The sequence below is a fragment of the Lampris incognitus genome, chromosome 9, assembly GCF_029633865.1.
Source record: "Lampris incognitus isolate fLamInc1 chromosome 9, fLamInc1.hap2, whole genome shotgun sequence".
Lineage (NCBI taxonomy): Eukaryota > Metazoa > Chordata > Actinopteri > Lampriformes > Lampridae > Lampris > Lampris incognitus.
In genome coordinates, this window is record NC_079219.1 from 55,999,430 (window position 1) to 56,138,393 (window position 138,964).

The following is a 138,964-nucleotide window of genomic DNA, read 5'->3' on the forward strand; positions in this document are numbered from 1 at the left end:
CACCGGCGGGCCAGTGGTGACGATGTGGTGCTCAACCCCATGTTTGGTCGTCGATGACGAGAATGTGGGCCGAGTGAGGTCAGGGAACTCGGAGAGAAGATGGAGAAACACGTCCTCGTTGGAGAGCATGCTGGACAGCCTGACGGAGCCTGTATCGCTGAGTGCACATGCGTGTGAAGCGAAGGTGACAGTGTCAATCAGGCGTCGATTCCTGACGTCCACCAGCAGCCCATGAGCACAAAGGAAATCTGCACCGAGGAGGGGAAATGCCACGTCGGCGGTGACAAAATGCCAGCTGAACCGCTGTCCGTTAAAACACATGTCAGTGTGCCTCGTGCCTTACATACGGATAGAGCTGCCGTTAGCAGCTTCCATGGGAGGGCCGTGAGCGCCCGACAGGGCGTCCACACTCGATGCAGGTACGACACTCCTCTGCGCCCCAGTGTTGCATAGGAAACGCCGCCCCGGGATGGAGTCTCGCAGGAAAAGTAGCCTGTTGTCCTCCACGCCGACGCCCATGGCCACTAGTGAGCGCCGGCCTTGGCGTTTCCTGACGAGCTGAAATTGCACGGGGAGGTGCACTTTTTCGCCTTGGCCCCGAACTTTGCATGGTAAAAGCACAGGCCGGGCTCCTGTCGCCAACCGGGGGTTGCCGCGGCGACCACCATGGAGTCACCAGGTGGTGGCGTGTGGGGGTGGGCAGGGGTGAGCGCGGACGCGCAGTGCTGCTGTTGGCTGGCCAGGAAGAACTTGTCAGCTTCTTCAGCTAGCTTGCGGCAATCGGTAATGCTGGTGTTAGCCAAAGCGACCCGCACCTGAGCAGGCAGTTGTCGCAGAAACAGTTGGACAAAGAGGAAATCAGGTGTGTGCGCCAGTCCCAGCAGATTCAGCATTTTGTCCATGAGCTCGGATGGCTTGCTGTCACCCAAGCCTTGCAGAGAAAAGAGACGGTGGGCCCTCTCGGCGTCGGAAAGTTCAAAAATCTTCAAGAGGTGATCTTTGAGCCCCTTGTATTTGTCTGCCGCCGGAGGATTTGTAATGCTACGTTAGGACCAAAGGCGGCGAGAGAGTTGGCGCCGCTTTGTTCGCCGGAGTTTGGCCGCCAGCTCCGCCAGGTGTGTTCAAACAGAACGCGAATTCGCTGTGTTGACGTCACAACAAGCAGTCTAGTTACACCAACGCCGCTAGCAAGTTTGCTAGACCGCACACAACAAATACCACTCACGAGCAGTTTGTGTTTACTTGTGATCATCATGGATGAGCGACAGAGATCAGTTGCGGTGGCTCTGCCTTATATCAACTTGCGCCGCCGAAACCGGCGTCAGCGTTCGGTTTGGGTTCATAGCGTAAACCGGAGACGTGCCCAGCTTGGCGAATTTCACCGGAATTCTGGGTAGGGGGCGTGTATTCTTTCCCAACATGAAGGCGGGTTCTAACCCTACTTGAAGGTGATTGGCTGTCGCCTGGCGAAATATTCGCCCGAGTTGGACATTTTTGAACTCCCGCGAAGGCGCGTTCGTCGCTCGATTCGCCCAATTCGCGCCGCCCGTAATTTCGCCGCGAATTATTCCCGCCCATTCGCCTCCTCCCATTGACTTTGCATGCATTCGCGCCGCCCAAAAAATTCGCGCCGCCTTTGGTCTGAACGTAGCATAAGGAGACTCACTACTCTAGCTGCAATCGAACACCCGAGCGCCGATACCACGTAGTAGTATTTAGTAGCGTCGTCTGTTATTTTGCGGATAGCAAACTGCGCTTCCGCCTGGGCGAACCACGTCGTTGCCGATGACTCCCAGAACTCTGGCAATTTGAGAGAAACCCCGTTGATTTCGTCAACCATGTTCGTTCGAAAGATTGTCTCTGATAACTACCAAGTGACAAACGTCAGGGTCACCAGTGTAGAGGAGCTCAAGCAGGAGTCGTGACAACTTTCTCTTTCGGCTACACAACGTGCACCATTTATTCCTTCACCATTACAACAACAACACAAAAACCCACGCAGCGGAAGTGTGTCACGGTAAACCCGAACCGAGAAAACAGCAGCGGTAAACCAACGTTCCTACTAGCTCAATAAGGGGAATTATGTAGCCCCATAACCACTACACTGCCAGTAATAAACAAGGCTCAAACTCCCAAAATGTAGGTTCGAAACAAACGTACCCCCAAATCCAATGTTTTAGACGAGATCAAATTACCTGAAAATGGAGTCCTGCAGCAACAAGGCAGGCTAGTAATGTGGCCGAAAACGCAGTTTACAAAAAAAGGATTTTAAGAGCAGTTTGGAATCCTCGTCGCCATCTGTAGTGGAATTTTAAAAGAAGTGAGAGCCCAGTTTCTTAATGAACAGATCAGAAAGGTTTATTCAGAGATAGAAAAGACATACATTTACCTCTCCCAGCTTTTATATCCCCTTTTAAGCAACTCTCAAGGACTTGCAACTTCTAACCCCCACCTTGAAACAACACAAAATGGCCAGACAGACAAACACGGAACAAATTATGAACACATACACAGACAAGTCATGTCAAACACAAAAGTCAGTCTGGGTCAGTCAAGGTGCGGTTTGGTACCAATGGTAATTCTGTCTATTTCCAATCAAATTGTCATGAAATGTATTGTTTTATCAATGTCAGTACAAGTTTCCCACTAGCTCAACCTAAGCTTCTCCTTAAAGAAAACTACAACTCCAATGGTTTCCACACTGAGCCCTCCCCTTCCTCCATTGTAATTGACGCACCTTTGCCTGACCCTTTTGTTGTGAACGTATAAATACCAGTGTTGGAGCACAAAAGCTCTCTCTTTCTCCTGTATACCTGGCCAGAGGTAAATGTGTGTCTCTTCTATCTCTAAATAAACCTTTCTGATCTGTTCATTAAGAAACTGGGCACTCACTTCTTTTAAAATTCCACTACACCAGCATGTGGGGGAGATTCATGGAGTGATGTTGAGTTGATCGTGCAGAAAAATTAAAACATTCAGTCAGTTTCTGCAGGCTGGTGCAATCAGTCGGGTATTTATTTGCTGGTACCGACTACCATTTCAGGCAAGAAAAATAATGACAGTAAACAGGAAACAAACCCACAGATTTTGGGCCATTCACAAGCACAGAATAAAACTCAATTTCAGCTCCCTGTATGAATGAAAAATGTTACAATGCTGGTGAAGAACCTCTTAACTGATCAGTTTATATTGGATTAACTAGGAAAATCTGTAAAAGGCATTATGTGTGTTCTTCCCTTGTAGGGCCTTCACATAGTTTCACACCATTCAAGCTTGCCACTGTTCGAAAGCACTGTTTCTCATCCAGCTGCTGTCTGAGATGCTAAAAGGGTCCCCGGCAGGAAGGAGTTACTGTTCATTGCGCGTCTTGACGATAAGAACAGTCCCAACTGCGACACCCAGCACCCCTAGAGTGACGCCAGCTCCACAGAATATATCAGGTCCAAAGATGGGAGGCCTGGGCTTCAGCTCTGTGGAGGGTAAGGAGAAGAAAACGTCTGAGTCATCACTGACCGAAACTACACAAACGACAACAAAAGTGAAACTGGGACTCGTAACAGCTTCAGGAAAGTAGGCTGATCACCCCAGGTTGCCGTTATAGGTTGCTCCAGGGCTGTGTGCTCCACGGTGCAGCTGTAGACATCTCCCTTACTCGGGGTAAAAGTCAGGGTGGAGAACTGGTGGAAAGTCCCATCATCATTGAGATAGTGGCGACTCAGAGATGCCCCTTCTGCCACCGGGTGGCCATTCTTGACCCAGTGAACTTGGATGGAAGCGGGGTAGAAACTATTCACAAAGCAGATGAGGCTGTTCTCTCTCCCGAGCTCTATTTCATCCAGCGAGTAGATGGTGCTCTCGGGGGCATCTTGATGGTTGTGGTGTCCGTGTTCGTGGGTCGGGGTAGGATGTGAAGCGATGGTGCCGAGAGACAGACATTGAAAGTTAGGAGACCTTTCAGTTGTCACTGAGGAAAACCCATAAGTGGGATAACTGCAAAGACTTTCTCTTACCTTTTTGCCCAGGTGGATTTTTCTCTTCTGCTATTATATATATGAGTAGTTCTTCACAATACGTCTTATATTTCAAAGCAATGTGAAATTGTGTTGTTGGATCAAAAGCAATTGAAGATTGGTCAAATAGTGGGGGCAGGGTGACAACAACCTTCATTGCCCGGAAATCCACATAGTAAATCTGCTCATCGTCAAGCATCGCATGTATTTCACTTCCATTCGAATAACAGCTGATGAGATACTGAAGTTCATGGAAAGCTAAAAAAACAAACAAACCCAAAAACAACAGAAATAGAGGAAAATTACGAAGTAATTCTTTTTAGAATTATTTATTAAAGCCCCAATTATCACCAAAAGGGTCTCACAACAAGACAAACTTCTGTTCATTTTAGCTTTATTACAAATTTACTAGATTTGATTTATAGGGTGGGGTAGGGTGGTTCGATAGTTGAGTTACTATTAATCTAACCTCAAGAAACTCAGGACAGAATGTTGCTGGAGTTATGTATGTTTAAGCCAAAACAGGCAAGAGTTACTTTAAAGGCCTATTCTTACTTTGTGCAGGGACACAGCAGAAGCTGAGAATCAGGGCGGCGATGGAAAAGCACTTCATGACCTCTCAGGGCTGGAAGATGGTTGCTCGTGAAGACGACGAGGAGAAGTTCCCGTGTGAGCAGTCAGGAAACAAACCGGTGACCATGTCACGCACTTGTACCTAAAACATCAGAGACAATGATGAATATGGAATGAGGTACCAAAACCCTCACATGGCCACCGCCCGCAAACGTCACATATTTGATATCATTGACTCTGTCAGGCTGGGCTCTTGTGTATATGGTATGACTGGTTTGGCTGGAGATAATTCTCTGCACTGCAATCTGCTTCCACATGTACTACATGCACATAGAGGACATTATTGTCACTGGCGAGAAACATAATCTCAGGAAATAGGTGAACAACACAAATCAAGTTATACAGTGCGGTGGTGTTCATTGCAGAATTGACATTTGAGCCTGCCGGAGGTGTTTGTTGGGGCTTTTTTTTTTGTGAGAAACGTCCTTGGTTGTATCACAAGGAGAGTTATCAGATCATGTATGCTGGTGAAAGTAATGGCAATACCATCAAGGAGTTTATTTCTCAAGCACGAGGCTGAGACATGCACCCGCATACTCAAATCAAACGCCGCATGATGGTAAACACAGCTGTTTTATGGGTGGGGGAAATCCCCCTATCATATCTCAGATTCAAGATTCTGTATTTCTTACGTCTTATTATACAAGTACAGGAGAGTACAATTCTCGTGTTTCGGCTCCTCAACACTGCAGCAACAATCGTAATAAAATACCAACAAAACAGAACAAAAAAAAAAGCAGTAATAATAATAAATAGTGTGTGGTGTATGTAAGGTGCTGTGAGTGTGTGTGTGTGTGTGTGTAACCCAGGTCAAGTTAACCCAGGTTAAAATAACCTACATATAATTACAGTTGAATCATGATAAATAAATGTAACCGAGGGTTTGTAGATGTCGCCTATACGGTATGAAACTATAAAATAACAAATACGGAGGCTCCACTTTCACACGAGGACCACTTTACTGGGATTCTTCCCCGACAGAACTCCACAGCAACAACACGGCGTACAACACTCCCGCTCTCTCTTCAGCCTTCAAAATAAGAGCTCAAGGCATATACTGTGGCAACAGCTTATAACAGGAACTTAAAATCACTAACAGGCAAGTCCAGAAAAATAGGTTACATAACTCCCCTCCCACAAAAAGAAACGTCCTCGTTTCAAAACAGTAACACTATAAGTGCAAAAACACAGGCTTGTCCAAAACATTATCAACCTGTCCTCCTAAATATACATATATATATATATATAGCAGAAAACACACCCGGACACCAAAAAAGTGCATATCAATCTGCGAACCCCAGAAGTAACCCAACACCATAAAACAAAATCTTAACAATAACATTATGCATGTTACCCCTCACCTCACTGCACAGTCTCAATAAAGTATGCCGCACTATTCCCCATGTACACCAGACACTTCTGATACACCATAGCATCCAGACATACTATATACATATGAGAAGAAAATGTATCATCACAGTAAAAAAACATGTCAAGTGACCTCGACAACATTCAACAGAAATTCCAACAGTCATATTTACTTGTCTGTGCTGTTTTTTTTTTTTCAAAAACAGCTAACTAAACATGACAAAGTCCTTGAAACGAAGTGGTTTTCTCACAGTCCTCCCAGAACGAGAAACAGTCTGTAGTGGCTCACTGGTGCCTGTAATCTGAACAGTCCCTGTGTCACCAGAGGCCAGCGGCTCCTCAGCCACAAAGTCCCTCTCTGGCGACCCCTCATCCAGCAGCGAGGGAGCATGAAGAGGAGAAGCCGGCAGGCTAACTGAAAAACCAGCAGCCACCGGTAGTGTGTATGGTTTCAGTCTATCATAATGGACGACCTGCCCCTGTCCATCAAAGTCCAAAGGGCTGCCAATATGATAGGTGAGTCCAGGTTCCCCCTCAGAGCCCAACACAGACAGGACCCTGTAGGGCCCCTTCCAGTGGGGAGCAAGTTTCATACGGTCCTCTGTCGGATTATGCAGCCATACCAGATCCCCTTCTGCATACGGCTGGTGACGGACCGTTCCATCATAGTACAACTTCTGCTTCTCGTGAGTGTCAGCACCACCCTACCTGGCACCAGCAAAAGCAGTCTCTAGCCTCTCTGCCAGAGAGGCCACAATGTCAGCATGAGAAAGAGGTAAGTCCGAACGCACCAACTGAGATGGCACCAACACATGAACTGGAACACGAGCCTCCCGTCCGTGAGTTAGATAATACGGAGTGTAGTTGGTGCAGGCATGAACAGATGTGTTTTAGGTGAAAGTCACCTGTTTCAGATAATCGTCCCCCTCACCACCACAGGCGAGCAATGATTTGGCCAGCTGGTCAATGAGGGTGCGATCAAAGCGTTCAACCATTCCGTCTGACTTGGTATTATAAGGTGTAGTGCGTGTTTTCTTAATTCCCAGGAGCTGACACAGTCTTTGAATAATCTCAGCTTCAAATTGCCGGCCCTGATCACTGTGGACCACTTCAGGAACGCCATGCACCAGCACATAGTATTCAAACAAACACTGTGCTACTGACTGGGCTGTTTGGTTAGGGAGAGCATACAGATTCACATACTTGGTAAAGTAGTCTTCCACTACTAACACATATCTGTTTCCCTTAGAAGTCACTGGCAGTTCAAGGATGTCAGTTGCCACTCTCTGGAATGGCCGAGTTGCTCGGACGCTCCCCATCGGTGCACGATGCTTAGGCACCGGGGCCTTGCGGGTTTGACATGGGATGCACTGCTCACACCACCGTTGAATATCTTTGAACATGAAAGGCCAGTAGCAAGTTTTCCTTGCATGTTCCCACACTCGTTCCACTGAGAAATGTGCCGATGCAAAGCCCCCATGCAGATGCTGCAGCACATCAGGGATAACCGAGGAAGGCATGACAACCTGACACAGAGCATCTCCGGTGAGGGGAGAGTTCACCGCCCTGCAGAGTAGTCCATTAACAACACAGAGGTGGGGATATTCAGTCCATAATTTTCTAAGCCACCGGGAGCTACCTCTCATCCGCCCCTTAGGTGGCTGAGAACCACTCCTCTCCATCCAGTTCAATACCTGCCTAATATCTGGGTCAGCCCGTTGTAGCTCCCTCATTTCCATTCCATCATGTGAAAGTGCATGCATGAAAGACAAATCCTGCACCTCACTGCTCCTCTCCACACGCTGTTCCCCTGCCTTGAAGTCAGAGGTCTGGGGGTTCCCCGTGGGTGCTCCAAGCAGCTGAGTGTCTGTTTGGGGAACACTTAGCCCTTCCTCCGAGCCTATGACATTCACTTGTTTTGGCTGCCGCGTGGTGACATTTACCACCCTGGGCTCGGGGTCCTGAGGACGCCGTGAGAGAGCATCAGCATTAGTATGCCGTTGCCCGTCCTTGTGCTGTATAATCCAGTTATAAGGGTCTAGTTCCAATACCCATCTCGCTCTGCGTCCCGTGGGATCCTTGTCAATAGACATGCCGCGCAGTCCCAGCAGAGGCTTGTGATCAGTTACGATGGTAAAGGCAGCTGATCCAATGTAATGTCCGAATTGGCGTATAGCCCACACTACAGCCCACAGTTCTCTGTCAAATGTAGACCAACGCCGTTCCGGGGAAGTGAGCGATTGGCTAGCGTATGCCACCACTCGCTCCAGTCCGTCCCTGTCCTGAGCCAATACAGCCCCAACTGCTTCCATGGAGGCATCCGTGTACACTTTTTCTAAAATTTATTTCTGATTTTTCCCTTTTTTCTCCCAATTTAGTGGCCAATTGATCCCTATTTTAATTCAAACACCCACCCTCGTATTGCATGCGTTCGCCAACTGCCTCTCTCCGGCCGGCAGTCTCGAAGGAAAGCGCCTCCCCACTTTCGTGACAAGGCGAATCCAAGCCGAACCACTGTTTTTCCGACACACACAGAGACGCATTCACATGACGAAAACAAGCCGACTCCGCCCCCCTCCCGAAGACAGCGTTGCCAATGATTGCTGCTTCATCGAGTCCGGCCATAGTCGGATCTGACGAGACCGGGGCGCGAACCCCAGTCCCCAGTGGGCAACTGCATCGACACCAAGCCGATGCTTAGACCGCTACGCCACCGCGGACTACACATCCGTGTACACTTTAAAGGGGATGTCAACGTCAGGCATGGTGACAACCGGAGCAGATGAAAGCACCCCTTTCAGGTACTCAAAGGCTGTGTTACAGTCAGTTGTCCATCTGAAAGGTGTGTCTTTGCAGGTGAGGCGGTGCAGAGGAGCTGCACGCTGGGCAAAGTCCTTAACAAAGCGTCTGTAGTAAGAGCAAAGGCCCACAAATGCTCTCACGTCGGTTGGATTCTGTGGTGTGGGCCAGGTTCTGACTTTATCTGTTTTGAGGGTCGGGCTGTAAGCCGTGGCGAGAAACAACATGTCCCAGGAACACTACATGATCTCGAGCCAGGTGACACTTCTTAGAATTCAGCCTGAGGCCGGCTGCCTGAATCCTGGAGAAAACTTCGCGCAGACTGGAGAGATGGTCCTCAAAGGTGGGGCTGTATATTAGAATGTCATCGAGGTACACCATACACACCTGCCATGGGAGTCCTCTGAGCACCAGCTCCATCATGCGCTGGAATGTTGCAGGTGAGTTAGTATGGCCCATTAGCATCGACCGCCACTGATAGAGGCCCCGGCCCATTGTGAAGGCAGTTTCTCCCTGTCTCCCTCAGCGACCTCGACCTGCCAGTATCCATTAGAGAAGTCCAACGTGCTGAACCACAGGGAGCCCGCCAGTGCATCCAGGGTCTCGTCCACCCTGGGGAGAGGATGAGAGTCTTTCACGGTTATACTGTTCAGGCGACGATAATCAATGCAGAACCTCCACTCACCATTCTTCTTCTTTACGAGGACAACAGGCGAGGCCCAGGGGCTGCAGCTTTCCTCAATTACCCCGCCAGCCAGCAGGGCGGCCACCTGCCTGTCTGTTTCCTCTCTCTTTTCTGGTGAAGTCCGGTAGGCGCGCCGCTGTAGAGGAGGATGATCACCGGTCTTGATGTGATGTTGGATAACTGCATTTCCCAGTCCCTCCTTTTGATGTGCTGAATATCTCCTGATGCTCTGCCAGCAGTGCAGCCAGTTGTGCTTTCTGTTGCTGACTAGCGGGAGACTCCTCCAGTGACACAAAAGGCACATCACTGGATGAAATGGCAGAGACAGTCTCCGTCAGAACCTGTGGGAGTGACACGATTTCAGGCTTATCCACAGAGATAAACTCCCCCAGGTGCATGCCTTCCCTCAGTATAATGTCCTGATTTGTAGGGTTCAACACACGGGCTGTGGTAACCCCGTCTTTCACAGATGTCACTGTGTGAGCTATGACACACTCACTTTTGCCTTTGAGGTTGGGTGATAAGTAGCCCACAAAGTCAGGGAGCTGGTCAACGGGCCCAGGTGGGGACACACTCACAGGCATCAGCGTCTCGCTGAGGGGGGGCAGTGTCATGACAGTGGCGATGGAAACATTACAACACTCAGGAATCAGGTCTTTGCCACTCAGAAGTGGAAGTACAGTGTCCCATAGGTGCAGTTTGCCACGGGCATAATCCAGGAGGGCGTGATTTGTGACAAGAAAGTCCAGGCCCAGCAGCGCTGTTTGTGTGGACTCCCTAATGACGTGGAAAACATGCTGCCGGGAGGTCTTCCCCAGACGCAGTGTGACTGTTATGGTACCCAGTGTGTCAAGCATCTGTCCATTCACTGCCCGCGCAGCAATAAAGTCCGCTGTTAGGGGTCGCTTGTGCAGGGCTGGAACAGACATGCGGAAATTGTCACTGATAAACGACTCGTTTGCCCCTGAATCGACCAATATGTTAATTTCAGTCCCTTCGATGCTTCCCCTCACGTATGAGGTTCGCTGCTCTGTCTTGACATTACTCGTGGAGGGGATAAACATTCCTCCCTCCAGAGGGCCCATAGGCTCTGTAGCTGGTGTTTGGGCCGCAACATCAGCTACATCTCTTTTTCCCGACTGGTTTGCTGAGTCTTCCCTCTTGGAGGAGAGAAAATGCACGCCTCGCCGTGTCTGTATTTCCTTATTAGAGGGGCTCCTAGCAGGTCTGGGACCCCGCCAACTTGGGGAGTTGGCTCGGTTGTTGCAGGGGGTCCAGTAGTCCTGTTTCTCCCTGGGGCCTCCTTCTGCTCGCCGCTCGCGCCAGCCACGGTCAGGTGAACGCCCTCTCTGTTCACCCCACGGGCGAGACTGACAGGCCTGCTCCCCACAAGTACACTGACACTGACCTCCACATACTGGGTGAGGGGCTTTCCGTTCATCTCTCCACCGGCTGGATCACAGTCGGTTGTTTTCCTCTGCCATTTTTTTAATTTTCATCCTCATTTCCCTCATATCCGCAGTAAGTCTATCCATAACTCTGTACAAACCACCCCCATCAGATATGGAGTGCGCCATGGTCGCTGCACTGCTTTCAGTGGGAGGCTGGCGTAAGTGGGTGTTGACATAGTCCATCTTTAGGGCCTCTCGGGCCATCTCACACCGGCCGGCGATGGTCAGGGCCTCATCCAAATCAGTAGCTCTCAGCTCGTGACATTTAGCTCTCAGCCCTGGGTCAAGTCCAGCCAGAAATCTGCGAAATTTCTTCTCTTTCTGAGCTATATCACCATAGCCTGGGAATGCCTCTTGAACTAGCTTGCTTATTTCTGCTGCTTATACTTCCAGACTCTCTCTGGGAGCACGGAGGCGGGCAGAGAGGTTTGCTCTGAAACAGTCAAGAAAATGTCTTTGTCCGAAAGCCTCCTGCAATTTCTCCTTTACCTTAGCGTAATCCGCCTGAATGGCAGCTGGCAAGCTATCCCATAGCAGAAAAGCAGCCTTTGTCAGGCGCGCTGGTAAAATCCTCACCAGTTCATAGTCAAAGTCATCGCCAGTGCCTCCAACCAGCGCCTTCACCGCCACTTCGTATTGTCTGGCCCAGCAGGGGAAACTTTGTTTTTCCTCCCCGGAAAATGGCGGCGGGAGTTCAATCCTGACGTTGCTGGCGAACGGCTTTTCTCCACGTCGCTCTCTGTAGTTATAGTCCAGCGGATCCTCGTATTTCCACATGTTTCTCCTCAATTATCTCAGAAGACAGCAGCAAGATGAGTGAAGTCTTCGTGCACACACCGCGCCGGGTTTCCGACACGACCGAAGCTCCGCCGTTGCTAGCTGAGGCTAACTGAGATGCTAACTGACTCTCCGAACCTTTCTTTTCGGTAATTTAAACGTCTTTCTTTTGCGGGACGTTGGCACAAGCATCCCACCGCTGCCACCAATGTAACCGAGGGTTTGTAGATGTCGCCTATATTGTGTGAAACTAAAATAACAAATACGGAGGCTCCACTTTCACACGAGGACCACTTTATTTGGATTCTTCCCCCAACAGAACTCCACAGCAACAACACTGCGTACAGCACTTCCGCTCTCTCCTCAGCCTTCAAAATAAGAGCTCAAGGCATATACTGTGGCAACCATAGACATATAAAGAATAGACGCCGCATTGGCTGTTGGGGCGCGAGAAATACGGCCGCCATCTTGGACCGGTCATCCTACGAGTTGCCTAGCAGCAGAATACATGACTGAGAAAGATGCCAGAACACTGTTCAGCATATTCCTGCTCCAATCGACGGACCGTCGAAAACAGGGCTCGGGGGATTACTTTTCACAAGTAAGATTGAACATCACTATTGGTTGTATTTTGTGAATATAATATTACTGTACTGTATTTATGTCCAACTGCGAAATCGTAGCCAGCTAGCTAGGCTACGCTCAGTGCCGGTGTTCACCCGGCTATGAACTGAGACGTTATAAGTCATATTCCATAACACTGACTTTACAACTGATAAAAGAATGCTATTGTACAAATAAAACAATATTAACGTTACTGGTATTATATTGACCAGCGAGTTTTACACAGGTGGCACAGACTGTATTATTCACATGTAATCCAGCCTAACAACAGTAAGATAGGGGAGAACCGGGCCCAAAGTAACACGCCGCGAAATTAGCACAGAGCTTTTTTCCAAGGAAACAAAACAGGACGTGACGCAATGAAGTCGGCGTGTGTGTTTATAAGACCTCTCCCTTCTCCCAAAAAATTGGCGCGAAACGCAGTTATTTAAAAAAGTTATAGAGCGAAAGCTGTTTTTTCATGCGGTAATGTCCTATACTAGACTTTATCACATTAGTATAGCTGTAAAATAATAACGAGGCAAGAGACGAGCACCGTACGTTTTCAACTCCTTTCTTTTTATCTCACTTCTTCATCACCCTCAGCACCGTACTACACTCAGCAACAATCATTAGGCTACTGCGCCCTCTGGTGGCGTGGTTGTATTGCAATGCATGAGCAATGAATGAACCGACTACACAACATATTCCCCCTCTCTTAAGAAGCTTACCTGTACATGAAAATACTATGTCCCATGTCACAGACATCAGTAGTACAATAACTCAAGTGCTATCAGCATCAGCACAACTTCCCACAATAGAAATGTTATAATAACCATCAACCACAATAACCATGAACCACAGTTCCACTGTAATATTACTGTAAGTAAAATATAGCAGGAAATCTTGAACCTGTAATCCCAAAAATGTTAATCAGTGTAACATAGGCACTAAAATCACAGTAACCTGGTATCAATCAAAATCAGTGCAAAACAAACATTTCTTTTTTTTCTTAGTCACAGCATTGTTTTTTTTTCACATTTTACTATCAACATTTTTTTTTCCGCATTTTCACATCCACTTATTCTCTCCTCATTTCTAACCGTCCATTGGAGTAACTAGTGTTCATAGTCCTTCAGCCAAGCAGGCTCCTTTCTTACTCTCACAGGTCTGTCCATGACCCCAGTGCCAACTGGTTGTTGGGGCGGCTCAGGTTGTCGGGCTGACTCCGGCACTGGAGCAGGGTTGGCAACTGGCTCTGGATCGGATTCCCTGTTTGTTCCGCTTTCAGGGACCATAGAGAGGTGGGCAGCGTTCCATGTACGCCCATCCTCTAGCACATAAGCACTCCAACCAGCTTTGCGTATCACTCGGGTAGGTCTCTGAAACTTAGACAGTCCCTTTTTCACATGGAAAGGTTTCCTCAGTCTGACTAAGCTTCCCTCTTTGATCTTAGGCACACGTGCTCCCCTTTTTTTGTCAGTGTAGGTTTTCGATGCCTCCTGTTTGGCAGCAACCCGACTGCGTAGTTGTTCCTCCGACAGTGGGTCAGGTTTTCGTGCAGGGCCAATGTTCACTTTGGTGCGCATCAGTCGGTTGTACATGAGTTCATACGGTGACACCCCGGTGGTGCCATGTGGGGTAGCACGGTAGGTGGACAAGAAATCCTGTACGTATGGCTTCCATGGCCTTCTCTCCCGCTCGGCAGAGAGTAGTGTTTCTTTGAAAACGCCGTTACAGCTTGCACGGGAACCTGGGACTCTGAACCTAGCGTGCGCGCATACCCGATGGCAGCTTCCGCCTGGCATGCAATCTGGAGTGTTTTTTCAAGTGTCAAATTTGCATCTGCTTGTCCTAGCAGTCTCTCGCATATCTTTGCACAATGGATATACTCGATGATCTGGTCACGTATCATTTCGTCTCTACTGTTGTCAAACTCACATGTTGTGGCAAGCTCGCGCAGCGCGGCAACGTACTCTATAATGGACTCCTGCGGTCTCTGTATTCTCAGTCTGAACTTATGACGTTCCACCACAACATTTATGGCTGGGTTGAAGTGTGCACGCAGTGCCATCATTGCTTCTTTGTAAGTCCTACCTGCATTTGCAAGTGTATAAAACACACGCTGGCCCTCTGTACCCAGACAATGTAAAAGAAGTGCACGTAACCTCGTGTCTGGCCAGTCATCACCATCCGCATCAATGGCTAGCAGATAGTTCTCAAACATCCTAGCCCACATGTCGAACGGAATTGTAGGTGTTCCGGCACACGGCAAAAATAAAGCAGGTAAGGTTTAAGGTAAGGTTTAAATCGACAGGCTAGCACAGTTCATATGCTAGCCTGGCTACCACAGTTCGTATGCTAGCCTGGCTACCACAGTTCGTATGCTAGCCAGGCTAGCACAGTTCGTATGCTAGCCTGGCTACCACAGTTCGTATGCTAGCCTGGCTAGCACAGTTCGTATGCTAGCCTGGCTAGCACAGTTCATATGCTAGCCAGGCTAAATGGAGAGGTGACCTGAGAGGGTCGAACGTACCAGCGAGGGGAGGGACGAAAGTAACGTAAATGATTTCCCTAGCAAGCTGCAAGTTAATGTATTTTATTGTATTATACTTACAGAATAGTACAGTTAAGGTCATTCTTTTCAGCCTACATAGCCAATTGTTTTTAATTATTTGAGGACTTACCTTGCTTACGCCTTCACACAAACTGCAATTCTCCAAATGACGACAAAGACCAATTAGTTCCACCACGTGATGGCGGTGTGCGCGTGAAGGTTAGCGCAAAAGCAATTGGTGAATTAAAAGAAATGAACAAAAGCGCGAATGGCTGATTCAAATATAATAACCAACCTCTATCACTGACGTTTTTGTGAAAATGTTGAAAAAATACGAGGCTTGTATCAAAATTGCGTTACACAACTTTGATAAATTGACGCTAAGAATATTTATTAGTCTATGAAACTCAAAATATTGCCTTGATGAATTGGCACAGATGTTAAATTGGGTCTGCAAGATTGCGCCAATAGGCAGCAGCGGTCGATGCGGCGTCTACTCTTTATATGTCTATGGTGGCAACAGTTTATAACAGGAACTTAAAATCACTAACAGGCAAGTCCAGAAAAATAGGTTACATGAATAATCATAATTATTCATTTTGCAAATAAATAGTAAACAGTAGATGAGTAATTCGTGGTATCAATAAATTTATATTCATATTGTTGGTTCAGATTGCTATTTCTTAAAACGCGGCGCGTGCAGTGCTGATTAACCAATCAGCTGCCTTGCTCGAGAGGGAGAAAGTCCCAGAACTAGCTAGGTTTCAGAACGCCAGGCAAACGCTCGAGAGAAGCCACTAGAACGGGAGCTGAAGATAAAAGATTCTACTTTGAAACAGAAGTGAGCTACAATTGTTTCTTTCTTTATCCAAATTGATTATTTTGTTTGGTTTAATCATCCTCCGGACCCTGGGTTTTGTATTGTGTCCGAGTATCATCCAGGACTTGGTGAGTCAATTGCTAACTAGCCAAACTCTTCCGTTTTCAACGTCTGTGTGCATAGGCTAGTTAAAGCTATAAGTAGCTCAGTTTGTGTAAAGATTATTGAGGAGCTACGTTTTTCTTTTGTAAACCGAATTCAGAATGTGTTTTTATTTTGTGCAAACCGAATTGATAAGCTAGCTATTTCCAGTTAGGCTGCAGCAGCATGGTGTATTCGCACGGAAAATTGACCTGCGTCACAGCTAGCTACATGCAGCCAGGCTGTAGTAGCATCGTGCACTAGCATAGGAGATTAAACTGCGTCACGTTTTAGCGGTTGGTAGATTGACTATGTCAATCGGTACTTCTGTTGTTTTCTTTTGATTATTTTATTGAGATATGTAAACTAATGTCTTTGCATGTGTGATGTGCCTGTTATAATGGAGGCCAGGTTTTGTTTTTGGATTGGGAAGATCGCGCGCGCTTGGTGTTTCTTACCCCAAGCTGGAACCAAGATGGCGAGCCACCCATAGGAGCCCTGCTGGATCCACGTGGTCTGTCTGCGGCTTCAGACAGCTCATTCTCAGGGCAGCAGCCTACAGATTCGAGCACCTGGATTGTGGTAGGACTGAAATTTCCAGTTTGTTACTGCAAAACGCTGTTGAACTCAGTGGAGCAACAACGGACTTTCCAAAAAGGACGGATTATAGCCTACATTGATTATTGATTATGATTGTTGATTGTTAATTGCTGTATCGGCTGAGTTTATTACTCATTCATACTGTTCATGGGGTAATGCAATTGTGTGTTACTTTTGGCATTCTGATTTACTGGTTAAGTAACTTAGGTTAATGGAAATTAGAACTGAAACTTAAAGGCCTAATAGAACAAAATAGATCATAAAACAAATTAACATAATTTGTCAGCTCAAACAAGAAATAACTTGAAATAAAATTAAAAGGATCCTAAATTAGAACTAAAATATCTATCTAAAATATCAGAAACTCAAAATAGTGGTTTAATAAGGGTTAAATCATAAAACAAGAGGTTTAATGGAATTTATCCATTCTCATTGTGTTACTGTGCAATTGTGTATGTTTCTCTGTCTATGTTTACAATTCTTTATATAAAAACAAGCCGGCAGTTCAAACTTTATTCCCTGGTCTGTGGTCTGCGATCATTTGATGCTAGTTATAAACTGCTCCTACGAACCTAGAACTGGTCCTAGTCAACTGTCAACATCTACAGTGCTATATGTGTGTAGGCCCAGCCTTAATAAATGTGCATATGTGTATGTAGTTGTTTGCATATTTGTGTGTGTTTGTGTATGCCAAGCTACGTGTGTGTGTGTGTGTGTGTGTGTAAACTGACGATCCGCTGAAGACCATAGGTCAGTATCAGTCAGTCCGGCACCAGGCTCAGTGTCTTTCAGACAGAAATCAACCAAATACCATTTGAACCCATATTTAATGGCTGCTGACAGGCGCTCACAGACCGAAAAACACTTTTATTTCATCGTTATTTGCATTATACAACTAAACCATATTTAACATGTTTAAGTAGATTTTCATCTCTTGACGGTTGAAGGGGGCGGCGCCCCCAGCGCCCTCTACTGGCCAGCCACCACTGGAAGGACCTTAACTTGTTGGTACTGGCTCCCGTCCAGCTGTAAACACAGAACAGACATGTTTCAGAGATAAGCCTTGGAATAGAGGTATCGTAATGGTGTGGCTCCACAAATAGACCCCTCTTCTACCTATTTTATGTGTGGTTACATGACCTATACCTCAGCTGTCATTGATGGTGTTGGGAGAAATGTTATTTCATTGGTCTATTTTTTAAATGTCTGTTATAAGTTGATTAACATTTATAAGGGCGTTTCCACACAGTCCGTTTGCTTTGGCCCGAATCAGCGTTGTATTTTCCCTTTGGCTCGGTTTGGTTTCACGGGGCAACATTTCAAGCGAACCGACATGTACCAACAAGAGCCACGTGGGAGCTGTCATTCCGTTCATTGGTCAGAAATCTTGTTGGGTTGGCGGGCGGAAAAGGGGAGAGTTTGTTTTTTTTCCGGGATAGCTATAAAACTGGCATTTCTTCATAATTGACTCTGCATAACTGTAGTCCACTGACTTCCGGTTTCTACTGGAGCGGTCATACCAGTTTCCTGTGACGTAACTTGATGTGTACAACTTGAAAAATTTCACCCGTTTGCTGGTAGGTGCAGGTGAAAGTTTGTCGACAGTTACGTGGACGTCGTTGACATTTATCCATGGTAAATCTTGCAGGCATCGCGAAAAATAAGCCACTGTCAACAGCACACTTCAACAAACAGGAAACTGGTATGACCACTGCAGTAGAAACCGGAAGTCAGTGGACTACAGTTGTGCACAGAGCCGATTGCGGTCATCGTTTGGGTCATATACCAAGCCAAAATATGCGACCAGAATGGCACATTTAAAGGCAATGTCTATAGAACAATGTGCTGCATAATGCACTGCGCAGCTGGCGACAGGAGCTGGTTTAATCAAGAAGAAGAAGGAAAAGCACAATGCTTCCTGTAGTTCGGATCACGTTCATACCACAGTCACCGGACCGACACCGGCTCTTCAACAAGGGCTCGGTCAGGTTGTTTTGGTTTGCACCCGAGTGCGACTGCTGTGTTCACACCTGCCCAAACGAACCGCACCGATGGGGTGAACGCTCCAGGGTTCGATTAAAACGAACCAAACATCTCAGGTGTGCTCGTTTCTCACCTCTCGACCTTCTGGTGTAGCAAATCAGCCCAACAGTTACAGAGATCAGCCCGGGTACCAGTGCTGCTGTCCCAATCGCTATCTTGTTCCTCTCCGACTCGGGCATAGGATCTGAGAGCAGATAACCAAAGACATTACATAATACCAAAAGTCATCAAAATTGAAGAAAACTGATCAGCCGTTGAACCATCCCAAGGGCAGGCATGAGTCCTGTCTTTCAAAGACTTTTACTCCCGATATTCATGTGGATAACTGAAGACTTAAAAAAAGCCACTTTATTTTGTCATTGTAGATTACAGTGAAATTTGTTCTCTGCATTTAACCCATCCTATTGTATAGGCACAGTAGGCCGCTACAGCGCCCGGGGACCAACTCCACTTCTTCTTTCCATTGCCTTGCTCAGGGGCACAGACAGGAGTATTAACCCTAACATGCATGTCTTTTTGATGGTGGGAGGAAACCGGAGCACCCAGAGGAAACCCACGCGGACATGGGGAGAACATGCAAACTCCACACAGAAAGGACCTGGGACGGCCTGGGGATCGAACCCAGGACCTTCTTGCTGTGAGGCAACAGCGCTAATCACTGGGCCACCGTGCCGCCTAATTTACATTGATTTACACTGACACACATCAGTAAAACAGGTATAAAATGTCAAGTGCAAGAAGTAGAAGAGGGCACGCTAGTAGACACCAGTAATAATGATGCTATTATGACACCAGCAACAACACCCTTTAAGTAAGGAAGGGCGCATTTGTAACAGATGGTACCAATTCATGTTAACTGCAAAATACCACCAGAGACCATTTAAGGGTTGAATTAGGCCTTGAAAAGAAAAGTTTTTAGACCTTTCTTGACAGATTAACAACTAATAACCGTTGCATGGAGTCTGAGGGGGAACCTTAACACATGCACATGCTCTTACCCCAATCGTAAAGCTTGGGTCTGCTGAGGCTGGCATGCTCCACCATGCAAGTGATTTTCTGTCCATGTGAGGGCGTATACTCCAGATGAGAGTGAATCTGGTAAAACCAGTTTCCATTGGGCAGTTCCTGGGTAGTGGTCACACCGGATGTCACCTCCTTTCCATTCTTCAGCCATGTCACAATGATTTGTTTGGGATAGAAATTGTATGCACTGCAGACCAACATAGCAGGATATTGGCTGCTGAATGGCTCGGCTGACCTCAGCTTGACGTCGGGCTCAGCTGGGGGGAAAAGACCCAAAATCACAAACCTTCTCCGTATGTCATAAAAGCTCTAATTTGACAGAAAAAAATGCTGATTAACATCATGCGTTTGAATTAAGATGCCAATACAGCGTTTCGTGTCCTTGTAACTCAAAACCAGTGATGGAATGTAACTAAGTACATTTACTCTCAAGTACTGTACTTAAGTACAAATTTGAGGTACTTGTACTTTACTTGAGTGTTTCCATTTTTTTGCAACTTTATGCTTCTACTCCACTATATTTTTCTGACAGTTTTAGTTACCAGTTGCTTTTCATATTACAATTTTTCATACTCTTCCTGTCTAGTGAAAACCGTGTATCTCCAAATTTGGTGATTCTGAATTTGATTTATTCTGATGCACTGAAGGATTAAGTGGGGGTTTTTTTATGGGTTGAAAACATTCTTCTACTTTTCAAGCTAAATAAACTATTTAAAAACCCTCTTGGATTAGCTGAAAAATGCATTGTCACAAAGCTCACTGCCTCATCGTCGCATTCCTCACCAAAATGATTTAGCCACTGGTAAGTTATTATTACAACTGCTGTTGTGAAAATATCATCCACTAGCAGAACCCCGCTACAATGTAGCGGTTTGGTTATCCACCCGTCTAAATCTCCCTCCTCTTCATCCTGCCAGCTAACCGCCTTCTCCCTGCCCCTAAACCCCCCCTCCCACTCCAACTCCCTCCCCCCAAATGCTCAGATTCATCTGAAATGCCGAGAAAAGTGGTTTACCCCCCCACTCCAACTCCCTCCCCCCAAATACTCAGAATCATCTGAAATGCCGAGAAAAGTGGTTTTTAGCCATTTTTAGGAAATGCATATTTTGCATAATTATTATAATTATTTTAATTTTCTGCTATTTTTCTGCTCCTCTCTGGAACAATACCTACCACCTCCAAAAAAAATGAGGATCATAAGTGCATTTTTGCAAAAATGCATTTATTTTGCATAATGCCAAAACATTTCTAAGTCCCAGAAAAAGAAATTTTATAGGTGAAAAAATCAAAGATGCTCAGAATCATCTGAAATGCCGAGAAAAGTGGTTTTTAGCCATTTTTAGAAAAATTCATATTTTGCATATTTATGCATAATTAATTATGCAACCCAGCCACTAAGTGCATCCTTAGTGCCGGTCCCAATCCCGGACAAATGGGGAGGGTTGCGTCAGGGAGGGCATCCGGCGTAAAATCTTTGCCAAATCAAATATGCGGATCATAAATAAGACTTACGTACCGAATCGGTCGAGGCCCGGGTTACCAACGACCGCCACCGGTACTGTTAACCAGCAGGGTGTCGGTGGAAACTATGCTACTGTTGGGCGAAGGAGAAGGAGAGGGGGAAAGCATGTCCAGAGGCAGCTAGAGAGGAGGAAGGGTAGGCATGTGGAGGTGAGAGTTGGAACTTTGAATGTTGGCACTATGACTGGTAAAGGGAGAGAGCTGGCTGACATGATGGAAAGAAGAAAGGTAGGCATACTGTGTGTGCAAGAGACCAGGTGGAAGGGAAGTAAGGCCAGGAGTATCGGAAGTGGGTTCAAACTCTTCTACCATGGTGTGAATGGGAGGAGTAATGGGGTAGGGGTAATGCTGAAGGAAGAGTATTTCAAGAGCGTGCTGGAGGTGAAGAGAGTGTCAGACAGAGTGATGAGTATGAAGCTGGAAATTGAAGGTTTATTGCTGAATGTTATCAGCGCATATGCCCCGCAAGTTGGGTGTGAGATGGATGAAAAAGAAGAATTCTGGAGTGAGTTGGACGACATGGTGGAGAGGGTACCCAAGGAGGAGAGAGTGGTGATTGGAGCGGACTTCAATGGACATGTTGGTGAAGGGAACAGAGGTGATGAGGAGGTGATGGGAAGGTATGGAGTCAAGAAGAGAAATGTGGAAGGACAGATGGTGGTCGATTTTGCGAAAAGGATGGAAATGGCTGTGGTGAATACATATTTCAAGAAGACGAAGGAACACAGGGTGACATACAAGAGTGGAGGAAAGTGCACACAGGTGGACTATATCTTATGTAGAAGGCGCCATCTAAAAGGGATTGGAGACTGCAAGGTGGTGACAGGGGAGAACGTAGCTAGGCAGCATCGGATGGTGGTCTGTAGGATGACTTTGGAGACCAAGAAGAGGAAGCGAGTGAAGACACAGCCGAAGATCAAATGGTGGAAGTTGAAGAGGAAGACTGTTGTGTGGAGTTCAGGCAGGAGTTAAGACAGGCACTGGATGGTAGTGAAGAGTTGCCAGATGGCTGGACAACCACTGCAGAAATAATGAGGGAGACAGCTAGGAAGGTACTTGGTGTGTCATCAGGACAGAGGAAGGAAGACAAGGAGACTTGGTGGTGGAATGAGGAAGTACAGCAAAGTATACAGAGGAAAAGGTTGGCAAAGAAGACGTGGGATAGTAAGAGAGATGAAGAAAGCAGACAGGAGTACAAGGAGATGCAGCGTAAAGCAAAGAGAGAGGTGGCAAAGGCAAAGGAAAAGGCGTACGGTGAGTTGTATGACAGATTAGACACTAAGGAAGGAGAAAAGGACTTGTACCAATTGGCTAGACAGAGGGACCAAGCTGCAAAGGATGTGCAGCAAGTTAGGGCGATCAAGGATAGAGATGGAAATGTGCTGACAAGCGAGGAGAGTGTGCTAAGAAGGTGGAAGGAATACTTTGAGGGGCTGATGAATGAAGAAAATGAGAGAGAGAGAAGGTTGGATGATGTAGGGATAGTGAATCAGGAAGTTCAGCGGATTAGCAAGGAGGAAGTGAGGGCAGCTATGAAGAGGATGAAGAGTGGAAAGGCAGTTGGTCCTGATGATATACCTGTGGAGGCATGGAGATGTTTAGGAGAGATGGCAGTGGAGTTTTTAACTAGATTGTTTAACACAATCCTGGAAAGTGAGAGGATGCCTGAGGAGTGGAGAAGAAGCATACTGGTACCGATTTTCAAGAACAAGGGCGATGTGCAGAACTGTAACAACTACAGAGGTATAAAGTTGATCAGCCACAGCATGAAGATTTGGGAAAGAGTAATAGAAGCTAGGTTAAGAGCAGAGGTGACGATCAGCGAGCAGCAGTATGGTTTCATGCCACGAAAGAGCACCACAGATGCGATGTTTGCTTTGAGAATGTTGATTGAGAAGTATAGAGAAGGCCAGAAAGAGTTGCATTGTGTCTTTGTAGATTTAGAGAAAGCTTATGACAGAGTGCCGAGAGAGGAGGTGTGGTATTGTATGCGGAAGTCAGGAGTTGCAGAGAAGTATGTAGGAGTGGTGCAGGATACGGGAAGTGAGGAATGGTGAGGTGTGCGGTTGGAATGACAGATGGGTTCAAGTTGGAGGTCGGATTACATCAAGGATCGGCTCTGAGCCCTTTCTTGTTTGCAATGGTGATGGACAGGTTGACGGACAAGATCAGGCAGGAGTCTCCATGGACGATGATGTTCGCGGATGACATTGTGATCTGTAGCGAGAGTAGGGTGCAGGTGGAGGAGAGCCTGGAGAGGTGGAGGTATGCACTGGAGAGAAGAGGAATGAAAGTCAGTAGCAGCAAGACAGAATACCTATGCGTGAATGAGAGAGAGGACAGTGGAATGGTCAGGATGCAAGGAGTGGAGGTGACAAAGGCATTTGAGTTTAAATACTTCGGGTTAACTGTCCAAAGTAACGGGGAGTGCAGTAGAGAGGTGAAAAAGAGAGTGCAGGCAGGTTGTAGTGGGTGGAGAAGTGTGTCAGGAGTGATTTGCGACAGAAGGGTACCAGCAAGAGTTAAAGGGAAAGTTTACAAGATGGTTGTGAGACCAGCTATGTTATATGGTTTGGAGACAGTGGCACTGACGAAAAGACAGGAGGCGGAGCTGGATGTGGCAGAGTTGAAGATGCTAAGATTTTCACTGGGAGTAACGAAGAAGGACAGGATTAGGAAAGATTATATTAGAGGGACCGCTCAGGTTGGACGGTTTGGAGACAAAGCAAGAGAGGCAAGATTGAGATGGCTTGGACATGTGTGGAGGAGAGATGCTGGGTATATTGGGAGAAGGATGCTGAATATGGAGCTGCCAGGGAAGAGGAGAAGAGGAAGGCCAAAGAGGAGGTTTATGGATGTGGTGAGGGAGGACATGCAGGTGGCTGGTGTGACAGAGGAAGATGCAGAGGACAGGAAGAGATGGAAACAGATGATCCGCTGTGGCGCCCCCTAACGGGAGCAGCTGAAAGTAGTAGTAGTAGATGCATAATTAATTATGCATAATTTTTATTTTCTGCTATTTTTTATAGGTGCCCCTGATCATCCCCAATAACCTCCAAAAATAATCAAGGCCCCAAGTGCTTTAGTTTGGCCGTTTATAGACTCTCACACAGACACACACCAGACACACATTGTGAAAATACGGGAGTAGATAATGCTGATGTGACGTTTGCGAACGATCCGGTTCTTTTGAACGGCTCTTTGGTACGAACGGAGGGAACCGAGTCGTGCTTGGTGGGAGCCGTTCTTTTTCTCGTTGTACCCATTTCCCTTTTTCTCGTTGTACATATTTCCCTTTTTCTCGTTGTACCTATTTCCCTGTCTGCCCCTAAATCCATTCCCCTTTACGCGAACACATGTGGATCTTGCACAAAATTCATTATACTTGTTTGTTTTTTCTGACGTTAGATAAGTTAACGGCTCAAACAGACAAACAACGCAAACACACATCATTTTATTGGTTGCTATGTAGGCTACAATGCATTTGATTTGTGTTGCAATGTACCCTTTGATTTGATTAAAATATGAATCTTCTTCCTGGTTTATGTCTGCCTGCTTTATTTTACCCAGAGCCCTCGAGAGAGAGAGAGAGAGAGAGAGAGAGAGAGAGAGAGAGAGAGAGAGAGAGAGAGAGAGAGAGAGAGAGAGAGAGAGAGAGAGAGAGAGAGAGTGAGAGAGAGAGAGAGAGAGAGAGAGAGAGAGAGAGAGAGTTGCATCAATGAGGGGTCGGAACGCGAGAGGGTCACGTGGTTCATGTAGCCGCCGAATAGTTCCAAACGAAGCTTGGCGGGTCATTTAAATGAACTGCTTAGCCGCGATTTCTGGTAACTACTAACCAATATTTTCAGATTTTTACATTTATATATAGATATAGATATATTCCAACGTGGCACATATTCTATGCGCACTGTTTGGCAGAGGTGGAAAAACCCGGTCCAGAAAGTAAAAACCCTAACCATGTCTTTACTCCATCCATGTATTAAACCAGCTAATTTGGGAAACTAGTCAGTGCTATCTGATGGTTTAGTACATGGGTGGAGTAAAGACACAGTTAGGGTTTTTACTTTCTGGACCGGGTTTTTCCACCTCTGCTGTTTGGAACTATCCGGGGCTCCCATGATCCGCTATTGCTGTTAAATAATTGGCCCATTGACGTCTACAGAGTTGATGTAACCCTTTCTTTCTAGGGCTCTGATTTTACCCAATTTCTTAGAGTGGACGGGAATGATTGAAACGTCTTTTTACCGTAAATATTGCAATATATGGGCATTAGCGGGGATACAGGGATGCCTGACTTTAAAAGATGTGGAAATCCCCCCCCCCCCATTCCGGCACCCCTGATTACGTGTATAAAAAGCTATTTTAAAAAAAAATTTTTAAAGGTTGTTTCGATGTTTGGTATAATCACCGAAAAAAATCACCTGTCTTGTCCAGTATGTTATGGTAGAGGGCTGGGATGTAGTCAATGCAATTCAGGTGGATGTTCTGCTTCTCTTCTGCTATCATCGTTGGGCTTTTGTTGAAGGTCTCTGCCATTTGTTTCCCTTTCTCCGTGTTGCCAGTGAAATTCCCCAGCGTGCTGTTGTATTGTCCTTGAAAAATCCCGTTGAAGTAGAGCTGCTCGAGGTACACGACATCACGGGCATCTCTGGCATTAAACTGACAGCGCATAACACCGCAGGCAAAGAGACCATCTGTAAGAAAGAGTGAATAAGTGGAACAGGTGGCTGGTTGTGGTGTGTTGCGCAACAGAGAAACGTGCCACCCGAAGTCTAAGCACCTTGTAGCAAGTGCATATTTGTGTTGTTAGTCAGTTCATTGGAATAGACAACAACAGCTACTCAAATGTACTCTTTGATGTCTTGATGTCTGGTCAATAATCCAGGTGAGAAAATCTAAGAAGGTTGAATCAGTTCATCTTTCTACTTTCTACTCACCCTCTCCAGATAGTGACGGCAACAGCAACAGCAAGACGGACGAGAGCCTCAGAGCCGACATACCAACAGCAGCACGATCAGTGAACCACTGCGGTCAAGCTACCCTACCCGCCGTTCCAGTCAAATCAGCCGTCACTCATATTTCAGTGCGCACATATTCTCTTTATTACGGCACAGAAACTATTTTCAAGCTACGCTACCCGTCGTTCCAATCAAATCAGCCGTCACTCATATTTCAGTGCGCACATATTCTCTTTATTACGGCACAGAAACTATTTCCCAACCTTGCGGCTTTTTTTCTTCGCACTTATATTCATAAAAACACTTTGGCCAAGATTAGGGACATTTGGCTACAAAATAGTAGAATCTATGGTCTCTATTAAAGTAGCTGATTTTTGAAAGTATAGACGCAGCGTTACCATGCACGTAAGCTGTAAAGCTCTCAGTAAAACTCACCAAACTCCTGGTAGTATGTCAGCAAATTATTATTCTTCAGTGATATTATATATTCATAAACATTAAAAGATGCATGAAATATTTGGATTCAGGCCCACTCGAAGTACAACCACAAGTAGTTGGAAGTCTGTTTTCCTTGTTGTAATCAGCTGATTAGTGAATGAATCTACACCACAAGTTAGAGACTTTCTTCTGAAGCCCTCTGAGGAAGTCAGATAGGCACATTGCAAAGTTGACATGCAACAGCGTTTGCCTCTCTGCCATGTTTCCGATGTGTCATTTTAGACAACTTCCGTATTCAGTTTGGTCTCTTTCAGTGCTGCCAATGGCGGCATTTTTTCACATCTTATTTCGTTTGTACCACCTTTTTCAGTGGTACGCTTTTTTAAAACCCTCTGCTGGTGTCTACGGCCACGTTTAATTTCCTCTCAGCTTAACCGCACCAAATTGCTTTTACCCCACAATGTACGGTATCATTCTCTCGGCACGACATCAGCTACAAGTCTGGGTCAATAGTTTAGATTATTTGAAAGAAAGATAAAGTGGCAAATATTTCCAGCCCTAACGTGGACTCACAAGGGTCGATAACGCCATTATTAGATACAGCTGATCATTTACAAAACTGCTAGAAATCTCGAGATCTTGACATTTCAGATTCTTACACCTTGTCTTTTTTGTCATTCACATCCACCCGTGAGTAAATAAACCACTAACAGTGTTGGTTTTCTGACTGTGATGCTGCTCACTTGATTTTTAAAAAAAAAACATTTTATATTCTTGGCCTGGAATTCATTATTCAGTTGAAGACCACATTATTTTCTATTAACAGTGTAATCTTTCTCAAGGTGTAATAACGTCTCCCTGCAATTGTTGGCCGTCCCTAAAGCCTGACTGCCTGGGGGTCCGGTGACCAGCATGTGGGGGAGATTCATGGAGTGATGTTGAGTTGAGCGTGCAGAAAAATGAAAACATTCAGTCAGTTTCTGCAGGCTGATGCAATCAGTCGGGTATTTATTTGCTGGTACCGACTACCATTTCAGGCAAGAAAAATAATGACAGTAAACAGGAAACAAACCCACAGATTTTGGGCCATTCACAAGCACAGAATAAAACTAAATTTCAGCTCCCTGTATGAATGAAAAATGTTACAATGCAGGCGAAGAACCTCTTAACTGATCAGTTTATATTGGATTAACTAGGAAAATCTGTAAAAGGCATTATGTGTGTTCTTCCCTTGTAGGGCCTTCACATTGTTTCACACCATTCAAGCTTGCCACTGTTAGAAAGCACTGTTTCTCATCCAGCTGCAGTCTGAGATGCTAAAAGGGTCCCCGGCAGGAAGGAGTTACTGTTCATTGCACGCCTTGACGATGAGAACTGTCCCAACTGCGACACCCAGCACCCCCAGAGCAGCGCCAGCTCCACAGAATATATCAGGTCCAAAGATGGGAAGCCTGGGCTTCAGCTCTGTGGAGGATAAGGAGAAGAAAACGTCTGAGTCATCACTGACCGAAACTACACAAACGACAACAAAGGTGAAACTGGGACTCGTAACAGCTTCAGGAAAGTAGGCTGATCACCCCAGGTTGCCGTTATAGGTTGCTCCAGGGCTGTGTGCTCCACGGTGCAGCTGTAGACATCTCCCTTACTCGGGGTAAAAGTCAGGGTGGAGAACTGGTGGAAAGTCCCATCATCATTGAGATAGTAGCGACTCAGAGATGCCCCTTCTGCCACCGGGTAGCCATTCTTGACCCAGTGAACTTGGATGGAAGGGGGGTAGAAACTATTCACAAAGCAGATGAGGCTGTTCTCTCTCCCGAGCTCTATTTCATCCAGCGAGTAGATGGTGCTCTCGGGGGCATCTTGATGGTTGTGGTGTCCGTGTTCGTGGGCCGGGGTAGGATGTGAAGCGATGGTGCCGAGAGACAGACATTGAAAGTTAGGAGACCTTTCGGTTGTCATTGAGGAAAACCCATAAGTGGGATAACTGCAAAGACTTTCTCTTACCTTTTTGCCAAGATGGATTTTTTTCTTCTGCTATCAGATATATGAGTAGTTCTTCACAATACGTCTTATATTTCAAAGCAATGTGAAATTGTGTTGTTGGATCAAAAGTAATTGAAGATTGGTCAAATAGTGGGGCCAGGGTGCCAACAAGCTTTCTTGTCTGGAAATCCACATAGAAAATCTGCTCATCGTCAAGCGTCGCATGTATTTCACTTCCATTCGAATAACAGCTGATGAGATACTGAAGTTCATGGAAAGCTAAAAAAACAAACAAACCCAAAAACAACAGAAATAGAGGAAAATTACGAACTAATTCTTTTTAGAATTATTTATTAAAGCCCCAATTATCACCAAAAGGGTCTCACAACAAGACAAACTTCTGTTCATTTCAGCTTTATTACAAATTTACTAGATTTGATTTACGGGGTGGGGTGGGGTGGGGTGGTTCGATAGTTGAGTTACTATTAATCTAACCTCAAGAAACTCAGGACAGAATATGTTGCTGGAGTTATGTATGTTTAAGCCAAAACAGGCAAGCGTTACTTTAAAGGCCTATTCTTACTTTGTGCAGGGACACAGAAGAAGCTGAGAATCAGGGCGGCGATGGAAAAGCACTTCATGACCTCTCAGGGCTGGAAGATGGTTGCTCGTGAAGACGACGAGGAGAAGTTCCCGTGTGAGCAGTCAGGAAACAAACCGGTGACCATGTCACGCACTTGTACCTAAAACATCAGAGACAATGATGAATATGGAATGAGGTACCAAAACCCTCACATGGCCACCGCCCGCAAACGTCACATATTTGATATCATTGACTCTGTCAGGCTGGGCTCTTGTGTATATGGTATGACTGGTTTGGCTGGAGATAATTCTCTGCACTGCAATCTGCTTCCACATGTACTACATGCACATAGAGGACATTATTGTCACTGGCGAGAAACATAATCTCAGGAAATAGGTGAACAACACAAATCAAGTTATACAGTGCGGTGGTGTTCATTGCAGAATTGACATTTGAGCCTGCCGGAGGTGTTTGTTGGGGCTTTTTTTTTGTGAGAAACGTCCTTGGTTGTATCACAAGGAGAGTTATCAGATCATGTATGCTGGTGAAAGTAATGTCAATACCATCAAGGAGTTTATTTCTCAAGCACGAGGCTGAGACATCCACCCGCATACTCAAATCAAACGCCGCATGATGGTAAACACAGCTGATTTATGGGTGGGGGAAATCCCCCGATCATATCTCAGATTCAAGATTCTGTATTTCTTACGTCTTATTATACAAGTACAGGAGAGTACAATTCTCGTGTTTCGGCTCCTCAACACTGCAGCAACAATCGTAATAAAATACCAACAAAACAGAACAAAAAAAAAAGCAGTAATAATAATAAATAGTGTGCGGTGTATGTAAGGTGCTGTGAGTGTGTGTGTGTGTGTGTAACCCAGGTCAAGATAACCCAGGTTAAAATAACCTACATATAATTACAGTTGAATCATGATAAATAAATGTAACCGAGGGTTTGTAGATGTCGCCTATACGGTATGAAACTATAAAATAACAAATACGGAGGCTCCACTTTCACACGAGGACCACTTTACTGGGATTCTTCCCCAACAGAACTCCACAGCAACAACACGGCGTACAACACTCCCGCTCTCTCTTCAGCCTTCAAAATAAGAGCTCAAGGCATATACTGTGGCAACAGCTTATAACAGGAACTTAAAATCACTAACAGGCAAGTCCAGAAAAATAGGTTACATAACTCCCCTCCCACAAAAAGAAACGTCCTCGTTTCAAAACAGTAACACTATAAGTGCAAAAACACAGGCTTATCAACCTGTCCTCCTAAATATACATATATATATAGCAGAAAACACACCCTGACACCAAAAAAGTGCATATCAATCTACGAACCCCAGAAGTAACCCAACACCATAAAACAAAATCTTAACAATAACATTATGCATGTTATCCCTCACCTCACTGCACAGTCTCAATAAAGTATGCCACACTATTCCCCATGTACACCAGACAGTTCTGATACACCATAGCATCCAGACATACTATATACATATGAGAAAAAAATGTACCATCACAGTAAAAAAACATGTCAAGTGACCTCGACAACATTCAACAGAAATTCCAACAGTCATATTTACTTGTCTGTGCTGTTTTTGTTTTTTTTTGTTTTTTTCACAAACGGCTAACCAAACGTGACAAAGTCCTTGAAACGAAGTGGTTTTCTCACAGTCCTCCCAGAACGAGAAACGGTCTGTCGTGGCTCACTGGTGCCTGTAATCTGAACAGTCCCTGTGTCACCAGAGGCCAGCGGCTCCTCAGCCACAAAGTCCCTCTCTGGCGACCCCTCATCCAGCAGCGAGGGAGCATGAAGAGGAGAAGCCGGCAGGCTATCTGAAAAACCAGCAGCCACCGGTAGTGTGTATGGTTTCAGTCTATCATAATGGACGACCTGCCCCTGTCCATCAAAGTCCAAAGGGCTGCCAATATGATAGGTGAGTCCAGGTTCCCCCTCAGAGCCCAACACAGACAGGACCCTGTAGGGCCCCTTCCAGTGGGGAGCAAGTTTCATACGGTCCTCTGTCGGATTATGCAGCCATACCAGATCCCCTTCTGCATACGGCTGGTGACGGACCGTTCCATCATAGTACAACTTCTGCTTCTCGTGAGCGTCAGCGCCACCCTACCTGGCACCAGCAAAAGCAGTCTCTAGCCTCTCTGCCAGAGAGGCCACAATGTCAGCATGAGAAAGAGGTAAGTCCGAACGCACCAACTGAGATGGCACCAACACATCCACTGGAACACGAGCCTCCCGTCCGTGAGTTAGATAATACGGAGTGTAGTTGGTGCAGGCATGAACAGATGTGTTTTAGGCGAAAGTCACCTGTTTCAGATAATCGTCCCCCTCACCACCACAGGCGAGCAATGATTTGGCCAGCTGGTCAATGAGGGTGCGATCAAAGCGTTCAACCATTCCGTCTGACTTGGTATTATAAGGTGTAGTGCGTGTTTTCTTAATTCCCAGGAGCTGACACAGTCTTTGAATAATCTCAGCTTCAAATTGCCGGCCCTGATCACTGTGGACCACTTCAGGAACGCCATGCACCAGCACATAGTATTCAAACAAACACTGTGCTACTGACTGGGCTGTTTGGTTAGGGAGAGCATACAGATTCACATACTTGGTAAAGTAGTCTTCCACTACTAACACATATCTGTTTCCCTTAGAAGTCACTGGCAGTTCAAGGATGTCAGTTGCCACTCTCTGGAATGGCCGAGTTGCTCGGACGCTCCCCATCGGTGCACGATGCTTAGGCACAGGGGCTTTGCGGGTTTGACATGGGATGCACTGCTCACACCACCGTTGAATATCTTTGAACATGAAAGGCCAGTAGCAAGTTTTCCTTGCATGTTCCCACACTCGTTCCACTGAGAAATGTGCCGATAAAAAGCCCCCATGCTCAGCACATCAGGGATAACCGAGGAAGGCATGACAACCTGACACAGAGCATCTCCGGTGAGGGGAGAGTTCACCGGCCTGCAGAGTAGTCCATTAACAACAGAGAGGCGGGGATATTCAGTCCATAATTTTCTAAGCCACCAGGAGCTACCTCTCATCCGGCCCTTAGGTGGCTGAGAACCACTCCTCTCCATCCAGTTCAATACCTGCCTAATATCTGGGTCAGCCCGTTGTAGCTCCCTCATTTCCGTTCCATCATGTGAAAGTGCATGCATGAAAGACAAATCCTGCACCTCACTGCTCCTCTCCACACGCTGTTCCCCTGCCTTGAAGTCAGAGGTCTGGGGGTTCCCCGTGGGTGCTCCAAGAAGCTGAGTGTCTGTTTGGGGAACACTTAGCCCTTCCTCCGAGCCTATGACATTCACTTGTTTTGGCTGCCGCGTGGTGACATTTACCACCCTGGGCTCGAGGTCCTGAGGACGCCGTGAGAGTGCATCAGCATTAGTATGCCGTTGCCCGTCCTTGTGCTGTATAATCCAGTTATAAGGGTCTAGTTCCAATACCCATCTCGCTCTGCGTCCCGTGGGATCCTTGTCAATAGACATGCCGCGCAGGCCCAGCAGAGGCTTGTGATCAGTTACGATGGTAAAGGCAGCTGATCCAATGTAATGTCCGAATTGGCGTATAGCCCACACTACAGCCCACAGTTCTCTGTTAAATGTAGACCAACGCCGTTCCGGGGAAGTGAGCGATTGGCTAGCGTATGCCACCACTCGCTCCAGTCCGTCCCTGTCCTGAGCCAATACAGCCCCAACTGCTTCCATGGAGGCATCCGTGTACACTTTAAAGGGGATGTTAACGTCAGGCATGGTGACAACCGGAGCAGATGAAAGCACCCCTTTCAGGTACTCAAAGGCTGTGTTACAGTCAGTTGTCCATCTGAAAGGTGTGTCTTTGCAGGTGAGGCGGTGCAGAGGAGCTGCACGCTGGGCAAAGTCCTTAACAAAGCGTCTGTAGTAAGAGCAAAGGCCCACAAATGCTCTCACTTCGGTTGGATTCTGTGGTGTGGGCCAGGTTCCGACTTTATCTGTTTTGAGGGTCGGGCTGTAAGCCGTGGCGAGAAACAACATGTCCCAGGAACACTACATGATCTCGAGCCAGGTGACACTTCTTAGAATTCAGCCTGAGGCCGGCTGCCTGAATCCTGGAGAAAACTTCACGCAGACTGGAGAGATGGTCCTCAAAGGTGGGGCTGTATATTAGAATGTCATCGAGGTACACCATACACACCTGCCATGGGAGTCCTCTGAGCACCAGCTCCATCATGCGCTGGAATGTTGCAGGTGAGTTAGTATGGCCCATTAGCATCGACCGCCACTGATAGAGGCCCCGGCCCATTGTGAAGGCAGTTTCTCCCTGTCTCCCTCAGCGACCTCGACCTGCCAGTATCCATTAGAGAAGTCCAACGTGCTGAACCACAGGGAGCCCGCCAGTGCATCCAGGGTCTCGTCCACCCTGGGGAGAGGATGAGAGTCTTTCACGGTTATACTGTTCAGGCGACGATAATCAATGCAGAACCTCCACTCACCATTCTTCTTCTTTACGAGGACAACAGGCGAGGCCCAGGGTCTGTTTCCTCTCTCTTTTCTGGTGAAGTCCGGTCGGCGCGCCGCTGTAGAGGAGGATGATCACCGGTCTTGATGTGATGTTGGATAACTGCATTTCCCAGTCCCTCCTTTTGATGTGCTGAATATCTCCTGATGCTCTGCCAGCAGTGCAGCCAGTTGTGCTTTCTGTTGCTGACTAGCGGGAGACTCCTGCAGTGACACAAAAGGCACATCACTGGATGAAATGGCAGAGACAGTCTCCGTCAGAACCTGTGGGAGTGACACGATTTCAGGCTCATCCACAGAGATAAACTCCCCCAGGTGCATGCCTTCCCTCAGTATAATGTCCTGATTTGTAGGGTTCAACACACGGGCTGTGGTAACCCCGTCTTTCACAGATGTCACTGTGTGAGCTATGACACACTCACTTTTGCCTTTGAGGTTGGGTGATAAGTAGCCCACAAAGTCAGGGAGCTGGTCAACGGGCCCAGGTGGGGACACACTCACAGGCATCAGCGTCTCGCTGAGGGGGGGCAGTGTCATGACAGTGGCGATGGAAACATTACAACACTCAGGAATCAGGTCTTTGCCACTCAGAAGTGGAAGTACAGTGTCCCATAGGTGCAGTTTGCCACGGGCATAATCCAGGAGGGCGTGATTTGTGACAAGAAAGTCCAGGCCCAGCAGCGCTGTTTGTGTGGACTCCCTAATGACGTGGAAAACATGCTGCCGGGAGGTCTTCCCCAGATGCAGTGTGACTGTTATGGTACCCAGTGTGTCAAGCATCTGTCCATTCACTGCCCGCGCAGCAATAAAGTCCGCTGTAGGGGTCGATTGTGCAGGGCTGGAACAGACATGCGGAAATTGTCACTGATAAACGACTCGTTTGCCCCTGAATCGACCAATATGTTAATTTCAGTCCCTTCGATGCTTCCCCTCACGTATGAGGTTCGCTGCTCTGTCTTGTCTGGTGTCATGACATTACTCGTGGAGGGGATAAACATTCCTCCCTCCAGAGGGCCCATAGGCTCTGTAGCTGGTGTTTGGGCCGCAACATCAGCTACATCTCTTTTCCCGACTGGTTTGCTGAGTCTTCCCTCTTGGAGGAGAGAAAATGCACGCCTCGCCGTGTCTGTATTTCCTTATTAGAGGGGCTCCTAGCAGGTCTGGGACCCCGCCAACTTGGGGAGTTGGCTCGGTTGTTGCAGGGGGTGCAGTAGTCCTGTTTCTCCCTGGGGCCTCCTTCTGCTCGCCGCTCGCGCCAGCCACGGTCAGGTGAACGCCCTCTCTGTTCACCCCACGGGCGAGACTGACAGGCCTGCTCCCCACAAGTACACTGACACTGACCTCCACATACTGGGTGAGGGGCTTTCCGTTCATCTCTCCAGCGGCTGGATCGCAGTCGGTTGTTTTCCTCTGCCATTTCTTTCATTTCCATCCTCATTTCCCTCATATCCGCAGTAAGTCTATCCATAACTCTGTACAAACCACCCCCATCAGATATGGAGTGCGCCATAGTCGCTGCACTGCTTTCAGTGGGAGGCTGGCGTAAGTGGGTGTTGACATAGTCCATCTTTAGGGCCTCTCGGGCCATCTCACACCGGCCGGCGATGGTCAGGGCCTCATCCAAATCAGTAGCTCTCAGCTCGTGACATTTAGCTCTCAGCCCTGGGTCAAGTCCAGCCAGAAATCTGCGAAATTTCTTCTCTTTCTGAGCTATATCACCATAGCCTGGGAATGCCTCTTGAACTAGCTTGCTTATTTCTGCTGCTTATACTTCCAGACTCTCTCTGGGAGCACGGAGGCGGGCAGAGAGGTTTGCTCTGAAACAGTCAAGAAAATGTCTTTGTCCGAAAGCCTCCTGCAATTTCTCCTTTACCTTAGCGTAATCCGCCTGAATGGCAGCTGGCAAGCTATCCCATAGCAGAAAAGCAGCCTTTGTCAGGCGCGCTGGTAAAATCCTCACCAGTTCATAGTCAAAGTCATCGCCAGTGCCTCCAACCAGCGCCTTCACCGCCACTTCGTATTGTCTGGCCCAGCAGGGGAAACTTTGTTTTTCCTCCCCGGAAAATGGCGGCGGGAGTTCAATCCCGACGTTGCTGGCGAACGGCTTTTCTCCACGTCGCTCTCTGTAGTTATAGTCCAGCGGATCCTCGTATTTCCACATGTTTCTCCTCAATTATCTCAGAAGACAGCAGCAAGATGAGTGAAGTCTTCGTGCACACACCGCGCCGGGTTTCCGACACGACCGAAGCTCCGCCGTTGCTAGCTGAGGCTAACTGAGACGCTAACTGACTCTCCGAACCTTTCTTTTCGGTAATTTAAACGTCTTTCTTTTGCGGGACGTTGGCACAAGCATCCCACCGCTGCCACCAATGTAACCGAGGGTTTGTAGATGTCGCCTATATTGTGTGAAACTAAAATAACAAATACCGAGGCTCCACTTTCACACGAGGACCACTTTATTTGGATTCTTCCCCCAACAGAACTCCACAGCAACAACACTGCGTACAGCACTTCCGCTCTCTCTTCAGCCTTCAAAATAAGAGCTCAAGGCATATACTGTGGCAACCATAGACATATAAAGAGTAGACGCCGCATTGGCTGTTGGGGCGCAAAAAATACGGCCGCCATCTTGGACCGGTCATCCTACGAGTTGCCTAGCAGCAGAATACATGACTGAGAAAGATGCCAGAACACTGTTCAGCATATTCCTGCTCCAATCGACGGACCGTCGAAAACAGGGCTCGGGGGATTACTTTTCACAAGTAAGATTGAACATCACTATTGGTTGTATTTTGTGAATATAATATTACTGTACTGTATTTATGTCCAACTGCGAAATCGTAGCCAGCTAGCTAGGCTATGCTCAGTGCAGGAGCATGCCCGGCTATGAACTGAGACGTTATTAGTCATATTCCATAACACTGACTTTACAACTGACAAAAGAATGCTATTGTACAAATAAAACAATATTAACGTTACTGGTATTATATTGACCAGCGAGTTTTACACAGGTGGCACAGACTGTATTATTCACATGTAATCCAGCCTAACAACAGTAAGATAGGGGAGAACCGGACCCAAAGTAACAGGCCGCGAAATTAGCACAGAGCTTTTTTCCAAGGAAACAAAACAGGACGTGACGCAATGAAGTCGGCGTGTGTGTTTATATGTCTCAAGTTCTGTGGAGACAGCTTGTCTCACGGAGAGGGGAAGTCTCCTCAGCTTCTGTTGGACGGGCTGTACTGCTTCATTGCCCTCCTTCACTCTAACACGGTGGACAAAACCCTTGGCTAAGCCCAGTTTCACTGGTCCAGTTTTAACCTCTGTCACTGGAGCCGCAGTTGAGAGCACAGTATTATTTACTATAGAAAGTCTCAGTGCCCTGAATAAGTCCATCCCCAAGACAGCGGTACCTGTCTTTTTCACAATGTATAGTGTAGCCGGAACTGTAGTATCTTCGTGCTGCACTGTAGCTGATAGACAGCCTATTACTGGGATGTCTGACTTTGTATATGACACTAACTTAACCTCTGGTTCTGTCAGGGGCACATCGCTGAAATGCTCTCTGTAGACGGGTTCAGGAATGATGCGCCCGTATCCACCACTAGCTCTACTGGGCAAGAAGTTGACTTGGCATTAATAGTCACTTCACATGATATTTTCTGAGCTGGTTGGGTTGCATTAATTCCCAGCACTTGCGCAACAACTTCACCTACTTTTTTGGTAGACTTTTCACCTGACCTTTCAGAAGATTTACAAACTTTGGCAAAATGACCTACTGTATTGCATTTCCGACAAGTCACTTTCAGGACAGGGCAGTCTGGAGCATTTGCAAGATGAGTAGACGACCCACACCTAAAACAGCATCTGTCATGTCTTGGAGTGGCGTTTGCAGGCTCTGCAGAGCGGTTGTATTTCCCTTTATTTTTGAATGGACGTTTAGGCTTCGCCGTTACAGCTTGCACGGGAACCTGGGACTCTGAACCTAGCGTGCGCGCATACCCGATGGCAGCTTCCGCCTGGCATGCAATCTGGAGTGTTTTTTCAAGTGTCAAATTTGCATCTGCTTGTCCTAGCAGTCTCTCGCGTATCTTTGCACAATGGATATACTCGATGATCTGGTCACGTATCATTTCGTCTCTACTGTTGTCAAACCCACATGTTGTGGCAAGCTCGCGCAGCGCGGCAACGTACTCTATAATGGACTCCTGCGGTCTCTGTATTCTCAGTCTGAACTTATGACGTTCCACCACAACATTTATGGCTGGGTTGAAGTGTGCACGCAGTGCCATCATTGCTTCTTTGTAAGTCCTACCTGCATTTGCAAGTGTATAAAACACACGCTGGCCCTCTGTACCCAGACAATGTAAAAGAAGTGCACGTAACCTCGTGTCTGGCCAGTCATCACCATCCGCATCAATGGCTAGCAGATAGCTCTCAAACATCCTAGCCCACATGTCGAACGGAATTGTAGGTTGTCCGGCACACGGCAAAAATAAAGCAGGTAAGGTTTAAGGTAAGGTTTAAATCGACAGGCTAGCACAGTTCATATGCTAGCCTGGCTACCACAGTTCATATGCTAGCCTGGCTACCACAGTTCGTATGCTAGCCAGGCTAGCACAGTTCGTATGCTAGCCTGGCTACCACAGTTCGTATGCTAGCCTGGCTAGCACAGTTCGTATGCTAGCCAGGCTACCACGGTTCGTATGCTAGCCTGGCTAGCACAGTTCATATGCTAGCCAGGCTAAATGGAGAGGTGACCTGAGAGGGTCGAACGTACCAGCGAGGGGAGGGACGAAAGTAACGTAAATGATTTCCCTAGCAAGCTGCAAGTTAATGTATTTTATTGTATTATACTTACAGAATAGTACAGTTAAGGTCATTCTTTTCAGCCTACATAGCCAATTGTTTTTAATTATTTGAGGACTTACCTTGCTTACGCCTTCACACAAACTGCAATTCTCCAAATGACGACAAAGACCAATTAGTTCCACCACGTGATGGCGGTGTGCGCGTGAAGGTTAGCGCAAAAGCAATTGGTGAATTAAAAGAAATGAACAAAAGCGCGAATGGCTGATTCAAATATAATAACCAACCTCTATCAATGACGTTTTTGTGAAAATGTTGAAAAAATACGAGGCTTTTTTAAAAATTACGTTACACAACTTTGATAAATTGACGCTAAGAATATTTATTAGTCTATGAAACTCAAAATATTGCCTTGATGAATTGGCACAGATGTTAAATTGGGTCTGCAAGATTGCGCCAATAGGCAGCAGCGGTCGATGCGGCGTCTACTCTTTATATGTCTATGGTGGCAACAGCTTATAACAGGAACTTAAAATCACTAACAGGCAAGTCCAGAAAAATAGGTTACATGAATAATCATAATTATTCATTTTGCAAATAAATAGTAAACAGTAGATGAGTAATTCGTGGTATCAATAAATTTATATTCATATTGTTGGTTCAGATTGCTATTTCTCAAAACGCGGCGCGTGCAGTGCTGATTAGCAAATCAGCTGCCTTGCTCGAGAGGGAGAAAGTCCCAGAACTAGCTAGGTTTCAGAACGCCAGGCAAACGCTCGAGAGAAGCCACTAGAACGGGAGCTGAAGATAAAAGATTCTACTTTGAAACAGAAGTGAGCTACAATTGTTTCTTTCTTTATCCAAATTGATTATTTTGTTTGGTTTAATCATCCTCCGGACCCTGGGTTTTGTATTGTGTCCGAGTATCATCCAGGACTTGGTGAGTCAATTGCTAACTAGCCAAACTCTTCCGTTTTCAACGTCTGTGTGCATAGGCTAGTTAAAGCTATAAGTAGCTCAGTTTGTGTAAAGATTATTGAGGAGCTACGTTTTTCTTTTGTAAACCGAATTCAGAATGTGTTTTTATTTTGTGCAAACCGAATTGATAAGCTAGCTATTTCCAGTTAGGCTGCAGCAGCATGGTGTATTCGCACAGAAAATTGACCTGCGTCACAGCTAGCTACATGCAGCCAGGCTGTAGTAGCATCGTGCACTAGCATAGGAGATTAAACTGCGTCACGTTTTAGCGGTTGGTAGATTGACTATGTCAATCGGTACTTCTGTTGTTTTCTTTTGATTATTTTATTGAGATATGTAAACTAATGTCTTTGCATGTGTGATGTGCCTGTTATAATGGAGGCCAGGTTTTGTTTTTGGATTGGGAAGATCGCGCGCGCTTGGTGTTTCTTACCCCAAGCTGGAACCAAGATGGCGAGCCACCCATAGGAGCCCTGCTGGATCCACGTGGTCTGTCTGCGGCTTCAGACAGCTCATTCTCAGGGCAGCAGCCTACAGATTCGAGCACCTGGATTGTGGTAGGACTGAAATTTCCAGTTTGTTACTGCAAAACGCTGTTGAACTCAGTGGAGCAACAACGGACTTTCCAAAAAGGACGGATTATAGCCTACATTGATTATTGATTATGATTGTTGATTGTTAATTGCTGTATCGGCTGAGTTTATTACTCATTCATACTGTTCATGGGGTAATGCAATTGTGTGTTACTTTTGGCATTCTGATTTACTGGTTAAGTAACTTAGGTTAATGGAAATTAGAACTGAAACTTAAAGGGCTAATAGAACAAAATAGATCATAAAACAAATTAACATAATTTGTCAGCTCAAACAAGAAATAACTTGAAATAAAATTAAAGGGATCCTAAATTAGAACTAAAATATCTATCTAAAATATCAGAAACTCAAAATAGTGGTTTAATAAGGGTTAAATCATAAAACAAGAGGTTTCATGGGATTTATCCATTCTCATTGTGTTACTGTGCAATTGTGTATGTTTCTCTGTCTATGTTTACAATTCTTTATATAAAAACAAGCCGGCAGTTCAAACTTTATTCCCTGGTCTTTGGTCTGCGATCATTTGATGCTAGTTATAAACTGCTCCTACGAACCTAGAACTGGTCCTAGTCAACTGTCAACATCTACAGTGCTATATGTGTGTAGGCCCAGCCTTAATAAATGTGCATATGTGTATGTAGTTGTTTGCATATTTGTGTGTGTTTGTGTATGCCAAGCTACGTGTGTGTGTGTGTGTGTGTGTGTGTGTGTGTGTGTGTGTGTGTGTGTGTGTGTGTGTGTGTGTGTGCGTGTAAACTGACGATCCGCTGAAGACCATAGGTCAGTATCAGCCAGTCCAGCACCAGGTTCAGTGTCTTTCAGACAGAAATCAACCAAATACCATTTGAACCCATATTTAATGGCTGCTGACAGGCGCTCACAGACCGAAAAACACTTTTATTTCATCATTATTTGCATTATACAACTAAACCATATTTAACATGTTTAAGTAGATTTTCATCTCTTGACGTTTGAAGGGGGCGGCGCCCCCAGCGCCCTCTACTGGCCAGCCACCACTGGAAGGACCTTAACTTGTTGGTACTGGCTCCCGTCCAGCTGTAAACACAGAACAGACATGTTTCAGAGATAAGCCTTGGAATAGAGGTATCGTAATGGTGTGGCTCCACAAATAGACCACTCTTCTACCTATTTTATGTGTGTTTACATGACCTATGCCTCAACTGTCATTGATGGTGTTGGGAGAAATGTTATTTCATTGGTCTATTTTTTAAAATTTCTGTTATAAGTTGATTAACATTTATAAGGGCGTTTTCACACAGTCCGTTTGCTTTTGCCCGAATCAGCGTTGTATTTTCCCTTTGGCTCGGTTTGGTTTCACGGGGCAACATTTCAAGCGAACCGACATGTACCAACAAGAGCCACGTGGGAGCTGTCATTCCGTTCACTGGTCAGAAATCTTGTTGGGTTGGCGGGCGGAAAAGGGGAGAGTTTGTTTTTCTTCCGGGATAGCTATAAAACTGGCATTTCTTCATAATTGACTCTGCATAACTGTAGTCCACTGACTTCCGGTTTCTACTGGAGCGGTCATACCAGTTTCCTGTGACGTAACTTGATGTGTACAACTTGAAAAATTTCACCCGTTTGCTGGTAGGTGCAGGTGAAAGTTTGTCGACAATTACGTGCACGTCGTTGACATTTATCCATGGTAAATCTTGCAGGCATCGCGAAAAGTATGCCACTGTCAACAGCACACTTCAATAAACAGGAAACTGGTATGACCACTGCAGTAGAAACCGGAAGTCAGTGGACTACAGTTGTGCACAGAGCCGATTGCGGTCATCGTTTGGGTCATATACCAAGCCAAAATATGCGACCAGAATGGCACATTTAAAGGCAATGTTTATAGAACAATGTGCTGCATAATGCACTGCGCAGCTGGCGACAGGAGCTGGTTTAATCAAGAAGAAGAAGGAAAAGCACAATGCTTCCTGTAGTTCGGATCACGTTCATACCACAGTCACCGGACTGACACCGACTCTTCAACAAGGGCTCGGTCAGGTTGTTTTGGTTTGCACCCGAGTGCGACTGCTGTGTTCACACCTGCCCAAACGAACCGCACCGATGGGGTGAACGCTCCAGGGTTCGATTAAAACGAACCAAACATCTCAGGTGTGCTCGTTTCTCACCTCTCGACCTTCTGGTGTAGCAAATCAGCCCAACAGTTACAGAGATCAGCCCGGGTACCAGTGCTGCTGTCCCAATCGCTATCTTGTTCCTCTCCGACTCGGGCATAGGATCTGAGAGCAAATAACCAAAGACATTTCATAATACCAAAAGTCATCAAAATTGAAGAAAACTGATCAGCCGTTGAACCATCCCAAAGGCAGGCATGAGTCCTGTCTTTCAAAGACTTTTACTCCCGATATTCATGTGGATAACTGAAGAGTTAAAAAAGCCACTTTATTTTGTCATTGTAGATTACAGTGAAATTTGTTCTCTGCATGTAACCCATCCTATTGTATAGGCACAGTGGGCCGCTGCAGCGCTCGGGGACCAACTCCAGTTCTTCTTTCCATTGCCTTGCTCAGGGGCACAGACAGGAGTATTAACCCTAATATTCATGTCTTGCACAAGCCAGTGCATCCTTATGGTGGAGAGGGTACCCAAGGAGGAGAGAGTGGTGATTGGAGCGGACTTCAATGGACATGTTGGTGAAGGGAACAGAGGTGATGAGGAGGTGATGGGAAGGTATGGAGTCAAGAAGAGAAATGTGGAAGGACAGATGGTGGTCGATTTTGCGAAAAGGATGGAAATGGCTGTGGTGAATACATATTTCAAGAAGAGGGAGGAACACAGGGTGACGTACAAGAGTGGAGTAAAGTGCACACAGGTGGACTATATCTTATGTAGAAGGCGCCATCTAAAAGGGATTGCAGACTGCAAGGTGGTGACAGGGGAGAACGTAGCTAGGCAGCATCGGATGGTGGTCTGTAGGATGACTTTGGAGACCAAGAAGAGGAAGCGAGTGAAGACACAGCCGAAGATCAAATGGTGGAAGTTGAAGAGGAAGACTGTTGTGTGGAGTTCAGGCAGGAGTTAAGACAGGCACTGGGTGGTAGTGAAGAGTTGCCAGATGGCTGGACAACCACTGCAGAAATAGTGAGGGAGACAGCTAGGAAGGTACTTGGTGTGTCATCAGGACAGAGGAAGGAAGACAAGGAGACTTGGTGGTGGAATGAGGAAGTACAGCAAATTATACAGAGGAAAAGGTTGGCAAAGAAGAAGTGGGATAGTAAGAGCGATGAAGAAAGCAGACAGGAGTACAAGGAGATGCAGCGTAAAGCAAAGAGAGAGGTGGTAAAGGCAAAGGAAAATGCGTATGGTGAGTTGTATGACAGATTAGACACTAAGGAAGGAGAAAAGGACTTGTACCGATTGGCTAGACAGAGGGACCAAGCTGCAAAGGATGTGCAGCAAGTTAAGGCAATCAAGGATAGAGATGGAAATGTGCTGACAAGTGAGGAGAGTGTGCTGAGAAGGTGGAAGGAATACTTTGAGGGGCTGATGAATGAAGAAAATGAGAGAGAGAGAAGGTTGGATGATGTAGGGATAGTGAATCAGGAAGTTCAGCATGGAGATGTTTAGGAGAGATGGCAGTGGAGTTTTTAACTAGATTGTTTAACACAATCCTGGAAAGTGAGAGGATGCCTGAGGAGTGGAGAAGAAGCATACTGGTACTGATTTTCAAGAACAAGGGCGATGTGCAGAACTGTAACAACTACAGAGGTATAAAGTTGATCAGCCACAGCATGAAGATATGGGAAAGAGTAATAGAAGCTAGGTTAAGAGGAGAGGTGATGATCAGCGAGCAGCAGTTTGGGTTCATGCCACGAAAGAGCACCACAGATGCGATGTTTGCTTTGAGAATGTTGATTGAGAAGTATAGAGAAGGCCAGAAAGAGTTGCATTGTGTCTTTGTAGATTTAGAGAAAGCTTATGACAGAGTGCCGAGAGACGAGGTGTGGTATTGTATGAGGAAGGCAGGAGTTGCAGAGAAGTATGTAGGAGTGGTGCAGGATACGTATGAGGGAAGTGTGACAATGGTGAGGTGTGCGGTTGGAATGACAGATGGGTTCAAGGTGGAGGTGGGATTACATCAAGGATCGGCTCTGAGCCCTTTCTTGTTTGCAATGGTGATGGACAGGTTGACGGACAAGATCAGGCAGGAGTCTCCATGGACGATGATGTTCGCGGATGACATTGTGATCTGTAGCGAGAGTAGAGTGCAGGTTGAGGAGAGCCTGGAGAGGTGGAGGTATGCACTGGAGAGAAGAGGAATGAAAGCCAGTAGGAGCAAGACGGAATACCTATGCGTGAATGAGAGAGAGGACAGTGGAATGGTCAGGATGCAAGGAGTGGAGGTGACAAAGGCATTTGAGTTTAAATACTTGGGGTCAACTGTCCAAAGTAACGGGGAGTGCAGTAGAGAGGTGAAAAAGAAAATGCAGGCAGGTTGGAGTGGGTGGAGAAGTGTGTCAGGAGTGATTTGCGACAGAAGGGTACCAGCAAGAGTTAAAGGGAAAGTTTACAAGATGGTTGTGAGACCAGCTATGTTATATGGTTTGGAGACAGTGGCACTGACGAAAAGACAGGAGGCGGAGCTGGAGGTGGCAGAGTTGAAGATGCTAAGATTTTCACTGGGAGTAACGAAGAAGGACAGGATTAGGAACGATTATATTAGAGGGACCGCTCAGGTTGGACGGTTTGGAGACAAAGCAAGAGAGGCAAGATTGAGATGGCTTGGACATGTGTGGAGGAGAGATGCTGGGTATATTGGGAGAAGGATGCTGAATATGGAGCTGCCAGGGAAGAGGAGAAGAGGAAGGCCAAAGAGGAGGTTTATGGATGTGGTGAGGGAGGACATGCAGGTGGCTGGTGTGACAGAGGAAGATGCAGAGGACAGGAAGAGATGGAAACAGATGATCCGCTGTGGCGACCCCTAACGGGAGCAGCTGAAAGTAGTAGTAGATTCATGTCTTTTTGATGGTGGGAGGAAACCGGAGCACCCAGAGGAAACCCACGCGGACACGGGGAGAACATGCAAACTCCACACAGAAAGGACCTGGGACGGCCTGGGGATCGAACCCAGGACCTTCTTGCTGTGAGGCAACAGCGCTAATCACTGGGCCACCGTGCCGCCTAATTTACATTGATTTACACTGACACACATCAGTAAAACAGGTATAAAATGTCAAGTGCAAGAAGTAGAAGAGGGCACGCTAGTAGACACCAGTAATAATGATGCTATTATGACACCAGCAACAACACCCTTTAAGTAAGGAAGGGCGCATTAGTAACAGTTGGCACCAATTCATGTTAACTGCAAAATACCACCAGAGACCATTTAAGGGTTGAATTAGGCCTTGAAAAGAAAAGTTTTTAGACCTTTCTTGACAGATTAACAACTAATAACCGTTGCATGGAGTCTGAGGGGGAACCTTAACACATGCACATGCTCTTACCCCAATCGTAAAGCTTGGGTCTGCTGAGGCTGGCATGCTCCACCATGCAGGTGATTTTCTCTCCATGTGAGGGCGTATACTCCAGATGAGAGTGAATCTGGTAAAACCAGTTTCCATTGGGCAGTTCCTGGGTAGTGGTGACACCGGATGTCACCTCCTTTCCATTCTTCAGCCATGTCACAATGATTTGTTTGGGATAGAAATTGTATGCACTGCAGACCAACATAGCAGGATATTGGCTGCTGAATGGCTCGGCTGACCTCAGCTTGACGTCGGGCTCAGCTGGGGGGAAAAGACCCAAAATCACAAACCTTCTCCGTATGTCATAAAAGCTCTAATTTGACAGAAAAAAATGCTGATTAACATCATGCGTTTGAATTAAGATGCCAATACAGCGTTTCGTGTCCTTGTAACGCAAAACCAGTGATGGAATGTAACTAAGTACATTTACTCTCAAGTACTGTACTTAAGTACAAATTTGAGGTACTTGTACTTTACTTGAGTGTTTCCATTTTTTTGCAACTTTATGCTTCTACTCCACTATATTTTTCTGACAGTTTTAGTTACCAGTTGCTTTTCATATTACAATTTTTCATACTCTTCCTGTCTAGTGAAAACCGTGTCTCCAAATTTGGTGATTCTGAATTTGATTTATTCTGATGCACTGAAGGATTAAGTGGGGGGTTTTTATGGGTTGAAAACATTCTTCTACTTTTCAAGCTAAATAAACTATTTAAAAACCCTCTTGGATTAGCTGAAAAATGCATAGTCACAAAGCTCACTGCCTCATCGTCGCATTCCTCACCAAAATGATTTAGCCACTGGTAAATTATTATTACAACTGCTGTTGTGAAAATATCATCCATAATGCTGATGTGATGTTCGCGAACGATCCGGTTCTTTTGAACGGCTCTTTGGTACGAACGGAGGGAACCGAATCTTGCTTGGTGGGAGCCGTTCTTTTTCTCGTTGTTCCTATTTCCCTTTGTCTCGTTGTACATATTTCCCTTTTCTCGTTGTACCTATTTCCCTGTCTGCCCCTAAATCCATTCCCCTTTACGCGAACACATGTGGATCTTGCACAAAATTCATTATACTTGTTTGTTTTTTCTGACGTTAGATAAGTTAACGGCTCAAACAACGCAAACACACATCATTTTATTGGTTGCTATGTAGGCTACAATGCATTTGATTTGTGTTGCAATGTACCCTTTGATTGGATTAAAACATGAATCTTCTCCCTGGTTTATGTCTGCCTGCTTTATTTTACCCAGAGCCCCCGAGAGAGAGAGAGAGAGAGAGAGAGAGAGAGAGAGTTGCGTCAGTGAGGGGTCAGAACGCGAGAGGGTCACGTGGTTCATGTAGCCGCCGAATAGTTCCAAACGAAGCTTGGCGGGTCATTTAAATGAACTGCTTAGCCGCGATTTCCGGTAACTACTGTAACCGGTTAGTTTCTTGCCCGGTGCAGGATTCGATACGAGGTGTACTGCACCACAAGGCGACATCACTAACCGCTCGGCTAAAGGGTCAGACCCGTTAGCTAGGGGCTAAAGGGTCAGACCCGTTAGCTAGGGGCCTAACGTGTCTTATTAGTAGTTTACAGTCGTCACCCTCTCCCGGAAGCGCGCCCTCGCGCTTTGTTATTCCCGCGCTACGAAGAGACTTCTGAAGATCTGCACACTTCCGGATCCCACCGCTGCCACCAATGTAACCGAGGGTTTGTAGATGTCGCCTATACTGTGTGAAACTATAAAATAACAAATACGGAGGTTCCACTTTCGCACGAGGACCACTTTATCTGGATTCTTCCCCCAACAGAACTCCACAGCAACAACACTGCGTACAGCACATGCGCCCTCTCTTCAGCCTTCAAAATAAGAGCTCAAGGCATACGCTGTGGCAACAGCTTATACCAGGAACTTAAAATCACTAACAGGCAAGTCCAGAAAAATAGGTTACACTACTAACCAATATTTTCAGATTTTTACATTTATGTATAGATATAGATATATTCCAACGTGACACATATTCTATGCGCACTGTTTGGAACTATCCGGGGCTCCCATGATCCGCCATTGCTGTTAAACAATTGGCCCATTGACGTCTACGGAGTTGACGTAACCCTTTCTTTCTAGGGCTCTGATTTTACCCAGTTTCTTAGAATGATTGAAACGTCTTTTTACCGTAAGTATTGCAATATAGGGGCATTAGCGGGGATACAGGGATGCCTGACTTTAAAAGATTTGGAAAGGCCACCCCCCCTCATTCCGGCGCCCCTGATTACGTGTATAAAAAGCTACTTTAAAAAAAAATTTAAAGGTTGTTTCGATATTTGGTATAATCACCGAAAAAAATCACCTATGTTGTCCAGTATGTTATGGTAGAGGGCTGGGATGTAGTCAATGCAATTCCTGTGGATGTTCCGCTTCTCTTGTGCCATCAGCGTTGGGCTTTTGTTGAAGGTCTCTGCCAGTTGTTTCGCTTTCTCCGTGTTGCCAGTGAAATTCCCCAGCGTGCTGTTGTATTGTCCTTGAAAAATCCTGTTGAAGTAGAGCTGCTCAAGGTACACGACGTCACGGGCATCTCTGGAATTAAACTGACAGCGTATAACACCGTAGGCAAAGAGACCATCTGTAAGAAAGAGTGAACAAGTGGAACAGGTGGCTGGTTGTGGTGTGTTGCGCAACAGAGAAACGTGCCACCCGAAGTCTAAGCACCTTGTAGCAAGTGCATATTTGTGTTGTTAGTCAGTTCATTGGAATAGACAACAACAGCCACTCAAATGTACTCTTTGATGTCTTGATGTCTGGTCAATAATCCAGGTAAGGAAATCTAAGAAGGTTGAATCAGTTCATCTTTCTACTTTTTACTCACCCTCTCCAGATAGTGACGGCAACAGCAACAGCAAGACGGACGAGAGCCTCAGAGCCGACATACCAACAGCAGCACGATCAGTGAACCACTGCGGTCAAGCTACGCTACCCGCCGTTCCAGTCAAATCAGCCGTCACGCATATTTCAGTGCGCACATATTCTCTTTATTACGGCACAGAAACTATTTTCAAGCTACGCTACCCGTCGTTCCAATCAAATCAGCCGTCACTCATATTTCAGTGCGCACATATTCTCTTTATTACGGCACAGAAACTATTTCCCAACCTTGCGGCTTTTTTTCTTCGCACTTATATTCACAAAAACACTTTGGCCAAGATTGAGGACATTTGGCTACAAAATAGTAGAATCTATGGTCTCTATTAAAGTAGCTGATTTTGGAAAGTATAGACGCAGCGTTACCATGCACGTAAGCTGTAAAGCTCTCAGTAAAACTCACCAAACTCCTGGTAGTATGTCAGCAAATTATTATTTCTTCAGTGATATTATAATGGTATTATATATTCATAAACATTAAAAGATGCATGAAATATTTGGATTCAGGCCCACTCGAAGTACAACCACAAGTAGTTGGAAGTCTGTTTTCCTTGTAGTAATCAGCTGATTAGTGAATGAATCTACACCACAAGTTAGAGACTTTCTTCTGAAGCCCTCTGAGGAAGTCAGACAGGCAACTTGCAAAGTTGGCATGCAACAGCGTTTGCCTCTCTGTCATTTTAGACAACTTCCGTATTCAGTTTGGTCTCTTTCAGTGCTGCCAATGGCGGCATTTTTTCACATCTTATTTCGTTTGTACCACCTATTTCAGTGGTACGCTTTTTTTAAAACCCTCTGCTGGTGTCTACGGCCACGTTTAATTTCCTCTCAGCTTAACCGCACCAAATTGCTTTTACCCCACAATGTATGGTATCGTTCTCTCGGCACGACATCAGCTACAAGTCTGGGTCAATAGTTTAGATTATTTGAAAGAAAGATAAATTGGCAAATATTTCCAGCCCTAACGTGGACTCGCAAGGGTCGATAACGCCATTATTAGATACAGCTGATCATTTACAAAACTGCTAGAAATCTCGAGATCTTGACATTTCAGATTCTTACACCTTGTCTTTTTTGTCATTCACATCCACCCGCGAGTAAATAAACCACTAACAGTGTTAGTTTTCTGACTGACTGGGATGCTGTTCACTTGATTTAAAAAAAACATTTTATATTCTTGGCCTGGAATTCATTATTCAGTTGAAGACCACATTATTTTCTATTAACAGTGTAATCTTTCTCAAGGTGTAATAACGTCTCCCTGCAATTGTTGGCCGTCCCTAAAGCCTGACTGCCTGGGGGTCCGGTGACCAGCATGTGGGGGAGATTCATGGAGTGATGTTGAGTTGAGCGTGTAGAAAAATGAAAACATTCAGTCAGTTTCTGCATTTATTTGCTGGTACCGACTACCATTTCAGGCAAGAAAAATAATGACAGTAAACAGGAAACAAACCCACAGATTTTGGGCCATTCACAAGCACAGAATAAAACTCAATTTCAGCTCCCTGTATGAATGAAAAATGTTACAATGCAGGCGAAGAACCTCTTAACTGATCAGTTTATATTGGATTAACTAGGAAAATCTGTAAAAGGCATTATGTGTGTTCTTCCCTTGTAGGGCCTTCACATAGTTTCACACCATTCAAGCTTGCCACTGTTAGAAAGCACTGTTTCTCATCCAGCTGCAGTCTGAGATGCTAAAAGGGTCCCCGGCAGGAAGGAGTTACGGTTCATTGCACGCCTTGACGATGAGAACTGTCCCAACTGCGACACCCAGCACCCCCAGAGTGGCGCCAGCTCCACAGAATATATCAGGTCCAAAGATGGGAGGCCTGGGCTTCAGCTCTGTGGAGGATAAGGAGAAGAAAACGTCTGAGTCATCACTGACCGAAACTACACAAACGACAACAAAGGTGAAACTGGGACTCGTAACAGCTTCAGGAAAGTAGGCTGATCACCCCAGGTTGCCGTTATAGGTTGCTCCAGGGCTGTGTGCTCCACGGTGCAGCTGTAGACATCTCCCTTACTCGGGGTAAAAGTCAGGGTGGAGAACTGGTGGAAGGTCCCATCATCATTGAGATAGTAGCGACTCAGAGACGCCCCTTCTGCCACCGGGTAGCCATTCTTGACCCAGTGAACTTGGATGGAAGGGGGGTAGAAACTATTCACAAAGCAGATGAGGCTGTTCTCTCTCCCGAGCTCTATTTCATCCAGCGAGTAGATGGTGCTCTCGGGGGCATCTTGATGGTTGTGGTGTCCGTGTTCGTGGGTCGGGGTAGGATGTGAAGCGATGGTGCCGAGAGACAGACAATGAAAGTTAGGAGACCTTTCGGTTGTCACTGAGGAAAACCCATAAGTGGGATAACTGCAAAGACTTTCTCTTACCTTTTTGCCCAGGTGGATTTTTCTCTTCTGCTATCATATATATGAGTAGTTCTTCACAATACTTCTTATTTCTCAAAGCATTGTGAAATTCTCTTGTTGGATCAAAAGCAATTGAAGATTGGTCAAATAGTGGGGGCAGGGTGCCAACAAGCTTTCTTGTCTGGAAATCCACATAGAAAATCTGCTCATCGTCAAGCGTCGCATGTATTTCACTTCCATTCGAATAACAGCTGATGAGATACTGAAGTTCATGGAAAGCTAAAAAAACAAACAAACCCAAAAACAACAGAAATAGAGAAAAATTACGAAGTAATTCTTTTTAGAATTATTTATTAAAGCCCCAATTATCACCAAAAGGGTCTCACAACAAGACAAACTTCTGTTCATTTCAGCTTTATTACAAATTTACTAGATTGGATTTACGGGGTGGGGTGGGGTGGTTCGATAGTTGAGTTACTATTAATCTAACCTCAAGAAACTCAGGACAGAATATGTTGCTGGAGTTATGTATGTTTAAGCCAAAACAGGCAAGCGTTACTTTAAAGGCCTATTCTTACTTTGTGCAGGGACACAGAAGAAGCTGAGAATGAGGGCGGCGATGGAAAAGCACTTCATGACCTCTCAGGGCTGGAAGATGGTTGCTCGTGAAGACGACGAGGAGAAGTTCCCGTGTGAGCAGTCAGGAAACAAACCGGCGACCATGTCACGCACTTGTACCTAAAACATCAGAGACAATGATGAATATGGAATGAGGTACCAAAACCCTCACATGGGCACTGCCCACAAACGTCACATATTTGATATCATTGACTCTGTCAGGCTGGGCTCTTGTGTATGTGGTATGACTGGTTTGGCTGGAGATAATTCTCTGCACTGCAATCTGCTTCCACATGTACTACATGCACATAGAGGACATTATTGTCACTGGCGAGAAATATAATATCAGGAAATAGGTGAACAACACAAATCAAGTTATACAGTGCGGTGGTGTTCATTGCAGAATTGACATTTGAGCCTGCTGGAGGTGTTTGTTGGGGGGGGTTTTTTGTGAGAAACGTCCTTGGTTGTATCACAAGGAGAGTTATCAGATCATGTATGCTGGTGAAAGTAATGGCAATACCATCAAGGAGTATATTTCTCAAGCACGAGGCTGAGACATCCACCCGCATACTCAAATCAAACGCCGCATGATGGTAAACACAGCTGTTTTATGGGTGGGGGAAATCCCCCGATCATATCTCAGATTCAAGATTCTGTATTTCTTACGTCTTATTATACAAGTACAGGAGAGTACAATTCTCGTGTTTCGGCACCCCAACACTGCAGCAACAATCGTAATAAAATACCAACAAAACAAAACAAAAAAAAAGCAGTAATAATAATAAATAGTGTGCGGTGTATGTAAGGTGCTGTGTGGGTGTAGGCCCAGCCTTAATAAATGTGCATATACACTCACCGGCCACTTTATTAGGCACACCTGTCCAACTGCTCGTTAACGCAAAATTCTAATCAGCCAATCACATGGCAGCAACTCAATGCATTTAGGCATGTAGACGTGGTCAAGACGACCTGCTGCAGTTCAAACCGAGCATCAGAATGGGGAAGAAAGGTGATTTAAGTGACTTTGAACGTGGCATGGTTGTTGGTGCCAGACGGGCTGGTCTGAGTATTTCAGAAACTGCTGATCTACTGGGATTTTCACGCACAACCATCTCTAGGGTTTACAGAGAATGGTCCGAAAAAGAGAAAATATCCAGTGAGCGGCAGTTCTGTGGGCGAAGATGCCTTGTTGATGCCAGAGGTCAGAGGAGGTTGGCCAGACTGGTTCGAGCTGACAGAAAGGCAACTGTAACTCAAATAACCACTCATTACAACCGAGGTATGCAGAAGAGCATCTCTGAACGCACAACACGTCGAACCTTGAGGCAGATGGGCTACAGCAGCAGAAGACCACACCGGGTGCCACTCCTGTCAGCTAAGAACAGGAAACTGAGGCTACAGTTCGCACAGGCTCACCAAAATTGGACAATAGAAGATTGGAAAACGTTGCCTGGTCTGATGAGTCTCGATTTCTGCTGCGACATTCGGATGGTAGGGTCAGAATTTGGCGTCAACAACATGAAAGCATGGATCCATCCTGCCTTGTATCAATGGTTCAGGCTGGTGGTGGTGGTGTAATGGTGTGGGGGATATTTTCTTGGCACACTTTGGGCCCCTTAGTACCAATTGAGCATCGTGTCAACGCCACAGCCTACCTGAGTATTGTTGCTGACCATGTCCATCCCTTTATGACCACAGTGTTCCCATCTTCTGATGGCTACTTCCAGCAGGATAACGCGCCATGTCATAAAGCTCGAATCATCTCAGACTGGTTTCTTGAACATGACAATGAGTTCGCTGTACTCAAATGGCCTCCACAGTCACCAGATCTCAATCCAATAGAGCACCTTTGGGATGTGGTGGACCGGGAGATTCGCATCATGGATGTGCAGCCGACAAATCTGCAGCAACTGCGTGATGCTATCATGTCAATATGGACCAAACTCTCTGAGGAATGTTTCCAGTACCTTGTTGAATCTATGCCATGAAGGATTAAGGCAGTTCTGAAGGCAAAAGGGGGTCCAACCCGGTACTAGCAAGGTGTACCTAATAAAGTGGCCAGTGAGTGTATGTATGTAGTTGTTTGCAAATTTGTGTGCGTTTGTGTATGCCAAGCTACGTGTGCGTGTGTAAAACTGGCGATCCGCTGGAGACCATAGGTCAGTACCAGTCAGTCCGGCACCAGGCTCAGTGTCTTTAATGTTCTTTATTCAAAAGCCTGGTCGCTTGGTGGAAAAAAGCTGTTCTGGAGCCTTATAGCCACGTTTTTATGATACAATGGCGCCCCCCAGGGGTTCGTTAGGGGGGCGCGACCACCATGCCAAAACTACTAGCCACTGCCCCAGTCCCCTCCCCCACTGCAGTGTTTCGCTGCCGCTGATTTTTTTTTTTTGTTTTTGTTTTTTTAAATTGGGAGTTAAAGGAGAAGCTCTGAGCTCACCTGACAACGTCCGCACAGCGGTTAGCGCGACGAGCGCCGGGCAGCAGAGGTCGGCAACGACGATCGCGGATCCCCGCGTCACCCTCCGCAACGCGGTCCCGCAACTTCCGCAACGTCACAGCGGAAACACGACATAATCGCCAAATACCTGCCAAACCAAACCAAGGACCGGACGATCCCGCTCGATAGGTTTGGTTTCGGCAAAGGCGCTCCACACGCCGACCGCTGTCGTTGATCGGTTTTTTTTTTTTTTGCTTCTTCCTGGAGGCGGGGTTTCCTGCGCGCGAGGGCTGTCAATCTGTCCAGACAGGCGCGCGTGCCAGCTGCGCAGCCGCGTCGGCGTCCAATGAGAAACGCTGAACTGACGAGCGCCAGTCGTTCTAATCTTCTCTTTTACACACGTGTGTTTAAATAGAGAACCGCGGAAATGAAAGAAGTAATAAAAGGAAGTGAGCGTGAAATCTGACGTGTCGGAACTTTAGGTCACACATTTTTTTTGCGTCCATAATTCATTATTTGATTCGATAGAATACAGATACGCCTGGAATCATAGCCGCTTGTAGATTATTATTATTATTATTGTAACGTGCATGGATAAGAAGATACGCTGGCCGCTGGCTGGCGAATCTAATCCTTCAGTCGAGCGGTTAGCGATGTCTCCCGCGGTGCGGGCGATACGGGTTCGCGCCCCGGCCGCGGCAGCTCCTGTGGTTGCCCCCCGAGTTCGCTACATTGTTATTATTTTTACCTCCTAGAATCTTGACATCTGAAATGCAATTTGTGTTCGAGGCTACGGTGCAAAGAATGGAAGATACTTGTAAATAATATAAAACGTGATGTGTTGCACACAAACGAAACCTTTGTTATCCTCTGATATTTATTTTCTAAGCAAACCACACCCTTGATTTATTGGCGATGACGTATTCGAATTGGAATTTGATAGGTTAATTAATGAGCCCTTGGCTGATCTCGTGTGCTAGTCACATGAGATCAGCCAAGGAATTGAACAGCATGCAATTTATTATGTACTATAATATGGTGTCTTTACCTGTGTATTGCATACACTGAAACTCCCCTATGTTGTGCCTATAAGCCGCCACACGATTTTCACTGCCCCCCCTCCACCCCCACTAAATATTCTCTGCAGGCACCACTGGCAGGAAATCTATAGGAGAGAATAAAACAAACGATTTTTTCTGCTAAAGAAAGGGTATCTAGTATCTCCCACAAGGAAAAGGTCGGTTTTCAATTATGTTATTTCAATCATATTTCCTGTCAGAAACGGTTTTCTGACGTCACTGCTGGCTACTTGGCTGAATTACTGACACTTGGTTAGCAACGTTTAATGGTGCATTTTGGTAGTTTTTTTTTAAAAAAATGTTAGTACAAGTGACATTTTTAAAGAGAAAATCTGATCAGAAATGAGTGAGCATTAATTTTATTATTATTCGTACAAATGTTTTTCAGGTTTTTATTAAGTATATCGGTTTCCCATTTTCAATTTTGTGTGGTGTGAAATGAATGGAGTTAAGGTTCTAAATGGGCAGCAGTTCTGGTCGGCAGGTGAAAATAGTTGGCTTTGCAAAAAAAAAGGTATATCTTTAATGTGTTTTCATCAGTGACAAGTTAAATCTATCAAAACAAAAGGATGCAGAAAGTTATATAACTGAATATGGCTGAACTGTTGTTTTCACACGGAATTGACTTCCACCCAGGACTTAATGCATCCAAGCAGAGACTGTAAGGATGGGGAGTGCATTGAAGCATTCTGTTAATTTATCAAAATTACCTAGTTTAAGAAATAGCTCTATTTTGAACAGTCTCGCATGAACTCCCGACAGGGATACAAGCGGGGACGAAACCCAGAACGCTCCAGGTACCGAAGGCACGGATAGGCTCAGTACCACCTCCCCCCTCAAGGTGGCGGTAGAGCTTCGCTGATGTGGAGAAAGCCTCCCCGTCGGCGCTCCGCTGGCGGGGCACCAGGCTCAGGAATGGGGGCCGTCTCCCTGACCCCGGCCCGCTGATGGGAAAAAAAAAAAAGGAAAAAGAAAAAACACACCCGACCAAGCGGCAAAGGGGCCGGGGATGCGAGACGGGGACGGAGCAAACCAAACACAGCCGCAAGCCGAAACTCGGGAGGAAAGCTGACGCTCCAAAACATGGAGTGTCGCCCGGCCGACGGGGCGCCCGATAGTGCGCTGATGTAGTCGGAGAGGGTTTTTTTTTCCTTCTTCTTCTTCTTCTCTCAACGAAAAGATTTGGCTTCTACTTTTTTTTTCTTCTTCTTTCCTTTTTTTTTTTAATCGCTTCTATCGATACACATCTGCAATGATGCGGGTCGCGGAGCGGAGTAGGACCGCTGCGATCGTACTCTGCCTTCTCGGGTACCATGTGTCCGAAGTGGTTAGCAAAACGCTACGGGAGGACAACGCCGTCGAAGGTAAAAACGGGGGGGGGGGGAAGTCAATTAAAACTGGTTTTCTTGCTTTAAGCGCCCGTGTTGCGGCAATGCGCCTTCCCCCATTAGCCGGCTAGCTTGCTAACTTGCGGGGGCTAATGGTGCCGCCGCGCTAGCATCCTCGCAAAACGCTGCAGCCCTAACGTTAGCTGCCCTAGCCAGCGTTAGCAGGCTAACGTCGCGGGAGGTGGCGAGCAAATAAGCTGACTTTTAGCTCGCTGATATGTTCCCGGGGCGTTTCATTTGTCTTCGTTTGCAGTGTGCCAGACCATTTCTTTTTGACCTGTACCCGCTGAAAAGAAAGAAAGAAATCTGCTCGGTTGCTGTTGATGACTGTAAAAATGCCCCCCCCCACGCAAAAATGCCCTCCTCCTTTTGAGAGCATATAGAGAAGAGTCCGGCTGCAGTGATCGCATGGTTAGATATTATCTGCATCGTCTATTTGTGTGTGTGGGGGGGTGTATGATGGAGGTGAGGGTTTGTGGGGTGTTAGTAGTTATATGGATATGAGATTTAGGGTACCAGGTTGGCCTCAACATTAAGGCTAAGACTGAAGCCTCTGTGACAGCAAGTATAGCCTGTGCTGAGGGGCCTTTGAGCAAGACCCTGACCCTTTATTAGCTTGTCATGCTCTTTGGCCTTCATGGAGTAGGTGAGAGTCATTTAAAAAGGAAAAATCCCTCGTAGGATAATCATAAAAATCAGATGAGAGAAAAGCTGAAATCACATTCTTAGGGACCATGGCCTGGAAGATGAACGTTATGCCTGGTCTTAGTCTGTGACGAGGCAGTCTGTTTAACACTGCGACAGACATACTTGGAGTTTGAAAGGCAGTATGAATCACCGATAATCCAGTGGCAATGCATTCAGCTGCTCCAAAGCTGCTCCACTCTAAAGCTGTCCCTTTATAGCAGCTTCCAAGAGGACACACATCTGTTTTGTCCGTTCTCTTTATCTCTCTCTGTTGCATGCACACACTCATAAAGTTCTGTTAAACAACACAGCTCTACGCTCCCGGACTTCAGTCAAACCCTCCGTCAGGTCTTTGCGTTTAATATCTGAGTTGTGTAGACTTGGGTCTGCTTTGGTCTGGCTTTCAGTCCGCAAGCACGCAGGCCTGACAATGATTGTAAATATAGCTCTCTGTCAGCTTGCCTTCTGAACGTTGTTAGACTAAATCCAGTAGCTGGTGAGAAATGAAGTAGGCTACAGTTTCTTTGGGGGTAAATAGGTTCCTGGGAGTTGGCTGTAATGTTTAAGCCTTTCCTACCAGAGATGTGTTGGGAGGGAGGTCTCCTGTAGGAATTTGCTTCTGGTGTCCTCTGCATTGTGATAATGGGACACTGTTTGTGCTAATCAGGTGGTTTTCACAGCAGCAGGCTCTGTTATTGAAAGCAAAGAGCACGCAGAAAGGTACGTTTGTCTTTGCAGTTCACAGCATAAGGCCACTGTTTACTGAAGTCTGTCTCTACCTCTCTGTGTCTCCTGTCTTTTGCTTGTGTGGTACCGCTCATCTCTCTGTCTCTCTCTGCCCCAGCCTGACCTTCAGTTGTCCCTGGGGGAGTGTGTGGTTAGGTCGATACTGAGGATTTCTCTTAGCCGAGCAGGCAACATAGCCATGTGGAGCCAGCCACACATACACTTTCCCCACAGATATAGATCTCACTTGGATTAAAGCTGGCTGTAATAGGCATGGTGTTACATCTCCACCAGTGAAGCATTGCTGCAGCCCAGCGAGGGCTTCCAGGAACTGCTGAAACCAAATCCTATTGTCATCAGCCCTCATAGATGTTAATCACAACATATCGAGTGTGAGGAATAACAGAGGTCCATACTGAATAGGACACCTTGTGCCTGGACTTCTGTGGACCTGAGGGCAGCGTAGCAGTCAGGGAGAGAGATATTGGACGGCTGTTTGTCCTCCACCCTAGTGGGTGAGTTGAGATCTGATGATGTAACAGAATTGCTCTGTCCTCTGCCGAGTTAATGGGATTGACCAACGCTGTTCAGTGTTACTTTTAATCCAGACAAGTGATAACAGCAGCTTGTAACGCTGCTGGTAGCTCAGTTTTCCTGCTGTATATAACGGTGTCCAATATTTAGTATACATGACGATTTTGTGTGTCTGTGCGTTGTGTTACATTTTCAGATTTCTACCAGATTTAAATCCAGGTCAATTTTGTCTAGACTGTATTCAAGGTCTGCCCCCGCTGATTTTCTTTGAACACTGCAGACTTATTTCTCTGATGGCCCTCTGTGGGTTGCAACCTTAGCATTTTTGTTGTTCTGAGCTACTTGGTGATAAACCGGTTCACACGCGTCTGCACATGTTGTTTCACAGCGTGATGCTGAGGTGTGGTTCTGTGCAGTAATGCTCTTTGTTTCACACGTGTTTCTCTTTTCTGAACAGGCGGATCTGGATCTGTCAGTGATTCATCTGACTTTCTGCTCTTTTGTGGGGGAACCATTTATATTTTATTCAAATCCCCTAGTGTTCCTTTGTTGAATTGCAGTTAAGGTTTTCCGCGTTTGATGTGAAATGAGGAGTATTTTAACTGAAATAGCAGGAAGAGAAAATACTCCATAGGCTTTAGGTTGTGATTGTCATAGACTTTTGTCCTTAACTATGATGCTAACGTTTTGCCCACACTGACACATGGGCGCCAAGAGTCTAATTCAGGTCATTCACTCGCAGCTGACATACCTCACTCCTCTCTCCTGCTAACTGCTGTCAAATTTTGTCATTGTCCCCCCCCTCCTTGCTCCCCAATTGTACCTGGCTAATTACCCCACTCTTCTGAGCCGTCCCGGTCGTTGCTCCGCCCCCCTCTGCCGATCTGGGGAGGGCTGCAGACTACCTACCACATGCCTCCTCCGATACAGGTGGAGTCGCCAGCCGCTTCTTTCCACCTGACAGTGAGGAGTTTCCACAGGGGGACGTAGCACGTGGGAGGATCACGCTATCCCCCCCCCCCCAGTTCCCCCTCCCTCCGCTCGAACAGGCGCCCCGACCGAGCAGAGGAGGCGCTAGTGCAACGACCCAGGACACGTACCCACATCCGGCTTCCCTCCCGCAGACAACGGCCGATTGTGTCTGTAGAGACGCCCGACCAAGCCGGAGGTTAACACGGGGATTCGAACCAAAGATCCCTGTGTTGGTAGGCAACGGAATAGACCGCTACGCTACCCGGACGCCCGGCTGCAAATCAATTGATGAAAGAAATTTAATTGCATTAATGTGGGGGAAAAAGTTCACCATTACTCTTTATTCTGCAGTGATGGATTTTCATCCAACTTCCACAATCTTCTTTGTTTGGAAAAAAAACAACCATCAGCATGAATGTGCTGGGAAACCTTCTTGTAAATCATCAACAGACTACACGATGGAGCTGTATTTGAACGGCACGTCACGGTTTTTAGTCTGGGGGGGGGGAAGTTATTGCATTTCTCGCTCACCCGCAGTCGCTGAATGTGACATCTGTTGGGCTCCGCAGTAACATCGCTTTAACTCAATTACTGTACGTGGCTAACAAGCTGTCTTTAAATTTAGCTGCTGCCTGCATGCAGATTGCATCTGTCCCCCCCCCCCCCTATTTGGAAGACCCTTATAACCCTCATCCACCCGATGGAGGCCGACCATACCATGCATTTCTGGTTTAATTTCAACCTTATGATTAAGCCCTGCCGTTATAAGTAGTATGTGACTAATGTACACGGACATCACACCTCGGCGCTCGAGTGTCGCCGCGCCGCTCGCTCGCTCGTACGCTCCTCCTCACTCGTCTCTCCGGCTTGTGTCGGTCTCGCTCCAGCGCAAACTAACACACACACACACACACACACACACACACACACACACACACACGCTACCACCCTACTGCTTTGGCTTCTGCTGCCCGGGATAATTGGTGTGAGATGGCAGCGTCGGTCAGAGGAAACCCTTTGATGGCTCTGTCCTCCATATGGCGTGGCCTGCACGGACACGCACGTTCTCAACATGGCCACTCACAGTCACCGACCGACTGTAGCACATAATCCTTCTTATAGTGGAAATAAATTCTAGCCGTCCTCACGGTGAGTAAAGGCAAGTTAAGTGTGTAGAAAGTCGACAAAATGGAAGAGATTCTAATCTTGACCAATTTAACGGAGCAACTGCAACACCTCAAGGCCGCGTTCCCTCACCTACCATCCTTTATGTCCGGGTGCATGTCCAAGTACAGAGGAGACCCCTGGCTTGTTTAACAATGATGTCACCACATGCTGTTGTTTTATTGGATAAGAATTAGGAGTGGGACTTTGTGTGTGTGTGGTTGTGTGTGTTGGTTTCACCCAGGGGGATTCTTTAAAAGTGACCACAGCTGGCACCCCTAACAGATCACAGGGAGTGGGACAGGAAGTGAGGTCACGCTTTCATAGCCCCCCCACACACATATGCACACTGAAACCCTCCATACAAAATCTCAATGGGTGGGGTTGGGGGGGGGGATGTAAAGGGGAATCCCAGCCTCCTTTTGTTCCCTGAGCCTCTGCTGTGACAGTGGGAATGTAAAGAAGAGAGCGGGATGGACTAAGTGGTCCCTTTGCGGTCCTGGAAAGGAGCGCCAAACCAGGACAATGGCGGATAATAACGCGTTTTGGTTTGAGATTGTCACTTTCCTCGGCCAAAAGCCTCGCCGCACTTACATAGTGCAGCCCCCGCAGGCGCACAGCTATCATTGTGTGCACAGTTCTCCAAGGTGGAGCCTGCACTTGGGTTGAACTCTTCCAGATTGTTGGACTCAGCGTAGTTTAACACGGAGCGAGGTGCCTTTCAGGTGGGGGAGGGGAACCTGTCTAGCCAGGGTTATGGAAGCGTTAGCCAGGAGGGTGTGTGTGTGTGTGTGTGTGTTTGTGTGTCTCCGTGTGCGTGCGTGAGACGAGCGCGGGGAGAGAGTTATGGTGGTTTTGGTTTCCAAAGAGTGTGGGGGAGGTAGGCATGTTCAGGTCAAGGCAGTGGGAGGGACAAAGCCTTTCAACCTTAATTGAAAGGTCACCATGGGTCAGTCTGTAAACAATGATCACACAGAGCCCATGTTGTTGTTTGTTCAAGGACGGTCTGAAAGCGGAAAGCGTGATTGCCTGGTGGCTCGGACTCCAGAGTAATGTTTCTATCTGCCTTGGGAACATGAAACTGAAATATGTCAGTTAGTTTTGTTGTATAATATGCCGAGCATGACCAGGGTTTGAGTGGTCCAAATATTAAGTGTACTGCAGTCCACATACTATAGTCCAGCTATTGTGCGTTTGTTTTCTAGTGTTAATAACTTTTGAAAGGGCTCAGTTCATCTGGACACAGCATTTCTAGGCTTAAGTGGAGATTTCACCCCGGGTGTGGGGTCTCCAGATGAAAGCCGGGGTAGTTAACTGTGGCCGTACTGCACAATGGCCCAGCGGTCAGCACTGTTGCCTCACAGCAAGAAGGTCCTGGGTTCAGACCCCAGGCTGTCCCGGGGTCTGTTCTGTGTGGAGTTTGTCGGTTCTCCCTGTGTCTGCGCGGGTTTCCTCCGGGTGCTCCTGTTTCCTCCCGCCATCAAAAAAGACACGCATGTTAGGGTTAATGCTCCTGCCTGTGCCCCTGAGCAAGGCAGTGGAAAGAAGAGCTGGAGTTGGTCCCCGGGTGCTGCAGCTGACCACTGCTCCTATGCAATAGGATGGGTTAAAGTGCAGAGAATAAGTTCACTGTAAGAATACAATTCGCTGTAAGAATACCATGACAAAATAAAGTGGCTTTAAATGGAGTTTTACACATGTGTGTACAATTTATGTAGTATATTGCGCGGTTGTTTGTTAGGTAGTCCAGTTTATAGTACGTGGAAGTTTGTCATTTAACAGCCTCCAGCAGTGCTCCCTGACTTGGGCCCAATTTATACTCCAAATGTCGGCTAGCAGACAGATGTCTCTCGACAATTTTGACGTCATCAGAGACACTTCTTGTGTCTCCCAGGGCTGTCGTGTACACGACACATTTTCTTATGTCGGCTAGCAGACTAGCCGACATTTGGAGCATACATTGGGCTTTAGTTTGAGCCTTTTGTTAGCTTGACCGGCGGTCTCATCACCAACCGAAGGTGTTTATATGTGCAGTTTTTGTCCTCTCTGTTCCAAGCATTCTTCGAGGGGGGGAAATGGCCCCATTGTTTTTGAGGGGAAGTGCCGCTGGATGCAATCCGGGAAACAGCCAGTCGTCCATCCCTTTTCTCGTTTGCCGGATTCTGGAATGCTGCATCAGTGGTTGTGTGGCGAAGGGGCCCGTCGATGAGTGTGAGCCCAATGAAAGAGATGACTGTGTTTAAGCTGCATGTAATTATGAGACCCTTAGACGTCTCTGTCAGTAAGTTTACTCCCTTTGAGTCATGCATAAAGGTTTTCACCAGCTGTTGTCAGTCGTCCCACACACGCAAACTCATGTAAACGTCCTCTACCTGTGTGTTCACAGAGGTGACCCTGAAGGTTCACCTGAGCGACGCCAGCACCCAGAAGCCCCTGGGAGGGGCAACCATCGAGCTCTTCACCAACCACACCTCTGTGACCACGGAGACCTCGTCGGCTGATGGCAACGCCTACGTTCGTTTCCCCTACCGCCTCGGCACGCTGCTGGTCGTCACTGCAACCAAACAGGGCTATGTGCCAAACTCGGTCCCCTGGACTCCTTCCAAACTGCCTGGTAGGACTGCATCTGTGTGTGTGTGTGTGTGTGTGTGTGTGTGTGTGTGTGTGTGTTCATATATATATATGCCTGTGTGTATGTGTGGCTGAGTGGGGAAAAAAAGGACAAGTGGATTAAGGATTTCAATCAATTGCCACATTTAGAATTAAACTGTTGGGGTAATGTAAGTGCTTGCAGCTTATTAACTTTGAGCGGCGGGGTCCATTTTGCATTTTTTTGTGTTTGTGTGTGTGTGTGTTTGTGTGTGTGTGCGCGCGCACGTGTCAAGTTTGCACCAGGTGTGTGAGCTAACAATGAATGGAGTGCTCCATTACTAATTTATTACAATATATGCCAAAACCCAGCAAGGGGGCTGCCTAAGCCTCTCTTTCACTAACACACACACACACACACACACACACACACACACACACACACACACAAACACAGTCACACAGCCTCCCAAGAGGCTGCAGTACTTTGTGAGTGTGTGTTGAGAGAATTGTGCGTGTGTGTGTGGGGTGGGGTGGGGGGTGGTATTATAAGCCAATGGAACGGCAGCCAATTGGATTAGTACGCTTACCAGCTCTGAACAATAGAGTAGTGAAAGGAAGGGGGAAAAAAAGAGGAAAGAAGTGCACCATGCTGGGTCAGACTTCTGTCCTGCAAGCAGACAGGAAGAGAAAGCCGGGTGATGAAAAACGAGTAATTATTTAATGATCCTCATTACTCATCCTGTTGCGTGTTACTTTCAGGGGTTACCAGTTTTAGAATTTAGTTCATTCGTGAAAGCTACAGTCCTACACAGATTTTTTTTTGTAACTTGTTGACATTTATTTTGGCACCGGTAATTGTGTTTGTGCCTGAGTATTCCTCGTCACACATTCAGAATGAAACAGGGTCACCCGTGCTGTCGTGTCCAGACCTTCCCACAGCTGAGGCTGGCTTTTACTCCATGCTGGTAAAGGTCTTTTACAAGCTTGTTCACCAGGGATTCGAACTTGCTGCTAGCTGCTTTCAACTTGTGCGTTGGGCTGCGGTCGAGCTGTAAAACACAATGTGCCATATGACTTTTCATTTTACTACCTGACTCTCGGTAATCATTCAGATGAGCAGGTACGAAAGCATTAAGGTTCCATTTATTTATTTGTTTGTTTGTTTATTTTAAAGGCATAAAAACTTTTTATTTTAAATAAATTTAATTTTAAATTTATTTTTATTTGATTTTTTTTATTTCAAAGTTCTCTTTATTTGTTTATTTATTTTAAATGTATTAAAACATTTTTCATTTTAAATAAATTTAATTTTAAATGTGTATTTAATTTTTTAAAGTTCTACTTATTTATCTATTTTATTATTTCTTTATTTTAAATGTGTTAAAACATTTTTTATTCTAAATAAATTTAATTTTAAATTTATTTTGATTTGTTTCTAAATTTATTTTAAAAGTCCAATATTTGATTTCTTTTATCATATAAGATGTAGGTTTATTTACATACATAATTGGAGAATTTGGGGTATGAATTGAAAATGCATTGAGAACCAATTGTAAGTGAAAATATTGGTCTGTTTTACACCCAAGGTTTACAGTCGTTATCGATGTGAACAAACCTCAGAAAACATCAGAAGCTCAGATTTTGTGGTCTTTTAGTGTTCCGTGGGTGGCACGGTGGCCCAGTGGCTAGCGCTGTCGCCTCACAGTAAGAAGGTCCTGGGTTTGAACCTCAGACCATCCCAGGTCCTTTCTGTGTGAAGTTTGCATGTTCTCCCAGTGTCTGTGTGGGTTTCCTCCGGGTGCTCCAGTTTCCTCCCACCATCAAAAAGACATGCATGTTAGGGTTAATGCTCCTGCCTGTGCCCCTGAGCAAGGCAGTGGAGAGAAGAACTGGAGTTGTTCCCCAGGTGCTGCAGCTGCCCACTGCTCCTATACAACAGGATGGTTAAATGCAGAGAACAAGTTCATTGTAAGAATATAATGACATAATAAAGTGGCTTTCTTCTTCTTGTATTAAGAAACCTGTCAGTCAGTTTAGGAGTGACTGCAGGTTCTGCTGTGTGCTGTGTGTTTGGGTAGCGGGTCTACACTTGTTTAACTCTAGATGAAGGACGATACCTTGTAATTGTCTTAGATGACAGTGGTGCTTTTGTTTTGCAGTGTTCTCATCAGTCAGTCTGGACCTTCTGCCAGAGCGAGCTGCCACTTTGATGGTGTACGACGACGTCGTCGAGATCGTGTCTAGCTTCCAAGGTAATTGGGTAATTGTGCGTCTTTATGTCTTGGCGTGTTTGGCTGTTCGTGTGTGGGTTTATATAAATGTGGATTTATGGGCTTGTTGTCCTTGTGCCCGCGACAACTGACAAACACATTTATGTCCACCCGAGTTTCATAATAAACCAGTCGAAATCCGTCACTCATGCATTAGCCAGGCTGTGCACCCGCATATGAGCACACACACACACACACACACACACACACACACACACACACACACACACACACACACACACACACACACACACACACACACACACACACATTGTGCGTCCTTTTTACTCGGTCCTTTTGTTTGGGGGTGTGTAATTATATTAGATAACATTCTGAGATACGTCCAATTAAATTAGTTTCTTTGTCTGCTGGGTCTTTTTGTGCATTTGCGACCGACGAGGGAGTAATTTAAACCGCTGCGCTGTCTGGGTAACAAACTGCACCACATGAGTCAGTAGGCACTGCACGCAACCACACACACACACACACACACACCATTAACATGAAGAGCTTAGGGGTACGGTGCCCACAACATGTGTCTGAACAGGGCTTCATTTCTGGCCTCCATCCTGACGCACACCGGTCTTCATGACGTTCTGAACTTGGGCTGCCATGGGAGGGATGAACCCCGGCAATGTGGCAGGAGGGAGGAGGAGAAACAGCAGGGAGGTCTTTGTGCTGTCGGTAGGGGAGAGTGGGGATGTGGGTGGGGTGTTCGGATAGAATGGGAAGGGGGGGTGGGTGGGTGGAGTAGTGTCTGACGGAGGGAGTAACGAATAACAGACGAGGGGGAGAGGAGGAGGGGGGGGCTCTTAATGAATTTGTGTTATTGGGGTATTGCATCATATTTATGTAGCATCTGAAAGTACCGACAGACAGACAGAGACATGCGTACAGGTCCACTTTCTACAAAATGAGTTAATATCTTGCAGCATATATGTAGCTAGCATACGTCATTAAACATGGTCAAGGCTCAGCGTTTTCGGTTTTTATTTCTCAAAGCCATCCAGCATGCCGAATTTCGCCACAAGAGGACACCGTTACATAACCTCACACGAACAGGAACAACCTTTGGATCCGTGGAAACATAAAATCCGGGTGAAAATCAGTTTAAAAATCTGGGTGTGTTTCAGGGAAAATCGATAAAAACCAAAAAGGCTGAAAGAGTTCAAGACAAGGGAAAACTCCGAGGACAGAACGAGGGTCGTCTCCGCCGACAAACCCCGCGAGGCGAATAATTCCACGAGATCCACACGACAACATCCACACAAACATCTGAAGGCTTGTTGATAAAAATGATGGCCCTCATACATGCAGAGATGATTTAAAGTTAGATACACACACAGTGTGTGCTCATGCACAGCTGGATCTTTGTCTCATTGCTCAGGAATGCACACTCGCCACAGCGGAACCGCTATGACATCACCTTGCTGAGTCCAGCCACACGCAGCCTTCGCTGAAACTGCACCCGTTATCTGTCGTTTGTTAAGGAGGGGATGTGAGAGAGGGCGGGATGCGGGGACGGCGAGAGATGGAACACACACTTGTAATTCCACAGCCAAATATATGAAGTCGAGTCAAATTTGTTTGTGTAGCCCAGTATCACAAATTACAAATTTGCCTCAGGGGGGGCTTTACAGCAACACAACGTCCTGTCCTGAGACCCTCGCATAAGGAACAACTCCCTAAAACACCCTTTAACGGGGAGAAAAAAACAGGAAGAAACCTCAGGGAGAGCGACAGAGGAGGGGTCTCTCTCCCAAGACGGGCAGATGTGAAATGGATGTTGCGTTTGATTTACAAAATACAACATTGAAAGAGGATAACAGAATTATAATGGAATTATAAAATATGTGAAGAGTATGATGAGCAGGATGTCAAGCAGTGTCCAGACGCCACCGGAACGGCCCAGGACCCGAGCCACGCGACCACCATCACCATGTAGACAGAAAAAAAACCCACATACACATTAGTCAAAACAGGATAACAAAATTATATGAATTTATAAGATATATAAAAAGAAAATGTGATGAGGGGGATGCCAAGCAGTGTCCAGGTAGTGACCGCCATCACCATGGAGACCTGGGAGGAGGACAGACTGCACGTGCACACAAGGGAGCCTCCCAGCACACCATCCATACACAGAAGAAGAGAAAGGAGAAGACATCATTCAGAGAGAGAAAAGACTTGAGAGAAGAGAACAGTTTGCAATAGTCAATATTCTACAATCTATACCCTGTAATCTATAATCCATACTCTATAATCTATTCTCTATACTCTATAATCTGGTTGGCAGAACAGTGCTTGGTAAATTCTTTGAGACAGACACCGAACCGCCATGCAGTACAGGTTGTGAAGCACTCAACTTTTTTTTTTTTTTTTGGATTTTTCTCCCCAATTGTACCCGGCCAATCACCCCACTCTTCCAAGCCGTCCCGGTTGCTGCTCCACCCCCTCTGCCGATCTGGGGAGGGCTGCAGACTACCACATGCCTCTTCCCATACATGTGGAGTCACCAGCCGCTTCTTTTCACCTGACAGTGGAGTTTCCCCAGGGGGACGTAGCATGTGGGAAGATCACGCTGTCCCCCCCCGTTCCCCCTCCCTGCTGGACCGGCGCCCTGACCGACCAGAGCAGGCGCTAGTCCAGCGACTAGGACACATGCCCAAATCCAGTTTCCCACCCGCAGATACGGCCAATTGTGTCTGTAGGGATGCCCGACCAAGCCGGAGGGATTTGAACCAGCGAAACCCGTGTTGATAGGCAACGGAATAGACCGCCACGCTACCCGGATGCCCTAAGTCTGGATTTAAAGGACTCAACAGACTCTGATTGTCTGGCGGCAGCAGGCGGGTTATTCCACAAGAACGGGGCCTGGTAGGAAAAGGCCCTGCCACCAGCTGACTTCTTCTTAATTTGGGGTACACACAGGGGCCCTATATTTCTCAAGCGAAGAGCTGGAGATGGAAGGTACGGTTTAAGGAGGTCAGACAGGTGTGATCGGGCAAGCCCATTTAGGATTTTATAAGTCAGCAGAAGCACCGTGAAGTCGGACCTAACGTGGCCAACGAAGGCAGGCCAGAATTGGTGTAATGTGGTCAGATTGTCCAGTTTTAGTTGGTGTTCTAGGTGCAGCATTCTTAACCATCTGAAGACTTTCAGTACCAGCATGTGGCAGACCGGGAGACAGAACATTACAGTAATCAAGTCTGGATGAAACAAGCACACGCATTAGAGTCTCTGCGTCAGCCATGGACAGGATAGACCGAATTGTAGCTGTTATGTAAGTGAAAAAAGGCAGTCTTGGAGATTTCTTTAATGTGCTTATCAAGGACGTGATGCGATGGGGGGAAAATGTCTTTCCATCAGCTGAAAGAACATAGTCTTGCATAATGTTGTCTTTTCAGTATTGATCTTAAATTGCCTCCAGTAATGCTAATTTGTTGGTGAGAGTTTGTGTAATGGCATCCGGGGAGGGAGATAGCGAGTCGAAAATTGCCTTGTAAAACTATCCTACAGGAACATTAGTCTACACGTGGCGCTGCAGAGCATGATGCATCCCTTTCATTTGTGTCTCTGAATGCGTCAGTGAGTTCTTTTTTTGGGGTACGTAGGGCACGGCCCTGGTTTTTGCGATGCGGATGCGACTGTTTGACTCCCGACTGCCTGTGTGCCCACCTGTCTTGCCCCAGGTTTGAGGGGAAAGCCCTTGGTTCAGTTCCAGCGCAGAGCCCTGAGTCTCCCTCCCGGCACGTCCTACACCAACCTGACTGCCCTGCTCACCGTGGCCAGCTCCCCCGGTCACATCCAACACTTCCCGTACCTGCAGGGGCTGGGCGGGAACGGTACAGGTAAGGCCTCCACCAGAGGATGGATGAGCTCAAGATAACTAAGCTTTCACCTACTAGTCACATGAAACGGGGGTTGGTAGAGCCGGGGATGGGGAGTGGGAGTCGGGGGATACAGACGAGGAGACAGGAGGGTGCTTGGCCGACGGTAGTAGGCTTTTAAGGGGGGCTGGGGGGTAAAAGCTGAGTTTAGTAGCAAACTACATCAGAGTGAGAGTTGAGCCGCTATAGAAAGAGAGAGAGGGACTACCCTGGAGAGGCCTATCTGACCTCCTGAAACACAATAACCCCTGTGTGCGCTCCCTCTTCTCTTCTGCCTGGGCTCTTTCAGACAGTCTCAGCTGTGTGTGTGTGTGTATGTGTGTGTGCGTGTGTGTGTGTGAGTTGGCATGTTTGTGTCTTCCTGCACATCTCAATCAATTCCTTCAGGTCAAATACCCCTTAAAAGATTGCCCTGGCCCCCTTCCTTCCTATGTACCATCTCCCTCCGGGGCATGGCCAGCCTACTTGTGCTTTGTTCACGATGCTTTGTGACATTTCTCTTTTTTTGCTATACGTATTGTTTTTCTGGCATTTTTCGCCTTTATTAGACGGCGACAGTGAAGCGGCAGGCAGGAAATGGGAGAAAGAGGGGTACGACAAACAACAAAGGGACGGTTGCAACTCTGTGGCATGCACTGTAACCATTCGGCTACGGAGGCGCCTGCTTTGTGACATTTCTAACCTCAGTCTCACGATTGTTTTTCTTTCCTACTCTCCTCATTTCCCTCTTTTCCTTTTTCCTTCTTGGGTTTTCTTCCTGTCTGCTTGTCCCTCATGATAACTGTTTTGCCTTCATGGCTTTGTGCTACTCCTCCCTGATATCTGTATTCTCCCTTTCTGCACGACTTCGCCCCCCTCCCCATTCTCTCCTCACTTTTTTCAGGGGGCGAGGGGAGGTTTGACTTGACCCCTGTGGCAGCCATTTCTGTTCACCTATTGGCCAGCGAGGGAGTGGAGCTGCAGGTGAATGAGCCAATCAGCATCTGCGTTCCTCTGCCTGCCGACAGTGGCCTGAAGGAGAACGATCACATCCCTGCCTGGAGATTTGACCCTCGCCTGGGTAAGTACTGACACACACACACACACATACACACAAGCAGTCTTTCTGGCTCCCTTTTAGAGAGTCCAAGAAATTCCATGTTTGTATTTTCCCTCGCGACCTGCACCACATTTTGTGTTTATTTATTTTTCTAAGGGTTACAATATAATGCAACAACATTATACGATATATTGAAACATAAATTAAAAAGACATGAAATTGCCCAGAGGTTATGTCGTGCCATCAACACAAACACGTTGCACCAAAAAAAGGCTGAAGTTGGGGCTCACAGCAGTGTGCCAGAGCAATGAATGGATTTATTCATATCAGCTTCTGAAAAATATCCAAATTATAACAGAACACGCATTGGCAAATTAATCTGCAAATCAATACACAAATATTTCTTGGCCACATGCACATCACAAGATTGGACCATGGATGTATAATCTCCTGGCCTACAGCTCAGTCTAGTATTAACCACACTAAACCACAACCAAGGGCCCCCATGGTGCTGATCTCTGCAGTGGAGAATGTTTTCAAGTCTCCCTGGACCCAGCGAATTATTCTGGATTTCCAAACGCCTGGTGTCAGACTTCCAGCACTGTGACACACCCAGCCCCACTTGGATAGGCCTAAATGAAAGACAGGGATTAGGTCATCTCGTGAGTCAAGGTGTCTGTGCTGCAAACTGACTCTTCTCTTCTTGGTGGATGGAGGGGGTGTGTGTTTGTGGAGGGGAGGGGGGGGGGTTGTTATTGCTCAACCGGAGATGTGCGTACCATGTGGGCTCTGGCCTGATTGCAGCATCTCGGCTCATGATCTCTTCTGCACCCAGCTTTCTCACCATCACCGTCCCGCCCAAGAAAGACAAAAATCACTCCAAAATGAACATAAAGGGAAGTAGAAAAACACGTATGAACCTGGTCTGTGGCTGCCGAGCGGGACTGATAGCAGACGGGTCGGTAGTGGGGAAACCCTTAGCGTCTTGTGATCCTTTTGAAGAGCCGGGCCTCAGCTGCACAAAGTATCCCAGGAGTGCACAAAACAGGCTTTGATAGAAGTTGATGGCGCACATACACAGTGACAGCCCACGCACAGCCTGTAGCAGTATTTCCACAACAGCAGCCGTCTCTGGACCCCTCTCCGGGGTAGACCTCGTGTTGCTTAGCAACCGTCCAAATAAATAACACAACAGAGTGGCCGAGCTCCAAACTCGAGTGCTTCCAACGAATGTGTGAGCGTGTGTGTGCTTGCAACGCATCGGTGTGCGCTTGTGCGTGGGTGTCGGTAGTATAAGTTTGCATGTTTGTGTACTGAAGCGGAGAAAAGGGACGGAGAGAGAATCGTTGCCGTGCCCGTGCAGGCTGGTTGTGATTCCCTCGTAATCAAGCCTGTGTTGACACTGTTGTCATTGGCGGGGGGGGGGGGGGGCTGCGCCGCACATTGATCAGCTCGGCGTCGACAGAGGAGCGCACAAACACAGAGGCACAGAAAGAGAGCCGCACTCGCACGCAAATTCAGACACGGCACCCCGTTCCGCTTGCGTAACCGACGGTCTCATTTTATTCAATGTTTTTTGTGAGTGGGGACCAAGACGGGGTCACATATGAAAATTCACTTGTGTCTGTGCCGTTTAGGATCAGACACTCGAACCCCAGTCAAGGGTGGAGTGCGCTGATTTTGAAAACAAGGGCGGGATTGTCGGATGTCCGGCGTCCCTGTCTAGTGCGAGCCACTAAAAGCAATGCCAGCGTTGTCCCCTGCATCGCACGGATTAAAAGATCATGGAAATAACTTGGGCCGTGGTGTGAGTCCACTGACAGTGAGTGGTTGCCCGTCTTTGTCGTCTGTGTTGTGAGGAAGCGTGAGAACGGCCTTTTAATGTCGCTATGAAACGGTCCGCTGGGAGAGCGGGGGAGGACTTCCCTGTGGAAACACTGCTCTAGAGAGAGCGAGCGAGAAAGCACAATAAACTTTAACATAGCAACACAACCACAAATTACACATATAGTGTTGCACATACTACACAACCAGCAGTAAGAGCAGCAGTAAGAACGTATCGAACAGCCCCCTCGTATGGTATCTAAAAAACTATCGCGCACACCTCGAGTAAAAGTCTGCATGATAAGCTGTCGCACAACTTTGAAGCTCGAGCGACATGTCAGATTTGAATTGAGGGAGGCACAAATGGGTTTTTGAAACTGTTGCAAGAGCTCGCACTCGGCGTGGAGAATGTGAGGTGGATCAGACAATATCCTCTGTGCTTGCCTGAGAACAGACTGCTCATCTATTGACGGGAGGGATGAGTGAGTGAGGGAGAGAGAGAGGGAGAGAGGCATGCTGAGTCATACAACCAGCCTCCTCCTTTGTCTGCCTCCCTCCCTCTCCCAACCTTGCACCTTTTTTTCCTTATCTCTCCGTTCCATCCCTCCTCCTTCCTCGCTAATTTCCTCCCCATTTTTTCCCCCTTTCTCTCCTCCAAACATATCTTTCCTCTGTTATGCTCTTTCCTTTCCTTCCCTTTCCATTTCCTCCTCCCCGTGCAGAAACATACACATTCCTGGCTACTTTATGTAGCGGCGCTGCCGCTGGTTAGCAGGAGATTAGCCGGGCTCGCACCAGTGTAGCACTGCGTACTGGGGGAGGGGACACACACAGCCTCCTGAATGTTTTCCCTTAAAGCTAATTTAGTGTCAGCCAATCTATCAATGCCCTGGCTGTGCTGGTTCAACTCCTGGCACTTCTGGTTGTTGTGCTGAGTGTACCGCCTTTCCATAGAAACTTTGTGCATGCTGCCCTCCTGTGGCAGAGTTTGGGACTGCCAAAACATCCTGTGTCATACACATTCTGATCCTAGGGCTGAGTTACTGCTTACTAGACAGGAGGATTACCAGCTATTTACACATGGTGGTCAAACTTCTAGGATTAAATAGCTTAAGCCCACTTGGGCTATATACAAATATAACTGACTTGTCCAGATGGCGGCTAAAATGGTCGCCAATGCGGCTAACTTTAATTTTGAGACCATTTTTTTTCCCCTGACAGTTGCCAGTGAGCCACCATTACCCACAATCATCCATCCATCCATCCATCCATTATCTTAACCGCTTATCCTGCTCTCAGGGTCGCGGGGATCCTGGAGCCTATCCCAGCAGTCGTTGGGCAGCAGGCGGGGAGACACCCTGGACAGGCCGCCAGGCCATCCCAGGACTGATGCACGCACACCCATTCATTCCTAGGGACAATTTAGTATGACCGATTCACCTGACCTACATGTCTTTGGACTGTGGGAGGAAACCGGAGCACCCGGAGGAAACCCACGCAGACACGGGGAGAACATGCAAACTCCACACAGAGGACGACCTGGGATTACCCGCCGAGGTTGGACTACCCTGTGGCTCGAACCCAGGACCTTCTTGGTGTTAGGCAACTGTGCTGACCACTGCGGCACCGTGCCGCCCTACCCACAATCAAAAGAAAAAAATTAAAATGGCCATACATTTTGTTTGTGTACTGAACCCCCATGACCTCTTGCGGCTGCCTCTACCTGCCCTATCGTGTGAACACCTGTACGGCTGCCAACGCACAAACTTCTGTGCACTTTTGTCCTGTGGTGGCTGAAGCGTCGGCTGTACAGATGAATAGAAACAGTGACTGAAGATATTTTAACGTCACGCTTATAAACGGTGATTTAGTTTGATGTAGTTCAGTTTGGCGGCGTTTGAATTTAGAAGTTACATGTACACAGTTGCCATTGCAACTCTGTATCATGGTACACTGTTTATTAATATTGGGTGGTGGCGTCTAGACTTTTCTACTGCAGTGCGTCCACGCATGCACGGTTGATATGTGATACCAGATTCCCTACTTTGTACGTTCTCTCTTTTGTGTTGACTTGTGTTAGTTTAGATGTGCATATCTGGGTGAATCTGTGATGATGTCATTATGTATGCTCAGTAATCTATGTGGATAGGGGACGACCATCCCTGAACTGAGGTGGGGATGGGAGGGGGGGGGGGGCTAAAGGTACATCTGTCTCCATCTTACAGTGCTGTGATTGTCTCTCGATAAACGTGTCCAGGTGAATTGATTCGACGTTCTGTGATTCATGTGATCCTGTTCCCTAACCGCCGTGCAACTGGTGTATTCTGTTTTTCCCACGGCGCTGCACAACCGCCGCTGTGGGCTGTGAGTCGCAGATTGTGGTCACTTACTCACTCATGGACGACCTGAGACAGATGTTCAAAACTGCTGGGAATAATAATAATAATCTAACTAAAATGGAAGCATTCCCTGTCTGTCTGTCTGTCTGTCCTTCGATTTTTTCGACAACCGTTCATCCGATTGACTTTGCCCTTGGCGTGGCGCTGTGGGTCTGGACGGTTTCGTGCTTGTTATCAGATTGACTTGCGATGATGTAGGACAGGAAAGAATCCCAGTGTCGCACAATGTGTGCCACGCATCTGCACCCTATATGCTGCGTCTTGTGTGGCACTGATTGTCATTTTATTTACGCCGGTGGTTTTCAGTTCTGTTTCTGCAGGGTGTTGAACAAAAGTGTGACGGGTGCTGTATTATGGTGTGTTGTCATAGCGACGTTGCCTCCAGGATGTTTTACTACGCAGTAGGCGTTTGCGTGTTGTGTTTCGAGTGTGGTTGTTGTCTTGCGAGCCTGTGTTTTGTTTGAGACCAGCAGTTGAGGCTGTGGGCTGACATGGTCATGCGATGTAACCTACGTCCGGTCTGTTTAGAAGCGTAGTGCAACCCATTAGCCGATTCGCTGTGCGGATATTTTTTATTTTTCTGTGTCTTTGTGTTACCTGCCTGGTGGGATTTTCTGTGTATGCAGTTAAATGTTGTTGACAGTGGTAACTGTATGCAGTAACGGTTGAATGTTTTTCGCAGTAACCCCACAATTGACCCCACGCGTCCATGTGTGCACGAGCATGTGACCTGTAGTAGTAGTAGTAGCGCACTGGAAAATAGGGCTCCCCTGAAAGCCACTGTGTTATTCGAACCCCCGGACTGTGGCTAACTGCGTGTTTAGCCGACGTTAGCAAGCTAGCAAGAAAATGAAATGTGCAAACGAAAAATATCAGGTTTTTCCCCCACTCTCTGCCTGTCCAAACCCAGCCTCCTCCACGTCAGACGCCGACGGTGTCCAGACCAACTGGACCGGTTGATTCGCCCACCCAGGCAGATTTTTGATAATGGGTTATACAAATAAAATAGACTTGACTTGAAGAGTTCTCAAGTGACATTTGAGTCAACGTATCCTGATTCAGTTGAGTAAAAAAGTGGGAAAGAAAATAAAGACTGGACATTTAAGTATTTATGGTAATATGACTGCAGTATATTGAACATTGCACATATTGTGTATGTGTGAGTAAACATGGGCAGGCAGTACAGGGGAGATAGAAGAGGCAGTGTGAGACAGCCTTCAACAATGTCACATATGACGTCACTATTTTGGCTCCTGAAAATTTGATTAGGCTCCTAAATATTTTGGGTTTAGGAGCCAATGCCTCATATATATTCAATCTGGAGCCCTGCTTGACTTGGCTTAAATACCTTAAGTTAAACAAAAAAAAAATTTTTGGGGGGGGGGGGTATTTTTGCCTTTTTTTTTCCTCCGCAATTGTATCCAGCCAATTACCCCACTCTTCCGGGCCATCCCGGTAGCTGCTCCACCCCCTCTGCCCATCCGGGGAGGGGCTGCAGACTACCACATGTCTCCTCCGATACATGTGGAGTCACCAGCTGCTTCTTTCACCTGACAGTGAGGAGTTTCACCAGGGGGCTGGAGCGCGGGGGAGGATCACGCTATTCCCCCCAGTTCCCCCTCCCGAACAGGCGTCCTGACTGACCAGAGGAGGCGCTAGTGCAGCGACCAGGACACATAACCCACATCCGGCTTCCCACATGCAGACACGGCCAATTGTGTCTGTAGGGACGCCTGACTAAGCCGGAGGTAACGCAGGGATTCGAACTGCCGATCCCCATGTTTGTAGGCAACGGAATAGACCGCTATGCTACCCGGACGCCCCAAACAACAGTGTGTAACTAAGTGTAGCTGAGAGTGCTGTTTGTGGGTCTATTTTCAGCTAACAGATGTTTGGCCTTCATTAGAAGGTAGCTGCAGACAGCGTGGTTGCAAAGAGCAGGAGAACACGTGTTGCCGCTGTGTCAGTAATGGTTTAGTAAGGTGGGGTCTAAAGGATGGAGATGGGTAATGGTTTAGTAAGGTGGGGTCTAAAGGATGGAGATGGGTAATGGTCTTAGTAAGGTGGGGTTTAAAGGATGGAGATGGGTAATGGTCTTAGTAAGGTGGGGTCTAAAGGATGGAGATGACTATGAGGAAGTGTAAAGCGATGTTTTTTTTTTTTTTACACTGTGTGAATGTGTTTGTGTGTGTCTGTCTACATGCATGCAGGGGCCTGGTTAAAGAGCAGTCTGGGCTATGTGCAAAGGAATGGCGAGCAGCTCACTCTGACCTACATTGCTCCTCAGCTTGGATACTGGGTGGCCGCCATGTCCCCATTACACTCAGGTGAGAGTCAGTGTTAGTGTGCACATTCATTCTTTTCGGTAGACCCACTTAGTCCAGATTAGAGTCACGGGGGCTGCAGTCTATCCCAGCGGCCATTGGGCAGACAACAGGGACACACCCTGGAAAGGTTCCTGGTCCATCTCGGGGTCCACTCAGGTACTCGCACACACCACTGATTTTCACTTACGCCTTATTATTTAATGAAAAACATTTTTGACCCTTTAACACCACACTTTTTCAGATATAAAAGAAAAATTAATTGACCTTTAAAACTTTATCTTTAAGCTCCACCTATCTGATTCCCTCCCTCCTTCCTATCTTCATTTTCAAATATTTCTCTCCTCAGGTCCTGTAATGGCGAAGGATATCAGCACCTACCATACCGTGTTTTTGCTGGCCATACTGGGAGGCATGGCTCTCATCCTGCTCCTCCTCCTCTGTCTCCTTCTGTACTACTGCAGGTATGAGTCCACCTGTGCCCCGGCCTCCATTTATCCCAACAGAAGGGACATTTTACTCATTGTTTTGTGTGTGTATGTGTGTGTGTAATCAGTACTGATGAGTAATGTCAATTGAAGCAATAAAGTCCTCATTGTGTACTATATTGATGGAGAAATTGGTGATCTCCCCCTTTTTCTTTTTCTTTTTTACCCCCCCCCTTTTCTCCCCAATTGATATCTGGCCAATTACCCCACTTTTCCAAGCCATCCCGGTCGCTGCTCCACCCCCACTCCACCTCCAGTACCACTGGGGAGGGCTGCAGACTACCACATGTCTCCTCCGATGCATGTGGAGTCACCAGCTGCCATGTGGAGTCACCACCTGACAGTGAGGAGTTTCACCAGGGGGATGTAGCACGTGGGAGGATCACGCTATTCCCCCCAGTCCCCAGCCCCCCCCCCCCCCCGAATAGGTGCCCTGACCGATCAGAGGAGGCGCTAGTGCAGCGAACAGGATGCATACCCACATCTGGCTTCCCACCCGCAGTCACGGTCAGTTGTGTCTGTAGGGATGCCTGATCAAGCCGCAGGTAACACGAGGATTCAAACCAGCGACCCCCGTGTTGGCAGGCAACGGAATAGAACGCTACGCCACCTGGATGCCTGAGAAATCGGCGATCTCTTGTTCAGTCTTTCCCACGGTGCCTGCACGTACCAGAATGCATTGCGCATAAGCCTCTGCATCATCATCCATAAAATCCTGCGCAGTAGTGTTGTGGGACGTCATTTCCACCATCATACATGCAGCTTAGTTGAGAGAATGAGGATGTGTTTTGTGGAACAGCTTTTTTGTAGTAGATTAGAGTAGGATGTAGTTTTTTTTTTGATGGTCAGCTTATGTCATGACGTGTCACTTTGCGACCGGGAAAAAAACACTGCCGCTCCAGAGAGGCAGAAACGATTGGGAACAACTGTAGATGGGCAGAGATATGGTTGAAAATTGGTGAATTGTCCCTTTAATAGAAAAAGGAAAGGGATCATTTTGACATTGTAAGGTATCTAAAAGGCATTTATTCATGGAAATGCTTTAAAGCAACAATCCTGAAGCTTTACATGTAAGCAGATGTCCTTTTTGATACTTTCTCTCAATGATGTATTTATCATAATGAGTAATTCACAAATATCCAAAGTTTTTGTACTTCTTCATTTTAATGGTCACTGTGGGGCAAGACTTCGCTCTGTAAAATGTAGAAAAAGGTAGGTAACCTGGTTAACCTGGTTTATGCTTTAATGTCTCCACATTTACAAGCGTGTGCGTTGTTTTGGTGCTGGCATGTACGTAGATCTTTGCCTACATACTTACTGCATACTTACAAGTAGCCGTTAAGTGTGCCCAATAGGGCACTGTCGTATCTACAAAACCAGACTATAAAGGAAGAGCCTGGGAAATCTGGAAACGGAGACAGGGAAGATGAACACAAGAACAACGTAGAGGGTGTATTTTCACTCTTGTTCTGTGCTGTTGTGTTCAAGGCCGCCGCACACTAAATCCAATGCAAAACTATTTATTTTACTGAGTTGTGTTGTTTTCTCTTCGCACCACTAGTCAGAGATGGATTCATCAAGTTCAAGTCAGCAGCACTGTTAGTCTTTTGGTTTTGCTTTTAGAAAAGAGAAAGAAAGGGCATCCGGGTGACGTGACGGTCTATTCCGTTGCCTGCCAACATGGGAATTGCCGGTTTGAATCCCCGTGTTACCTCCGGCTTGGTCGGGCGTCCCTACAGACACAATTGGCCGTGTCTGCGGATGGGAAGCCGGATGTGGGTATGTGTCCTGGTTGCTGCACTAGCGCCTCCTCTGGTCAGTCAGGGCACCTGTTCAGGGGGGGAGGGGGAACTGGAGGGAATAGCGCTATCCTCTCATGCGCTACATCCCCCTGGTGAAACTCCTCACTGTCAGGTGAAAAGAAGCGGCTGCAACGCCACATGTATCGGGGAGGCGTGTGGTAGTCTGCAGCCCTCCCTGGATCGGAGGAGGGGGTGGAGCAGCGACCAGGACGGCTCGGAAGAGTGGGGTAATTGGCCAGATACAACTGGGGAGAAAAAGGGGGGGAAATACAAAAAAAAGAAAGGAAGAGACTGTTGGGTACACCTTATTTTTATGAGGCGAACAAGGTGACTTCCACCATCTTGGAGCTGAAGCTCTACTGCGTTTACTCTATGGATCTGTAGCGCCACAGTTTCACTGGTTCTGTTCAGTTTTAGATTGTGTGACGTCATGATGGTGACATGTCATTGCTCAAGCACTCATTTTCGCATGACACATTTTTCAACAGTCAAGGCAGTTGAACAGGATTACGTCCTCGCGTGTGCAAGGAGCAACAGTCACACAAGGATTTAACTACAATTTTGTTTTCATGCAGAATATTCAGACTTGGTATGCATTGGCCTTTAGTGTTCAACCAGAGAAGTTGATTAGTTCCTGCACAGAGGCATGTTACCTATATCAACATATCTCTCTCTCTCTCTCTCTCTCTCTCTCTCTCTCTCTCTCTCTCTCTCTCTCTCTCATATGCAGGCGTCGCTGTTTGAAGCCACGTGGGTCCCATCGTAAACTGACGCTGTCCCCTGGTCTGGATGGCAGTAAGAGAGACCAGGCCACCTCCATGTCCCACCTCAACCTCATCAGCAACGAGGTCCGTTGACTGCCCGAGACCCGCACTCATTGTAGACTCCTTTACTCTGTTACGTGGAATTTAAAAAAAACAGCATTGTGTATTTAGTTTTTGTTTTATTCCAGCCCGGCTAGCAACAACATGGGGCTCTAAAGATGCCAGGGTCAGTTGGTCGGTCGGTCTAGTCACCGCTTTAGTCACATGGGGGTTTAAGAAGCTGTACCTATAGAGACTGCTAGAGGGCTTGACTGGGGAATCACTCTTTCCAATGCACTGTAGTCTCCATCAAGGCAATGAGAGCGAGGCATGTCCTGACTGATGACTTAATCAGTGTATGTAAAAAAAACTTGTTTCCGGTGAATTTAATTGTCTAATGTAGGTACCTGCTGGCAGGGCCGTTAGATTCGTAGTCTTGTTTTCACCTGTTCTGATCACAGTCATGAGAACTGGGACTTGTCTCATAAAGACAGATCTGTTTCTGCCTACGCTCCACTTTAGATTGCTAGATAGGGGTAGTTGGGTTGCAACGTGGCCTGATTTCTTGGGAAGGGGTGTATCAACCAGAAGGCCCACACACAAGTCCTTCTGAATGCAGGCGCATGCCTTGCTAAAGAGCACGTAAGCAAGTGACTAAAACGCCACCAATCCCTAAGATGCTCTTTTCTAGTCTGTTTGACCTCACTGAGGAAAGATGAATTTCTCCCTCGAGGGATCAAGAAGAGACCCCCCCCCCTTAAAAAAAAAACAAAAAAAAAACACAGCCCCTGTTTTGCAGTGACTACAGTAATTTTATAAATATTATGATTTTCTTTGATGGAACAAGTGTGTAGTATTATGTATCCCTGTGTTACATTTTTTTGGGAATATATCTTATGTCTTGTGTAAAAAAAAAATTATGCATTAGAGTTTTGTGTTGTCTTCAGGTGCAACTGGAGCTGGTTTCCACCGCAACTGAGCCAGACATGACCACGCCGATGCTGAAACCCTCTTCGTATGAGCAGCATGACAATCATCATCATCATCATCATGATCTTATCTCCCACGGAAAACACAGCCGCTCATCTCTAGGCAACAACAGCAGGCATGGCTCATCACTAGGCAACCTGACGCCCCGTAGCAGAGACTACCGGCAGTCTGTGGAGACGTTCCAGTTAAAAGCCCCTCTCTCCACAGGACTAGACAGGAGCTACCGCCAATCATACACCTCAGTCTGTTCATCTGTCAACCAGATATCCAATGGACTGTCCTCAGCCAATCCTGCTCTGGTGTCAGCTGGCCAGCTGAGCAATGCTGGGATCTGTGATGGCCCCTCCCCTGCTTCTCCTCCTCACTCCCCCAGCAGAGGGGAGGGAGGTGAGTGTAGACCCCCTGACTACCTCCTGTCCCGGTCTGTGGACCACCTGGAGCGTCAAACCCCCACTTCCCTCTCTCGGCCTGGCCAGCTGCTGTGCTGTGGCTCCGTGGACCTGCTCAGCAGTGGAGAAGGCTACCCAAGGGTGCGTCCCACACTGGTGATCCCAGCCCACTATATGCGCCTGCCGGGTGAGCATCCTCTGTGTGGTCAGGCCCTCCTACTGCAGACTGATCAGCAGAGTGATCTGGAAACAATTCAGGCTGAGCTCAATGCCTCACATTCTCAGCAGCCCCTGGGGCAGTCCCCCTCCGGCTGTACCCCTGGTTCTGCCAAGCAAAGCAACGGGGAAGGACTGAGCTTGTCAGAATCTCTGTCTATTCCCACGGCACTTGGGGAAACAGCACTAGTGGAAATCAACAGTGAGGACACCCTGCTGGCTGAGAAGACCTTAATGGAACTAAGGGGAGGGAAGCCCCTCCCACACCCACGAGCCTGGTTCGTCTCATTGGATGGTCGCTCCAACGCCCACATTCGCCACTCCTACATCGACCTTCAGCGGGCTGGTTGCCCCAGCAATGCACCAGGAAGCGCAGGAGGTCGGCAAGGGGACAGCAGTGGGGGGAGGCGTGGCAACAGCCACGACGCCAGCCTGGACTCAGGTGTTGACCTGAACGAGCCGAGGGTCGGCCGCCGGGGAAGGGAGGGAGAGCGGGAGGAGAGGGAGAATGAAAAGGTCAGATCTAAAGGTGCCACCATGGCCTACACCCAGCTGGTATACGTGGATGATCTCGATGGGGGAGGTAGTGAGGAGGAGACACCCAAGTGCAGCCCCCAGGACAGCACAATGCCCACCTCTGTGTCTGATAAGGCACAAGGCCACCAAGGTGATTTGGGACCCTCGAAAGGAGAAGGTAGCGGAGTAGAGGGGGTCCAAATAAAGGAAGAGGTCTCCTCGTCTTTGTCCTCCTCCCCTGCCTCTCCTCCTCCCCTGCCGACACCAGAAGGTGTTACTTTCAGGACTGAGCATTCATTGCTGTCAGTGTCTCCAGACGACGATGTGCCACACGACGACGGAGAGGAAGAAAAGAAGAGTCCTTGGCAGAGGAGAGAAGAGAGACCCCTATTGGCGTTCAACCTCAAATGACCCATGTCCATCCGCTAACCGCAAAACTAAGAGTCTCCCTCTTTGCAGATCATACCATGAAGGATACGCCAATTTCTAATGAAGCTTCTTATTCCCTTTTATAAAGCACTGAGGAAATATGTTGCAGCTGGGAACTCTACCGGTGCAAGGATAGACAGGGATTTAGCTCATTAGCAGTTTCTGGTCCCTGTTATGAAATGACCACTGAAGGACTCCTTCATTCTAGCGCCACACTACATGGATAGACCACTGATCAGATTGCGTGAGTGAGGAAAATGAACTTGTGATGAATATTTTATGCCCAAGCGCTATTTGCCTTTTTTTTATATATATAACTAACTAGCCTTGTAAGCATAAAAGATCTGACATACGTGATGAGTGGTTATCACTTAAAACTACTTTTTTCCAAGCTGTATCTGCCTCTGCCCACTGACATTAATGCACTGGCTCAGCGAGAACAGTTCTGGGCAGTTGGCGAAGTCTACGCTTGCCCACCGAATCTACCCTGATGCAAACGTGAAGTAAACGGATGTGTAAGTGCATTTGCTAGAACCGAACCTCGCAACGGTTACAAGGCTGTGTGTACTGACATGAAGCGCACAGGGTTGCAGTCTGCTGGTTGTAACCGTGGACCATCTAAGTGGAACCCAAATCGCTTAAAAATAACCGAGGCTTAGCGTTTTCGGTTTTGACCGATTTTCACCGAAAAATACCCAGATTTTTAAACGGATGTTCACCCGGATTTTATGTTTCCACGGATCCAAAAGCTGTTCCTGTTCGTGTGAGGTTATGTAACGGTGGTCCTCGTGTGGCGAAATTCGGCACGCTGGATGGCTTTGAAAAATGAAAACCGAAAACGCTGAGTCTTGAAAATAACTTAAGAGGAAATTAAACCACTAAAGCCACACTACAGATGAATCAGATAATGTGACACATCACTACATGAACGAGTAAGGATATTATACCACTACGATAGTTACAAAGAATTGTTATATATATATAATTGGAAGGGTTTTTTTTTTTTACTGTTGAACCACTGACTAGCATATTATGCTCTGAAGGCTATGCATCATTTTTAAACCGTTGCTTAAGTCGCCTTGTTTTGTCATTTTAGTTGCACCGTGATTTTATTTGCCAACATGAAGTATTTTACTCAAGAGAAGTTAAATGTTCTTTTCACTCACGTATGTTAAGCGCTTCTCCTTTCGGCCTGCCTTACTGTTAGATCTGCAACAGACACAACTTCACCTTTTACTTGAAAGCCAACTCCTTCACTTGCTGTATGTCGCCGCCGTTTTCCCATTTCCTTGGATTCCAAGTGCCTTTGAAACAAGCTGAGTCCACACAGATCGGTTTACCCTATTTATTTCTCACCTTCTTTTGCCTTCAGCTTTCCTCCTCTACCTCAGCTCCTTCCTCCTCTCTCTCTCTGTCCTCTTCCTGTGAAAGAAAGCATGCAGTAAACAGGCTCTCCCTCGGCACTAGCTCACAAGCTACACTGCAGACATGTTTTATACGTTTTTAACCACTGCTAGTGGGGAAAAGCCTCATCAGTAATCAGTGGGGCGTTATTCTCAAAAGTGTGAGCAGTTCAGGATTTTATTTTTTCTATAAGTGTAGCGTGGGATGAAGCTAGATGACTGTATATGAAGACAATAAAATGAAGGTCATGCTAGTGCATTTCCTGTTCTGGGGGTTTTATGTGCAAAGTGGCGTCTGGAGTGTGTGCATCTGGGCCTTGGTTGTAAGTAATGTTTTTTTTTTTTTTTTTGAATGTGTGCATCACTAAGGGCCGTGAGTTTGTTTTAATGCGTGTGTGCTGAGAAATTATACGGCATACATGCATCCAAGGTTGATATACTCATAAAAATCATACGGTCTGTGCAAAATTCTCTCACCCTCCCCGTTATTTGCCTATTCAACATTACGTGTGAGCTTTTTGCTGTGAATGGTATACCTTCTGTCTTTGTACCCCAAGGCAGCCACCAACACCAGGGTAGAGTTGCACTATATTTGACTGTACACAACACCGAGTGTCTTTATTGGTTGCTTGCATTATATTTCAAGTCTATTATTCCGAATAAACAGCCAAACCGGGAGTGTTGTGCGCACCCGTGTGTGTGTGTTTGTTCTTAACCACAGAAACGTTTTGCACACTTTCAGCATCACATCACATCACTCCCCCCTGTTTGATGGACCGGCGGCGGCCTGTCCAGGGTGTCTCCCCGGCCTGCCGCCCCCAGTACCTGCTGGGATAGGCTCCAGCACCCCCCCCCCCCCCCCCCCGAGAGCAGGCTAAGCGGTTTGGATGGCGGGTGGGGGTGGCTGGACATCACTCCCATCAAGATGGATGGATGGCTTGCATTCATCTGAGGGTGGTGTCAGGCTCGTTCTTTTTCCCCACTTGTCTTGTCTGTTGGGTCAAGAAGGTGAGGTTCTGGCTCGGTGCTGAGGCGGAGAGTGGGCCCGTGCGTACCGGGTAGTGGGCCGGGAGTTGCGCTGTGCAACGTCGTGCACTTCCCCCAACGACCTGCGAGATAACGCGCGTCCGCCTCCTCACCTGCAGCCCCGCCCCTCCCCTCCCCTGCAGCCCCGCCCCTCCCCTGCAGCCCCGCCCCTCCCCTCCCCTGCAGCCCCGCCCCTCCCTTCGCGCCGCTTGCGTGTGTTTCCATCCGCCCTCCGACAGGTGGCGTCGTTTCCTCCCCGCCGTCTCCTTTGTTTTTCCCGTCCCTCGGCTGTGCGTGCCCGGCTGCATCATACGGACGCCGACTATTTCTTTTTTCGGTTTTTTTTGTTTTTTGTTTTTTTTAAAAAAAAAAATTTTGGGTTTTTTTTTTTTTTTTTTTTTTTTTAATACATTTCCACGATGGCGGAGGACAGCGAGTCCGCGGCCAGCCAGCAGAGCCTGGAGCTGGACGACCAGGACACCTGCGGGATAGACGGCGACAACGAAGAGGAGAACGAACACATGCAGGGGTGAGGGCCGGCTCCGGCAATCCCGACAGGGAGCCCGTCCGATCGGGGCAGCCTTTTGCGCTCCCGTCTGCTCCTCTCCGCTAGCTAGCGTTAGCCGACGCCCGCCAGAGAGGCCATCCATATCGAACCTCCTCATCACACGTAGAAGTAGTGATGGGGGGGGGGGGCTGGACAATGTCTTTTTTATACTTTAATTCTGTATGAAATATGTGCTAGGCGGGACTCCCCATGTGTGGGGAAAACCAACCCTGACGCGAGGGTGACAGGAGGAGGAGAGGAGCGGCTGGAACAACGTCGCTTAGCTAACGTTAGCTCAGCTGTCACTCGTTGCCTTGGCCGCGGTCGGAAGGCTAAGCTAAGCTAGCTACTCCGGCTACAACACACCTGAGCTAGCGCTAGCTAAGCTAGCTAGCTCAGGTGTGTTGTAGCCGGAGTAACGGGAGAGCCGAGCTGTGGCGTAACCGCTGGCCCGTGTGTGTGTGTGTGTGTTTTTGTTTGGTCGCGAGCAGGAGCCCGGGGGGGGACTTGGGAGCCAAGCGGAAGAAGAAGAAGCAGAAGAGGAAGAAAGAAAAGCCGAGCTCGGGAGGAGCCAAGTCCGACTCTGCCTCCGACTCCCAGGAGATCAAGGTGAGGCGCTGAGCCGGGCGCCGAGGGGCTCGTTCGCCCGCGCACCTGTCCAAGCCTTCCGAGTGATACGTTGACAGTCTTGCGTGTGTGTGTGTGTGTGTTACGTGTAGAACCCCGGGCTGCCCATGCAGAAGCTGCAGGACATCCAACGAGCCATGGAGCTGCTGTCCTGCCAGGGACCGGCCAAGAGTGTTGACGAAGCGGCTAAGCACAAGTACCAGTTCTGGGATACGCAGCCTGTACCCAAGCTAAGTGAGTAACACACGCGCTTTAGGAGCACCTACGTCCATAATTAGCTATCTCTGTTAACATAACCTCGCTTACCAGCAGATTTTTTTTTTTGGTCATTGCCCGAAAGCTGTTTGTGTGCACTAGTGCCATCTACTGGCTGTCTCTCTGCTTGGCCATAGCAGCTTGTTCCAATAGGATGTCAGCTGCGAGTTACAATGGGGGTCCAGTCATAACCGTTGGCCAAACCCAGTGGCATGGGATTGAGTTGTTTCCATGACAACTGTCAACGGAGAGACATATGTTTATGTGCAGGGGAGCTGTGCGGCAGCGGGGCAGCAAGTGCATTGGTTTGTCAGGAGTAATGAGGCGTCTTCGTGCATGCCCGATAATCCAGGTGCAAAAATCACAGAAAGTTGGTGGGGACACGACGTTTATTGAGAGAGAAACGTTTCATCACTCGTCTCAGTGACCGCTTCAGTCTCAGCTGACCGCAGGCGTCCCCACCTTTATGCACAATACAGTGGCATAGCGACCAAATACAACGATGGGTTTCATATGACCGTTAACTAGAGTTTTAATGGCCATGTGTACTATTCACAGAGGATTGGGGAATGGTTGCAATCGCAGCATTGTAAGATGGTGACAGATGTACTCGTGGTCCCCCAGTTCAGGGATGGACAGTGATGAAGGACATTTGATTGTTGATGTTTACCATAAACCAACACAAACTGATCAGTGCTTAAAGGCCGTGACCCACCAGACTGTCAGCCAGTGTCGGTGAGCATCTGTGGCCCTAGTTTTTGCAGTGTGTCCCACACCGTTGGTGCTAGTCGGACCCCTGTTGGCAGCTTTTCGGCCGATTCAGCACGTTGAATCGGCGGCGGAGCCCGTCGGTGAGAGAGATCACTCTGATCAGCTGTTCAGCTTAGGGAATCAATACACGAGAAGAGAAATGGAAGTTACAAAAGCAAGCAAACGACGGAGGCGAGGGTCCACACACAGGGAGCTCTTCTCATTTTTCGTCTTCATCTCACCTGAACATTTCAAGAAGCTAATATTTTCACAACGCCATGGCAATCTGGAATGAAGAAACTGAAGACCGGCTGATCAGCACGATTCAGGAGAGGCCAGCTCTGTGCGACACTACAGAAAAACATTATACCAACCGAGTGGTGAAAACAGAACTCTGGCATGAGATCGAAAATAAACTTGTTATATCAGGTAAGATTTTCTTTTTGGCCATTGAGCTCTGTAGAAACAGTTTGTAATTGTTTGTGTAATTTTTTTCTAGTGCATGGTAAATATCATTTGTTCATTTTGCTTACTAAAATAGTCCGGCTTACTTTGGTTAGTCTGACTCATTTTCAGTTGATTCGGTCCCATAAAGTAAATTCAACATAGTTCAAGCTCAGTTATTATGGCAACTATGTTGAATTAGCGTTATGGAACCGGATCAACTGAAAATGAGTCAGACTAACTGAAATAAGCCAGGCTTTTTTTCTTTTTTTTTAATAAACTTGCTTTATGGAGCAGGCAGTTGTGTTGTTATTATGTACTAGCTAGCTAACTAGCGTCTTGAATCTGTCCTGTCACAACAAGAAAAGCAAAAATAACCTTTGTTGACACTGCATATAGACATGAATTGGACATGCTAACTAGGAAAAATGCTTAAAATTTTGGCTTTGTCTTTCAGAGGAAGAGCTCAGGATGAGGTGGGATCCTCTGTGAACCCAGTGTACCCGGTACAAGAAACTTGCATCCTCAGGAAGTTTTGGGGCCCAGAAGACTGGCGGGAAGCAATGGATCCTGACCCGGCTGCAGTTTTTAGAGCCCCACACAAAAAGGAAGGAGACCACTTCCAACCTGAAGATCAGGGTAACCGAACTATTTTATCTGTTGGGTAAAAAGAAAACACTGCTCCTTGGTTCTTTCATTTCGGATAAAAGCATCTGCCAAATGACCAAATGTAAATACAAGTTTGCAAGAAGTGGCCACTGATTGTCCAGGTGGGGGTTTCCATCCCCCGATTCACATGTAGCCTTTTATACGCTTGTTTCACTCTCCCGTTATCTTCAACACTATGACATGAAGTGCGTGTGTAGCATCTGAATGAAGCCAGTCACCATTTGTACACACTGTGAGGGCAGCTTACTCACACCAGGCATTTCACACTTGACCACACCCCAGCCAAATGGAGCCCAAATTTCAGGTTATTAGCAATAATAACAATGCCCTGTTGTTGTTATGAATGCTTGGTGAACAGTTTGAAGAATCCGTGGTATTAAATCCCCCTCATGGTGAATTTATTTTGATTTTTTTTTTTAAGGAACCTTCGGCGGCGGCTGCTTATTCTGACTCACCCTCAGATGACACCAGCAGTCAGACCTGGACCAGCATCCCAAGAGGAGCCCTGCTTCTCTGAGGATGAGCAAAGGCCCAGCACTCCCCCAGCAGAAGCCACCATCTGTGGAGCAGAGTCCGCACCGAGACACCGCAGAGAGGAGCCTTTGCTAAGTACCTCCACCCAGCCAAGCACTCCGAGGCCTCGGGTGAAGCACGGCAGGAAGATGCTGGACGAGTCCACCTGTGAGGAGTCAACAAATGTGATGTACACCATTGGTAAAACCCTGGAAAGGTTAGCTTCCCCAGGAAGACCACAGTGACGCCATCTCCGCCTACTGCAAAAACGTTGAGCACAGAATGTGGCAGTTGCCCCCACCTTTACTGCCATGTTTCCAGCACAAGGTGGACAACGGCCTCTTCCAAGTGTTCGGTGGACCAGAGCCTGACATTACAAACCTCGGACAGACAGTATACTCATCTGTAATGACGTAATTGTAACAGAGTTGTACATGTACTACCTACTTTTTTTTCTTTTTTTTTTTAGTTCTCATTTTTCCCTTTTTTCTCCCAATTTAGTGGCCAATCAATCCCTATTTTAGTTCAAACACCCACCCTCGTACTGCATGCGTTCGCCAACTGCATCTCTCCGGCCGGAGATGCCTTGCCACTTTCGTGACAAGGCAAATCCAGGCCGAACCACTGCTTTTTCCGACACACACAGAGACGCATTCATGTGACGAACACAAGCCGACTCCGCCCTCCTCCCGAAGACAGCGTTACCAATTATTGCTGCTTTGTCGAGTCCAGCCATAGTCAGATCTGACGAGACCGGACCGCGAACCCCGGTCTCCAGTGGGCAACTGCGTTGACACAAAGCTGATGCTTAGACCGCTACACTACCGCGGACCCGTACCTATTTTTTAAAAACTTTTTGTATATTTCTTTTTGATGCTGTGCTGTGCAGTTGTCATTGTTCATTGTCCATTGTACTGCACATTTGGTAATAAAATTAAGTTTGTTTTTCTTTAACACTATGTGTGTATGTCATATTTGGGGTTAACAGCCACACATATAGAGATGAATGGAAACTGTGGTTAATAGATCAGTTTGTTTTGAATCCCGCAGTGTGAGTCATAATGGCACCATTGGGAAATGTGACAATGTCACAACTTATTCTGTGATTTTGCCCAAAATATTTGAACATTTCTTTAGATTACTTGGTCAGTACTGGGTACTGGGTCCATAAGAGTGTCAGCAGCTTTCAATTTGGCACCGTTTGGAGACGAATCTTGTTAAATGTTGTTTTGCTCATAACTGTCTCGGGAACAGCATTGTTGGCGTGGTGTGCAAGAATAGAACTGTTGTTGGTCCAACGTAATATTTGGAAGACAAGTTTTCGATCCTTGACAACCAATATGCTGTGTTTTGCAGATGAAGTGGTGACGAGCCACGGACCGATAGAAGCGGACAAGGAGAACATCAGACAGGAGCCATATTCCTTACCGCAAGGCTTTATGTGGGACACCCTGGATCTCAGCAGTGCAGATGTGGTGAGTATCATTTTGGAGAGCTGGAGATACAGGGCGTCCGGGTGGCGTGGCGGTCTATTCCGTTGCCTACCAACACGGGGGTCGCCGGTTTGAATCCCCGTGTTACCTCCGGCTTGGTCGGGCGTCCCTACTGACACAATTGGCCGTGTTTGCGGGCAGGAAGCCGGATGTGGGTATGTGTCCTGGTCGCTGCACTAGCGCCTCATCTGGTCGATCGGGGCACCTGTTCGGGGGGGGAGGGGGTATTGTGATCCTCCCACATGCTACGTCCCCTGGCGAAACTTCTCACTGTCAGGTGAAAAGAAGCGGCTGGTGGCTCCACATGTATCGGAGGAGGCGTGTGGTAGTCAGCAGTCCTCCCCGGATTGGCAGAGGGGGTGGAGCAGCGACCGGGACGGCTCGGAAGAGTGGGGTAATTGGCTGGATACAATTGGGGAGAAAAGTAATGAAATGAGTTCGGTGTCTCTTTCTCTCTCTTAGCTGAAGGAGTTGTACACACTATTAAACGAAAACTATGTGGAAGATGATGACAACATGTTCAGATTTGATTATTCACCCAACTTTCTCAAATGGTAAGATCTCTTTCTCGCATTGTGTGACTATTTTAATTTGGGTTTTTTTCCCGTTCAGTCTAGTTTGTCAACTGTTTGCTCTCATCCATAATTCCAGGGCACTGCGCCCCCCTGGCTGGCTACCACAGTGGCACTGTGGAGTGAGAGTGTCCTCCAACAAGAAACTGGTTGGCTTCATCAGTGCCATCCCTGCAGATATACATATCTATGACACGTGAGCGACACAGTGTGCTAACTTATTTGTCTAGAGCGTTTAATTCATTCAACTCCCTCCCATAGGAGTAATTTGACTTGCATGCACAAACTGTCCTCTATCCCGTCCTCGCTCGCCAGGCTGAAGAGGATGGTGGAAATCAACTTCCTGTGTGTTCATAAAAAACTGCGTTCGAAGCGCGTCGCTCCTGTCCTGATCCGAGAGATCACACGGCGGGTCAACCTGGAAGGAATATTCCAGGCTGTCTACACTGCAGGAGTGGTACTGCCCAAACCTGTGTCCACGTGCAGGTACACTGATACACATGCTACTTACCTGCCTGGCACCTTATCAGTGCATGGTTTTAAACAACAACAGTGAATACTCAAGGAAAGTTCAAATTTGCTCAGATTCTCCAAAATCTTCAGGAATGTGCTTGCAAATATTGTTTTTTTTTTTTTTTTAAATAGGTACTGGCATCGATCTCTGAACCCCAGAAAGCTTGTGGAAGTCAAGTTCTCCCACCTGAGCAGAAACATGACCCTGCAGAGAACCATGAAGCTCTACAGGCTACCAGACGTAAACTCCCATACAGCGTTGCATTCTCACTCAAGGACTTTTCTCATGATTGAAGTGCGTTCTTTGCGGCCCTTACTATTGGTCCCCTTGCTTTCTCCACCTGTGTAGAGCACCAAGACCCCAGGGTTGCGGCCGATGGAGAGGCGTGACATCCGCCAGGTCACCGAGCTGCTCAAGAAAAACCTAAGACGTTTCCAGCTGGTGCCCTCTATGGGAGAAGAAGAGGTGGCCCACTGGTTCCTGCCACAGGACAACATCATAGATACATATGTAGTGGAGGTATCTACGATGTGTTCAGTCACGCACCTCACACCAAATGATGGCCTGTTGCTTACATTATGATCAAGGCTCAGTGTTTTTGGTTTTTATTTTTCAAAGCCATCCAGCATGCCGAATTTCGCCACAAGAGGTCACTGTTACATAACCTCACACGAACAGGAACAACTTTTGGATCCGTGGAAACATAAAATCCGGGTGAAAATCAGTTTAAACCGATCTGCTCCTTTTAAAAAAAATCTGGGTATTTTTCGGTGAAAATCGGTAAAAACCGAAAACGCTGAGCCTCGATTATGATTTGGATGAGTGACGATCTCCCTTGCTGCGTTTGCTTCTTTTGCTCTCATTGTTTTTCTCTCTCGTACAGGGCGCCGGTGGCGTTCTGACAGATTTTACAAGCTTCTACACCCTGCCTTCCACCGTGATGCACCACCCTCTCCACCGGACCCTGAAGGCTGCTTATTCCTTCTACAGCGTTCACACACACACCCCACTCCTGGACCTAATGAACGACGCCCTGATCTTGGCTAAACTGGTAACGTTACTCTGGCAGGACTTGTGTAAGCACAAGTACGGTGTAAAATTCACGTGCCAAAGCCTCGACTGAGGAATATTTTATTGCTGTCAGCTCTCAGTCATTAGCTGTGTTGTCTTTTATTCATGCAAATTTTAAAGTTGACAGTAAGAAAAGCTGAATGAGGCGTCCGGGGTAGCGTGGTGGTCTATTCTGTTGCATACCAACAGAATGCAACAGGGGGGGAAAAGGGGGAAAAAAGGAAAAAGACAAATCGATGGGGAAAACAATATTATACTTGCTTGAGGTGGAGAAGTTGCTGATGTAGAGATTGTGGTAAAGACTGATGGAAGCAGACTTTTATGAAAATTTACAGTGGCGAATAACCTGTATAGAGGAGGACTGCATAATCGCTTTTATGGAGCACATTCACCTTTTCAATTTTTGGAATGGAAGCGGCTGGTGGGGATAACTATACTGTTTCATGGCTCATCCTACCACTGGGTTTTATACTGTAGGACTCTGTTTCGTTACTCTGTGTGTTTAACAGAAAGGATTTGACGTGTTCAATGCCCTGGATCTGATGGAGAACAAGGTGTTTCTGGAGAAGCTAAAGTTTGGCATCGGAGACGGCAATCTGCAGTATTACCTCTACAACTGGAAATGTCCCCCTATGGACCCCGATAAGGTCAGTGGTGCTTTGTGTTGTACGGTATACTGGAAGCATGGTCGTCTCTACAAAGGTTGTAAGTTAGTACTTAAAATCTTGGGGTTGGGCGTCTGGGTAGCGTAGCGGTCTATTCCGTTGCCTACCAAGATGGGGATCGTCGGTTCGAATCCCGGTGTTACCTCCGGCTTGGTCGGGCGTCCCTACAGACACAATTGGCCGTGTCTGTGGGTGGGAAGCCGGATGTGGGTATGTGTCCTGGTCACTGCACTAGCGCGTCCTCTGGTTGGTCAGGGCGCCTGTTCGGGGGGAATAGCGTGATCCTCCCACACGCTACGTCCCCCTGGCAAAACTCCTCACTGTCAGGTGAAAAGAAGCGGCTGGCGACTCCACATGTATCGGAGGAGACGTGGTAGTCTGTAGCCCTCCCTGGATCGGCGGAGGGGGGTGGAGCAGCGACCAGGACGAGTGGGGTAATTGGCCGGGTACAATTGAGGAGACAAAGGGGGGAACCCCCCCCCCACGAAACAAGAAATCTTAGGGTCAGGATCCAAGGAATAAGGGGGAAATGGGAACATGAAGGGTTTAAGGGTTAATGGAGCAGGTTACACAAAACATTAATGGTTGTATTAAAATTACTAATCACAGAAAAAAATGGCCATTTAAAAAAATTAACCATTCAAGAGTCTGTGACTGGATTTATGTGTTTTTGCATAAAGCCCCTGCCTTCTGTTATGATGAAGCCTTCCAAATTTGCCACTGCAAATTAAAATAGTTGGCATACAGTAAAGCAGGGAAAGTAGGTTAGCAATCTAAAAATAAGATAAATTGTGCAGATAGCCTTCACAATAACCCAGCCAGTCGTATCAAGATCAAGGGATTAAAGAAATATTTTTAGATGTAGGTTTCAGCTGAACAGTTGTTTGAAAATCACCATTAAACTCTTCAAAAATGTTGATGCACTGAATAAAAAATAGGGCAGCGCGGTGGTAAGTGCGATCGCCTCACAGCAAGAAGGTCCTGGGTTCGAGCCTCGGGGTAGTCCTTCCTCAGGGGTCGTCCCGGGTCATCCTCTGTGTGGAGTTTGCATGTTCTCCCCGTGTCTGCGTGGGTTTCTTCCGGGTGCTCCGGTTTCCTCCCACAGTCCAAAGACATGTAGGTCAGGTGAATAGGCTGTATGAAAATTTTCCCTAGGTATGAATGTGTGTGTGTGTGTGTGTGTGTGTGTGTGTGTGTGTGTGTGTGTGTGTGTGGACCCTGTGATGGCCTGGCGGCCTGTCCAGGGTGTCTCCCCGCCTGCTGCCCAATGACTGCTGGGATAGGCTCCAGCATCCCCGTGACCCTGAGAGCAGAATAAGCAGTTTGGATAATGGATGGATGGGCGAATAAATGAATAAAATTAATGTGGCTGTTCTGATGGCCTAACACATCTTAACACCAAGGTTACCTCTCTGTTCCAGGTCGGCCTTGTACTTCAGTAGCTAGCCCCCTCACGGCTTCTACACACACCGATCCAGAGGTTAGCGGCGACCTCGGGCTACCCCTTAACTTGGACACAAAGGTAGCCCAAGCTAGACAATGAGAACTTAACACCACTAGAACCAACCAGGTGATCTGGGGGAGCTGGCCTCACACGAGCCGGTCTCCCAGCACCCGTGTCATAATGACCATCCTCCCTCCTGGCTCACCTGGAGGTGAACGCTCTGATATCATCAACATCCTGAATGTGAAGTCATGCTATGCCTGAGATACTTATACAGTCCTGACAGACACACACACACACACACACACACACACACACACTGAAACAACAACACACTTGTAAATCAATAACAGCTTGACATACGAGAGAATACCTTGACACTGGGAATGTTCTGTTTTTTCCCCCCAGCAGACCCTTGTTAAACATTAATTTTACTAGTTTGTGTAGTTTATGTGGCCCAAATAGATCTAACCAGTGACTTCTTCTCCACTATGTTCAGCAAAAGAATCTTTGCACAATTCTGCAACGGCAATTGTGCAATCAACTGAGAGTGACCGGCAAACTGAATATCATTCCTCTCCCTTTTTGTTGCATTTTGAGTTTAACGGTTGCCATTTTTTTTGTTGCGCGAACAGTTCACCTACCCCTGCAGCTACCGCCGTTTGGTTATTTGAACGATGAACACTAACAAGTTGTTAAGGTTAACCAACACACAAAAGCAGATACCCCCGCCCCCCCACATTATCACAAAGCAAATTACACATTTAGAAGTGGCGAAACTGTCGGGACTGAAATTCGAAGTGACAAGGTATCTCTTAAAGCATGTGTAAACACATACACACACACACACAGACCAACACACGCACGCAAGACATTTCCATCGACAGATTCAACCAACCGGTGCATTGATATACAAGTTTTTTTGTAAAAAAATATATATGTATAATTACCTGTACATTTAATGCCAGATCATATTTATTCCTGTAGTGCGAGTTCAGGGGTTGGGAGAACTGATCCAAAGTATTTTCCTCAGAAGTAGTTTAGACGTCTTCGACTTTTGGAGTTTGTACGGACAGTTTAGACAAACGTGGGTTTTAAACGTTTTTTTTGATGAAGAATGTATTGCGTCAGCGAAGCACAATTTTTGAGTTTGTTGTCGAGCGAAAGGGTCCTTAAAAAGGGGCGGCTGGCCCCTTATTTCAACACGACTGGGTTTTACTGCAGCCCGGATTTTACAAATGAAGAAACAGAGCTGCAAGCCTGTTTCTAGATTGACCCCCCCCCCAAATAAAACTTTAAAAATACTCATCCTTCCCTCTAGTCTTTAAATATGCACTGTCCGCCATGTTTCTGTCTCTCTAGGCGGGAAATTGGCCCAGAATTGTTTCACTGCTTATGTCGGAGGCTTTTCTATTTGCTCTTCAAATACCCCAGCTAGCAAAGTGGGCTGTACGCAGCACCAGTGGCCGAATAAACGAAGTGACATGTGTAAGCTGATTAGAGCATATGACATCATAGTGGACAGTACAGTACATATCACAGGCGGGTCGGCTATCCCTGCCTGCCTGCTTTAGTCAATGAAGGACTTGATAAGTTTTAATGTTTTATTGGAAATGATTGAACAATGACAGCAAGAAGGTCCTGGGTTCGAGCCCTGGGGTAGTCCAACCTTGAGGGTCGCCCCGGGTCGTCCTCTGTGTGGAGTTTGCATGTTCTCCCCATGTCCACATGGGTTTCCTCCCACAGTCCAAAGACGAGTAGGTCAGGTGAATCAGCCATACTAAATTGTCCGTAGGTGTGTGTGTGTGTGTCGGCCCTGTGATGGCCTGGCGGCCTGTCCAGGGTGTCTCCCCGCCTGCCGCCCAATGACTGCTGGGAGAGGCTCCAGCATCCCCCGTGACCCTGAGAGCAGGATAAGCGGTTTGGATAATGGATGGATGGAAATGATTGATAAATATGCCTTGGCTACTGTCTCGAGACAGGTTCACCGCTTACTAAGAACTCAAATTTGCAACAAACAAAAATCCTTCTTTTCTCTCCTCCCAAGCAATTGGAGTCATGTTTTATTTCATTGTTTTGTCCGTTTAATCATTGCTGGTAACATCACTGGCAAAGCACTATCTCTTGTATTCATAACCAAACTCTTGAAGCATTTATTAGACGAGTTTCTCAGACGTGGGGGCGGCGGCAGCGGCCCGTCGCTGAGAGTTTGTGATCAGTAGTTTGGCACTTTTGAACCTAAGGCCAATTCTGAAAACGTTGAGTGCAGAAAGTGCCCAGCTGCTTTCAAAGTGCCCTTGGGCAAAAGCACTCCGATCCCCAAGTGCCCCCAGTACGTTGCCCACTAAAGCTTAGCGTGGTAGTCCTCATCTCTCTCGTGCAAATAAATGTGTGTGACCCTCCCCAGGACCCTGCCCAGGAGACTGAATGTTTTTAAATCGACTTGCCGGTGGAGTAGTGACAAAAGCATCGTGAACAAAATCCGAAGGAGTTGAGGAGCAACGTGCAGGGGCGGTTTGTTCCGGATGTAACAGCTGAACAAACTGAAGTCTTAGCGATTGCATTTACACAGGGAACTCACAAGTATCCCGTTCTCTCCCAGGTGCATTTATGGACTTTACTGAATTTGTTTTTCCGTTCTTGGTTGATACCGTTTTTGTGTGTCAGAAAAAAACAGTAGGTCAGTTTGATTTAGTGTATTGTGCAGCTAATTTTGTGATATTCCCTAAACAGTTCTGACATTTAGAATTGTACTATTCTCATAGGTCTTAACTTCTCTTTTTTTTCTCCGGTTTTTCATTATTTTTGGTACAGTTCCAATGAAGTAAGACACATAGAACTGGACGTTTAATAGTTTGACGTGTTTGGCAGCTCTTTGTGTTTGATGCACTCTGCAGATTCAAACCGTTGCAAAGACAAAGGCAGCGTTGTCCCGTTAAATGCTGCCTACCGTCTAATCACAGATCCAGTAAAATTGTGTTTTTTCCATTATCGGCAGTTATATATAAGTTTGCTGGTACATTCAAAAGGTCGACGTTTCCACAAGGAGTTAGTTCGTTAAATATTTTTTTAAAAAAGCCCGTTCTTTCTGCTCTACCTAAATGAGTTTACTACTTTGTTTTGTATTGTTGTTGACGTGTTTCTGCAAAAACTAATAAGGTCAACGGTGTCGCCATCTTTCACTCGTATCTACTCCTGTATGGAATGTCATTTGCTCCCACCCCTCTCCTTTCCTAGACCCATAAGGAGAAGGATGAGTGAGGTTAGATGCCGAAATACAGCAGCAGCCAGTGCTTCACATAATGGCTTGTAGTTCATTGAAAGTAACTAGGGGACACTTGTACAGAGGGATCATACACCACGGGTGTAACGTTAACACCGAGGACGAGAAGTTTGTTTTTTTGTAAAACAGGGTGCCTCATGGATGTGGGTTGAGCCAAGGATGTACAATCCTGCCGTTGTTGTTTTGTTTTTATGAATCCTTAGCATGTGTCGGTTTTTGCTGCATTGTTGATTCGAGAATTGGATGTTCCTAGCCACGCCGTTTGGTGAGAGTTCAACCCGAAGTGTCTGCCTTATTTAAAAGATTTTTTTTAAGATATCGGGGGAAACATAGTTTTGAAATAACAAGCAGCTTTCTCTACTGAAGAACAATATTTTTAATCGATTCCATTGCAAGCTGTGAAAAAGCTGAAGAACATGTACCAGCATCATTTAGACATGACCCCATGCAAATAATGAATAGGATCTGTTTCAACACACGTGTCAGTTATACCAGCATGGAAAATTTGATTGAATAAAACTCACTTTAAAGTGAACATGAGTGGTGCATTTATTTTGGAACATACCATAAACGAAGAAAGTTGAATCAGTCCATCTGGACACGTTTATTGAGAGAGGAACGTTTCATCACTCCTAAGTGGCTTCTTCCGCTTCCAGTGTGGGGAGATGGCGGTGCGAACTCACGTTTGCGGCGGCCTCACCCAGTACCGGTGTGGCAAGATGGCGGCGCCAACTTAGGTTTGCGGCGGCCTCGTCCAGTACTGTCCATGCAGTGTCTTTGTCCACGTCTAAGTCTGTGTCTTCATTTGTGTCTTCGTTTGATGGCTGGGAGAGCTCGGTCTGCTGCGTCCTGTGGGCCACGGCCCTGCCTGGAGCTGCACCCGAAGAGGAAACACCGAGGGCGGTCTGACAGGACGCGGAAGCGGGCCAGGCTATGCTAACTGCTGGTTGTTCCCTCTTCATAGATGGCATGGCCTCTTTGACTCCCCATTCAAACCTGTGTTCCTCCCTATCAAGGATGAGCCTATTATAATGAGCATTTATGTAGCTCTATAATTTATCCATGATGAGAAAAAATTGTCACAAGCTGTTATGTCACAAAAAAGTGCATAGATACGACCTCGTTCAACCCCTCGGGATTACAAACATACATAAAACACACCAAACCCTTTCGAAAAGGTTTTTTTATTAAAAATACTGTAGAATAACAGAATCCTTAACAATCAATCCCCCCCCTACTACCAAAGCTTCAGAGCCCAAAAAATAGTATTCGGGACGGCCCTACTTTATACACGCTCAATAATCCAGGTAAGGAAATCACAGGAAGTTGAATCAGTTCATCTGGGCACAACGTTTATTGAGAGGACCATTACGGTCACGGGAATTTGCATATGAAACTGATCGTTGGTTTCGGTCACCGTGCCACAGTATTGTTTATAAGGGTGGGGATACCTGCAGTCAGCAGAGTCTGAAGAGGCCACTTCGATGAGCAATGAAACGTTTCTCCCAATAAACGTTGTGTGCAGATGAACCGATTCAACTTCCTGTGATTTTCACATCTGGATTGTTACGCATGCATAAACAGTTTCAAAATTAGTTATTGTCCTTTACCTAAACCAATTCACTTTTAAAAAGGGTAAACAAGGAAAACCATTTAAGAAAATCCACTATGCATCCAGAACTTTAGTTCACAGGCAAATTTGTGATATTGGGGCTATACAAATAAAACGGACTATAGTGAAGTATGTTTCATCATCAGTTTCAACAGAGGCTTGGTTTGAACTGCTATGCGGTGGCATTGCCTTTACATCATTTCTTACTTCTTAGTCTTCCGTTTCTTTCCAATTCTTTTCTTTGAGGGATTCGGGATAATTTTTTTCACTTTGAGCGGCTGCAGAGTGCAGGGAGCAGTTTGCATTACCTCCTCAGGTTCACCTTCTAGTTTTCTTTTCCTGCCACTCCTCTTACCAGCATCCTCCTCCTCCTCCTCCATCTGTGCTGGCTTGTTCGTTGTCACACTGGACTCCGTTTGGTGTAGCCAGGCGGCTTCAAGTAAAGGCACTTTGGGGATAATTGCCTCAACTGTGTCAGTAAAAATCCTGTTTTCCTTTGCGTTTCGAAACCCCAGGGCCAGAACACTTTTGAGTCCCAGCGGTCCTGACACACACTCGCTCAGCCGAGGCACCTGGCAGGCAGGCACGTTTCTCGTCTGGCTCAGTGCAATCAGGTGTTGGGTCATGTGTTGTGGTTTGACAGACTTGCACACGAGCACCAGTTTGAGTTCATTCTTCTCCAGTGCCCTCGTGACCTCATTGATGCCGATGGCTAGTTGTCCTCTGGCGGTGACGTCTGTCCAGCCATTCTTGGGCGCATCCTGCATTTCTGGATCACGAACACCTTTGCTTTCCAGAGGAGTGACTTCCGTTGTTGCAGTGGGTCTTGTTTTCTTCCGACGGCGAAACACTTTGACCTCTTTCTTCTCAAGCCCGATGGAAACCAGTTTGTCCTCAAGAGTTTTCAGAATGTAGTGCATGTCACCTTGGACTAGAGTCTTCCATTGTAGCTTATAGGGCGAGTTGAGGGAAGTCTTTGCTTGTATTTGCCTTTTCAGTTCCTTCTTTGACAACTTGCCTGGAATGGCCATATTTTCTGAAATAAAGAAAACATGTTAAGTAAGAAGTACAATAGAGTTTGTGTGTGTGTGTGGGGGGGGGCAGGCTCAGATGTTAATCAAAAAGGCTTAAAAACCTATTACTACAGTACAAAAATATCAGCCATAAGTAATTCTGTGTTCCAGACAACTTGGAAAGCGAGATTTACTGACCTCCTACTATCAAAAGTATGATGGAACGCCATTCAAAATCGCAGTTCCTACTTGTAAACTCGGGGCAAATCCATCTACCCTGACTTCATGGAGAAACAGTTGTCTGATGTCACACAACAATGGCAGCCCCCATGGAGGCGCACAGTGTTAATGGTAAACCATCCCCAGACAGCATCCGGATGTGGGCCACTTCAGGGCATTGATGCGGCATTGGTGCCCTTCTGGCCCTGACAAAATGGATGTGAGCCTGAAGTGGCCCACATATATAACAGCAAATATGGCCCAAATATGCCAAATCAAATGTGGGTCTTTTTTGGCAAAGAAGCGGTGCTCTCGGCAACATGTGATCTGGATGTGACCCTGAAGTGGCCCGTGTGGTAAATGGTGAATATGGCCCAAATATCACAAAACAAATATGGGCCACCTTATGTGGCACGCGGCATTGCTATGACTTGGTTCTGGCCCAGATCTGGCAAACAGGGGCAGGCCACCCAAGTGCCGTCATTCCACACGGTATGTGGGCCGGATGACAGTGTCAGTGTGGGACGGGTCCGGGCCACAGCAATGTTGCTATAGGCAATGTAAAGTATATTTGCCTGTATTTAATTACAAAAACACATACCATCATTTCGCAGAACGCGTTGTGAATGTAAATTGGACGTCAAAATATGTCGACAGTGTTATTAAGTGGCTGTTATGGTAAGCAGTCTCTGGAGGTTATCCCTGCACAAAAGTTATTCCTGCGTTTGGCATCGTGCACCAGGAACGAGCGCGGGTCGGAAATTGGAAATTCCAAACTGGGAAATTCCCACCTCGGACTTGGGCAGCACAACAACACGTTAAGCGCCGACAGGACACGGAAACAGCGAAACGTTTAAGGGTGAAAGAAAGACTGGGATCGTTTGATTTCTTCCTCGTCTTGTCATAGCAGGCAGAAATTCTCGGTAACACTTTAGTATGGGGAACATAAAAAAACTTAATTACTAGTGAATTAGTAATGATCAAGATGTCACTTTAGTATGGGGAACATATTCTAAGTAACAAAAACTTAATTTACAGTAATTTAACACTATGAACACTTGTAGTTTTGTGTTTTGTTATGTAAGAACAGACCATATTCATTAAGTGTTAGTAAGGGAGAATAACTTCTTGTGGTACCACCACCTTATAAAGTCCATACTAAGCAAAGCATATTGAGATGCTACTACTAATAAGCCATAATTCTGAGGTTATAGAGGGAAAACTCATAGTTAATGGCTTACTGGTTGTATAATAAGGCCATGCAGAATAAGGCATTGAGTACGCAAAAATGACCAATGAAGAGCCAATATGTTGCTAATTTGCTTGCTAATAAGCACCTAATTAATGGTGACTACGTCCCCCATACTAAAGTGTTACCAAATCCTCACCAGCTATATAATAGCTATTCAATACTATTGTGGTCAGTTCACACTTTAACCTTTGTAAATAAATAAATAAGGGGGGGGGTCGGGGGGTTCAGATGCACCGAGTTGGTGCTCCATCCATAACCTCGTCGACGCAACGCTGCATCTCTGGTCAGGAGCACCGCGGTGATAAACACACAACTGGACGTTAACTTTAAACCAACCACAACTCCGTTTTGCGCAGCGCCTTTCGAGGAACCCAGTGACGCGTTACGCCTGGCTGAAACAAACAGACAAGCAAGCAAGCAAGCAAACCAAAAGCAATACAAGAACGGAAAATAAAAATGGCAAAGATCGCCGGGGACGACGGTTTAGTTTACCTGAAATTGTTCTCACAAATCGCTGCCGCGTTGACGTCCCCCGACGTGAGCTAGCTACACACAGCGACGCGGTTGGTCGTTAAACACGACGCTTCCCCCGGGCGCCGCCATCTTGTTTGAACCGACGCAACTTTATTGGCAGTCTCGGACAAACCCGCGACGGAGGGGCGCGCGCTGCTAGTGCCCGATTCCGCGTGCGACCTTTGACGTTTACGCGCCAAGCCGTCGGTGTAATAACGTAATGGCGACCCCCCCCCCCTCGTTTTAAAGGGAGCCCCGGAATGGTGCGAGTAAGGGGTTTTAGTCGGTCTGAGATGTGAACTACAGTTGATGGGACTTAAACTGCCAGCAAAGGTGAGATTTTGCTGTGGACCACAGCGGCTGATATCACTAATTAGCTCACGCCAAACCAGACAGGGGACGACTAATTAGTGAGACGAGCTGGTGACGTGTTGGATTGGAAAGGAACCCTACAAACACACGGGCCTCCGTGGCACATGGTCGAACACCACCGACACAAACAGATTATGAATATTAATAGGGAGGGAAGGCGGTAGAGTCGCCCTCTGGTGGTAGGGTTCCTACCTCGGCGTATTAAAATGACGTGGATTCTCCACGCAGAGGGGAAAGGTAGATATGATTTCAGTTAACCTTTATTGATTGTGATCCTCTTTATGCAGTTAAAGACAACGCAAACTTTTTGAAGCGATTTTTTGGATTTTTTTTGCACACACAAAATCTCCCTCTCACCCCTTTTTTAGGTGGTGTGTGTCTTCCTCAAGCTCGGGTCCTCTACCACAGTGTTTCTCAACCGGGGGTCCGCGGACCCCTAGTGGTCCGTGGTGTAATTGCAAGGGGTCCGTGAAAATAAAATATCTTTTAAAAAAAAAGATCCTATGACATTTATAGAAATAGGATTATTTTACTCAAATGTGACTGAGACCTTTATCTACCTAAACTATAAAGGGTAACAGGACTTTTTTCTCTAATTACATCTGTTTCACAAGTGTAATTTATTGTATTTTAATAAGAGATCTCGCTCCCGTTTGCATTGTTAAAAGTTACTGCATAAGAATCCTGTTGTTACATATATCTGAAAGTTACTGAATACATATTCTGTTTTGTTACATATATCTGAAAGTTACTGAATACATATTCTGTTTTGTTACATATATCTGAAAGTTACTGAATACATATTCTGTTTTGTTACATATATCTGAAAGTTACTGAATACATATTCTGTTCTGTTACACATATCTGAAAGTTACTGCATAAGAATTCTGTTTTGTTAACTATATCTAAGTTACAACTGAAAGATCTTATTTTTGCCCCAAAGAGTGAATAAATGCTATAATGCAATTTAAAATGCAGTTTCTACAGTTTCTATCAAATTGCAACCCCCCTCTCCCAGGGTCTGGTGGAGGGGTCCTCAGGGTAGATCAAAAATACGCAGGGGGTCCAGGACCCCAAAAAGGTTGAGAACCACTGCTCTACCAGAGGCCTGGGAGTTTGAAGGTTCTGTGCAGTATCTTGGCTGTTCCTAGGACTGCACTCTCCTGGACAGAGACCTCAGATGTTGTTCCTGGAATCTGCTGGAGCCGCTCTCCCAGTTTGGGGTCACAGCCCCTCGTGCTCCTATTACCACTGGGACTGCTGTGGATTTCACCTTCCACACCCCATCTAGTTCTCCCCTCAGCCCTTGGTATTCCTCTAGCTTCTCATGCTCTTTCTTCCTGATGTTGCCGTCGCTCGGGATTGCTTCATCGGTCACTACTGCTGTCTTCTGTTCCTTGTCGACCACCACAACGTCTGGTTGCTTGTAATGAGCACACAACAGTAATTTGGCCTGTATCACAGCAGTATTTTTATTATTACTTTATCCACAGGTAAGTATTCGATTAAAATCCCATTAGGTCTTGCAATCCCAATGTAGTGCAAATTAATAGTCTCATTCATTCATTCATCCATTATCCAACCGCTCATCCTGCTCTCAGGATCGCAGGGATGCTGGAGCCTATCCCAGCAGTCACTGGGCGGCAGGCGGGGTGGTACCCCGGACAGGCCGCCAGACCATAACAGGGCTTAATAGTGTGTGAGAGAGTGTAGCTGAGAACTATGGCCTACACACCCTCTCTTAAGGCCGTGCAGGCCACAACTCACAATATATGGCCTTTCATGAGGCAGTGTAGACCGTGATGAGAATTATGGCCCAAAGGCCGTGTAGGCCGCAATTCTCATAATTCTCAGCTACACTCGCACACACTATCAAACCTTCTCATGTGCACTATCAAACTCTCTCACACACACACACACACGTGCACATAGTGCCTCTTTGTGTGAACATGTATGTGCATGTGTGTGTAGCCTGTGTGTGTGGTAATAGTCTAATTCACATCCATAATCCAGCCACCAAAAAAATACTGCTTGCAAATTTAGTGCAAGTAGACTCCCACAGTCACATCCCGTTGTAGTCCTGTTTAAGATTTAAGTACTAAGAGAGGCTTTTGCAGTGTGCAACATAAAAAAAACACATAAAAAACATATTAAAAAAAAACAAAACGAAAACAATGTGTTTAGCTGAGCCTTTGCATTTGCAACCTCTCTGGGAGCTGACCTGCATCACCCTAACAGACCACTAGAGGGCCTCGACTCACACTTTGGGAAATGCGGCTCTACTGCGCAGCATCTTGTCCGGTGAGCAGGCGGCCAATCGGTGATTTGGGAGCAGACAGACTGCGCCCCCCTCCCCGTGTCATTGCTGCTGCTTTAGCCCGACGGACGGAGGAACAAACACACCGTGGAGGAACTGACCTACCGGACCGGATATCGTGCAGACATGTCGCATAAGGTGATTTTTATTGCACTATCACGAAGCGCCGGAAGTGCCTTATTGCTGAGGCTTAGAATTAGAGAGTAGCTGTGGTTGAGATGTGCTACTTCATGCCCTCTATTGGTGTCATCCATTTTTGTACTCCGGAGGGAGTTTGCAGATTAAACGACAGTAAAGCTGCCCATCCTTTATTTACCACTGTTCGGTGCCCAGGTAGCCCACTGTCCCGTTTAATGGCAGCAAGTGTCTAGGGGCCAAACTGACAAATTGCTTCAAAATGTCAGAAAAGAACATTTCATGTCAGACTAATAAAGAGTAAGGAAAATTATGCCTTGAAGTCCTTTTAACTAGAAAGGGCAGATTTAATTTCCATGCAGAAAGGTGAAATCTAAGTTTAGAGGGACAAAGCTGGTCATTTTTGGGATGCTCGGCTCAATCTGGACCTGCGTCCAGGTTATTCACCACAGAATGACTCGAACAGCACAGTTCTCTCCTCACTGCCAACAAATACGGTGGTTTGAATGGTTTTCACATTGAATTAACTGGGAAGTGCTCACGGTGTTGGCCACAATTATGTGACTGACAATCTCCCAGACTCATTCCTTTGCAAAGGAACACAACCCAGATAGCAAAATTGCTGTGACCCGGATCTGTTTCACACCCGACTCTCATCTTTCTTTCATACGGCCCACATACCGCGTGGAATGATGGCACTGGGGCGGTCCGCTCCTGTTTGCCAGATCTGGGCCAGAACCAAGCCATATTAATGCCACATGTGCCACATATTTGCCAAAGGTGGCCCATATGTGTTTTGTGATATTTGGGCCATATTCAGCATTTACCACACGGGCCACTTCAGGGTCACATCCAGATCACGTGTTGCCGAGAGCACCACATCTTTGCCAGAAAAGGCCCACATTTAATTTGGCATATTTGGGCCATATTTGCTATTATACATGTGGGCCACTTCAGGCTCACATCCATTTTGTCAGGGCCAGAAGAAGGTCATTAGTGCCGCATCATTGCCTGAGGTGGCCCACATCCGGATGCTATCTGGGAAAGGCATTCACAGCCCTGCCTTGAATAAACGCCCATTGTTTATCTTTCATCCATGCTGTAATGGGTTTCTGGCTGTGGAATACTTTGTGCATTCAAAGTATTGTTTCTAAGTAATATTCACTAGCTGACATTCTGATGCACTGCACGGCTTTTACATCAAATGCGGTAGACTGAAAATCAGACAAGACGAGGGTCAAAATGAAACAGCTGCTTTTCCACACACAAATATAAAGCAGTAACTGGTTTCTCAACAAACATACTGACAGCCAAAGCAAATATGCATTCCAGGAAGGCATATTACAGAAAACGACATGTGAACTTTTCTTTGCATTTGTCATTCTCATCTCTCCATTGGGTGTCTCTTCATCACTCGCTTTTGTCTTTGCAGGCAGAATTTGAGAAGATGGCTGAGGACGTCAAGAAGGTGAAGACAAGACCTACAGACCAGGAGCTGCTGGATCTGTATGGGCTTTATAAGCAGGCAATCGTCGGAGACATTAACATTGGTATATTTTTGAATAACCCGTTCACATCAACCCCCCCCCCCCTCAGATTCTGTTTATTTTATGTCTCTCTCACTTTTTTTTATTTTAACCAGATAAACCTGGAATGATGGACATGAAAGGAAAAGCCAAGTGGGAGGCATGGAACACAAGAAAAGGTAAAAACATAGCTCGATATGGGAAAATGAATGACCCGGTTTGGGTGCTTGGTTCTTTGCATCACGTCTGTCAGCGTTGGAGGCAAGATTGTTTGATAGTAACTCTGTCTACCGTACCGTTTACCATTCCCTCAGGTTTTCATATCTGCACAACCAATGTGCAAACACTGTCATCATATCAAACCACTGCAAGTCTTCCTTGCTCAGCATTTTCTCCAAGTATACATTCATCTCATGCATGTGTCTGCATACAGGAAAGTCCACGGAGGACGCCATGGCGGCCTACATCACAGTTGCAAAGCAAATCATCACCAAATATGGGATGTGAGACAAAGGATGAAGCAACTACACACAGTGGACAGAAATAACATAACACTGCTGTATAAACGCACGAGGCTAAAATAGGACTGTTACCTTCAATTTTTTTGAGCGTTTCTTGCTGACAGAGGCACTGTTACAAAGGATAATGTGAAAGCTAGAATGTAGCAATAGCAGTTTCATGTAAACAGCATTTAGGTTTTTATAAATTAGCTGATATTTTTCTTATGTGTCTGGACAGCACAATGCAATTTCTAATGTTGAAATCAGTTATATGCTAATAATGTTTGAAAAAAACATTTTTAAACCTAAAAACCACTTTTTAATGTTGAACTCGTTACAGTTGTGTTATTTATATATAACTCAAGAATTTTACTCTCTTATACTTTTATAATGAGACGTAACAAATAAAGAATCTCGAATTATAATCTTTATCCCTGTAATAAAGGTACAAAGCACTGACAATGAATAGCACTGACGTTTCTTGGAAGTCCTACTACCACGCTCAGTGAAATTCAGGTATCTGAAATATTAAATCCTGAAATAAGACCTCTTTTCATTTGTTACCTTCATCGTCATCATTATTGTTTGCAAAAACATACTCGGAAGTTTTGAAAATCAGGCGTCTGTGTTTGATTCCCCTTTGACAGAACAACCGCTGAACTGTTCATTATTGTTACTGTCCCTTTAAGATAATAGGTCAGCTGACCTGTGACGTGTGGAGGGGCGGGGCTACGGGGCTACTAGCTAAAATCTTGGCGGAGCGTTGATGTTCATTTTTGATGCTATCGTTTAGTTATTTGAAGGCGCGTCATCTTGATAAAGTGCCATAGCTGACCAGCCACAGCATGAAGACGCTATGGGAAAGAGTAATAGAAGCTGGGTTAAGAGGAGAGGCGACTGTTAGCGAGCAGCAGTATGGTTGCGTGTCAGGAAAGAGCGCTACAGACGCCATGTTTGCTTTGAGAACGTCGATGGAGGAGGTCCGAAGGAGTCGCTGTGTCTTTGTGCATTTAGAAAGCGTGTGACGGGGTGCCGAGAGAGGAGGTGCGGCAGAGAATGTGCCCCTTTTCCACCACGTGCTACCGGCTCAACTCGACTCGCCCTTTTTCCGTTTTCCATTACTGGGAAGTACCGGCATTTTGGTAACTGTCGCCACTCTCCCGGTGCCACCTTTGCCAAAACTCAATGCAGACCTCTGATTGGTCAGAGCAATGCGTCACTGCGTCATTTTGCGTCATGCGTCATCAACAAGCGCATGGGCTTTCGCCCGTATCGAAGCGGTCGAAGCGGAGTCATCTTAAAAGTACGTTTTGATATTGAAAACCAGGCGTCGCTATGACGACCAGCTACACCGAGACGGGGGTACTGTTACGCTAATGGAAAACGACACAGAAGCGAGTCGAGTGGAGTTGAGCCGGTACCATGGAGTGGAAAAGGGGCACAAGAGTGGTGACGGATATGTATGAGAGCAGTGGGACAGTGGTGAGGTGAGCAGTAGGCGCCGTGTTGGGAGGGTTACTTTTAAAATGTATTCCGCTACAGATTACAGAATACACGTCATGGAATGTAATTTGTAACGTGTTAGATTACTCGGGGCGAGTAACGTATTCTAAATACTTTGGATTACTTTAATATTTTCTTCCATTTTGTGTAACAGTATATGTAGCATTCACACAATGCTACTTACTTGAGTAGACTGTTCTGTTTCTTCTATTGTATCAGCTGGCTGAATGCATTTGAGTCACCTTAAATATATATTAACAAAGGGTAGAGGAGTATGGAAACACAAAAGATGTATGATTTTTTTTATCTAGTAAAAAAAAGAAAAAGAAGAGAACTTTTCCATGTCCCTTTCTTTATTTCCATAGCTGTTAGAATGAAAAAACTGTTGAGCTAACATTTAGGTATCGCTTTCACTGCATTTTGTGTCGCAATCCTCTTAAAATAAGAATGGCACCAAAGAAAAAAAAAATAAGTAATCCATTCATTTCAAGAATGTAACTGTATTCTGAATACCATGAATTTAAATTGTAGCTGTATTTGAATACAGTTACTCATATTTTGTATCCTAAATACATAACGCCGTTACATGTATTCTGTTACTTCCCAAACACCGGGTAGGAATGACGGATGGGTTCAAGGTGGAGGTGGGATTACATCAAGGATCGGCTCTGAGCCCTTTCTTGTTTGCAATGGTGATGGACAGGCTGATGGACGAGATCAGGCAGGAGTCTCCGTGGACTATTATATTTGCGGATGACATTGTGAGCTGTAGTGAGAGTAGGGTGCAGGTTGAGGAAGGCCTGGAGAGGTGGAGGTATGCACTGGAGGGAAGAGGAATGAAAGTCAGTAGGAGCAAGATTTTCATTGGGAGTGATGAAAAAGGACAGGATTAGGAATGAGTATATTAGAGGGACAGCTCAGGTTGGACGGTTTGGAGACAAAGCAAGAGAAGCAAGATTGAGAGGGTTTGGACATGTGTGGAGGAGAGATGCTGGGTATATTGGGAGAAGGATGCTGAATATGGAGCTGCCAGGGAAGAGGAGAAGGGGAAGAGGAGGTTCATGGATGTGGTGAGGGAGGACATGCAGGTTGCTGGTGTGAATGAGGGAGATGCAGAGGACAGGAAGAGATGGAAATGGATGATCCACTGTGGTGACCCCTAACAGGAGCAGCCAAAAGTACTAATAGTAGTAGTAGTAGTTGTTATCTTGATAAAGTTCCATTGTTGGACTGTAGCACCTCTGAACGCAACTCTCACTTCAATATGAAATACATGCAATAAACAGGACACCTGCTCTAACGTGTTTTGGTCTTTAGATGGGTAATTTTGTCCACATGATGAACAAAAAAGTAAAATGTTTCATCATCTCACTGTTGGGTACAGAAGAATAATTCTGGGTAAGTAAATCAAATCTTTGGATATGTATACAACATGTCGACATGGTACACAGCTGAGGAGGTCATAAATCCTGCACCAAGTTTAATTCAGACTGAATTTGAATTGGCTCAACTGGTGCGGTGGCCCCCTATTGAGCCCCTAAGACTTGTGGGTATAAAACCAGGCAAAGATTCACTCTGAATGGGGATTACTGCCCTTGCCAACATGAACGACAGCCAAAATTTAAAGTTACAATGCATGAAATTCTGATTTTTATTTTTTATTTGTTTGGGGTGGGGGGTCAGTCCAGTTTCGCTGGCTCTGGATCTTAGACTTGTTGCAGGCAGGGAAGATGTTGGCTTTTATATTGTTGAACCAGTGAGACTAATCTGCCTCTTTGTATTCTGCCCACACCAGCAGTTAACTGAGACATAGAGAGATGTGGACAGAAGTATAATGACTCTTGTCTTGGTGGCTTTAGTGAATTTATTCTTATTTGAAGGTCAGACATAACGAGAGAATTAGTTAGATAGATAGATAGATTATTTTATTAGCCACACGACCAAGGCCGGTGGAATTTGTTTTTGGCACGCTTTACACTGCAGCACAATACATACATAGACAACAACAGACACTCCACACATATTATCACGAAAAATACAGCTACACAATAACAGAAATAAACATATCAGGCATAACAGGTGAATGATGGTATTTATGCCAATGGCGTGCGAGGAGGGACTATAGGGAGGAATTCAGAGTCCTGATGGCTAGGGGGGGAAAACTGTTTGCAAAGTGTTTAGTTTTAGTTGACAGTGACCTGTAGCACCTCCCAGAGGGAAGGAGCTGGAAGAGGTGACGAGCAGGATGTGAGGGGTCAGAGGTGATCTTCCCTGCTCGCTTTACAGTCCGGTTAGTATGTAGAGATTCAGCTGAGGGGAGGGGGTTGCCTATGATTTTGGATTCCTTGTTGACAATCCGCTGCAGTTTTTTCCGTGTTTGACTGTCCGTGCCGCTGTACAATACTGTAACACTGTAATACTATAATAGCAGATGTTATGATGGACTCGATAATGGCTGAGTAAAACAGAATGAGAAGTTGATGTTTGATCCGGTAATTTTTGAGCTGCCTAAAGTAAAGTCGCTGTTGAGCTTTTGCAACGATGTGTTCAGTGTTAGTTTTCCACTTCAGGTTATTGCTGATGTATGTTCCAAGGAGTTAAAAAGAGTCGTTGGTGGCGATGGGGTCTCCGTTCATTTGTATGGGTGGTTTTGGGATTCGGAATGCATCGGAAGTCAATAATGAGTTCTTGGGTTTTGGCTGTATTAAGCAGAAGATTGTTGTTTGCGCAGCAAGTGACAGCTTGGTCTACTTCAGTGCGGTACTGGGTTTCATCATTGTTGGAGATGAGGCCTAAAATGGTGTGTCGTCTGCGTATTTTATTATTTTAACAGAACTGTCTGTGGATGTGAGGTGGGTGGTGTAAAGTGGAGAAGAGCCAGGGGGAGAGAACAGAGCCCTGAGGAGCACCTGTGCTGAGGGTAAGAGGGTGTGAGGTTAGGTTATTAACCCTCACCCTCTGTGGCCTGTTCCACAGGAAGCTCCGAATCCAGTGGCATATGGCTGGGTCAATGTTCATATCCAAGAGTATGGTAAAGAGGTTGAGTGGGTTGATGGAGTTGAAGGCGGAGCTAAAGTCTATGAACAGGATGCGTGCGTAGGTGTTTGGTGAGTCCAGGTGTTGCAGGGTATGGTGCAGGGCTATGCTAACTGCATCCTCAACAGACCGGTTGGCTTGATAGTCGAAGTGATATGGGTCCATCATTGGGGAGGTGCAAGATTCCAAATGTGACAAAACGATGCGCTCAAATGCTTTCATGGCCACAGAAGTTAGGGCAACTGGTCTGAAGTCATTGAGGCAGGTAATCTTTGAGGTCTTTGGCACAGGAATGATGGTAGAGAGTTTGAAGCACTGTGGGACTGTACATTGACTTAAAGAGGTGTTAAATATGGTGGAAAATATTGGGGCCAGTTGTGCTGCACAGTGGCTCAACAAAGCAGGACTGATGCCGTCTGGCCCTGCTGCTTCCCTAATGTTCAGCTTTTTGAATGTTGCTCTCACCTCATCCTCCTGGATGCAGAAGGGTGGCATTGGAGAAGGAGTAGGGGGGATGGCTGGTGGAATAGGTTTTTCCAACCTTGCTAAAACATATTTAATTTATTTGGGAGGTGATGGTCATTATCTGGAGGGGAGCAGGGGTGTTTTTTGTAATCTGTCATTTCCTCAAGTTTTTTTCCTTATTGCTCTGGAGTTACTGAAGGAGAATTGTTGTTCGAGTTTTGTTGCATAGCTGGACTTTGCTTTTCTTATTGCAGCACACAACTTATACTTGGCTGCTCTGTACTGATCCCTGTTACCGTAATTGTATGTCCAGTTCTTTTCTTTGTGTAGGAGGTGTAACTCTTTAGAGAACAAGGGTTTTTTATTGCCGTAAAATGTCACGGTTTTGGTAGGGATGCACATTTCCTCGCAGAACTTGATATATGACGTCAGTGGGTTCATCCAGGGAGTTGCAAGCTGCACTAAATATATTCCAATGAGTGCATTCAAAACACCCTCGAAGCGTTTCAATGGCAACCATGGACCAGGACCTGACAGATTTGGATGTTTTCTTGATGGAGTTAAGCATTTGTTTGTATTTGTTTTTGCCATATTTACACGTTTTATATTCTAATAAGACCGTGACGTGGTCCCCCAGTCAGAAGGCCCATAATCTGTCCCCGCGGGGGTCATCCTGTAAGCTATTCTCTCACATGGCATCCAGGGTTTGGCCATTAGCCACAACTCAGTTAAAAATTCAACCGAGTTTGTTTGAAATGCCTGTGAGGGTCGCCGCAGGACAAACAGATGCATGTATATCACGACGGTGTAGAAAAGATAAGAGTTTCTAAAATGTAAGTCAGAATTAGATTTTTCCAATATCAAGCCATCAAACTGAATTAATGCTAGCTTTTATCATCACTTCTGTAAGTTTAAAAAAAATATGTAAAGGTGAAATTCTGAAGATGGTCGTTTTTGTTTACCCTGCTGACAGTTGAGGTGCTGCTGACCGTGTTGGTGTTTGGCCGATTGGCTTTGGTTTTAAATATGCTAGCAATTTCCATTTTTATTTGTACAGCCCCATATCACAAATTACAAATTTGCCTCAGTGGGCTTAACAGCAACACAACATCCTGTCCTTAATAAAATAAAAAAGGACATTTATTTTGCATGTATACCTTCTATATCTTTGGGATTGTCACTGTAGCTGAAGAGAAAAAAAAGCCAACCTTGAACTTTTGTGTATTTTCTCATCAGTGATACTGAGAATAGTGTTGAACTTGTCTGCTTGTCCGGGCAACCAGGCAAAAGTGCAATCTGAGATAAGATTTGTCCCTCCCAGGCGGGTGGCAATGTAGGGTCACTTGTCAGGGCTTCCAGGCTCACCCGGGTTCAAAGGTCACACGGTCAAACACACAACACTTTTTATCAGGAGATGCTGCATAGGCCTCCGCCGACAGTGATCTACATAACTGTATTGGCACCGTATTTTTACAGTGACCAGGGTGTGACGGGTCTGCAGTGATGTTGCCTGCCCATTTCCTGAGTCTGGAGGTGTATAAGTCCTGAATGGAGGGCAGGTTGGTACCAGTGATGTTGTCTACAGACTTAATTGTCCATTGCTGTGTGTTGCAGTCCTGTTTGGTGGCTGAACCAAACCAGACAGTGATGGATGTGCAGAGGACAGACTGGACTATTGCAGAGTAGAACTGAATCGGCAGTTCCTGGGGCAGGTTGCATTTCTTGAGCTGGCGGAGCAAGTGCATCCTCCGCTGGGCCTTTTGTTTCTACGTCGGATGCCCACCTTAGGCCAAGTCCGTTTTATTTGCGTAGCCCAATATCACAAATTGCAAATTTGCCTCAAGGGGCTTTACAGCAACACAACATCCCGTCCCCGGGAGATTGTGGAACCCAGAAATGTGTGGGTCCTTCCCCCTTTTAAGTCGAGAGGAAAAGAGAAACGAGGTCATCCCAACACTTGTCTTTGGTATCACTGGCGTCAGCATTTGATACGGCATGACACGGTTTGCAGGCCTGCTATTAATACCTGGCTGTGCAACTGCTGCCCCTCTCCATGGTCTCCCCAAAAACCCTTAAAAGTGTCCAGTTGGTTTATGCCTCATGTGGCGCAGCAGCAGGAAGCTCTAGTGGCGTGGCGTGTTAGCAAGCTTCCTCCTTTGTGTGGACATGAGGTGAATATATAACATCTAAGAATGTAGTGTAGTGTAGTGCAGTGTTTCTCAACCGGGGGTCCGCGGACCCCTAGTGGTCCGTGATGTAATTCCAAGGGGTCCGTGAAAATAAAATATCTTTTAAAAAAAAAGATCCTGTGACATTTATAGAAATAGGATTATTTTACTCAAATGTGACTGAGACCTTTATCTACCTAAACTATAAAGGGTAACAGGACTTTTTTCTCTAATTACATCTGTTTCACAAGTGTCATTTATTGTATTTTAATAAGAGATCTCGCTCCCGTTTGCATTGTTAAAAGTTACTGCATAAAAATTCTGTTGTTACATATATCTGAAAGTTACTGAATACATATTCTGTTTTGTTACATATATCTGAAAGTTACTGAATACATATTCTGTTTTGTTACATATATCTGAAAGTTACTGCATAAGAATTCTGTTTTGTTACATATATCTGAAAGTTACTGAATACATATTCTGTTTTGTTACATATATCTGAAAGTTACTGAATACATATTCTGTTTTGTTACATATATCTGAAAGTTACTGAATACATATTCTGTTTTGTTACATATATCTGAAAGTTACTGAATACATATTCTGTTTTGTTACATATATCTGAAAGTTACTGCATAAGAATTCTGTTTTGTTACATATATCTGAAAGTTACTGCATAAGAATTCTGTTTTGTTAACTATATCTAAGTTACAACGGAAAGCTCTTATTTTTGCCCCAAAGAGTGAATAAATGCTATAATGCATTTTAAAATGCAGTTTCTACTGTTTCTACAGTGGAGCCAAGAGCAGCCTGGGCTGTGAGAGACCCGTCGCGTTGGGTTGATTCAGGCCGTCTGCCAGCTCAGTCATGCGCAGTGGCGACTTCCGGGTTGGCGGCCGTACAACTGGGGGAAAGGTAACGGAGATGGGCGCAGAGCTGCTCTCTGCGGCATCTCGGTAGGGTTGGCGGACGACGCTGCGCCTCTGCGTTTCTGGAGCGTCCCTGCAGGTGAGCAACCCAGTAACGGGTGTTTGTGGTGAAACGCGGGTTTGAATGATCGAACTGGGTCAGACCTGGACTTGGGTAAACAAGCCGAACTTCGATACAGCCACCGATGGACGTAGGTTCGGATTTTCTAAAAAAAAAAGAAAACAAAGAAGAAACTAGCGATACGGTGGACTGTCAGTTAGTGAGGTGAAACGGACATTATTCCGTTCGTCTCCCCGGACGGGACGGCGGTGTCGTTCACACGTCATAAAACCCGGTTCTGGCGAGGCGGTCGGTACTTTAGACCGACCGACGGTCAGTTTACCCCGCGACGGTTTCTGGAGCTGGGCTCGCTTCTGTTGTGTGTTGTCCAGAACAGCCGAGCCGCGTAGAGGTACTAATACACAGAGCCGCGTACAGGTAAAAAATATACAGAGCCGCGTAGAGGTATTAATACACAGAGCTGTAGAGGTAATAATACACAGAGCCGCCTAGAGGTACTAATACACAGAGCCGCGTAGAGGTATTAATACACAGAGCCGCGTAGAGGTATTAATACACAGAGCTGTAGAGGTATTAATACACAGAGCCGCCTAGAGGTACTAATACACAGAGCCGCGTACAGGTACTAATATACAGAGCCGCGTAGAGGTATTAATACACAGAGCTGTAGAGGTAATAATACACAGAGCCGCCTAGAGGTACTAATACACAGAGCCGCGTAGAGGTATTAATACACAGAGCCGCGTAGAGGTATTAATACACAGAGCTGTAGAGGTATTAATACACAGAGACGCGTAGAGGTATTAATACACAGAGCCGCGTAGAGGTACTAATACACAGAGCCGCGTAGAGGTACTAATACACAGAGCCGCGTACAGGTACTAATACACAGAGCCGCCTACAGGTACTAATACACAGAGCCGCCTAGAGGTATTAATACACAGAGCCGCCTAGAGGTATTTATACACAGAGCCGCGTAGAGGTATTAATATACAGAGCCGCCTAGAGGTATTTATACACAGAGCCGCGTAGAGGTACTAATACACAGAGCTGTAGAGGTATTTATACACAGAGCCGCCTAGAGGTATTAATACACAGAGCTACATAGAGGTATTAATACACAGAGCCGCGTAGGGGTATTTATACACAGAGCCGCGTAGAGGTGTTAATACACAGAGCCGCCTAGAGGTACTAATAAACAGAGCTGTAGAGGTACTAATACACAGAGCCGCGTACAGGTACTAATACACAGAGCTGTAGAGGTAATAATACACAGAGCCGCCTAGAGGTACTAATACACAGAGCCGCGTAGAGGTATTAATACACAGAGCCGCGTAGAGGTATTAATACACAGAGCCGCGTAGAGGTATTAATACACAGAGCTGTAGAGGTATTAATACACAGAGACGCGTAGAGGTATTAATACACAGAGCCGCGTAGAGGTACTAATACACAGAGCCGCGTAGAGGTACTAATACACAGAGCCGCGTACAGGTACTAATACACAGAGCCGCCTACAGGTACTAATACACAGAGCCGCCTAGAGGTACTAATACACAGAGCCGCGTACAGGTACTAATACACAGAGCCGCCTAGAGGTACTAATACACATAGCCGCCTAGAGGTATTAATACACAGACCCGCCTAGAGGTATTTATACACAGAGCTGCGTAGAGGTATTAATATACAGAGCCGCCTAGAGGTATTTATACACAGAGCCGCGTAGAGGTACTAATACACAGAGCTGTAGAGGTATTTATACACAGAGCCGCCTAGAGGTATTAATACACAGAGCTACATAGAGGTATTAATACACAGAGCCGCGTAGAGGTATTTATACACAGAGCCGCGTAGAGGTATTAATACACAGAGCCGCCTAGAGGTACTAATACACAGAGCTGTAGAGGTACTAATACACAGAGCCGCGTACAGGTACTAATACACAGAGCCGCGTAGAGGTACTAACACACAGAGCTGTAGAGGTACTAATACACAGAGCCGCCTAGAGGTACTAATACACAGAGCCGCCTAGAGGTACTAATACACAGAGCCGCGTAGAGGTACTAATACACAGAGCCACGTACAGGTACTAATACACAGCTGTAGAGGTACTAATACACAGAGCCGCCTAGAGGTACTAATACACAGAGCTGTAGAGGTACTAATACACAGAGCCGCGTAGAGGTACTAATACACAGAGCCGCCTTGAGGTACTAATACACAGAGCCGCCTAGAGGTACTAATACACAGAGCTGCGTAGAGGTATTTATACACAGAGCCGCCTAGAGGTATTAATACACAGAGCTGCGTAGAGGTATTTCTACACAGAGCTGCGTAGAGGTATTTCTACACAGAGCTGTGTAGAGGTATTAATACACAGAGCTGTGTAGAGGTACTAATACACAGAGCTGCGTAGAGGTATTTCTACACAGAGCTGTGTAGAGGTATTAATACACAGAGCTGCGTAGAGGTACTAATACACAGAGCTGCGTAGAGGTATTTATACACAGAGCTGTAGAGGTATTAATACACAGAGCCGCGTAGAGGTATTTATACACAGAGGTATTGATACACAGCTGTAGAGGTATTAATACACAGAGGTATTAATACACAGCGCTGCATAGAGGTATTAATACACAGAGCTGCGTAGAGGTATTAATACACAGAGCTGCGTAGAGGTACTAATACACAGAGCCGCGTAGAGGTATTAATACACAGAGCCGCGTAGAGGTATTAATACACAGAGCTGCGTAGAGGTATTTATACACAGAGGTATTAATACACAGAGCTGCTTAGAGGTACTAATACACAGAGCCGCGTAGAGGTATTAATACACAGAGCTGAGTAGAGGTACTAATACACAGAGCTGCTGCCGTCTCGCCGCCTCTTTGCTGCAGTGTGTTGGGAGTTTGGGTTTGTATGACATTGCAAGTGTTGTTTGGTCTACAACACGGTAGCTGACGGTCTCGTTTGTGAGGCGCCGTGTCCTTTTTTCCTCTGTCGGATGTTTTGAATATCGTCAAGAGAGCAGACTGAATAGTCTTATTGCTGTAAACAATATCCTGATTGTTCTCAACTCCTCGGAAACAGGTGGATTTACCATAAAGCTTTTTTCTCTTTTTTTATTCTACTCCATCTTAAAGGCGAAGAAATGGCTAACAAAGTACCCGAGCGGACCTTTCAGTACCAAGACAGCCTGCCACCGCTTCCTGTGCCATCACTGGAGGGCACTCTTTCCAAGTACCTGGATGCAGGTAGGGCAGCGGTCCATCTGGGCGAGGGCACCTGGCTGCAGCCTGCAGAATGGGATGGGGTTCAACGTCGATTTGGGGGAGGTTTGAACGTCTATTTCACTGGTTTTGACTTGGGTTTGGGTGGGGGTTAACCGGTTAGGGATGATGGGATAAAACGTTTGACAGTGAAACCCGCCCCATTCTGCAGGCCGTAGCCTGGTACTCGTCCATCTGAGAGCCTGCATCACTGAGATGACGTTGTTGGCTGAATTTTATGTCAGCAAAAAATACTCATTATGGGATGAGCCTTAATGGTTTAAGGAATCCATCACAGCCTTTACCACTCTCATTCCTTTTGGGTGGATATGCTAATTCTGATTTGGCAAAATTTCAAGATGGTGTTTGCAAGATGTGTAATACTGTAAGACAGTTCACTATTTCATGTTTGATATTTGTATAAAGCACTTTTATTAGTTGTGGACTTAACAAATTTAGCTAAATGCAGTGTTTCTCAAGTTGGAAATATACTTGTGATGGTGTTGTGCCTCACTAGCGGTTGCAGGGTGGTCATGACCCATTGATCCATCTTTCAAATTGTATAGCTCAAAGAGAAAATGGGTACCAATGCAAATGGCAGCACAGAACTGCTGTGGCTATGCAACAGCATGCTGTCTTTCATAGAATTCGAAGTGACTACGAAGGTGAGCAGGAAGTGCTTGCAGAAACTCCACAAAATTGTGCAGCTCTCTCTCTGTCTCTGTGAACAAGGGACGGGATGGACAGAGTGAAGGGAGATAGTTGATATACCTTGGTGGCCGAAAATATAGAAAGTCTATGTGTGGGGAAAACACTCAAATGGAAGAATAGGAGTGTCTGAGATCTATTAACTGATCTCTTTTCAACGCATTTGCTGGATGTTTATGCCACTTTTTGAGAAATTGGGTCTGTGGAGCAAAGACAGAAAAGTTTAGATTGCCCAACTTTCTGTTTTAGCAAACCCACTTCTTCCCACAACATACTGTTAATGTATGCCATGTCTGTCTTCAGTGCGTCCCTTTGCATCGGAGGAGGAATACCAGACTACAGTGGATATCGTGAGGAAATTTAAAGAGGGCGTAGGCCGAGACCTGCACCAGAGGCTACTGCAGAGAGCCAGAAAGAAGAGGAACTGGGTGCGTATCAAACTGTACATGTCGTATTGTGCTCTGACAGGTGTTTTTTCTCAGTCACGGACCTTCATATTGGCTGTTTGGTGTCTCCTCACCAGCTGGAGGATTGGTGGCTTGACAAAGCTTATCTGGAGGTCCGTATCCCCTCTCAGCTGAATGTGAACTTTGGGGGCCCGGCACCCTACTTGGAGCACTGCTGGCCCCCTACAGAAGGAACACAACTGGAGAGGGCCAGTGTTGGCACATGGCACACGCTGCAATACTGGAACCTGATTCGCACGTAAGACACACACACACACACATCACACACACAGCCTTCAGACATGAATGCAACAGGGAATGTCATAATTTTCCAGTTTTTCTCTCTTCATGTGTCAGGGAGAGGCTGACCCCTCAGACAGCTGGAAATATTGCATTTGATATGGAGCAGTACAGAATGTTGTTTAATACCTGCAAAGTACCCGGAGTTAACAAGGATGTTCTTGTCAACTACTTTAAGACTGGTAAGATACTGTGTATCTCTCATTGTATATACATATATATCTCATAAAGCACATTCTCACACACATCTCATGTCTCTCATGCTTGCGTGTCACTATTGTATGTGTGGGTTTCATCACAGAGAGCGAGGGTCCCTGCCCCTCCCATGTGGTGGTGATGTGCCGTGGACGAATCTTCTCATTTGACGCAGTTTGTGATGGACAGATTCTGTCTCCGCCGGAGCTGCTCAGGTGTTCACGATATGCTCACCGTGCACATCACGATAAGTACTACCAACATCCGAGTACTTGTCAGGTGTACAAAGCCCCAAGTATACTTGAGTCATGTATGTTTGTGCGTGCATCTTCTATAGGCAGCTGAGGTTTGTGAGGGAGCGTTGTGAGGGAGAGCCAGAGGGAGATGGAGTCGCTGCTCTCACCACAGAGGAGAGAACCTGTTGGGCTAAGGTGAGGAGGTCAAAGAGATTAAATACACTGGTGTGTGTTTCTGAGAGCAATGGATTCAGTGGAAGACGACAAAATAGAATTTACATTTTATAACTAGACCACATCTGAAATACTGTCATGTTCTTCTCTACCCACCTTCTCTCCAGGCCAGGGAGCATCTGATAAGTATCGATTCAGCCAACAAGACGATCCTGGAGACCATCCAGAGCAGTCTGTTCGTCATATCTCTGGATGATGCCAAACCGTACTCCACCCCAGAGAACTACACCGCGGTACGACCCAAGCATATTTCATTCATCTTTAAATATGTAGATCAGTGTTTATCATGGAACCTCAGCTTTGGCAGTTTTGTAATAAGATAAGATACATTATATAAATTTAGGCATGGTGGCGCAGTGGTTAGCGCCGTTGCCACACAACAAGAAGGTCCTGGGTTCAAGCCCCACGGTAGTCCAACCTTGGAGGTTATTGCGGGTCGTCCTCTGTGTGGAGTTTCCATGTTCTCCCCGTGTCTGCGTGGGTTTCCTCCGGGTGCTCCAGTTTCCTCCCACAGTCCAAAGACCTGTAGGTCAGGTGAATTAGCCGTACTAAATTGTCCCTAGGTGTGATTGTGTGTGTGTGTGGGCCCTGTGATGGACTGGCGGCCTGTCCAGGGTGTCTCCCTGCCTGCTGCTCAATGACTGCTGGGATAGGCTCCAGCATTCCCGCGACCCTGAGTAGGATAAGAGGTTTGGATAATGGATGGATGGAAGATAAATATAAGATGAGATAAGATATCCTTTATTGTCCCTGCGGGGAAACTTGACTTGGGCAATAGTGCTACACACAGCTGCAGTCAAATCAAATTAAATACAATACATGGCCAACAAAACAGTACAGTGGTACACCAAAGACACAATAAAAAATTACATACAACAAAATAAGAAATATATTTAAAATATTGCACATGCTTTGTGAGATAGAAGATAAAAATACATAAACAAATGAAGTAATTTCTGTCTGACCGTGTGCCCTTGACCTAGATGACCCTGGAGGCCCTTACAGGCGACCCTGCCACCCGCTGGGGGGACAAATCCTATAATTCAATCTCTTTTGCAGATGGCACTTTTGGATCAAACTGTGATGTGAGTTTGGGGCTTCTCTGCCCCCCCACACGCACACACACACACGGACACACACAGGGTGCAGGTTTTATCTACATTGTCTTTCTGTTGTTGACTTGGAGTTACAGAGGTTCCCTCATCCATTTCAAACAAACAACATAAGCTGTGTGACCTGAAGGCCCTCAGACAAGTCATACTGACCTAGATATTAGGTTTGGAAAGGATGGCCACAATATGATGGGGCCATTTTTCAACAAAATATTGCTTCACTTACTTTCTTTTTTGAATATAAGATATCTGTATTATGGTATCACCTGAAATCTTGAAAACATCAGCGGAGGAAAGATTACCAATACGCCGAAACCAGTGAACTGACTTAACAGTATATTGTTGCCTTGATGTTCAGTGTTACCTGCATGAGTTATAACAGTGATAAAGTACATGGTTATGTTGTAGATTATAGTATAGAGTAATTACAGTGCTAATAACCTTGTACATTGTTGCAGCATGCACCATATGATGCCATGGTGATGGTTTCTCTGTGTTATTATGTGGACCAGCAAATCAAAGCTACAGATGGCCAATGGAAGGTAAACATCCCAGCTAACTTGTTTGCTGCAATTGGATTATGATCTCTTCTGGTTTATTTTTGTTTATTCACAGCTCATTTCTGTGTTAATAGGGCCCAGACACCGTCAGACCTATGCCTCTGCCCAGGGAACTTGTGTTCACTGTGGACGATAAGGTCAGGAGTGACATCAGCCATGCCAGAAACCAGTACCTGGAGACGGTTGGTCAACAACAACAAACGCCACACTGTTAAGCTCTTACGACTCACTAATTACATCCGGCAAGTGTAACTGTCATGGGAAACAGCTGTTTTATCGTCTTCTCTCTCTCCCTCTCCCTCCCTGGTTTTACAGACACAGAACCTGCAGGCGGCGTGCCACGCCTTCACTTCCTTTGGAAAAGCAGACGTCAAACAGAGGAAACTGCATCCTGACACTTTTGTTCAACTGGCGATGCAGCTAGCCTACTACAGAATGCACGGCAGGTACGGCAGCTTAGATATATCACCGTGCCCTATTACGTTTCACCTCAGCACGTCATTTTGATGTTTACATGAGGCGACGTGTTCTCTTCCATCCCCTCTCAGGCCAGGTAGCTGTTACGAGACAGCGACGACTCGCAGGTTTTACCACGGCAGGACCGAGACCATGCGACCCTGCACCCCGGAGGCTGTCAGCTGGTGTCAGACAATGCTTGACCATACATGTAGTGTGAGTGTGTATGTGAGAGAGAGAGTTAAACCTGATTACTGCGTAAATCCGTCATAGCAAAACCACATAACAGAAAGTAGTAAAGACGGCAGTGGAACGGAAATGTGAATTAGTTTAGTTTCCATCAAATCTGTTAGAGTGAATAAAACTCTGAACATAGTTTTTCTTGTCTTACATCACATCTATACTTAAACACCCACACCAAAGATGGACCGGTTAAGAAGAAAACTGTGATCATGTGTGTTTCCATCACCCGTTCAGCACATTAACTCTGAACTGACAAAAGCTAAAATCACCTGTAAGTTAGTGTAAAAACGTTGTGTTTTTGTTTTTGTTTTTTAAATCCCCCGTCCCTTTTTTTTCCTCCCCAATTGTATCCAGCCAATTACCCCCACTCTTCCGCGCTGTCCCGGTCGCTGCTCCACCCCCTCTGCCAATCCGGGGAGGGCTGCAGACTACCACATGCCTCCTCCGATACATGTGGAGTCACCAGACGCTTCTTTTCACCTGACAGTGTGGAGTTTCACCAGGGGGATGTAGCACCTGGGGGGATCACACTATTCCCTCCAGTTCCCCCTCCCCCCGAACAGGCGCCCCAACCGACCAGAGGAGGCGCTAGTGCAGCGACCAGGACACATACCCACATCCGGGTTCCCACCCGCGGACACGGCCAATTGTGTCTGTAGGGACGCCCGACCAAGCCGGAGGTAACACGGGGATTCGAACTGGCATAGACCGCTACGCTACCCAGACACCCTCAATATATTTTTTAATTTGGTGTTTCCGTTTAGCCTTTTCCTATTCGAAATGTAAAACTTTAGTAAACATGCTGGATGGAAACCCCACCAGTGGCTTAACGTTAGCGTTACTCTTCTGTCAGGCTGACGCCAGGAGGAAAGCCATGCTGCTGGCCTTCGACAAGCACAACAAACTGATGGCCGAAGCCCAGAATGGAAAAGGTCTGTTTGTTTTACTTTCTGTGTAGTCGATGTGTTTGTATCGCTTCTTTCCCACCTGTTTAGATACGTGAAGGCTTCTCCTCCTCAAGGGGCTGCAGCTCACTCGAAAAAAATCCTTTTATTTGAAATTCTGGTGTTACAAAGCTTACATACCGTTTGGAAAAAAACATGTATGGGGAGTAGTGGTGGGACCTGCATGCGCTTGCTTCTGATACTGATTCATTTTGCATGTTGTCGCGTGATATCCTACCCAGGTTTTGACAGACATCTCCTCGGCCTATATCTTATCGCCCAGGAGGAGGGACTTCCTACACCAGATCTCTTCATGGACCCTCTCTATGCTAAGAGGTACAGTAACAGCCAGTCAGTCATGTCATGAGTCAGTGACTGATAGTTGCAGATGCAGAAAGATCTGAGTTTGGTCGTGCTGCCAAACACAAAATACAAAGCGTAGATTATGAATTATGAATTATTATTCATTATGAACACAAGCTGGAAGCTTTTGGGGGAAGTAAACAAATAAAACTTGAACAAACAACATCATGAACTGTTTATAAAACAAAGTCACATAGTGTCTGTCGATGTTAAGGTTTGTTTTTCTCTTTTATTTTATAGAGAAAAAAAACCCATTCAAATTACAACATACATATATTAAACCAATAGGGAAATAAAATATTTCACAAACCCATCAAAGTCTACAGAATCAAATAGGATAAGAATTAAAAATTAAAACACAGGTAGACAAGACAGAACACAGTGAGGGAACCTGTAGGCCTCTGCATGGCTTCCAGCCTACACCCCCCCCCCATCAAATAAAAACTACACATATACCCTACACACACTACACTATTTAACCAAACTCCAACATCACCCTCCCTCCTTCCCCAATGACAATAAAAGTGCTCCCCTCCACAAATCCACTACTAGACTCTTATCTAACACAACTATACAACATATTAACATCTCTCTCCATTATACTTTTAAAAATATTCCACACCTCAGCTCTCCTCTTTTCATAACGGGCTATATTCCTCCTTGGCTTGACAGCAAACCTTCCGTGGCTCAAAACACAATTTAATAAATTAACATTACATCCCTTCACTTTGCCAGCCACCCCAAACAACCATAATTCTCTCCGTTCCACTGTCAACAAACCACCTCTCCAGCATCTACTTATCAATCCCTTCATCTTTGTTCAGGTGGTGATTTCAGTATTGAAACTAGAAGTGCAGCAGGGGTCTTTTAGTCTGTGGTGGCTGCCTGTGTGTGACTATGAGTCGTGTCTGTCTGCAGCGGCGGGGGTGGTAACTTCGTGTTGTCATCCAGTCTGGTGGGCTACACAACCGTTCTGGGGGCTGTGGTTCCCATGGTGCACCATGGCTACGGTTTCTTCTACCGCATCAGAGACGACAGGTAGGCAGAGAAGACCGAGACATGTTCAGACGCGCCGGGCCCGGGTGCTACTGGTGTACCCAGATCCTTACTGAAGTGGTACTTGAAAACAACCAACCTGCGTTTTTCTTCCCTCCAGGATTGTAGCTTGCATCACAGCATGGAAATCTGACCCGGAGACCGACGCAGAGGCACTTTTCCACAACCTGCGGACCTCCTTCCATGATATGCTCCAGCTGGCAACCACCTCTCAGCTGTAACTTCCTGCAACCACTCAACATCAGAAAAAGGAGTGGAATATAACCCTGCTGTAGCATCTCATGGTTGGACACAGTCACAGTCCATGAAAAAGCCAAGTTAACGACTGACAGCTAGCGACAGTCATGTTTGTGTTCTGCACAGATCAATGCAAAGGCAAAGAATCAATGCAGCCGAGGATAAAATCCTGCAGCTCTGTCCTCCTTTTTTCACTTTTATTTTCATTTTTTCATCACCAGTGGTGCCTTTTCTGTGGTGATTCTCGTAAGAGATTTTGCAGGTGCTGGATTTTAACAGTATTAAACGGTATTAAACCCGGCTTTCTGACATTTGGTGAAGTCAGAGGAGTCGGCCGGGTTTTGAAGAAACCGTCGCGGGTCACAGCTCGTGGCTTGTTGAGAAGAATTTAAACACCACTTTTATCTTGGGACATTCCAAATTAAGTCATAAGCAGTAGCAACCTTGATAACAGTCAAATCAGAATAAATCATTAATATTTTTTTTTAGCTTCTGGATTGAGGGTCCCAACACAAACCGTGTGGCTTTAAAGTTGCTGCTCAACTTTTAAACTCAACTAAAGACGGATTTAAATGTTATAAAATATATAAAAGATTTGATTTTTTTTTTCATGCAAGCATCCCTTCAATGATCCATTTATTCCCGCTTTTTACATTCAGACCGTAACGATTTTATGCTCCCGAACAAAGACAACCCCTGTCATTTGCATTCGTCTTCTTAATGAAAATAGTCAAAGCTTCGTAAAAAAATGTTGCCAAAAGAATACTTGATTGCTGCAATGGCTTGTTCAAAACAAATCACTTTTAGTAAGTTATTTGGATGTTGCACAAAAATTACTTGAATCGTTTTGGGTCTGTTCGCTTAATTCGTGAGAACCTTCAGGTTTGTAGACCGCCCGTCTTTAGACTCCTGAAAGACTTTCCGCATGAAGTCTCAGGAACCGGAGTCCACCGTCCATCAGCGTCTTTCCTAACAAGCTAACACACTTCTGACTGCTGAACGTGGCATTACACTTCATCGTCTTCCGTCCAACATTCTGAACTTAGGATGTGCCGGATGTCTTCGAACATTTACACAGATCAGTTAACCCTAATGATGTAAACCACAGAGGGCTGATGAATTGTAGCACGTCTTTTGTAAAGTAAAAAAAACAAAACCGAATAGATCTGCTATTCTTTCACTATTGTAGAAAGAGATGATTTAATGTTTGTTTGAATCTCAAAGCTGTACATTTTTTTTAATTGTATAAGACTGCTCTTTGTTACTCAAATATGTATTTAGCAGAACAAGTATGAATAGTTAGCCCAATAAAGTACACACAAAAAAAAACTTCGGACATTCTTTGCTTGGTTTTTTTTCCTTATCAAGTCTAAATTGGCATTAAGAAGTTAAGTAAAATGAGTCGCTTGATTTAAAAATGAGTCAGTTGATATGCAGTTGAACGTAGTACTTTGTGTTCATGTAAAAACATTCTTATGCAAAGATTAGTCATTAGTAATTTGTAGAAACAACTTGATTCTTTGTACTTTCGTGTTTGTATGATACAAAAACGCGCACTTGCACGGTGCAGTACTTATTTAGACCATCAGAACATTGTCAGGTTTTGTGGCCTGCTGCCAACAAAGAGTCAGAGTGGTGCCAGTTCAACGAAGATGTGGATGCAGCCCTTGAAGCAACAGCCAAGGGCTGTGCAGACCAGAGGCTTCAGACAATGAGCACCTCAATAATGAGCATCACTTCGGAGAGGTTCAGCATCAAGGAACAATGGGCCACCAAAACTACTGCAAATCCAAACCGATGGGAAGTTAAGATCGCCCAGCTTAGACACTCAAGAGCCGGTACAGGAAGGCAAGTGAGGAAAAGAAGGCAGCCTTGCCAGAACTTCACAGCATGGTAAGGGAAAGGCTAGTCATCCTTTGGTGCGCTGAGGGGCAAGGAGAAGGCCCGCAAGCGCAGTGCCTTTACTGCAAATCCATTTGGATGTTCAAAGAAGCTACTGGGACAGAAATGCAGCGGTCCAGTCATGCCCCGAGGAAGAGATCAACTGCCACGTTAGAAACAGTGACAGCATGAGGGAGCGAGACCTGGGCCACTGTGCAGCCCTGATATCCCTACCCGAACCCAGCACCCTGTTCAACATCAATGAACCCACACTGACAAGAGATCAAGGAGGACATCAAGTTGACCAGAACATCTTAAGCCCCAGGCCCGAATGGAGTGCCGTACACGGTCTTCAAAAGTTGCCCCAGGCTTCTGGAATGCCTCTGGAAGATCTACAAGGGTGATCTGGAGGAGGGGAAAGGTGCCGCAGCGGTGGAGATACGCAGAAGGCACGTGGATTCCCAAGGAGGAGAACGCCAGCAACATCGAGCAATTTAGGACGATCTCGCTGCTCAGGGTGGAACGTGAGCTCTTCAAGATCGTTGCCAAGTGCTTCATGGCATTTCCCCTTAAGAACTCCTACATAGACATCTCGGTGCAGAAGGGAGGAGTTCCTGGTGTCCCAGGATGCATAGGGTACGCAGGTGTGTTAACCCAACGGATCAGAGACGCACAAGAAAGCAGGGGGAGACCTGGCAGTGCTGTGGCTGGACCTTGCTAATGCCTACAGACCGATCCCACACAAGCTGGTAGATTTGGCCCTGATCAGACCACCGTGTCCCAGAGAAGATCCAAAACCTCATCCTCAACTATTACAACTTTAGCCTGAGGGTGTCCTCTGGGACCTTGACTTCAGTGTGGCATCGGTTAAAAAAAGGGTATCATTAGTGACTGCACAATTTTTGTGCTGGCCATGAATATGCTTGTGGAGTGCAGAGGTCCCCAATCCAAATCTGGCACCCGATAACCTCCGATCAGCGCGTTCATGGATGACCTAACGGTAACAACTACATCAGTGCCCGGATGCAGGTGGCTCCTTCAAGGACTTACTCAATTTCCCCTCGGGGATAAATAATGCGTTCTGATCTGAACAGCTCATTGCATGGGCAAGAATGAGCTTCAAGCCCATAAAGGTCTCTGGTCCTCAGGAAAGGAGGAGTAACCGACCAGTTCAGCTCCTCTTTGGGAGGCACCCAAATTCCATCTGTGACTGAAAAGCCAGTCAAGAGCCTGTGTAGGATATTCACCAGCAATCTGAAGGACACAGTGGCGCACCAGGCAACCAGTGATGACCTCCTCAACACTCGGCTCTCCACAGTGGACCAGTCCGGGCTTCCTGGAAAATACAAGGCCTGGATTGCATAAATCAACATGGAATTCTGCCTCGACTCCTCTGCCCACTGCTAATCTACGAAGTCCCAATCGCCATCGTGTAGTGATGTGGAAATAGTAAGATATTATACATTGCATTACATTGTACAAAAAATGGAAGTGTGACAGTATACGTTTCACCAACAACAGCAGAACAAGCTGTGATGTGCTATACATCCCTAATCCTTGGAATTTCACAAGATAATTGCTTTGGTAATGTTCCTGCCTGCATCCAGGTACTTGGAAAGGCTGCCCTCCAGTGATGGGTCGGGGAGTGGTGGGAGGTCCACGCTGACAAGAGACTGATACTATAGCAGCCATGTCTTTACCTTTAAGTCGAGAGCAGAAGGGAAACGAGGTCATCCCAACTCCGTCTTTTGTATCACTGGCATCAGCATTTAACACGGCATGGCACGGTTTGCAGGCCGGCTATTAATATCTGGCTGTGCAACTGCTGCCGCTCCATTTTCTCCTCAAAAACGTGCAGGCAGCACTCCGGTGTTAGTCAAACTCACGGTTTCATATTCAAACAGTTAAAATCATAGAAAAAAAACACCTCTTTGTTTATGCAAAACTAAAGTGTCTCATGTATAGCAGCAGTTATGACGCTTGCTCCTTTGTGTCGATGTACACTGAATATATAGCATTTGAGGAGGTGTACACCTCCTCAGGGCTGTAGTCCATAAGTACTCTGACGCTAAGAGCAGCATGGGGGCTATGAGAGACTCGTCACGTTAGGTCAGTGTTTCCCAACCCAGTCCTCAAGGACCCCCTATCCTGCAGATTTCCTTTGCAACCCTGAATAGGCGCCTGTTTGTAGTTATTCAACCAATCAGCAATGAATTATATCAGACGTTGCACACCTTGCATAATTAAGTGCTGCGAGATGATTGGTCGAGTAAGCACAAGCGGGGCTACCTATGCAGGGTTACAATGAAAATCTGCAGGATAGGGGGGGTCCTTGAGGACTGGGTTGGGAAACGCTGCATTAGGTTGATTCAGGACGGCTAATAACTCAGTCATGCGCAGTCGCGACTTCCGGGTTTGGCAGCTGAACGCACCGGGCAGGGTGACTGGCCCGTGCAGGACGGGAGCGTTTGTGCAGGATTCGCCCACGTCGTCGTTCCTCCGTGATGCGGTTCTTCTCCGGGTGAGTCGCTGGATTTACCTTGTGTGGTAAAACGCGGGTTTAAATGTTAAAACCTAGATCTGAGCAAAGTTCGATGCCGTTGCTGATGACGTAGGCGCGTGTTCAAAACAAAACAACAGGTGGGCTTTCAGAAAGAGTTTGGCTCAGTTACACTGAAACGGAAACTCCCCCCGCGCGGGGCAGCCGCGTCACTCACAAGTCAATAAGAACCGGTTCCGATGAGGTGTTCGGTTCTATAGGCCGGCCCATAAAGTCAGTTTACCTCACTGTTGTGTCCAGCAAAACTCGGACCACCACGTTGAATCAAACTGTGTTTATTGCTGCCACAGTAACCGTCACATACGCGTACAGTATAGCATCAACCACGTCTTGCGTTACTGCCGTAAACCGACTGCCGTAAACCGGCTGTGGTAAAACTTAAAGCTGCAGTGCCCTAGTCCAGTGTTTCTCAACCGGGGGTCCGCGGACCCCTAGTGGTCCGTGGTGTAATTGCAAGGGGTGCGTGAAAATAACATATCTTTAAAAAAAAAGATCCTATGACATTTATAGAAATAGGATTATTTTACTCAAATGTGACTGAGACCTTTATCTACCTAAACTATAAAGGGTAACAGGACTTTTTTCTCTAATTACATCTGTTTCACAAGTGTAATTTATTGTATTTTAATAAGAGATCTCGCTCCCGTTTGCATCGTTAAAAGTTACTGCATAAAAATGCTGTTGTTACATATAGCTGAAAGTTACTGAATACATATTCTGTTTTGTTACACATATCTGAAAGTTACTGAATACATATTCTGTTTAGTTACATATATCTGAAAGTTACTGCATACATATTCTGTTTAGTTACATATATCTAAAAGTTACTGCATAAGAATTCTGTTTAGTTACATATATCTGAAAGTTACTGAATACATATTCTGTTTTGTTACATATATCTGAAAGTTACTGGATACATATTCTGTTTTGTTACATATATCTAAAAGTTACTGCATAAGAATCCTGTTTTGTTAACTATATCTAAGTTACAACTGAAAGCTCTTATTTTTGCCCCAAAGAGTGAATAAATGCTATAATGCAATTTAAAATGCAGTTTCTACTGTTTCTATCAAATTGCAACCCCCCTCCCCCGAGATCAGGTGGAGGGGTCCTCAGGGTAGATCAAAAATACGCAGGGGGTCCAGGACCCCCAAAAAGGTTGAGAACCACTGTCCTAGACTACAGTCACACTGTTGTGACTTATACACAACACTCACAACCGTACAAACGACAAGAACAGCTTGTACATGCAGACGATTACTGACTTCGTACAAAATGTGTTTTTGGCCAAGAAGAGTCCCCTGCCCCTCTGTTTCAGCAGCTAAATACAAAACCAAAACCAAACCAAACCAAAACCAAACCAAACCAAGCAGTATTTGTGGTTTCTTGAGATCACGTCACTTCCGCCTCTTTGTTGCAGTGTGTTGGGGGTGAGTTTATATTACATTAAAAGTGTTTTTTGGTCTACAACACGGTAAGCTAAAGGTCTTGCTTGTGAGGTGTTGTTTCCTTATTTTCCCTGTTGAGTCTTTTGAGCATATTCAGAGAGCAGACTGAATAGTTTCATTACTATAAACAATACTCTGTTGATGACAGGTCGTACACAATTGTTCTCAGCTTCTTGGAAATGGATGGATTTACCGCAAAGCTTTGTTATTATTCTACCCCACCTTAAGGCAAAGAAATGGCTAATCAAGTATCCGAGTCCCTGTCCGAGCGGACCTTTCGGTACCAAGACAGCCTGCCGCCACTTCCTGTACCATCTCTGGAGGGCACTCTTTCCAAGTACCTGGATGCAGGTAGGGCAGCGGTCCATCTGAGCATGTACACCTGGCTGCAGCCTGCAGAATCCCAGCCACTATTTGATTTGATTGGTTTAACTGTTGAATTTGGGCGAGGTTGAACGTTGATTTCATTGGTTTGGACTTGGGTTTGGGCGGGGTTAGACAGTTAGGGATGGGTGGGGTAAAATGTTTGATGTTGAAACCCGCCCCATTCTGCACGCTGCAGCCTGGTACTACTACTCCATCCGAGAGCCTGCATCACTGAAATGACGTTGTTGGCTGAATTTTGAATCAGCAAAAATACTCATTATGTGAACCTTAAAGGTTTTAAGGAATCCATCACAGCCGTTACCACTCACTGCTGTCATGCCTTTTAGGTGAACATGCTAATTCTGATTTGGCGAAATTTCAAGATGGTGTTTGTAAGATGTGTAATGCTGTAAGACGGTTCACTGTTTCATGTTAGTACAAAGCACTTTTGTTAGTAGTGGACTTCACAAATGAACTAAGTCCAGTGTTTCCCACAAGTTGGAAATATACTTGTGATGGTGTTGTGCCTCACTAGCGGTTGCAGGGTGGTCATGACCCATCGATCCATCTTTCAAATTGTATAGCTCAAAGAGAAAATGGGTACCAATGCAAATGGCAGCGCAGAACTGCTGTGGCTATGCAACAGCATGCTGTCTTTCATAGAATTCAAAGTGACTACCAAGGTGAGCAGGAAGTGCTTGCAGAAACTCCACAAAATTGTGCAGCTCTCTCTCTGTCTCGCTTTGTTTGCAGAGCGTGTATGATTGAGGATAACTAACCTCTGCTCACACTTGCTTCGCATGCTACGGCAAGTGAACAGGGACGGGATGGACAGAGTGAAGGGAGATAGTTGATATACCTTGGTGGCCGAAAATATAGAAAGTCTATGTGTGGGGAAAACACTCAAATGGAAGAATAGGAGTGTCTGAGATCTATTAACTGATCTCTTTTCAATGCATTTGCTGGATGTTTATGCCACTTTTTGAGAAATTGGGTCTGTGGAGCAAAGACAGAAAAGTTTAGATTGCCCAACTTTCTGTTTTAGCAAACCACTTCTTCCCACAACATACTGTTAATGTATGCCATGTCTGTCTTCAGTGCGTCCCTTTGCATCGGAGGAGGAATACCAGACTACAGTGGATATTGTGAGGAAATTTAAAGAGGGCGTAGGCCGAGACCTGCACCAGAGGCTACTGCAGAGAGCCAGAAAGAAGAGGAACTGGGTGCGTATCAAACTGTACATGTCATATTGTCCTCTGACAGGTGTTTTTTCTCAGTCACGGACCTTCATATTGGCTGTTTGGTGTCTCCTCACCAGCTGGAGGAATGGTGGCTTGACAAAGCTTATCTGGAGGTCCGTATCCCCTCTCAGCTGAATGCGAACTTTGGGGGCCCGTCGCCTTACTTGGAGCACTGCTGGTCCCCTACAGAAGGAACACAACTGGAGAGGGCCAGTGTTGGCACATGGCACACGCTGCAATACTGGAACCTGATACGCACGTAAGACACACACACACACACATCACACACACAGCCTTCAGACATGAATGCAACAGGGAATGTCATAATTTTCCAGTTTTTCTCTCTTCATGTGTCAGGGAGAGGCTGACCCCTCAGACAGCTGGAAATATTGCATTTGATATGGAGCAGTACAGAATGTTGTTTAATACCTGCAAAGTACCCGGAGTTAACAAGGATGTTCTTGTCAACTGCTTTAAGACTGGTAAGATACTGTGTATCTCTCATTGTGTATACATACATATGTCCTTATCTCACTCTCATAAAGCACATTCTCACACACAGCTCATGTCTCTCATGCTTGTGTGTCACTGTTGTATGTTTCATCACAGAGAGCGAGGGTCCCTGCCCCTCCCATGTGGTGGTGATGTGCCATGGCCGAATCTTCACATTTGACGCAGTTTGTGATGGACAGATTCTGTCTCCGCCGGAGCTGCTCAGGTGTTCACGATATGCTCACCGTGCACATCACGATACGTACTACCAACATCTGAGTACTTGTCAGGTGTACAAAGCCCCAAGTATACTTGAGTCATGTATGTTTGTGCGTGCATCTTCTATAGGCAGCTGAGGTTTGTGAGGGAGCGTTGTGAGGGAGAGCCAGAGGGAGATGGAGTCGCTGCTCTCACCACAGAGGAGAGAACCTGTTGGGCTAAGGTGAGGAGGTCAAAGAGATTAAATACACTGGTGTGTGTTTCTGAGAGCAATGGATTCAGTGGAAGACGACAAAATAGCATTTACATTTTATAACTAGACCACATCTGAAATACTGTCATGTCTTCTCTACCCACCTTCTCTCCAGGCCAGGGAGCATCTGATAAGTATCGATTCAGCCAACAAGACGATCCTGGAGACCATCCAGAGCAGTCTGTTCGTCATATCTCTGGATGATGCCAAACCGTACTCCACCCCAGAGAACTACACCGCGGTACGACCCAAGCATATTTCATTCATCTTTAAATATGTAGATCAGTGTTTATCATGGAACCTCAGCTTTGGCAGTTTTGTAATAAGATAAGATAAATATAAGATGAGAGAAGATATGCTTTATTGTCCCTGCGGGGAAACTTGACTTGGGCAATAGTGCCACACACAGCTGCAGTCAAATCAAATTAAATACAATACATGGCCAACAAAACAGTACAGTGGTACACCAAAGACACAATAACAATTACATACAACAAAATAAGGAAGATATGTAAAATATTACACATGCTTTGTGAGATAAAAGATAAAAATACATAAACGAATTAAATAATTTCTGTCTGACCGTGTCCCCTTGACCCAGATGACCCTGGAGGCCCTTACAGGCGACCCTGCCATCCGCTGGGGGGACAAATCCTATAATTTAATCTCTTTCGCAGATGGCACTTTTGGATCAAACTGTGATGTGAGTTTGGGGCTTCTCTGCCCCCCCCACCCACACACACACAGACACACACAGGGTGCAGGTTTTATCTACATTGTCTTTCTGTTATTGACTTGGTGGTTACAGAGGTTCCCTCATCCATTTCAAACAACCAAGTGATTCATAAGCTGTGTGACCTGAAGGCCCTCACACAGGACATACTGACCTAGATATTAGGTTTGGAAAGGATGGCCACAAAGTTCATCAGTACTCTTTTATCAACAAAATATTACTTGACTTATTTTCTTTGTTTAATGTAAGATATCTGTATCATGGTATCACCTGAAATCTTGAAAACATCAGCGGAGGAAAGATTACCAGTTTTTTGGGGGGGGATTCCCCCCCCTTTGCCCCCCAATTGTATCCGACCAATCACCCCACTCTTCCGAGCCGTCCCGGTCTCTGCTCCACCCCCTCTGCCGATCCGGGGAGGGCTGCAGACTACCACATGCCTCCTCTGATACATGTGGAGTTGCCAGCTGCTTTTTTTCACCTAACAGTGAGGAATTTCACCAGGGGGATGTCGCGCGTGGGAGGATCACGCTATTCCCCCCAGTCCCCCCCCCCCTGAACAGGCGCCCTGACTGACCAAAGGAGGCGCTAGTGCAGTAAACAGGACACATATCCACATCCGGCTTCCTACCCACAGACACGGCCAATTGTGTCTGTAGGGACGCCCAACCAAGCCAGAGGTAACACGGGGATTCAAAATGGGGATCCCCGTGTTGGTAGGCAACGGAATAGACCGTCATGCCACCCGGACGCCCCCCCAGTGAACTGACTTAACAGTATATTGTTGCCTTGATGTTCAGTGCATGTTCTCACTGCATGAGTTATAACAGTGATAAAGTACATGGTTATGTTGTAGATTATAGTATAGAGTAATTACAGTGCTAATAACCTTGTACATTGTTGCAGCATGCACCATATGATGGCATGGTGATGGTGTCTCTGTGTTATTATGTGGACCAGCAAATCAAAGCTACAGATGGCCAATGGAAGGTAAACATCCCAGCTAACATGTTTGCTGCAATTGGATTATGATCTCTTCTGGTTTATTCACAGCTCATTTCTGTGTTAATAGGGCCCAGACACCATCAGACCTATGCCTCTGCCCAGGGAACTTGTGTTCACTGTGGACGATAAGGTCAAGAGTGACATCAGCCATGCCAGAAACCAGTACCTGGAGACGGTTGGTCAACAACAACAAACACCACACTGTTAAGCTCCTATGACTCACTAATTACATCCGGCAAGTGTAATTGTGTATATGTGTGTGTGTGTGTGTGTGTGTGTGTGTGTGTGTGTGTGTCTCTTTGATTGTAAGACTCTCTGTCTGTGGTTTTACAGACACAGAACCTGCAGGTGGCGTGCTACGCCTTCACTTCCTTTGGAAAAGCAGCCGTCAAACAAAGGAAGCTGCATCCTGACACTTTTGTTCAACTGGCGATGCAGCTAGCCTACTACAGAATGCACGGCAGGTACGGTAGCTTAGATATATCACCGTGCCCTATTACGTTTCACCTCAGCACGTCATTCTGATGTTTAAATGAGGTGATGTGTTCTCTTCCATCCCCTCTCAGGCCAGGTAGCTGTTACGAGACAGCGACGACTCGCGGGTTTTACCACGGCAGGACTGAGACCATGCGATCCTGCACCCTGGAGGCTGTCAGCTGGTGTCGGACAATGCTTGACCATACATGTAGTGTGAGTGTGTATGTGAGATGGCGTTAAACCTGATTACTGTATATCGTCATGGCAAAACCACACAACGGCTGGCGTCCGAGTAGCGTGGCGGTCTGTTCCGTTGCCTACCACACTCAAAGATGGACCGGTTAAGACGAAACATTTTATCATGTGCATTTCCATCACCTGTTCAGCACATTAACTCTGAATTGCCAAAAGCTATGATCACCTCAACTTAGTGTAAAAACTGTTTGAAACATTTGTTCTTTTGATTTGGTGTTTCCATCTAGCCTTTTCCCATTCGAAATAACAAATTTTATAAAACATGCTCGATGGAAGCCCCACCAGTGGCTTAACGTTAGTGTTACTCTTCTGTCAGGCTGACGCCAGGAGGAAAGCCATGCTGCTGGCCTCCAACAAGCACAACAAACTGATGGCCGAAGCCCAGAATGGAAAAGGTCTGTTTGTTTTACTTTCTGTATATCTGATGTGTTTGTATCGCCTCTGGGCGGCACAGTGGCGCAGTGGTTAGCGTGGTTGCCTCACAGCAAGAAGGTCCTGGGTTCAAGCCCCGCGGTAGTCCAACCTTGGGGGTCATCCTGGGTCGTCCTCTGTGTGGAGTTTGAATGTTCTCCCTGTGTCTACGTGGGTTTCCTCCGGGTGCTCCGGTTTCCTCCCACAGTCCAACATGTAGGTCAGGTGAATCGGCCTTACTAAATTGTCCCTAAGTGTGAATGTGTGTGTGTGGGCCTTGTGATGGACTGGCGGCCTGTCCAGGGTGTCTCCCCACCTGCCGCCCAGTGACTGCTGGGATAGGCTCCAGCATCCCCCCCGACCCTGAGAGCAGGATAAGCGGTTTGGATAATGGATGGATGTATCACCTCTTTCCCACTTGTTTAAATTGGTGAAGGCTTCTCCTCCTCAAGGGGCTGCAGCTCACTTAGAAAATTAATTTTGTTTCAAATTCTGGTGTTACAAAGCTTACATGCCGTTTAGAAAAAACGTGTATGGGGAGTAGTGGTGGGACCTGCCTGCGCTTGCTTCTGATGCTGATTCATTTTGCATGTTGTCCCGTGATATCCTACCCAGGTTTTGACAGACATCTCCTCGGCCTATATCTTATCGCCCAGGAGGAGGGACTTCCTACACCAGGTCTCTTCATGGACCCTCTCTATGCTAAGAGGTACAGTAACAGCCATTAAACAAGCTAAATCATAGCCGGCACAGGATTGTTGATCATATGACCAGTTAATGACGTGACCTTTGGTATCCAGTCAGTCATGTCACGAGTCAGTGACTGATAGTTGCAGATGCAGAAAGATCTGAGTTTGGTTGTGCTGCCAAACACAAAGCGTAGACATTATGAATATTAGCTGGAAGGTTTTGGGGGAAGAAAACAAGTAAAACCTGAATAAGTAACATAATGAACAATTGATAAAAATTAGAAGTGACATGGTGTCTGTCGATCTTTAGGTGGTGATTTCAGTATTGAAACTAGAAGTGCAGCAGGGGTCTTTTAGTCTGTGGTGGCTGCCTGTGTGTGACTATGAGTCGTGTCTGTGCAGCGGCGGGGGTGGTAACTTCGTGTTGTCATCCAGTCTGGCGGGCTACACAACCGTCCTGGGGGCTGTGGTTCCCATGGTGCACCATGGCTACAGTTTCTTCTACTGCATCAGAGACGACAGGTAGGCAGAGAAGACCGAAGACGTTCAGACGCGCCGGGCCCGGGCGCTACTGGTGTACCCAGATCCTTTATTGAAGTGGTACTTGAAAACAACCAACCTGCGTTTCTCTTCCCTCCAGGATTGTAGCTTGCATCACAGCATGGAAATCTGACCCGGAGACCGACGCAGAGGCACTTTTCCACAACCTGCGGACCTCCTTCCATGATATGCTCCAGCTGGCAACCACCTCTCAGCTGTAACTTCCTGCAACCACTCAACATCAGAAAAAAGAGTGGAATATAACCCTGCTGTAGCATCTCATGGTTGGACACAGTCAGTCCATGAAAAAGCCAAGTTAACGACTGACAGCTAGCGACCGTCATGTTTGTGTTCTGCACAGATCAGTGCAAAGGCAAAGAATCAATGCAGCCGAGGATAAAATCCTGCAGCTCTGTCCTTCTTTTTTTTTTCCATCACCAGTGGTGCCTTTTCTGTGGTGATTCTCAGAAGAGATTTTGCAGGCGCTGGATTTTAATCTTGACAGTATTAAATCCGGCTTTAACAGAGCTTTTGTTCATGTCTTACATTTGGTGAAGTCAGAGGAGTCTGCTGGCTTTTTTGAAGAAAGAGTCGCGGGTCACCTCTCAATTTACCGGTCAATCTTCGTTCCAACCCTCACCTATGGTCATGAGCTTTGGGTAGTGACTGACAGGGTGAGATTGCAGATACAAGCGGCTGAAATGAGTTTCCTCCGTAGGGTGTCTGAGCTCAGGCTTAGAGATAGGGCGAGGAGCTCGGACATCTGGAGGGAGGTTGGAGTAGAGCCGCTGCTCCTTTGCATCGAAAGGAGCCTAGGACACATGGTGCCTTGGGCAGGCCTTCATGCGAGGGAACAAGGTATGGGTGTATTGTCCT

At 46.3% G+C, this 138,964-nt stretch overlaps 11 protein-coding genes and 1 long non-coding RNA gene across 15 annotated transcripts; 5 read left to right on the plus strand and 7 right to left on the minus strand.

Moving 5' to 3' along the window:
- Positions 1-2,967: 2,967 nt before the first annotated feature.
- LOC130118149 (H-2 class II histocompatibility antigen, A-U alpha chain-like) lies at positions 2,968-5,666 on the minus strand. The gene is made up of 5 exons (XM_056286521.1): positions 5,483-5,666; positions 4,566-4,725; positions 4,011-4,268; positions 3,584-3,865; positions 2,968-3,470 (listed from the first exon to the last, which is right to left on the minus strand). Exons 2-5 carry the CDS (start codon positions 4,621-4,623, stop codon positions 3,349-3,351), a joined length of 720 nt encoding a protein of 239 aa, XP_056142496.1. The 5' UTR covers positions 4,624-4,725; positions 5,483-5,666; the 3' UTR covers positions 2,968-3,348.
- Positions 5,667-17,259: 11,593 nt separating this feature from the next.
- Positions 17,260-26,609, minus strand: LOC130118146 (rano class II histocompatibility antigen, A beta chain-like). Of its 2 annotated transcripts, none has more exons than XM_056286518.1 (5): positions 26,425-26,609; positions 25,453-25,725; positions 19,486-19,767; positions 18,561-18,671; positions 17,260-17,470 (listed from the first exon to the last, which is right to left on the minus strand). In XM_056286518.1, the coding sequence occupies exons 2-5, from the start codon at positions 25,700-25,702 to the stop codon at positions 17,442-17,444; spliced, it is 672 nt and encodes a 223-aa protein (XP_056142493.1). In that variant the 5' UTR covers positions 25,703-25,725; positions 26,425-26,609; the 3' UTR covers positions 17,260-17,441. The 2 variants fall into 2 exon arrangements, with proteins under 2 accessions (XP_056142493.1, XP_056142492.1); XM_056286517.1 differs by lacking the exon at positions 26,425-26,609 and adding an exon at positions 25,969-26,039.
- An 801-nt stretch (positions 26,610-27,410) lies between these two features.
- On the minus strand, positions 27,411-30,242 carry LOC130118148 (HLA class II histocompatibility antigen, DQ alpha 2 chain-like). Its single transcript, XM_056286520.1, has 5 exons — positions 29,908-30,242; positions 28,994-29,153; positions 28,432-28,689; positions 28,005-28,286; positions 27,411-27,891 (listed from the first exon to the last, which is right to left on the minus strand). The coding sequence occupies exons 2-5, from the start codon at positions 29,049-29,051 to the stop codon at positions 27,770-27,772; spliced, it is 720 nt and encodes a 239-aa protein (XP_056142495.1). The 5' UTR covers positions 29,052-29,153; positions 29,908-30,242; the 3' UTR covers positions 27,411-27,769.
- A 10,507-nt stretch (positions 30,243-40,749) lies between these two features.
- Positions 40,750-48,438, minus strand: LOC130118145 (rano class II histocompatibility antigen, A beta chain-like). The gene is made up of 5 exons (XM_056286515.1): positions 48,261-48,438; positions 47,745-48,017; positions 45,387-45,668; positions 42,051-42,161; positions 40,750-40,959 (listed from the first exon to the last, which is right to left on the minus strand). The coding sequence occupies exons 1-5, from the start codon at positions 48,319-48,321 to the stop codon at positions 40,931-40,933; spliced, it is 756 nt and encodes a 251-aa protein (XP_056142490.1). The 5' UTR covers positions 48,322-48,438; the 3' UTR covers positions 40,750-40,930.
- A 1,268-nt stretch (positions 48,439-49,706) lies between these two features.
- On the minus strand, positions 49,707-53,980 carry LOC130118147 (H-2 class II histocompatibility antigen, A-U alpha chain-like). The gene is made up of 5 exons (XM_056286519.1): positions 53,739-53,980; positions 51,256-51,415; positions 50,699-50,956; positions 50,272-50,553; positions 49,707-50,158 (listed from the first exon to the last, which is right to left on the minus strand). Exons 2-5 carry the CDS (start codon positions 51,311-51,313, stop codon positions 50,037-50,039), a joined length of 720 nt encoding a protein of 239 aa, XP_056142494.1. The 5' UTR covers positions 51,314-51,415; positions 53,739-53,980; the 3' UTR covers positions 49,707-50,036.
- A 1,860-nt stretch (positions 53,981-55,840) lies between these two features.
- fam171a1 (family with sequence similarity 171 member A1) lies at positions 55,841-82,268 on the plus strand. Its single transcript, XM_056286553.1, has 9 exons — positions 55,841-56,181; positions 62,675-62,902; positions 65,040-65,132; positions 68,843-69,001; positions 69,924-70,100; positions 76,513-76,629; positions 76,976-77,090; positions 79,647-79,764; positions 80,667-82,268. The coding sequence occupies exons 1-9, from the start codon at positions 56,070-56,072 to the stop codon at positions 82,239-82,241; spliced, it is 2,694 nt and encodes an 897-aa protein (XP_056142528.1). The 5' UTR covers positions 55,841-56,069; the 3' UTR covers positions 82,242-82,268.
- On the minus strand, positions 63,743-98,062 carry LOC130118178 (uncharacterized). 2 transcript variants are annotated; one of them, XR_008810741.1, is made up of 5 exons: positions 95,203-98,062; positions 88,436-88,659; positions 83,616-83,681; positions 64,496-64,691; positions 63,743-63,929 (listed from the first exon to the last, which is right to left on the minus strand). It is a non-coding gene; the product is annotated as an uncharacterized LOC130118178 (long non-coding RNA). The 2 variants fall into 2 exon arrangements; XR_008810742.1 differs by lacking the exons at positions 63,743-63,929; positions 64,496-64,691 and adding an exon at positions 70,894-70,914.
- nmt2 (N-myristoyltransferase 2) lies at positions 84,913-94,495 on the plus strand. Its single transcript, XM_056286474.1, has 12 exons — positions 84,913-85,217; positions 85,727-85,844; positions 85,955-86,096; positions 89,850-89,968; positions 90,449-90,540; positions 90,638-90,754; positions 90,874-91,044; positions 91,204-91,312; positions 91,421-91,591; positions 91,956-92,123; positions 92,653-92,790; positions 94,230-94,495. Exons 1-12 carry the CDS (start codon positions 85,108-85,110, stop codon positions 94,248-94,250), a joined length of 1,476 nt encoding a protein of 491 aa, XP_056142449.1. The 5' UTR covers positions 84,913-85,107; the 3' UTR covers positions 94,251-94,495.
- A 648-nt stretch (positions 98,063-98,710) lies between the features above and the next one.
- Positions 98,711-102,278, minus strand: rpp38 (ribonuclease P/MRP 38 subunit). Its single transcript, XM_056286506.1, has 2 exons — positions 102,124-102,278; positions 98,711-100,183 (listed from the first exon to the last, which is right to left on the minus strand). Exon 2 carries the CDS (start codon positions 100,176-100,178, stop codon positions 99,351-99,353), a length of 828 nt encoding a protein of 275 aa, XP_056142481.1. The 5' UTR covers positions 100,179-100,183; positions 102,124-102,278; the 3' UTR covers positions 98,711-99,350.
- A 2,589-nt stretch (positions 102,279-104,867) lies between these two features.
- acbd7 (acyl-CoA binding domain containing 7) lies at positions 104,868-107,471 on the plus strand. The gene is made up of 4 exons (XM_056286545.1): positions 104,868-104,971; positions 106,401-106,518; positions 106,611-106,673; positions 106,928-107,471. The coding sequence occupies exons 1-4, from the start codon at positions 104,960-104,962 to the stop codon at positions 106,999-107,001; spliced, it is 267 nt and encodes an 88-aa protein (XP_056142520.1). The 5' UTR covers positions 104,868-104,959; the 3' UTR covers positions 107,002-107,471.
- A 7,608-nt stretch (positions 107,472-115,079) lies between these two features.
- LOC130118108 (peroxisomal carnitine O-octanoyltransferase-like) lies at positions 115,080-126,833 on the plus strand. 2 transcript variants are annotated; one of them, XM_056286455.1, is made up of 17 exons: positions 115,080-115,177; positions 118,303-118,413; positions 119,440-119,564; positions 119,660-119,841; positions 119,940-120,064; positions 120,184-120,292; positions 120,415-120,508; positions 120,655-120,780; positions 121,531-121,632; positions 122,118-122,201; positions 122,294-122,401; positions 122,535-122,665; positions 122,768-122,891; positions 123,772-123,850; positions 124,105-124,198; positions 125,144-125,263; positions 125,382-126,833. In XM_056286455.1, the coding sequence occupies exons 2-17, from the start codon at positions 118,311-118,313 to the stop codon at positions 125,500-125,502; spliced, it is 1,827 nt and encodes a 608-aa protein (XP_056142430.1). In that variant the 5' UTR covers positions 115,080-115,177; positions 118,303-118,310; the 3' UTR covers positions 125,503-126,833. The 2 variants fall into 2 exon arrangements, with proteins under 2 accessions (XP_056142430.1, XP_056142431.1); XM_056286456.1 differs by lacking the exons at positions 125,144-125,263; positions 125,382-126,833 and adding an exon at positions 125,050-125,140.
- A 2,985-nt stretch (positions 126,834-129,818) lies between these two features.
- Positions 129,819-138,615, plus strand: LOC130118107 (peroxisomal carnitine O-octanoyltransferase-like). The gene is made up of 17 exons (XM_056286454.1): positions 129,819-129,920; positions 131,636-131,758; positions 132,872-132,996; positions 133,092-133,273; positions 133,372-133,496; positions 133,624-133,732; positions 133,855-133,948; positions 134,094-134,219; positions 134,580-134,681; positions 135,618-135,701; positions 135,784-135,891; positions 136,050-136,180; positions 136,283-136,406; positions 136,765-136,843; positions 137,475-137,568; positions 137,951-138,070; positions 138,189-138,615. Exons 2-17 carry the CDS (start codon positions 131,644-131,646, stop codon positions 138,307-138,309), a joined length of 1,839 nt encoding a protein of 612 aa, XP_056142429.1. The 5' UTR covers positions 129,819-129,920; positions 131,636-131,643; the 3' UTR covers positions 138,310-138,615.
- The last annotated feature ends 349 nt before the right edge of the window (positions 138,616-138,964 follow it).

Excerpts from the sequence above, each read along its gene's own strand:
- LOC130118149 (XM_056286521.1), bottom strand. The coding sequence starts at position 4,623 with ATGAAGTGCTTTTCCATCGCCGCCCTGATTCTCAGCTTCTGCTGTGTC. Across the intron at positions 4,269-4,565 it reads CTGCTGTGTCCCTGCACAAA|CTTTCCATGAACTTCAGTAT; the intron begins GTAAGAATAGGC and ends TTGTTTTTTTAG. Across the intron at positions 3,471-3,583 it reads ACCTATAACGGCAACCTGGG|AGCTGAAGCCCAGGCCTCCC; the intron begins GTGATCAGCCTA and ends TACCCTCCACAG.
- LOC130118146 (XM_056286517.1), bottom strand. The coding sequence starts at position 26,029 with ATGTCGGCTCTGAGGCTCTCGTCCGTCTTGCTGTTGCTGTTGCCGTCA. Across the intron at positions 19,768-25,452 it reads TAACATACTGGACAAGACAG|CTGAGCCCGACGTCAAGCTG; the intron begins GTGATTTTTTTC and ends TTTTCCCCCCAG. Across the intron at positions 18,672-19,485 it reads ACCCAAGCTTTACGATTGGG|ATCCTATGCCCGAGTCGGAG; the intron begins GTAAGAGCATGT and ends ATCTGCTCTCAG.
- LOC130118148 (XM_056286520.1), bottom strand. The coding sequence starts at position 29,051 with ATGAAGTGCTTTTCCATCGCCGCCCTGATTCTCAGCTTCTTCTGTGTC. Across the intron at positions 28,287-28,431 it reads AAATCCATCTTGGCAAAAAG|ATGCCCCCGAGAGCACCATC; the intron begins GTAAGAGAAAGT and ends ACAACCATCAAG. Across the intron at positions 27,892-28,004 it reads ACCTATAACGGCAACCTGGG|AGCTGAAGCCCAGGCTTCCC; the intron begins GTGATCAGCCTA and ends TATCCTCCACAG.
- LOC130118145 (XM_056286515.1), bottom strand. The coding sequence starts at position 48,321 with ATGTCGGCTCTGAGGCTCTCGTCCGTCTTGCTGTTGCTGTTGCCGTCA. Across the intron at positions 45,669-47,744 it reads TAACATACTGGACAACATAG|CTGAGCCCGACGTCAAGCTG; the intron begins GTGATTTTTTTC and ends TTTTCCCCCCAG. Across the intron at positions 40,960-42,050 it reads CTACACCAGAAGGTCGAGAG|CTGGACGGGAGCCAGTACCA; the intron begins GTGAGAAACGAG and ends CTGTGTTTACAG.
- LOC130118147 (XM_056286519.1), bottom strand. The coding sequence starts at position 51,313 with ATGAAGTGCTTTTCCATCGCCGCCCTCATTCTCAGCTTCTTCTGTGTC. Across the intron at positions 50,957-51,255 it reads CTTCTGTGTCCCTGCACAAA|CTTTCCATGAACTTCAGTAT; the intron begins GTAAGAATAGGC and ends TTGTTTTTTTAG. Across the intron at positions 50,159-50,271 it reads ACCTATAACGGCAACCTGGG|AGCTGAAGCCCAGGCCTCCC; the intron begins GTGATCAGCCTA and ends TATCCTCCACAG.
- fam171a1 (XM_056286553.1), top strand. The coding sequence starts at position 56,070 with ATGATGCGGGTCGCGGAGCGGAGTAGGACCGCTGCGATCGTACTCTGC. Across the intron at positions 62,903-65,039 it reads GACTCCTTCCAAACTGCCTG|TGTTCTCATCAGTCAGTCTG; the intron begins GTAGGACTGCAT and ends TTTGTTTTGCAG. Across the intron at positions 69,002-69,923 it reads GCTGGGCGGGAACGGTACAG|GGGGCGAGGGGAGGTTTGAC; the intron begins GTAAGGCCTCCA and ends CACTTTTTTCAG.
- nmt2 (XM_056286474.1), top strand. The coding sequence starts at position 85,108 with ATGGCGGAGGACAGCGAGTCCGCGGCCAGCCAGCAGAGCCTGGAGCTG. Across the intron at positions 85,845-85,954 it reads CCGACTCCCAGGAGATCAAG|AACCCCGGGCTGCCCATGCA; the intron begins GTGAGGCGCTGA and ends TGTTACGTGTAG. Across the intron at positions 90,755-90,873 it reads GATATACATATCTATGACAC|GCTGAAGAGGATGGTGGAAA; the intron begins GTGAGCGACACA and ends CTCGCTCGCCAG.
- rpp38 (XM_056286506.1), bottom strand. The coding sequence starts at position 100,178 with ATGGCCATTCCAGGCAAGTTGTCAAAGAAGGAACTGAAAAGGCAAATA.
- acbd7 (XM_056286545.1), top strand. Across the intron at positions 106,519-106,610 it reads CGTCGGAGACATTAACATTG|ATAAACCTGGAATGATGGAC; the intron begins GTATATTTTTGA and ends TATTTTAACCAG. Across the intron at positions 106,674-106,927 it reads GGCATGGAACACAAGAAAAG|GAAAGTCCACGGAGGACGCC; the intron begins GTAAAAACATAG and ends GTCTGCATACAG.
- LOC130118108 (XM_056286455.1), top strand. The coding sequence starts at position 118,311 with ATGGCTAACAAAGTACCCGAGCGGACCTTTCAGTACCAAGACAGCCTG. Across the intron at positions 120,509-120,654 it reads AGAGAACCTGTTGGGCTAAG|GCCAGGGAGCATCTGATAAG; the intron begins GTGAGGAGGTCA and ends CCTTCTCTCCAG. Across the intron at positions 122,202-122,293 it reads CTACAGATGGCCAATGGAAG|GGCCCAGACACCGTCAGACC; the intron begins GTAAACATCCCA and ends CTGTGTTAATAG.
- LOC130118107 (XM_056286454.1), top strand. The coding sequence starts at position 131,644 with ATGGCTAATCAAGTATCCGAGTCCCTGTCCGAGCGGACCTTTCGGTAC. Across the intron at positions 131,759-132,871 it reads TTCCAAGTACCTGGATGCAG|TGCGTCCCTTTGCATCGGAG; the intron begins GTAGGGCAGCGG and ends GTCTGTCTTCAG. Across the intron at positions 133,497-133,623 it reads TGTCAACTGCTTTAAGACTG|AGAGCGAGGGTCCCTGCCCC; the intron begins GTAAGATACTGT and ends GTTTCATCACAG.